Source organism: Equus caballus, chromosome 5 (genome assembly GCF_041296265.1).
Source record: "Equus caballus isolate H_3958 breed thoroughbred chromosome 5, TB-T2T, whole genome shotgun sequence".
NCBI lineage: Eukaryota > Metazoa > Chordata > Mammalia > Perissodactyla > Equidae > Equus > Equus caballus.
Window position 1 is genome coordinate 58460045 of NC_091688.1, and position 144179 is coordinate 58604223.

The following is a 144179-nucleotide window of genomic DNA, read 5'->3' on the forward strand; positions in this document are numbered from 1 at the left end:
TCCTTTTGGCCAGAGCCAACTTGGGAGCAGCATCTACATCTTCTCTGTGATCCACTTTTGTTCACACACATGGCTGTTTACTGAATATTGATTCTGGTGATTGCTTTGATTAATAGGGTCTGAGGAATTTCACACAATATCTGAGTTGAGATGAGGCATGTGGCATCATTTCAGTTCTCAGGGAATTGGCATCCACATCACAGCCTGTTTTATGAAGTGTCTCAAAGGAAATCCTTTCCATAGCTCTGAATGTTTACTGTCAAGATGCACAATATCTTCAAGTCTGACTCTTTTAGTTCTGCTTCTGCTTCCTGGGGGTCAAGCAGACAGTGCTGAGCAGTAGAGGTATGTGGAGGTAGTGGTTTAGGATGTGGGCTCTGAAACCAAATTGATAGGTTTTAAACCCAATTTTGCTATTTGCCAGCTGTGTAACACTGAAATTACTTCCCCCCTCTATGCCTCAGTTTCTTACATGTCAAATGGGGACGATAACGCCTTCTACCTCAGAGCTCTGCCGTGAGGGTTAGATGAGGGAATATCTGTAAAGCACTCTGAACAATGTCTGGAACAGAGTAAGTGCTCATTTATGCCGTTTATTATCACCTGTGCAAATACTTACTATGTTCCAACACAAATCCTCTGACATCAGCTGGGTGTCCTACAATTCAATTCAATTCTGACGCTACCCGGAATTAGTGCAGACCCCAGAAGTTAAGGGTGAAGTCCTTCAATTCTGACACTAACCACCTGAAGTTAGTATCAGATCCCACAAGATAAAGGGCAAGGTCCCCAAGATTGCCCTTACTTCAGATGTCAGTTGCAAGTGGTGTCCCCAGGATACCTGCATTTCTGTCTGACTTGGCTACAAATTCAGGGGTTTCCATGACCTCCCTTCAGGTTTGATAATTCACTAGAATGACTAAAGGCTGCAACTTAGGAACTGCCGAATGGAAGAAACGATAGACATGTAGCACAAGTTCTCAGGGGAAAGGCACAGAGCTTCCTTGCCCTCTCCGGGTGTCACCCTCCCAGCACACCAATCTCTCCACCAACCAGGAAGCTCTCCTGAGTGCTGGTGTTCAGTTTTTATCTGGGGTTTCATTACACTGGTATGATTGTTTAAATCATCGGCCACACGATTGAACTTAATCTTTAGCCCCCGCCTCTCCCCAGAGGTCAGGGGATGGGGTTGAAAGTTCCAAACCTCTAATCATAGCCACGTGCTTGGTTTTTCCAACCTGACCAGTTCCTCCCTTGAAACTGTTTAAGAGCACATCAAGAATCATCTCACTAGCATAAATTCAGGTATGGTCAAAAGGGGCTCTTACAATAATAAAGACACTAATGTCACTCAGGAAATTCCAAGGATTTTTGAAGCTCTGTGCCAGGAACCAGGGACAAAGACCAGTTGTATTCTTTATTATGTCACACTCAACAAATATGCTAGGCACTTATGTTGGGTGAGGTACTATGTTAGGCATTGGAGAATAATCTGTATTTTCACCGGTTTTCACTAAACCACAAGCGTGGAAGACAGTGACATATCCAGACCATGAGTCATGACCACCACCCTTCCTTCACCATCATAACCACCTGTATAGAACCACATCTCAGGGGTTTTGAGAATCACAACCTTTTTGAGCTGCAGGGCACCTGAGAATTTACTAACACTACTCACCTCTTTATAGGTAAGGAAACCAAGAGTTAATTGGCCAAAGCTTATATTCAGTCAGTGACACATCATGACTGCCAATCTAGAGCTATTTCCATTCACCAGCAGCCATGAGATCCCAAAGGTGGGAGGTAGATATTTACTGTCCTTCGAATTAAGGGCCTAGTCATCTTCCTCTACCCGCTTACTACTATGGCCTGCATAGCTGGCTTGGAAGATGTACAGGACATGTTAGGAAGAGCTCTTGCTCTGAGGAATGGACTTGCAGAGCACGCTTCCTTCCCTCTTCCCCTCCTCCTCAGTCAGTCAGCTCTCCTACCACCACCTGCCACTCCCGGAGGAAAGGTCCTAAAAATTTGGCAAGTGTATTCTACTCAATATTGGGAGGGGGGCACCCACTGTATACAAAGGATTCTGCTAGCTACTGAGTATGCAGAGCTGAGTAAGACTGGGTCTTATGGAGGGTCTACATACACAGCTAGAATGTGAAAACAATGTGGGAAGTGTGGCACTAAAACCATAGCATGCTATCAGAATATAAGGGAAAGAGAGATTAACTAAGGTGAGGAGTCCTAGAGGAACACTCTTTTTACAAGGCACTGACCCCTCTACTAGTCTAAAGACCAATGTTGAAGGACCAAAAAGCTAAAATATGTTGAGTGCCTGCCATGCTTTGTAAATACACATTGTTCTATTTACCTTCAGTGCCTTAAATTACAGGTTTTCAAATAATTTTGATCATGTACCCAAATTTATAAAACATATTGACGATGTCATAAATATATACATATTTAGTTATGGATAAGATGTGAGCATGTGCTGATATATTATGTAAAACACATAAAACATAGAAAGATAATAAAAATGATAAATTTTGAAGATTGTACTTTCCAAAGATGGCCATATTAGTGTAATCTTTTCCCACCTACTCTTTTTGCAATGTGACGTTGACACTCCTTGATTGAAGGGTGATGTCTGTGTTCCCTTCCCTTGAACTTGGGCAGAACTTTGTGACTATCCATCTAGACTAGATCACAAAAGGAGGTACTGCTCTACTTGGGTCTTTCTCTTTGGGGACGTGTGCCTTGGGTGCCCTGAGCTGACATATAAGCGTAGATGTCCCACAAGAGTATGTGGCTCATGTGGAGGGGAGTTAACAGTCCCAGCATTCAAGCTGACCCAGGTGACAGCATGTGGAGCAGAGAAAAGCTGTCTCAGCTGAGCTGTGCCCAAATTGTAAAATAGTGAGCAAAACCAATATTGTGGTTCTAGCCACTAAATTTTTGGATGATTTGTTCTGCAACCTTTAAAAACTGGGAAAATGAAGTAAAAAATATTTCTAGAATTATTTTACTTTATTAATGGTACAAAAACCCTTTATATTCTTTTGATATTATAATTCATAATGACATTTTTTCTGCAAGCAGCATAGTTGGAAACACTTTGTTAAAAAGCAAACGAACAAACTTGGTTTAACATTTTACAATGCGATAATTCAAAGTTGTGGTTCTACACCCAGTTTATTTCCCCACTAGATTTTTTTTTTTTGAGGTATAATTGACATGTAACCTTATATTAGTTTCAGGTGTACCAAATAATGATTCAATATATATATTGGTATATATTGTCAAATGATCACCACAGTGAGTCTGGTTAACATCCATCACCACAAAGTTACAATTTTTTCTTGTGATGAGAACTTTTAAGATCTACTTTCTTAATAACTTTCAAATAAGCAATACAGTATTATTAACTATAGTCACCACACTGTACATTACATCCCCAGGTCTTATTTATCTTATAACTGAAAGTTTGTACCTTTTGACCCCTCACTAGGTTTTTGTGGCAAACATGGCCAAAAAGATACTTCACTCCATGAAAACATGATATATACCATATAAATCACACCCTGTGGCTAATGATACAAATCCGTATTTCAAAGAGTTCATAATTTTTAATTTTTTGGCTGATTTTTTGTCAGAGCTAATTATACCCTTTTTGCTTTTACCCCGGAATGCTCATGCCAAAAGTGGAGGATTGGCTCTGCCATTCTACTGTTTCTTTGCAGGAATCTCTTAACACTGCTCATTCATTTAGTGGGGAAGTGTTTGGTTGAAACATATAAAGACTATAAGCACTACTGCCACACGGAGCTGTTCACATCCTCTGTTGACCACCTCCAGCTCCTCCTCATCACCCTCGGCACGAATACCTGAGCTCCAAACCTGGCAGACCGTATCCTCCACTCCCGCACACGCACCTGGGCGCCGGCCTTTCCAAATCACTTGCAGCCTCTGTTCAGTCTCTCACAATGAATGATTATGGAACAAATTGATACATCTGAATTTAAGTCAAATGCACAGAAGACCCAAGCTCTTTCAAATACATATACACTTTGTCAGTGACAGCAGAGAGAAGGGGTCCTATTTACTCGTATGACAACATTCTCACACAAAACTATGGCAAAAACTAACAGAACATTCCTTAAAGGTGCCTGAAATTGTATGGTTGGGGGCAGGGGCAGGAGAGTCCTTGTCATAACCAAGGAGTCCGTACCAACCAGAGTATATCTATCTTTTATGACTTAGTGTAGACAGAAATGACAGCCACTCAACAATTAGCCTTGACCACCTTTCCTTTAAATGTACCATCTTTAAAGCCTTACTATCTTTTAAGTATGGTTCCTATTATCCCCTAGAGCAAGATTTTTCATCTGGTGCACAATTTTAGTTTTCAGCTGAAAATCTATGGCAGAATATAATTCTGTTAACAAAAAATGCCTTTTGTAGCCAAGTCTTTAAGAACTCATCTATTCTGTAATGCAAGTATCCTGATATTGCTCTCTTTCTTTAGGGATAGAGGAGGGAAATGGAGTTCAAATGCATTCAGCTCACCAGTTATTAATGTTGTGGATTACATTCTCTGTGGATTATCAGGGGTGTGTTTTTCATTCTGGGCCAGCACTGACCGAAGTGCCTGGGGAATAAAAACTCATTTTAAAATTAGCCCAAGCAAAAATAAATAATGAGGAGAGAAAATGCATTGTAAAAAAGAATAATATGATGCAGGGGAAAGCCAGATAATACAGTTTTGATCAGTCACGGCTTTGGACTGTCTTTTTCCTGCTTTCCCTTCCATTTGCATGCATAATTGGGTGTTGACTCCACGATAAAAAGGAACACTTATAAGACATATTGCAATCAAGATGATCAAGATTTGCTAAACTTGTCATTTATTAAACTTCAAGGCCCTGCTCTCAGAAAATGTCTCTTGTTTTCAGAGTCTGTGCCTCCTTAGATTTCAGGAATGGTTCATCTGTCCTGGGTAGCTGATGGACCTTCTAGGGAATGACTTCGCTCTCCATACCTTGCTGTGTCCTAGGGATCTCTAACAGCATCTCCTTAGGAAATTTCCTCAGACATTCACAAATCCCAGGAGATTCTTCCTAAAATGACATTTCTTAATGTTCACATTGGCTTTTTATTTTCCTCTCCCTTTCTCTTTTTCATTCTTTGGAAAATATTTTGAAGTCATGGTTTCCTTCTTTCCCAAATATATAGCGACCTAAACATCTTAACTCCTTCGCAATCTCTGTTTGTGAATCTCTTCATCGCTTTCTCATCATCCCTATCAGAAGAGTGGCAACACCAGAATTAACTCAAGAGGAGAGGATAGAATTCATTTTATACACTTTCAAAAGGATGGTAAGGCTATCCGTTCATGATGGTAGCACAGCTATTGTGATGGCTGATTTATTAGAACGTAAGGTTTGTAAAACAGATCAAAGAAAATTAATTGTTTGGTGGCAAATGTACTTTCCCCTGTGTGGTAAGAGCATCCAACAACCCAGGCCTGAATCTAGTACAGTTATATCTAGAGAGTCTTTCCTTCTGCCTTGATAAGCAGCACCATGTATCAGAGCATCAGCAAGCCTTGTAAAATCATCCCTCAAGGGTGCCCCACTGGGATGCTAGAAGCCATTTCTAGGAGCCAGTCAACCTCAGTGAACCGCCCCTGGGAAAGTTTTTCTGATATTCCAGAACGTCGCTTGCCTGGCTTCTGTTGACAAGCTATTGACCTGAGGGGCAGAAGGCAACTTGTTTTCTTGTTCATCCCTAGAAATTACAATATTTTCATAGACTCTCCTTAGGAAGAGTGGGGAGTGACTTCTTTTACTCCTTTTGTGATAATGTTAATTACTAGGACCTTGAACTTTATCCAAAGTAAGTGAAAATTGGTCTTCTACAATTCCCTACACAGCTGGGTTAATCAGATTTCACTACAACAAAATCGCTTTTTCCTCCCTTATATATTTTCAAGTTTTTATTCTAGACTTACAAATGCAGTCATTGAAAAAAAAGTAGCATTTGGGCCTAATGTATTTTTTTTTTAATAATGATTTTTTTTTTAAATGGAACCTACATTGGCCTGACTTCCTTTTGTCTGAATAAAAGCTTCAGCACAGTATAAAAGGGTTGCATGTGCTGAAATGTTGCCCAAGGATATGTGTTATTATTCCTCCCCCCTTGACCAGCAGGGTCTCGGTTCTCTTTCCCTTTCAGCCTTTTGTTTGAACAGATGGGATTGGGGAAGCCAGGGAAAGAAAGCCATTCTGTTCTCATTAACTCTCCCCATACACAAACACAAACCTGGGCTTTGGGGACTCAGAAACGGGACAGCTCCCACTCTATTGCCATTGAGACCTAATGTACTGAGATACAAAGAAAGCCAGGCTGAGGACCCACATCACCATATCAATGAGACTGCTAACCAGTGAAATTACTTTTATGTATGTTTTTATAAAAACATTCACAAAAATATGTGCCTGTATAATATAGAACACAAGCAAATATTATATGTATAGAATAAATCAATCTATTATACATACTATATATAATAGATTGTTTTCAGAAATTCATCATGTACAATGATAGCTTAAGAGCACAATTAATATATTTATGATGAAAGATAGAAGTATTCTGTGAACTATAAAATCCTTTTTCCTTTTATCGTATCTTCTCTCTATACAATAGAGTTAAAATTTATTGAGAATGGTGGGGGTCCTATTATTTCATGCTCTTTTGTTCAGTTGTTATGTAAAAATTATTATTAAGATTTCCAGTTTGGAGGGTCTTGTTTTTTAAAACACTCCTGACCAAGAAAAATGTCACAACAAAAAAATGTAGTCCACATATTGAAGGCTCTTTCTTTAGGAATCCTTATAAAAGTGTAAGACTTTTTGAAAAAAATATTTTGAGAGAAAGTGAAAGATTTTACAGAACTAGATGAGGGTGTTCCCCCCCTGGTGAGCTCGTTCTGGGAAGTGCTATCCTTTGTTCTGGATGCTGGATTAGGAAATGGTCTGGCCTATTTGTTAGATCATATTTGCTTTTAAATCTCCGTCCATCCTCATTACTATGATGCGGGTACTGAGGCAAAGATAAACAGAGCCTGAAAAGATGTCTTCTCGTGGCCAGATGCTACCAGCCGAGCTTTCGACTCCATGAGCCCCAAGTCTCGGGAGGGCGAGGAAAAAAGGAAACTGTCCAGGAACAGATGCATTTATATTTTATAGCACATTCATACATTCAGAACGCAGTCCCACAGGGCTGAGATGCTACTTTTATTCTTCCAGGACTTCTAAATGTGTGGAATATGCAGAATAAACACAAAATGGACAAAACTAAGGAGACGGTGAAAAGATCAATGGTTGCTGGGGGTTGAGGAGAGGGATGAATGGGCAGAGCACAGGATTTTTAGGGCAGTGAAACTATTCTGCATGATACCATAATGGTGGACACATGGCATTAAACATTTGTCAAAACCCATAGAAGGTACACTGCCAAGAGTGAACCCTAATGTGAACTATGGACTTTGGGTGACAATGATGTGTCAATGTAGATTCATCAATTGTGACAAATGTACCACTCAGGTGGGGGATGCTGATAGTGGAGGAGGCTATGCATGTGTGAGGACAGAGGGTATGGGGGAGATCTCTGTACCTGCTTCTCAATTTTGCTATGAACTTCAAACTGCTCTAAAAAATAAAGTCTACCTTTTAAAAGAGAAAAAAAATTATTTTTTTCAAAAAACAAAATGGATCTCCATGGCACCTGTCTTCGTGGGATCTCCAAACACAGGGGAATATTTGTGTCCAAAGATGAAAGCATTTCTAGGTGATAAACAATCCTTTGTAGTTCTAGCAAATATTTCCTTGGAGTTTGTTATAAACACAAATTAGTCAGTTTACTTTTTTTATACCCAAAGAAACTGAAGCGCAAAATGCTCCAAGCCTGAGTTTGTGTTCAAAAGGAGAAACTTTTACTCTTTATTAGCAATTAACTCATGAACACAGGATTCAAAAGAACCCGTTGACAACAAAACATTTCAGCAACTATCCAGATCACATCAAAATATGGTGATATTTAATATCCTGTTAGGAAAAATAATGGGCTGTTGTATACCCTAATTGTTTCCTGCTGTATAGAAAAAAACACAGATTTGGACTTTAACTGGAAAATCTTGGGATATCTTTCAACATTTTTATTTTCAAAATCGGTTCAGATTGACTAGGCTGAGGACAGAGGGAGATGACTATAAATTGGCCAAACAACTGTAGGAAGAAAAGGCCAGTGATAAAAGGCAGCCAGTCCCAAGGGGGTTGTCTAGCAGGGCGCTGCAGGGGTCAGCACTGGGTTTAGTCCTGTTTAATATTTTTATTACCAATCCGAAGGGGGAGGGAACATCTCTTAAAAATGGAATCTGCAGATGGCTACTCATTACGGAGGATTTGCAGACCCCAGGAAGAGCAGGAATGAGATTCAGAGGTTCATTTGGAAAGGTGGCCAGAAAAGGACAAAGAAGGCTGGACAGCAGCGAAGCGGTGAATCCGAGGGCAGTAACTCTGATGCGGTAGGTGAAGGGACTGTCAGGCGGCAGGACTTCTGGAAGCGTCCTGGCAGCAGTACTCACACAAGCAAGTCTTACCCCTGCTGGTGGGGGACACCTACACCACTTTAGCTGTTTGGACTGACGAGGTAAAGGTCTATGGGCTTGTCTTTAGACTAATGACATTCGTTATAAGAAGACAAAGGGAATTTAAGTTAGGCTCTCTGCCTTCATAATTGCAGGTGCTCCTGCTGAGGGGTGATTTAAGGCATATGGATGATTGAAAAGAACAGTATGCAACCCGGCGTGTGCCATTCTTTGAAGAGCACGGGCAGTGCCCTATCCTCAGAGCCTGTCGCTCTGTGCAGCTCGGCCCCTTAGATGCACAGTTAGCACAAAGCCTCTCTTCAGGAAGGTCCCTATCCGGCAGCCTAGCCTCCCCTTCCCAGTGGCCCCCTCGTTGTTCGGAGTGCTGCCACCGAAAGTTCTGCAACTTTATTTGTCCTTCCTTGTTTGCTCAACAGAGAAGTCATCGACTGATCAGATCTCCCCTTTGCTCCAAATCCTCCGTGGCTCCCCACTGCCTGTAGAAAATTGGCGTTCCTTACCCCAGGATTCCAGCTGCTTCCCAAATAGTGTATATGTTAGCTCACAATCCCTGAAATCAGACTGATGGGCTTCAAATTGCGTGACTCGCCAGATGCCTATTGCTTGAGGCACTTTCAGTCACCAAATGGGGACGGTGAGGAAGCTGCCTCAGAGTGTTGTTCTAAGGGTTAAACGAGGTGAGTATATATGAAGTGCTTATATCGTGTCTGGCATACCATAAACACTCAATGGATGCCAACCACGGCTTTTCATCTGACCATTATTCACAGTCTATTCTGAATGCCACTTCATGAAAAGATCTTTTAAAAGTAATCTTCCTTGGTTTATTTATGATGTGTCTTATCTTTCAGAAATTGATTACTTCCTAGAAAAAAATAGTTAATCTATCATATAAAATGATATTTTCCTGGAGAAGGTTGAGGACCGGCTCTATGTTTGAACAGGTGCTGATGTTTATAACTGCCTGCCTCACAGTGGACTAGCTCATCCTGGAATATCCCTCGCCCTCTGACCTCAGCCCAAATTTCCAGCCTCATCTTTCACCCCTCTCCTTCTGGGGCACCCTGCGAGCATGTCTTCCAGGCACATCTAATCACTGGATTTTCTCCAACCCACTGTGGACGTGGTTACCCATGCTGTTCCCCTCCCCTCACACACCTTGGACTTTCATGCCTCTGTGTGTTACTCTCACTGTTCCCTCCATCCTTCCATCACTTCCTCATTTGGAGAAAAATCTGTTATTCTCTTCAAGGCTCAAGCAAGACAGCGCCTCTTCTGTGAAGCCTTCCCGGAACTACTCTGCTCCATCCCTTCTCTGAGAAAGCCGAGCTCTTCTTCTGGGTTCCCACTATTATAACTCCCAACCTGCTGCATATCTGTCTCCACCTCTATTGTGAGCATTCCTGGGGCCAGAACTGGGTCTTACTCAGGCAGCCTCTCAAGTTACTGGCACAGAAGTCCTTAATAAATGTTTCCCGAGTGTTGTAGTTAAACAAATTCATGAATGGAAGTTGTTCTTGTTAGAGAAAGGAAAGAAACTCCAGGAAATCCAAGGACCACCTAGCAAAGGGGCCAAGCTGAGGTCTGGAGAGAGACGAGAGCCTGATCTATGCACTAGGACCCCCTGCTGGAGAGAGAAGGTGAGCGCAAGTAGCTTTGAAATGAACTGTGGAACCGGGAGCCCTGCACCCATGGGACTGGGTCTGGGCGAACCACAGAAGAAGGTTGGAAGTGAGACTCCAAAACGCAATTTCACAGTTAGAGCCGGCTCCCTCCTCCGGCGCGGCCGTGGCTCGTCTGTCCTGGGACAGCACACAGACTGTGTAATCAGGCTCAGCTGGTGATCAGGGAGCTGCTAAACAGACGCGAGACTAAATTACCTCTGTGTCCCAGACAAAGTGGCCTTCTCGATGAGGGTTAAAGCCAGTGACGGTGGAAACAACAAAGGGAGGAAAGTGGCAGCTGCTACCAAACCCCTGGCCAGTGGACGGCTCCCAGCCGCCGCTGTTCACAGCAGACCCGCTAAAGCCAAGTTGCCTAACAAGGAATGGGCGTTTCAGACCAAAGGTATTTGGTGCCAGAGTCATCGTTTGAGGAGGAAAACAATTTACTCCCACAGTAACAACGAAAGGAGCAGAACGAGTTTCCTGTCAACAGCTCTAACACTTGCCAACAGCTGGCCAAGTAAACTTGGGTGGGACAATGTACCTTGGTTTCTCTGTTTATTATTTGAGAGAGATGTGCCCTGGCATCCAAGATTCAGATGATAAGACCTTTTTATGAGAGAAGATTCCATTTCTGTTCCTGCGTGTGTGACCTGGGGGGGGCTGGGTGGGACTTTGTAAGTACAGTCAGAACTCATATGAGCTGATGAGCTGTGGGATAAAAAGTGTTGGAGAAAGGGAAGAAAGCCCAGGAAATCCAATAATTACCTCAGAAAGGGGCACTTCTGAGGGTTGGAGAGAGACAAGAGCCTGGTGTGTTCAGCTGATGTTTACCAGGGGCTCTGAGAGCCAGGTCCCGGCTGGGCACTGAGTGTGCAGTGGTAAGCAAAAGCAACCGGAAGCTCGTCCTTGCCGTCATGAAGCTTACAGTCTCTGGGGCAACAGATATTAAACAAATCTTCCCACGAATAAAGGCCAAGTTGTAACTCTAAGTGCTGTGAAGAAGCAGAGTGTTATGGGAGTGGCTAGTGGGCGACTTGATCCAGTTGGGGAAGGCTCTGGAGAAAGTGGCAACTGAGCTGAGAGTTGAAGGTCAAGTGGCATTAACTCCCCCAGGAAGGGAGGGATGAGCATTCTGAGCTGCGGGAACAGCGTGGGCAAAGAATGCTTCTGCAATTGCAGGTATGCTGCTGTAGGAATTCTTGTCTGGTTCAGCGATTTTATACTATGGATCTATAGGATAAGACCAAAGCACAGCTGCTTTCCACTGTGGAGGAAGGTGATGAGGCCGGAGTTGTCCCTGAGAAGGATGGTAAACTTCCCCCTCTGCAGAGGGCTGGAGGCAGGTGGTGTGGTTGACTCAGCTGTCTGGCTAACAGGAACAAGGTCGAGATGTCCCGAAACAGCTCTTGGGTAGCCGACAGTAAGATGGGCAGGACTTGCTCCAAAGGAGGGATTTTAGACAGGGCCTGTGATATTGCATCATCTGTATCAGTCAGCTATTGTCACAGTGATGCTGGAAACCAAGGCAGCCCAGCGCTGAGAAGGCCACCACACCAGCATTTACGCTCGTGCTCATGATCTGTGGTTTTTCTGCAGTTCAGCTGCCCTAGAATGGGCAGCCTGGGAGGCTCTGCTTCAGCCTGGGGGGTGGCTAGGCTGGGCTCTGGCCCCAGGTTGGGTTCAGGTCTGTTTCACGTGTCATTCTAGGGTCCAGGCTGAAGAGGCATGTTCTTCTCATGGCAGATCACTGGGTGCAAATGGAAGGCATGCAAGCGCATTCCAGGCCTCTGTTCATGTCACGTCTATTAACACTCCAATTGTCAAAGAAAGTCACATGGCCAAGGTCAACATCAATGGGATGGGGGTGTATATTCTACCCACAGCGGGAAGGGGTAGGGAATGAATATTTGCTGAACAATAATCCAAGTTATCACACCATCCTTAAGACCAGCATATGGTTCTCTTGGGATAAGAAACCAGTGCTCTGGAAACTCACTATTTGTATTGCCTGCTATTATTTCCTTTTTGTTCTCCCTTAGTATTTAGTTAAATTCTTTTTGAAAATGTCAGATTGTCTCAGCTGTGCTTGGGAGAACCAAGGGAAACAATTTCATCCACCCTGGAGCCTGAGTTTTAAATGGAAACTGATATACCCTGGGGTGAGAATTCTGAGTGGAGGCGAGACTCAGGGGAATGGTTTCTTGTTCAGCAGCCTCTCCCCTCGTGTGGATTCTCCTCCCAGTATTCTGCCCAGCATGCTCCTTGGAGGATTCTGGGGTTTGACTTGATAAGAAAACAGTTTCCTTGCAGTGTGCCTGGTGTGTCAGACTACAGCATAACAGATGCAGTGCACTATATCCCTCCTGTACCAAGATGCTTCCAGTTGAGTTGCCATCAGCGGGACAAGGCTCCATAAGTATTGCCAGTTATCCTAACTATCCAGGCAGAACCCTCCACCCCAGGTTCTAGGCACGTCCTCACGCCCAGCCATGGCAAGCAGTTTACCAATGCTCTGACTTTAGCGAGTGAAACTTTGGAGAGCTATAAACCCTGCCATGCTGTGCCTGAGAGAGAACGCTGGAGGTGATCAGGGTCTGCCACTGAAAATCAAACCCTGGTCAAGCTCAGCGTCACAGAGAATATCCAGACCCTCTCTGCATCCCGCCCTATAGCCCGTGGCTCCAGTCTACAAGAGTCCTCCTCAAACCTTAATGGGCTGAAGAATCACTTCGGGTCCTGTTAAAATGCGGATTCTGATTCAGTGGGCTGGGCTGGGCCCGCGATCCTACATTTCCAACATGTTCCAGGTGACGCTGATACTTTGGTATGTCAGTCATACTTTGAGTAGCAAGGGATATGGCGACCAAGTGCTGCTCCTTCTAGGAAACTAACCAATAGACGGAATGAAACTGCCATTTTAGGCACATCAAAATATTAAAGTGGAGCCGGCCTGGTGGCGTAGTGGTTACGTTCACACATCACACGCTCTGCTTCAGCTGCCTGGGGTCCGTGGGTTCAGATCCCAGGTGTGGACTTACACACTGCTTATCAAGCCATCCTGTGGTGGCGTCCCACATATAAAACAGAGAAAGATTAGCACAGATGTTAGCTCAGGGCCAGTCTTCCTCACACACACACACAAATATTAAAGTATGAGATGACCTTTGTCAGGCTTTGGTTGGGATCAGGACTGGCTGGATATGGTTTCAAGTCAAATTGGGGGCAGAGGGGAAAAATGAGCTGGAAGCTGATTTATGCTCAATCCCAAAAGAGTTTATAACCAGAATTGTCCGGCAGTAGGATGGGCCATTTCTGATGCACTGAGCTCCCCCTGCTACTGCGGGCACTGGAGACGGGGCTAAGGGATGCCCGGTCAGGCCAGGTGAGGAGGACTTCAGCTGGGCGTAAGATGTAATGGAGGACCACCGGCCTCCAAGCTCTCGGTCCATACTTAGATTGCATATGTCGTTTCCATACCAAGTATGATTCTTTCTAATTTGTGATTAGATGATTTCTGTTGTGAAATGCTCAGAAATGAAAGCTGCCATAAAGCAGAGCAGCTAATGGGAATGAATTCTAACTCCTCTCCCCCCATAGACGTTTTATTCCCAGGCAATCACATGTTTCTTAGAAATAGGGAGCAGATGCGAGACTTGGTGTTTTGCACACTGCCCTCAAGGTGCAGGCTTTGGAAGAATTCACGTGGAATAATGCAGCAACAAGGCATGAGAGACCCCCCCAAGTCAGACAGGAGAGAGCCCCTACCTGGGAACCAGGGCCTGTGGGCTCCAGGGCTGGGCCTGCCGCTTCTTAGCTGTGTGTCTTGGACAGGCCCTGACCCTCTCCTTCCCTCTAAGGGAATGAGAGAATTGGACTGGATCCATTTCCTTTGTTTTTTTTCTTTTTAAGTAGTAGACCCTTTCGTCAAATAAAATGTAAAGTGGAACCCGATATAAAAAGCCAGTCTTCTCCCTCTGGAGCAGGGGAGCCTAGAACCTCTCTGTCAGCCCTTAACACTCCATGGGACACTTCCAGGGAAGCCTGCAGCTGCAGGGACACAGTTTGCAAACCACAACAAACCACTGGCCTAGATGACCTCAAGGTCCCTCCTGTTCCAATGCCCGGGGGTCACCTCATCTACAAGAGTAGCCCCTAAGACTGGGCGAAAGAGTGGGACCAACCCTCTCCCAGCGGGAGAACACCTGTCTGTAAAAGCTTGGGGTCCTTCCTTTTTGCTCTTCTGTATGCAAATGCAGGCTTTTAGGGATAAAGAATAATGTTAAAATCCTGAGCATGGGGTGCTCTTCACTAATCTTTGGTTGCAAGGGACAGAAAACAAATTTGATCCAGGTTCAGCAAAAAAAGGAGAATTTATTGGCTTACACATCCAACCTCAGGAAGGACAAGGAGCTGATCTAAAGATGACTGGAACTAAAGACTTGAAACTTTTCTTCTTCTTCTTTCTCATATCTCTGCTTCTACTACATATTTGATTCCATTATCACCTCCTGAAGTGGCTAGAGTCAGCTCTGGGCTGTCGTTCTTCAACCTTGGTAACCAGAGAAGGGTAAAATATCCTTTGACATACTGTATCCAGTTAAAAAACATCAAAGGGAGGACATCCTGGGCTGGTGTCCCTCCTGGGACCTATTGCTATGGATGCAAGAGAGGGCATGCTCTGTGGGGGGCAGCAGCCACCGGAGCCTTTCATTCAGAGCGCTCCTCAGTCTGGGTCAATGTCTGTTCATAGCACTGTTGCTCAATGAGGCTGCACACGGCCTTCACTCCAGCCAGACCATCCCCTGCCCTGTGCTTTTGTCTCCTGTGCCTGGAATGTCCTTTTCTTCCTTCTTAGGAAGAGAAAACTCTCTCCATTCTTCAAAGGTTAGTTCAAACACAGCCTCCTCCAGAAAGTCCTTTTCATCCATCCTATGTATTCTTTCCTTTCCCTGAGGGAGAATCTCCCAGGTATACATTCAGTGGTGTGTTGGCAAATGCTTAACAACAGCTCTCCTGAAAAACAAAGAAACGAACAAAATCTTGGTTTCTCATTTGCCGATTTCCATGGTGTAAATACTCCCACCACGGTCAATATCGTGTTCCTAACGTGGCGTCACTGAATGCAGAGTTGGAGAGACGTGCAATACAGCACCATGACATAGAATTCCCACCATACAGATGTAACAGATTTAAATAACCTCAAGAGCACATACATTAGTAAAGCGTAGTAAAATAATTAGGAAGTTTATGAGTTCTGAGTATTTATTAACTGTGTTTTTAATATAATTTATTTAACTGTAAGTTCTTATAATTTAATTTTTTAATATTGGCTGTGTTTAATGGTCGGCTCACAGAAGTAATATAGTTTTGACTTTTCTAGAATTTCATTTAAATAGAATCATACAGTATATAGTGTTTTGTATTTGGTTTCTTCCACTAACATAATGCTTTTGAGATTTATCCATATTTTTGCATATATCAGTAGTTTGTTCTTTTTTATTGATGAGGGGTATTCATGTGAATAATACCACAAAGTTTTACCCATTCATAATTTTCGTTTGTTTCTAGTTTGGGGCTATTATTCAGCAAACTGCTAGGATTGTTTGTGTACAGGTCTTTGTGTGGACGTGAGTTTTCACATGGCTTGGATAAATATCTAGGAGATTGTTGTGTTCTATGGTAAGCATATGTTCAACTTTAAAAGAAACTGCCAAAATGTTTTCCGAAGCGGGCTTACTAATTTGCGTTCCTACCAGAAATGTATGAGAGTTCCAGTTGCTCCACGTGCTCTGTGACACAGTGCGGTCAATCTTTCTAATTTTAGCCATCTGGTGGGTAACTGGTGATATCTTATTCTGACTTTGATATGCATTTCTCTCATAACTAGTGGTGTTAAGCATCTTTTCACGTGTTTATTTGCCATTCTTCTGTCTTCTTTGGTGGAGTCTTGATTCAAATCTTTTGCTCAAATATTAATTGGGCTGTTGGTCTTATTATTGAGTGATCTTAATATTGAGTTATAAGAGTTATTTATATATTCTGTGTGCAAGTTATTTATCAGTTGTATGGTTTGCAAACATGTTCTCCCAGTCTGGGCTTTCATTTTCTTTCTTTCTTTTTTTTTTTGAAGAAGATTAGCCCTGAGCTAACATCTGCTGCCAATCCCCCTCTTTTTGCTGAGGAAGACTGTCCCTGAGCTAACATCCGTGCCCATCTTCCTTTACTTTATATGTGGGACGCCTACCACAGCATGGCTTGCCGAGCGGTGCCATGTCCGCACCCGGGATCTGAACCGGCAAAGCCTCGGCCGCGGAGGCAGAACGTGCACACTTAACCGCTGCACCACCAGGCTGGCCCCGGTTTTTAATTTTAATGAAGTCCAATTTTTCAACTTTTTTTCATTTATGATTCTATCTAAGAAATCTTTGCCCAACCCAAAGTCACAAATATTTTCTCCCATATAGCTGAAACTATTTTTTTTAGCTCTTAAGTCTATCAGGCATTTCTATGTAATTTTGTATATGAAGTCAGATTTGAGGTTCAGTTTTTTCATATGACTATCCAGTTTTTCCAACACTATATATTTTTAAAAGACTATTTTTTAGAGTAGTTTTGGGTTCACAGCAAAATTGAGAGGACGGTACAGAGGTTTTCCATATACTCCCTGCCCCACACATGCATAACCTCCCCAGTTATCAACATTCCCCACCAAAGCAGTACCTTCGTTACAACTGACGAACTTACATTGACACAACATAATCACCTCGAGTCTACCGTTTACTCTAGGGTTCAACTCTTGGTGTTGTACATTCTGTGGTTTGGACTAATGTATAATGACGTGTATCCATCATTATAGTATCATACAGAGTATTTTCACTGCCCTAAAAATCCTCTTTGCTCTGCATTTATCCCTCCCGCTTCCTGATCTTTTTACTATCTTCTCCAACATCTAATCTGCTTTTAATCTGATCTAGTGTATTTTTGTATTTCAGATATTTTATTTTTCATGTCTACAAGTTCCATTTGAGTTTGTTAGTGGAGACCTGCTCTTGTCACTTGGACTCTTAGGTAATTTGACTAGCCCTGCCGGTATTTAATAAGGCCTGGCAATTTCTTGGAGTAGTCTAGCAAAGAGTAGGAAGTTTGAAATATGTAGACATGGATCACCTAGCTTGTTAGTTGTGTCACGTCAGGAAAGCCACTTAGCTTCTCTGAGCTGAAGGATTCTCATCTGTAAAGTTGGAGTGAGTGAGAATAATCTTAAGTGAACGTGTAGGAATTTGAGGGAGCAGCAAACAGGTGGAGGAGGTATTTGTGGCCATGAGGCCCCTCCCTCAAGCTCTACAACCCCACCACTGTGGAAGCTGGTTTTAGTCATGAGTCAGAGGGAGGATTAGCAGTCCCTTTGCCCTCGGAAGGAGTGGCAAAGGAATGTTTCCAGATGTTACAAACCCAGACCACAGGTTGCAAGATACAGTGGCTATTCCTGGAACATTGCTGAGATGATGATCTAGAGGGTGTCATTCCTGCTCACGAGAACCCACAGGACTCAGGACGCCACTGCACCAACACCAGAGTGATCTGCCCCATGCTCCACTTGGTCCTGTGTCCATGTCCTCCTCAGGACTTGAGAACTCTGCCACAGGACAAAATTTCACAGAAGCTTGAGCACCTCAACTCCGTCATGCTGGTCATGTGCTGAGGATGGGTATCAGGGAGTGTCAGAGAATGGGTAGCTACTACCATGGGCCCCAGCAAATATGACAAGCAGAAAGAGGAGGCAGAGGACTGTATTAAAGCATAACCCCAGGAAAAGAACTGGGCAGGCTGTGACTACTTGTCTTGGAACAGTTAAGGATAGAATGTCTTCCCAATTTAAACTTACCTTGCAGCCCGTGAGGCAAGGAGACAGAGCTATAACGAGCAACAAGCTGTACAGCTGGTAGAGACAAAGCAAAGCCAGTGCTTGTGTCCCAAACAAGGAATCAAAGTGTGTCACACACTCTTCAGGTTCTGTGAGCAGGGTTAAGGTCACTGCTACTCAAGTCGCAAAGACCAAAACACTGGGTACTGTCCTCAGAGAGGGAGGCCCAGTCAGCACATCGTGGGTTCTGGGTCAGTCTAGCCCAGGGTTTTTCAACCTCAACATGAGTGACATTTGGGGATCAGACAATTCCTTGTTGTGGGGAGCTGTCTTGTGCATTGTAGAAAGTTTGGTGCATCACTGGCTTCTATCCAGTAGATGCCAGTAACACTCCAACACCCCCCACCCCTCTGACCCCCGAGTTGTAGATGCAACCCCCATGGAAAATGTTTTCAGGCATTGCCAAATGTCTCCCAAGTTGTCAAATCGCCCTCGGTCGAGAACCACTGATCTAGCCTTCCGGACATAAGCCTCCGGAGAACTGATAGCACTTGCTATAACGTTTCCCGAGACTAGAGCTTGGTGTGAAACACAGGGACCTTGGCTAAAAATCCAACACTTATGTTGGTTTACTTATAGCTGTGAAGCCAGAAGCCATTATTTATATAAAAATGTGCCCCAAGCACTTAACAGAGGCATACAGTGTAGTGGTTAATTACACACACTCGGGAGCAAGAATGCCAGCCGCTTAGATCCGAGCTTCACCACTTCTTATTGTGTGGCATTGGGCAAGGGAATTGCATCTCTCTGTGCCTCAGTTTCTTCATCTGTAGACTGTGGATAATCCCAAGGACTATCTCACAGGGGGTTGGAGGATGTCCGTTTGCTGTTGCATGTGAAGTGCTCAGCACAGCACTTGGCAGAGGGTGAGCCCTAAAGATGATCTCTCCTTGCACGTCTCAACTGGGGGTTGTGACCGTGCTCCAAGTGTTCATGACATTAATAGAATTGAGATTTCTTTTCCAATTTTGTTTTTTTATAAGCACCTAAAATACTAACTTAAATATCTTGCCGCTTAATAGAAATCTGCTTGAGAACCTCCAATTACATATTAGTACACACGGCCCTCAGTGGGCTCAGATAGGCCGGCTCCTGGCTCAGACACTCAGATTGTCACTCAGCTGCCACCGTGGTTTTGGCTATTGCCAAGCTTTCGCTTATCCTTACTCTTAGTCATCGTATTTTCTAATTTGTGCCTATAACGCACAATTGTACGAAGAGAAGAAACACAAGGAACCTTGGTGCTGAAACACAAACTAAGAAGCAGCATATAAATATTAGTTCTGCAAGTGCATCTGGAGGTGATCTTCATAACTGCATAAGTTTAATTTATTTAATCCAAATCCTAATTTACATATCCAGATATATCCAAAATTTCTAAAGTCAGAGTCCAAAAAATACTATGATAGTTATGGTGAATTTGGCTTTTCATTTACTAGGAATAAAGAGACTCCTCACACCTATGTTGTGTTGTTTGTCCCAAAGTGCTCACAAATAGCCTGAGGCCCACCCAGGTAGACATTGAGATTGCTTCCCACATTCCTCTGACTTTGACAATGACCTGAGTGTTGTTTGGGTGTCCCACCCCTTCCTGGCAGCCCAGGGTTTTGGGGGAAGTTGACCCCACATAGTCTCTGTGATTCAGTGTAAGTTCATCCCTTGGACTCTAGTCCAGTGGAAAATTACCCACACTCTTTTCCTGGAAGTAGAAGAGAAATCATGGAGCCCAGGGGTTGTTTGCAATCATCTATCAACGACCAGGCATAGCCAATAATATGATGAGGGTATAAGATGAGAGAAGGCAGAGGAAAGAGATGAAAACGGAAAAGATTCTGATGATGTTGTCACGCAGATGAGTCATACCGACCCTACAGCCCTCCTGCCTTCAGTCATAAAAGCTAAGCTGACTTTCGTGAGTGTTTGTTACTTGCATGCTAATATAATCTCTCTGTTATACCTTTAACTTTTCTAATTATTTAGAAATAAACTAAAAAATTATAAAAACTAAATTGAGATAAGTGCAATCTATATGAGTGACCAACATCATATCATAAAAGCAGTTTTTGTCTATTTTTGCTTGTATAATCCATAGGTAAATTTCAATTTTCTAAGACTTCTGCTTCCAGCTAAAATGGATTCACAGTGACCAATTTACTCTCCCATCTGAAACAACCAAAAAAATCCAGAAAAACATTTGAAATAATGGTTTTTAAGACATGGCACATTAGGCAATGGAAGAATGTGATCCTTGAGAGATAGGAAACAAATTAAGTAAGCCCTACAATTGCCCCAGCATCCTTTCTGGAGAGAGCTTCTAGGTAGTGGTGTCAGGGAGGGGGGGTGGACGGTAATCATGGTGGAGTTCCTGTGTTGAGAAGATCTGAGGGTTCAGGGAGACCAAAGAGGCTAGAGTTCACAGGCCATAGCACTAGAGAAGTGAGTGCACAGAGAGACAACCTCGAAGATCAGCAGAGGATCTCCCTCAAGTATTGAGCGGAAAACTGATGAGTCCATGTGTTTAAGGAAACTATAGGAGACTGGGAAAAAGAACAATCCAAAAGGGTTAGACCAGAGGGGACAGTACCCAGTGCTCACCAGAGCCACTAAGAGGGCCTGTTTCCACCAGTCGGACTGGAAAATCTCATAATTTGTGTGACACTGGGGAGACTACTCAGAAGTCTTGCCTCAGTAGTATAGAATAATTAGTCTTAGGCTAGTTGTTACTCTGGTCCTGCCAAAAAATAAAAAAGAATCTCAAAATTTAAACCAGACTAGATTAAACTATTTCCAAAAACTTTACCTTCATCACAGAACAAAGTTCAAGAAGATTTATTTAAAAATAAAATACAACACTCGATGAGATAAAATTCACAAAGTCTGGCATCCAGTCAAATATTATCAGGCATTCAAAGAAGCAGGAAAAAATGACCCATAATGATGAGAAGAATAATAATTGAAACTGACTCAGAACTGACAGGGATGTTAGTATTAGCAGACAAGGACATTAAGACAGTTGTTATAATTATATTCCATATGTTAAAAAATTAATTCAAGAAAGACATAAAAGACTTAAATCAGACTTTTAGAGATGGAAAACATAATGTCTGAGATGAAAAATACACTGGCTGGGATTAACAAAAGATTACCTGTTGAAGAAGAGAAGACTAGTGAACTTGAAGACATGGCAGTAGAAACTATCTAAATGAAACACAGAGAGGAAAAAAGAATTTTAGAAAATTAAAAGAGCATCAGTGAGCTGTAAGGAAACTGCCAAGTGACTCAATATATGTATAATTGGAGTGCTTAAGAGGAAAAGGAGATAGAAAAATTTTTTGAAGAAATAATATTTAACAAATATTTAAGAAATTTGATTAAAACTATAAATACATACTTCCAAGGAGCTCAACACACCCAAAACACAAGAAACATGAAGAAAACGAAACCACTAAACCAAGGCACATCAGAATCAAATTGCTCAAAACTATGGATAAAAAGAAAATCTTGAAAATAGCCAGAGGGAAAAAGGAAAGTTATGTACAATGGAACAAAGATAAGGATGACAGCAATTGCTTGTAGGGAGCAATGCAAGGAAGACGACAGTGGAATAATAACTTTAAGATAGTGAAAGAATAAAACTGTCAGCCTAGAACTTTCATCTAGTGAAAATAAGTTTCAAAAACAAAAGCAAAATGAAAACACCTTAAGACAAACAAAAGCTAAAAGAATCATAGTTAACAGACCTGTACCACAAGAAAGGTCAAAGGAAGTCCTTTGGGCAGAAGGAAAACACTAGATGGCAATATGGATCTTCACAAAGCACTAGAGATGAATGTCCTTCATGAATGAAGCTGCAAAAATTTTAAACAAAATTTTGGTAAGTTTAATCCAAAATTTGTAAAAAGGATAATACATCACGACGAAATTGGGTTTATCTTAGAAATCCAAAGTTTACTTAATTCTCAAAAATCAATCAATTTGGTAATTCATCAAATCAACAAAGTGAAAAAGAAAAACCATATGGTCATCTCCACAGATGTACAAAAAGTGTTTTTAACACCCATTCCAAAAAGTACATTCAATGTCTATTTCCGATAAAAATCCTCAGCCAACTAGGAAAAGAAGTGAACTTCCTCAACCTAATAAAGGGCATCTATAAAAATTCTATAGCTACTATCATGCTCCATAGTGGAAGACTGAAGTCCTTTCTCCTGAGCTCGGAGATGAGGCGAGGATGCCCACTCTCACCACGTCTATTGACACGGTACTGCAGGTTCTCGTCAGTGTAACAAGGCAAGACAAAGAAACAAAAGGCATCCAAATTTCAAATGAAGAAATGAGATGATCTTTATTTGCAGATGACGTGACTGTGTAGAAAATCCAATGAAATCTACAAAAAAGCTTCTAGAACTATTAAGTGAGTTTAGCAAGTTTATAGAACACAAGCTCAATTTACAAAAATCAATTGCATTTTTATATACTATCAACAAACAAATGGAAATTAAAATTTTAAAAATGTATCATTTAAATACCATTAAAAATATGAAATACTTCCAGATAAATCTGACAAAAATGTACGAGTCCCGTAAACTGAAAATTTCAAAATATTGCTGAAAAAAATTAAAGACCTAAATCTACAGAGATATACCTTGTTCATGTTACAGAAAACTCAACATTGTAAAGATATTAATTCTCCCCAAATTGATTTATACATTTGACGCAGTCAAAATCCCAATAGACTTTTTTTTTTAACTTGATGAACTGATTTGAAAGTTCATGTGGAAATGCAAGGGACCTAGACTGGACAAAACAACTTGAAAAGGAGAAGAGGGGCTGGTCAGGTGGCTCAGAGGTTAAGTGCACACATTCTGCTTTGGCCGCCCGGGATTTGCCCGTTTGGGTCCTGGGTGCGGACATGGCACTGCTTGTCAAGCCATGCTGTGGCAGGCGTTCCACATACAAAGTAGAGGAAGATGGACATTGATGTGAGCTCAGGGCCCGTCTTCCTCAGCAAAAAGAGGAGGATTGGCAGCAGATGTTAGCTCAGGGCTAATCTTCCTCAAAAAAAAAAAAAAGAAAAAAAGGAGAAGAAAGTAGGAGGGCTAATACTAACTGATTTCAAGACTTTCAAAGCTGCAGTAATGTGGTATTGATGTTTAAAGATAAATAGATCAAAGGAACAAAATAGAGACCCCAGAATAGACTTACACATACGTAGATAGCTAATTTTTTAGAAAGGTGCACAGGCAATGAGGTGGAGGACAGTTTTTCCAAGAAATGGTGCAAAACCTAGTGACATCCATATGCAAAAAAAGAAATAACACAAAATTTGATCCATACTTCACACCATACTAAAGAATTAACTCAAAACGAATCATACACCTAAATTTAATATTCATGGCAGCTTTATGTGTGAAAACAACCCAACTGTCCACCAGTGGGGAATGGAGAAACAAATTGTGCATATTGATACAATGTAATTCTAGGTAGCAATAAAAGTGAATGACCTGTTAATATATGCAACATGATTGAATCTTGAAAAATGATTATGCTGAGTGAAAGAAGCCAGACCAAGTTATAAAAGAAGAGTAGATAAGGTATGATTCCATTTACACAGAATTCTAGAAAATGAAAAGTAACCTATAGTGGCAAAAGAGATCAGTGCTTGCCTAGGGATGGGGTGTGGGGAGAGGAGAGGAATGTCAGGAAAGGGGAGGAGGATGGGGATTACCAAAGGATACAGGAAATTTGTGGGCAGTGGGAATATTCACCATCTTGATTGTGGTAATGGTTTCATGCTTATGTCGAAACTTATCAAGTTTTAGGGGCCAGCCCAGTGGCGCAGCTGTTAAGTGCGCACGTTCCACTTCGGCGGCCCTGGATTCACAAGTTCGGATCCTGGATGTGGACACAGCACCGCTTGGCAAAAGCCATACTGTGGTAGGCATTCCACATCTAAAGTAGAGGAAGATGGGCACCAATGTCAGTTCAGGGCCAGTCTTCCTCAGCAAAAAGAGGAGGATTGGCAGCAGTTAGTTAGCTCGGGGCTAATCTTCCTCAAAAAAAATAAAACTAAAAAAAAAGAAACAAATTTTATACTTTAAATATAGGCAATTTATTGTATCTCAACTGTACTTCAATTTTAGAAATAAATTAAAAAAGAAAAAAATTCAATTTTTATTTCTTACATATATTTGTTTCCCAAACCAATACACTATTTAAACATTTGATGACAAGTCAATCTTTCTCTTGCATAAATATTTTAATGAAATTAAATAGGATGAATCATTTATAAATTGATAAGTTGAAATTTATCTTTATTCTATATATGTATAATGATTATTATTAGGAAGAATATTGAAACAAACTTTACAACAGAGTCTGCAATAATATATCAATCTAAAAATGTTTCTAATCTTTTTTTTTGTATTTTTCTTTTTGAGGAAGATTAGCCCTGAGCTTAACATCTGCTGCCAATCCTCCTCTTTTTGCTGAGGAAGACTGGCCTTGAGCTAACAATGGTGCCCATCTTCCTTTACTTTATATGTAGGACAACTGCCACAGCCTGGCGTGACAAGTGGTGTGTAGGTCCATACCTGGTATCCAAACTGGAGAACCCCAGGCCACCGAAGCAGAATGTGTGAACTTAACCACTGCACCACTGGGCCAGCCCCAAAAATGTTTGAAAATCATTTTTTTAAAAAACATAGTATGCAAGAATAAGAACTTTTTCTAATTCCCAAGGAGAGATATTGAGAGATTGTCTATTACTTTGAAAAGGTAAGCCAAAAAAGTAGAGGAATGCTGACTCAGTTTATCTCCCTTATTCTAGAGGTCTTGACAGGTGGAGTGACTGGCCCACAGAAACCACTCATGGGGTGGGGGTCAGAGAAACCGTAAGTGTAAGGGGCCTCATCAGATGCTGTGCTGAACTGTTCTCACATCTGTTTCTTGCAGGCAGTGAGGCTGGGAGAAGATGCAGAGTATTTTCCCAGGTAAAACGGCTGAGGCCAGAGGATGGGCAGCTTTTCTTCCTTTTAGGAGTCAGTTTTCACTGATCTCCCTCTGTATGAATTCCTTATTGCTACCATAACAAATTACCGCGGCCTTGGTGGTTAAAATGACCACTATTTATTGTCTTACAATTATGGAGGTTAAACGTCTAAGGTGGGTCGGCAGGGCTGCGTTCCTCCTGGAGGTCCCGGGGGAACATCCTCCCCTCGCCTCGTCCACCGCATTCTTTGGCTGGTGGCCCTGCTTCATTCCAACCTCTGCTTCGGTGTCCTCACATCTCCTTCTCTGTCTCTGACCATCCTGCCTCTCTTTTTAAGGACCCAGTGGTTAAGTGGGGCCCACCAGGGTAATCCAGGCTAATCTCCCCCCCTCAAGGTCCTTAACCCTTAACTTCATCAAGTCAGCAAAGTCCACTTTGCCACGGAAGGTACCACATTCGCAGGTGTGGGGATTGGACCCGGACATCTCTGGGGAGTGGGGGCATTATTCTGCCTGCCTCACTCTCCATTTGGACACTTTGATGTGACTTGTATATCTAGGGATTTTTCTGTTCTTTTACTGATTTCCTCCAGAGGTCTATATTTTCCCTCTAGTTCCAGGACAAATTAACCTTAAGTCTTGCACTGATCTGCTCTCATGCACATTTTCTTCTAAATTAAATCCCTTCTTTTCTTTCTTTTTATTTTTTAAATTGTTTCTCTTGTTCTTTCCTGCTGAAATACCTGTTTTCCCTTTATTTTCTTATCCTGTAAATTCTGGGTAATGTAAGTTTTCCCATTTTTGTTTTTCCCCGAAGGAAACAGAGAGGGCTCCCTCTCCTTACGCAGGGTAGCCCGGGGTCATGACGTCTAGACAGACCGGGGTTCAAATCTAGTCTCCGTTACTTACCAGCTGTGTGACTTAGGCAGATTACTTGGCTTTGCTGAACCTCAGTTTCCTCATCTGTGAAATGGAAGGAATAATGCCCAGCTTGATAGGATTAAATGAAATGATGTATAAAATGTGGTGAGCCCAGTGATGGCTCCTAGCAAGCATACCAGTTCTCTTCTCCTTTTCCTTCTATATACTTAGAAAGCAAGAAGGTGATTGAGTGTAGGGCCAAAACCCAGGATCCATCCCCAAATGAGCAGCCTCCCATTGTGGGCAGCCATCTCTTGTTCTGAAGAAATTCCTGGCTTGTCCAAGTGACTTATGAGCCCCTGCAAAGGCATCTAGCTGGTGGTTACACATGGTAGGGAGCAGACGCAAAGCCCACCTCCCGAGTTCAAATCCCAGCTCTGCCTTTACTAGTCACGTGACCCTAGGCAAGTTAGTTAACCTCTCTGTGCCTCAGTTTACCCATTTGTTAAATGGGATACTAAAACTACCGTCTTCATATTGTTGTTAAGAATAAATAAGCTACATTTGTAAAGTACTTAAGATAAGGCCTGTCACGAAGTAAGTACTTCAAATTCATTTAATAAATATTTAATGGGAATACTGTAGGCTGGGCTGGTTGTGAGGAATACTGCAAACAGATGCTGTCCCGGCTCCAGTAAGGCTCAGTCTAGCTGGGGAACAAAGAATCCCCAGGGGAAGGAGCGTTTCCAAGGAGAAGTATGTAAGGAGAAGTATGTTGTGTAACGGGAGTACATCTCAGCCCCTGGTCTACACTGAGGACCTCCTGGAGGAAGTGATATTTGTGAAAATCTGGAATTGTTATTGGTAGAGCCGTGGGATCTCTTACCCAGCGTTGATCTATTTCTGTTTGGTTCTGTTTAGGAGTTTCCTGGTACTGGGGAGTGGGGCAGGCTTCTGGGGCTGCCTGATAATCAGAGGAAAGAAGGAAGGAGGCCTGGGGCTTGCTACCAGGCCTGTTCTGACCTAACCAGAGGAAGCCCGAGGCCGTGGAGCACAGGCTGTAGACACAAACATTTCTGGAACTCTCTCTCTACCAGGGCAGCAGGCTGTGCTTCCCTGGCCAGTGGCCCAGCCCACCGGAATCAAAGAAAGAAAGATGCCATACTCCGCTTGTCCACTGGGTGGAGTATTTTAGCCAAAGAAGGGAACTTTGGCGATAGTGACGTCCTAGGTCTTTTGCCTTGGAGAAGAGGCGAGCTTGGACTTGTCAAGAGTCATACCCATCAAAATTCTCCTCCGTAGGTAACGTTCGCCAAACTTCCTGAAACCTGTGAAGTGTGCCAAGGCCGATCCTGGTAAAAGAAAATTCTCCGTGGGCGTAACCAATTTTAAAATTTTAGAGCCAGAAAGCGGCCATAGGAGACCAGTGAGGGTGACCCGCTCTTCCACAAATTGGAAATGTAAGGTCGAGAGATGAGCAGACTTGACCGAGGTCGCAGAGCCAGGCAATGTCAGACGGGCCCAGAACCCAGGGCCCCTGATTTCTGGAACGTGGCTCTCTCACTCTGAGCTGCCTCTGAGTTGCTCATATAGGTTCCCTGCCCTGTAGGCCTTCCAGTGTAGATGGGAACCTATGTTTGATTAACAGACGAAGAAGTCTGAGACAGAAAACTGATGCTGATGTAGGAGGAAGGAAGAGGTGGCTACAACCCCCTCTAGTGGTGGTGTCGCTGTAGGGCTCAGCGTGGAGGCCTCTACCTCTCCCCAGGCCCTCAGCAGCTTGCTCTCTGCCTCACTCCCTCCCCTCCCTTCTGCTCCCATGTTCCCCCCTCAAAGACCTACCACCAGTCCAAAAGGCCACCCCCTACCCTCTGACACAGGCTCTCCCTTGTCCTTCCCAATTGTTCTTCAGAGCATGTGCCTCTACCTGATGTCATATTGCGCACATGTGCACATGCACACATTCACACTCACTCACACACACATACACACCACGTACGTTTTGGTTGTTGATTGCTGTTTGTCTCCCCTCTAGGATGTAAGCTCGGTGAGTTCAGGTTTTCAATGTATCTGTTCCCAGGACCCAGAAGAATGTCTGGTACACAGAAGATGTCCAATAGAAATTAATTAACAAATAAATGAAAAACCGTGGCTTCAAATCCTGATTCATCTGTAAAATGGATTATTGTGAAGATCAGTTACATAATACATGCAAAATCACTCTGCCACCTGTCAAGAATAAGGGCATGAAAGGGGCTAGGTTAGATTAAGGGATTGTAGGTGGTGCCCACTCACAGAGAAAAGGACTGGAAATTGTTAGCAAAAACAAGGGGCCTAGTCATATATCATGACAACAATTAACATGTGTTTGTATAACGTCACATAAAGATGTGACTTCAGCATGATCCCATAAACTAGGGATGCACGATGCTCTGGCTTGGGCAGTGGCTAAATCTGGAACCAAATAGCTGATTCGCTAGATGCAAAGCTGACTCAGAAACGTCAGAAGCATTCCTTGTTTACAAAATAAATTAATTAAAGTTGGTGAGCAATAAGGCAAAGGAAAAACAAAAATAGGAAAATAAAAGGCATTCAGAAAAAAGGTACATAAAATCAAACCACGGAAACCTGTCCTTACTAAGAGTGGGACACAAGTGTAGGGCCTCCTGTCCACCGGTGGATGGACAGTGGGAAACCTGATCATCACAGCACATGTCAGCAGCTGTGCCGTCCTCAGGGCTGGGCTGCAGGGCCCCAAATAGGGTCCAGGAGGATCTGGGGGACAGGAACATCCCACACTGGGGCTTTTTTCTGTTAATGCTCAGTTGGTCGTCAGCCAGACTCATAGGCTAAACTAAATTTTACAAAATTACCCCTTTGCTCTGGCACTTTTTGTCATTTCCAAGTCAACAGGCAATTCAAATACTCAGTTTGAATATCTCTCAGTTTTTCAGTAACATTAAAAAAACTCTATGTATTAAGAAAAGTGGAGCAAATTCTAAATAAAGGTAACCCAATGAGATGGAGACAACTGGGAACAGTTTTGGGAAGCTGACCTCAAAAAGACAAGACATACAATGTTTCACTTGGAAATCTTTGTTCCCCCTAAATTCTCTAAAGAAAGCAGAGATCTCGCATGCTTGCCAATGATCTGGAAAGCTAACTACATCTCAGAATGGTTGTTCTTGGCTCCGTCTTTAAAAGCATAGAGACTACACCACAGTAAGAACTGAATGCTGTCTCGGGCCTCAATGATGTCTTCTCCGCGGTCCTGGCTCCCTGGACATGGAAGTGTCTGAAAACAACTCTTTGTCAGCCTGACTGTGAACATAAGGCCCCCTGGTTGCAGAAGAGGGGCCTGGTCTCACTCGCATAGGCCACTGAACTCCTCTTTCCTTCCATCCCCTGCAAACCTTGTGTGTGACAGTCCTCATATTTCCAAAGCTGATTTTCCAACCAACGGAAGATGAAAACTTGGCCCAAATCATAAGAGCCGTAGACCACTCCAAAGGGTGGAAAGACATGACCGGACTGGTGTTTGACCAGAAGGGGTGGTCAAGGAGCCACTTAAAAAGATGGATGTCTGCAGGGGAATTGCCCTGAGGCAGAAACCAGGAGCAAGCAGGCCGGAGGCCCAGCTGAATCCGCCTGCTGGCAGTTAGGGACGCCATCTCAGACAAGTTGCTGATCTCTCTGACTCTCAGTTAGCTCACCTGTGAAATGAGCACTAATCTCTTCTGCCTCAGTTGCCTGCTGGATTTAAGGAGAAAATGGACAGGAAAGCGTTCACAAAGCATTACGATTAGAGACTGGCAAGTGATGATTATAACCTACGTTCCACATCTCCAGAGAGAATGAAGCAAGTGCAATAGCCACTGCGTTGGGCACTTGCTTGATACCATGCTTTTCTACTCTATGTCTAAACCTTACTATATGGTTATAATTGTCTCGATTTGACGTGGGGAAACTGAGACTCAGAGAGGCTGAGTGACCCTCCAAAGTCCATTCAGCCATTGAAACGCAGAGTGGGGATTTGAACTCTGATCTATTCGGCTTCTAGACTCTCTACCCTAGTCTGTCTCTAACAAGGAGGAAAGGGGCAAAAATAATACAATAGGGGTTAATGTAAAAAAAGAAATATGACAGAGATGATTGAGAAAAACCTAAGAGGGTTTCTGAGGAAGACCGTTAAACTTTTATTTAATTTTAAAATGGGGACAAGTCCTCCTTGCATTGGTGTCCCTACGCTCCTTGCCCGGTGACTGGCAGAGCCACGTGCACATATGCAGTGGCCAGAGCTGGTTTCTAAGAGGAGAGGACAGAGGGAGGGGAAGGCATGCACAGAATGTGAAGTCCACCTCGGAGCTCCGTTTATTCTCTTGTCAACAGTGAGTAGGCAGGGGACGGCCGAGCAGCCTGCCAGGAAGGGACAGGCTGAACTACCTCCCTCGATAACTGAGCGGTTCAGTAATGTCAGAGTGGCGTTGTTTGTGTCCTAACATCACCAGTTGGTTTTTGGCGCCCGGGTCCCATCTCTGTCTCCTCTCATTCTCTCCTTCTCCTTCTCAAGGTTAGCTCTCTTCTTTGACCTTCCTGGCCTCCTTATTCATGTGCACACGTTCTCCTCTTTTCCTCCTGCCTCCTCCCTCTGCACCGCTCTGAGAGACTGTATCAGCGAATCCCTCAACAGTGTCATATCTAACTTTTTTATTCATTGCATGATTTATTTTTAGCCTGAAACAACTGCATCCTAAAAATGGAGTTCCTGATGAGACAGGGGCTGGGCCAAGCTATGTGAGGTATCTGGGGCTTGGCCGCCCAGCCTGCCGCCTAGTCCACACACGCCTGTGTGGGCGAGCCTGCTGTCTGCCCTGAGCCCCGACGGCACTTAGCTGGACCCCAGGAGGGGAAGAGTCGGTTCTGGGGCTGTGGAAGGGCAAACGCGGCAGAGGAGGCCAGGCTCTCTGCTCCCACTCCTCTCAACAAGTGCTCCCAGAGTCTTCTGCCCTCTCTCCTGTGCTCCATATAACTTTTCCCAGATGAAGAGAACTCACCTGTTTGTGGTGGGGGTCTACCTGCTGTCCACCTGCAGGGCGGAAGAGGGGCTCAACTTCCCCACCTACGACGGCAAGGACCGCGTGGTCAGTCTCACTGAGAAGAACTTCAAGCAGGTTTTGAAGAAATACGACTTGCTCTGCCTCTACTACCATGAGCCCGTGTCTTCCGATAAAGTCGCCCAGAAACAGTTCCAGCTGAAAGAAATTGTGCTTGAGGTAAGCAGAGGCATGCTGACCATGTCGTCCAAGTGGGCACGGGCCGGCCGGCGGCGGGACGTGGGAAGGAGGGGCAGAGGGTAGACCCTGAAGACTCCCTGCATTTCAGTCTCATGGAAATCTCAAGATGTTCTTGTTGCAAAGCTGGGATGTGTGAACAAGGAGGGTGGGTCCAGACTCTTAGCATGGGGACAATTCAATGGGTTGCACAATGGGTTCTGATTTAATGTCTGTCACATGACGGTCTCTTGATTTTTCAAGGACAATATTCCCAGCCACTATTTTCTGAGTGAATATTAAAACTATTGTTAAAAAGACTGGCTAAAATGAAATTCAGGGATTATTTGTGGGTTTCATTCAGTGTGTTAATTCCCTACTCTTTGCTCTCTCAAGTCCCCCCACAGTCCTGGAGACATACAAGTTGTTTGACCTTGCCTCCTCATGGGTCAGACTGCGAATGTCACTAAATGGTTTTCCTCTCTCGTGATTTGGTTTCGGTCAACATTACACAGCGTAGCTGTGTGAAGATTTTTGCTGTACGATCATTAAGGGGATTTTTTTTTTTTTTTCCCTCAGAAAGTTCTTGGTGTGAGCTCAGGGCAGATGCTGAAGTCAGTTCTTACTTTATCTCCACTTGATACCTGTTTGTAAACCTGGCGTGTGGGCCCACTCTCTAATCCTCTGTGAGTGCCCCAGGAACCATTCCTGCAGCTTCTCCTGGACAGTTTAAGATCATTTACACTCAGGAGCACCTGTGAGCGCCAAGAATTCTAGGAGTCCCAAGATCCCTTATCAGTCCCCACGCCCGCCCAGCCCTGGCACAAATCTGCGAAAAGTGCCATTTGAGACCTACAGCAGTTTATTAACCAACACAACCAGAGAGCTCAGCTTAACCAAATACTTTGATTAACAGAATTACCATATAAAACCCATGTGGATTTGAATTCTAAAAAAAAAAAAAAAAAAAAGACTGTAATAAAACCCAGGAAAACCATCCTGAACACATCAAAATATTTTTGATAATTTAAAAAGGACTTCAGAATCCCAAGTGTCTCCTGATCTTCATACAAACACTATTTTCAGAGGATTTATATGGTGATGTGGTCATTCCAGAGAGCTCTGGTTGACAAAAGCTAAGTGTTTTTAAAATATCACCACTGCCCTTCTAGTTTTCCTCAGGCTCCATCGTGAGGGCAGAATGTGCAAGTTTGGTTCCCTTTGCAGGTTACAAGTGAAGAGCAAGCAGGGACGTTCCTTTGTTACTAGGTCTTTGTACTACATCTGTGGGAAAATCGCAGGCTGGAAAAAAACAGGACATGCAGCATAGCTGCTGCTCAGTCCACGAGATCCTCACTCCCCTTGTCGCCGTCTCAAACTGCCCTACTCAATTATTGAGAGAGATTTTTGTGAAAAATTTAACTGAAGGCATAAGCATTCTCCTGTATATGCTCATCACTGTTCAGTTAGCCAGTGCAAACAAGGACCCCATTTACGATTCCCTAGCCTATAAAAACACACATAATGCATTTGTATAAACTCCCCCAAGAGTGTATCTCCCCCAAAGACTAATTCTGGGTCCCTAAGCAAAATCATGAGAAAGGACTTTCCCCTGGGCTCACCATCCCTCCAGACACCTTTGATCCGAGAGCGCCTGGCAGAGACTGACGAGGTGGCAGCTCAGCACGGGAGATAGCTCGATGCCCCACTGGCTTCTAAAGGCGATGTGGGCATCATTAGGGGAAAGGAGCCAGGAGGTCTGGATTTATATGCCGGCTTTGCCTCTACTGGCCACGTGACATAGGGCAGGTTACTCAATTTCTCTCAGCCTCATTTTCTTATCTATAAATATGGAAAAATATAACTATCATAAGGCTTATGAGATGATTAAATAGTAATAATTAACATTTATTGAATGCTTACTGCGTGCAGGGTCTGTTCTAGCACTTTGTACGTGCTAGCTGGTTTAATCTCTGCAATATTTCTATGATGCAGGTACAGTTACTATCCCCAGTTTACAAAAGAGGAAACAGGTGCAGGGAGGCTAAGTGCCCAGGGTCACCCAACTAATGCAGTGCAGGCAGCCTTGGTCCCTACACTACACTACTGCTGGAATCAAGTGAGACAGTGAACAAGGAGCTGCTGCACACTCTGTTCAGGATCATTTCAAGAGTCTGCCTTAAGTAGAGTCGCTCAGCCCACTGGCCTGGGCCTGATGATGCCAGCTGTACCACCAACCGGGCTGAGAAGCACACAGCCCTGGAGGCACTACTCATGCAAATATCCGAACCGGGGAGGAGGCTGGGCATCTTTAGTGGTGGCGGAGGTGGGAATGGGCGGGCCTTTGTTGAGGTACCTGTCAGGTTCAGGCTGTTTCTCAGACTCCAGGACAAAATGGCTCCAGGAATCCCATGAGTGGAAAGAGAGGGTGGATGTGAGCCTCTAAATTTCCTTCATGCTCAAAACAACTATTTTGTCTTAAGTCCTTGGATCCCAGACCTGCACTAAGGAAAATATTCTGCCAATTCCAAGGCTGTGACTGTTCGAGGGGTGGAAGAAGAGGAGGCGGTTCCCAGAGTACGTCCCTAAGGCAGTGAGGTCTCATCCACGGGCAGACAGTACAGGGAGAGCCGGCCTCCTCTCCTCCAAGTAGTTTAGGAAGGCAGCTTCCGATGTTCTTTATCGTAACGCACACAGACGCATACATACACAAATGAAACAAAAGTTTCACAGGACAATCCCTATCCTTATTATTTGGGGACTACTTGGATTTTTAAAAAAATTCTTTGGTCTATTATACCTAATCTTCTGTTCTGTTTCACTTTAAAAAAAACATTGATCCCAACCAATTAAATTGATTTCCCTCTCTAATGATGAGTTGCCACTCTAGTTTGAAAAATTGAGAGATTTTTAGAGGTTAGAAGGTTAGCGATTAGAACTTGTCACATAGGGCTATCCCATTCTGATAAAAATCCAAAGACATTTTGGTCAGTTGTGTATATCGTCTGCTGCTTTAAGGGATGACAATGAAAAGACACAGAAACAGCCCCGTCCACAAGGCAAGGAGGTCATGCGTGACTCAGGGCCTTGAAATGCCATCCAGTTAGCTCTACATCTGACACTTTCTCTAGGTTGGGCCCTGGAACGTTTAGAAATGTTAGAATGTATGGAAAAGGAAAAAGGAGGCAATAAAAATAGCCACGCAGAAATAAACCTGGTTAATGTTCCAATAGATTTCTTTTCAGTATTTTTTTCTATGGGTAAACACACATTTTCAGTTGGGTTTATACCCTTTGTACAGTTTTGTTTCCTGCTTTTTTCATTTCAGTACGTGGGGAGTTTTCCTGTCGTTAAATAGTTTTATATTCTCAACAAACACAATGTTCATGCTGGCATAGGATACCATTATGTGACCATACATATTTTTAAAATAATTTCTCTATTTTTGTATATTGACACAATTTTCAGAATTTTTAAAATCTTTGTTTAGATTTTCATTACAGTTTTAATGAACATTCTTTGATTTCCAGCTAGATTGAATTTTTCATAAAATTTTTTGCCATTTACTTTTTTTCTTCCATGAAATATTTTTCTCTGCCTTTTCCCCATTTTTCTTTGGGGTCAACACAGATTATAAAGGGGTTCACAGTTTTGTATGCTGTTTCCTTCAGCTTCAGCCAAGAGCAAATACAGTCACACTACAGTGGCCAGATCCTGTTAGCATTGCAGGACTCAGAGACCAAGAGGAGGATACGGGTAATGAATTCCATTCCTTCTTGCTCCTTGGTTTCCTGCTCCTCTTCCCCCCTGAACCTGGGTTGCAAGCCACTCCTTCGATCATGTTCTATAAATATTGCCAGAGAAAGTTCTCCAACATCACCAGTCTTCCCTCGGGTTGAAAGGCTTGAGAGGAGGTGCTGCTAACATGGGCTCAAAATCAGATTGGCCTGGATTCAGTTCCCTAGGAAGAAGCCTGTCTGCACTCAGGTTCTTTATTCGTGCAGTGGAGATCATGGTGGTGTGATGAAGGTTTGGTGGGGTAGATGACAAGAACATGGCTTCCGGCACATGGAAGGTGCTCCACACTCCCCATTTGAGTTGGGATTTTAGACACAGCCCAGCCTGGCCCACCATTTTACAGACTGAAGACACCAGGCCATTTTTGGACAGCTCGGGACTGGTAATGCGATGCCATTAGTGCTTATTCACAGCCTGTTAAGCCCCAGAGAGATGGAGGGACTTGCCCATGATCCCGGACTCTTGCTGTCCTCATGTTCAGCTCTCCCTCTGAGGTCCAAGGCTTTGCTGAGCTAGTGAGTGTTTTAGAACGTGAAAATAAACATAATGAATTCCTGAATAGAAATATTCATTCCTCAGTTATCCATTGCTCTTAGCGGCCTCAGTAATCCTAACATGAATACGTGGATGAATGTGTGAATGAATGAATGATGAATGAGCAACGCTTTCCACATTGTGAACAGTGCAAATCGGTTCATTTGTCTAGGTGAACCCAGTCCCTTGGACTGGCAGTCAATCTGGGGTCTTGGCACAAAAATAGCCCATCGTCCCCACAGTTGCAGGTCAGGTTGACCTGCTGCTCCCGTTGTTTTCAATAGGCCTCAGTGAGAGTGTTAGGGAGAGACTGCTCCTCGGTGTCCCCTCTGCTGGGACCTCCTGCTCTTCCCACTTCAGGAGACCCTGCTTCCTGCTGCCATCCACACAGCCTGCCCAGGGCCTCTATCCCAAACCCTCTTGGATATTAAATGTCAGGATGATCACCTAAAAATTATTGGAAATGGCTGCCTACCAGCAGGAAGGGTTATTGTTAGGATCCATTTTCTAGCGCTGGTAAGAATATTATTTTCCAATAATTTTTAGATGGTGATTCTAGCACAAGTTATCCATTAGGCCTTCTCCGGGAGGGAGAGCCTGGTTCCATCATCTGTGCAGAATCAAGAATCAGAATCCTGTGCAAGGTAGGCCTCTGCTGCTATTTACACAAGTCTCCTGATGCCGCTGTCTCAGTCTGCCAAGGCCCCTGGCAGACTGAGCTCCCTTCTCTGTTCAGGTCTCAGTCTCCTAATCAATCTGTATGGGATTAGTGAAAATATCTTTGGCTGGGAGTGACTGCAGCCTCTTCAGACTCTGCAATGTGCCCAGTGTCATGGACGCGATTCTCGTGTGCACTTTCTGTGCACGGTCATTCTCATCTATCCAACCTCGAAGGAGGTAGCAGTGCTTGGGAAAAGCAGACAACTGGAGGTCAGAGGGCCTGACCTTCTCTTCTACTTACTGACTATTTGATCCTGGGCAAGTCACGGACATGCCCCTCAGTTCATTCATGTATAAAATCAACCGTCTAGTTTCTACCTCAGTGAATTAAGAAAATCAAAGGAAAGCAGTGAATAAAAATTTCTTGTAAAATTATAAGAAGCTGTAAGTGTCAGATATTATTATTTTGTTATGCTGGTTACTATTTAGGAAATTAATCTATGTAGAATTCCTAATTGAGAGCCTGAAATATAGCCAGGGCTTATCAAATGCTAATTCCCTTCACCTGTCACTTGAAATGTACAACACATTTTTAGCCAATTGCAGTACTTTTCAACCTCGGCTGCCCATTGGAATCACCTAAGGAGTTTTAAAACACACGGATGCCTGGATCTCATTTCTCAGATACTGATTTAATTGGTCTCGGGGTAGGGGCGATGTCCAGGTAATACAGTTTTTAAGAGCTCCCTGGGTGATTCTAATGTCAGCCATGTTTGTGGAGCACTTGAGCTTTGATGCTCAAAATGTGGACCCCAGACCAGCTGTAGTGACGTTACCTGGCTGCTTGTTATATTTGAACAGGGTCCTCAGGTGATCCATAGACACGGTAAAGTTTAGAAAGCATTATACTGGTCCCTTGCCTGGAGACATTTTTCCAGATGACCAGGATCACGTAGCACCTGCTTGATCTTTGGTCTATTGACTCTCCTGAATGACACTGGACTCGTCAGCGTACCTCTGATTTGGAGAACTGCTGGGGTGTTAAGTTGGTCTGGAGCTGCAGGGACTCAGGTCTGCTATGGGACCCAGCCAGGCCTCCCAGGGTTGTCCCACTGTCCCCTCACTCACACAGTCAGTGATTAATACTTTGGACCTCCTTAGCAGGGGATGATCTGGGTCCCTGGGAAACCTTACCCTACTTGGGAGCTTTCCAGTGGAATTGCAGGGTGTTCTAAGGCCAAATCAGAAGGTGCCTTTCTAAGTAATCTTCGACTGGGGTCCAGGATCTACTTTAGAAAGAGAAGAAAAGCACCTGTTCAGTTGCTGTGTCACATTGCCCTTTTCCCCAAAAGAGATGACAAATCTGAGAATCCTGGAGGAGTATGAATATGGGATACTGAGATGTTAACATGTTTCATGGGAAACTGTGGGAAAGCTTCTTAGAGCAAACAGGTGAATGTTCTATAATGTGAAACTAAGTCTTGTGAACACCCGAACAGAAATATCCTCTTTCATTTACTCATCAAATATTCATGCACTGCTTACTTAAACATGCAGATGAGGGCCAGCCCGGTGGTGCAGCGGTTGTGTGCACGTTCTGCTTCGCGGCCCAGGGTTCGCTGATTCAGATCGTGGCTGCAGACATGGCACTGCTTATAAAGCCATGCTGTGGCAGGCATCCCGCATATAAAGTAGAGGAAGATGGTCACGGATGTTAGCTCAGGGCCAGTCTTCCTCAGCAAAAAGAGGGGGATTGGCAGCAGGGTTGGCTCAGGGCTAATCTTCCTCAAAAAAAAAAAAACTCAGATGACATGGCTCCTGGTATCTAAGAAGATGTTCTTCTTTAATTGATGATACGAACTCACTTCCTTTAGGTCTATGCTTAAATGTCATCTTATCAAAGAAGTTATCTCCCCGGCCACCTGTATAAATCACGGTCCCCAAGCACTCCTTTTATCCCCTCTACCCTGCTTAACTTTTCTCCATAGCACTTGGCTGACATACTATGCTGCATATTGTCTGATGTCCCTTAGAATGTAAAATCCACAAAAGCAAAGACTTTGTTCTCTTCAGTGCTGTACCTCAGCACCTAGATCAGTGTCTGACTCACAGCGTATGCTCAACAGTGTTTGTTGAATCAATGTTGAATGAACAGAAGAGGAAAGAGGAGAAGGGAAATAGCTCTTATTACAAATTTATCATAAACCATGCCCAACACAGGTGCTTTGCATATGTTATTTTATTGAATTCTTACAACATAATCTCACATTACACACAACGAAATGATCCCATAGAGCTAAACAGAAATCGCCCAAAGTCACAAAGCTATAAAATGGCAGAGCGTAAAGCAGGATTTGAACTCATATCTATTTGGTTCCAAAAGTCGTGTTCCTTCCACTACACCCAGGAACAGCTGCTGGGCTTGCTTCGTGCTTGTAAGCAGTGCCAACTTACAAAGGCACAAGGGTCTTCAGTTTGTATTCTGGATTTTCACCCACACTTGAGCAATGGTTAATGGTACAGCGGGACTGTGTGTTGAACTGAAAGGACCAGTGTGAGTAAAGGGACTAATATTTGGCACCAATTTGGTATTTAATAAATGTTTGCTGGATGGATGGATGGAGAGAGAAGGAAAAGGCAAGGAATTAGAGATACATGGCCTATAATGGAAATATATTTCTCCTTGATCTCCTTTTGTAAATTAAATTAATTATTTAAAAAAGAATTGAGTGACGGGCCAGCCTGGTGGCATAGTAGTTAAGTGTGCACTCTGCTCCAGTAGCCCAGGGTTCACGGGTTTGGATCCTGGGCGTGGACCTACACACTGTTCATCAAGCCATGCTGTGGCAGTGTCCTACATATAAAATAGAGGAAGATTGGCACAGTTGTTAGCTCAGGGTGAATCTTTCTCACACACACACACACACACAAAACCCAAACACCAAGAACTGAGTGGAATAGCATAAAATTAGGTTGAATCGAACTGCTTGTCATCCTTTCTTAATCCCACTGAAATATGGGTAAAACTAATTTTTCTTTTAACCATGGGACTCTCAGTCTGAAATATATACAGCATAAGCAGAAGCCTCTGGGCTCTATAAGGCTGAGCCTGCCTTCAAACCTATTTAGTACTGGCAAATGTCCCAGTGGCTGCATTTCTAAACCCCAAGAGAAAAGTGGCAAAATGAAATTGCTGGAGTCAAGTAAATCTACAGATGGAATGAGATGGGAACACTGGGCAGAGAAGAGTAACACACGCAGGAGTCAGGTATTTCTTCCAACTGTTCACTGCCCAAAGATGGCATTCTCCAAACTTGCACCTGCTGCCCTCTGAAAAATCAGATGAGGTTGGGCTTATTTTGGTTTGGCTTTGAGAATGAATCCACGCATAGAGCCAATACTCTCTTGGAAGATGTACACCCACGCTCACTCTTAAACGGCAGATCTCTCCAGAGCCCAGGGAACGCCAAGGTTTGAGGAGTGTTTGCTGTGCGCTAATATGTAATAAAACTGGTGCTTACGTGTGATGGTGAAAAGACAAGAAATACCACTGTAAAAGCATGGATTGAGTTCATCACTGTTACATTCTTCCTTACGTGTATAGAAGTAATAGGGTTCCTTATGTGTATAGAAGTAATAGGGAAATCAAGATTTTACAAGATTGAAAGTACGCTGTTGATTCAGAAGTTTTTAGACCACTGAAACCTTCTTTTCTCAATACTCCCACCGCCAAAAAGCCTTCAATAATGCTCAAGCCCTGTAGGATGTCGAGTCATGGGATCCCTCCTCCCAAAGTTATGCATTTTTAAATGGAGACTTGAGATACCATGGAAGGCACCACTAGAAAAACTATCATAAGGACCATTATAACGTAAAGTAGTAAAATAAAAAGTAAGAAATAAAATCTGTTTCAGAATCACAAGATTTTTCTTTAAAAGCATCAGCCCTACTCTCCTGCAGTTTGAACTTCACTGGTTGGTTGCGGAGGATTTTCGACTAATTAACAGCTCAGCCTTAGCATCTAGAACGACCTGTTCCACCAAGAAAGCCAGCCCCCAACATCCTGAGTCTGTATGATGAAGCCTCTGAGGCTCCCTCTTCTATAAACTGGTTGCGGTTTGATCCAGATAAGCCGTTTCCCTTTGCACAGCCACGCAGGAAAGTGGCCAGCTCGCCATCTTGCAGTGAGCTGGGCTGGGCAGGCCTGAGCAGTTCCTGATTGCCCAGAGAACCCGTTCCAGGAGCGCCCGCCTGCTGCCCAGTGCCCCACGCCAGGCGGGCCTCTCCTCACCATCTGCTGTGTGCTGGGCGGGGAGGAGGGCCAGGCGAGCCGACAGGTGCTCCCTCACATGCTCACCTGCCTCTGCCTTACACTGGCTCACACAGCCACCCCAGCGCAGGACACCAAAGTGAAGGCAGCACATAAAAAAGCAATCGCAATGCCTCCTGACAGCATAAGAAGCACGCGCTGTAGAGTCAGGCCCGCCTGGGTTTGAGTCCTTGCACTGTCGAGTCCTTGCACTAACCATGCAACCACAGGCAGGTCACTTAACTCCTGCAGGTCGAGTGTCTTCCTTTGTAAAATGGAAACACAACACCCTCATCACAGGGTTCTTAGGAAGAGAAAAGAGGTGGTGTGTGTAAAGTGAGAGGCGCAAGTTTGGTGCTCAGTAAAAGGCTGTTCTGGAAAGTGTTGCGTATGTGGAAGCACGTTGACACCTCCAGCTCTCCGTGCAAGTCAGCCCTCCATGGCCCTTGCTGTTGTTAGCAGATGTTATCAGAATACACGTCCGTCAGACATTTCAGAAAGCCCAGCCAAGCAGTTACAGGTTTCTCTTCTGTTTTTGCACGTGCACTATGGAGAAGACAAGTCAGCGCTCCCTTCTTCCAGTCATTATTTTACATGTAGGAGTCTCTCCATCAGCAGAAACCCTCCTGCTGGTTTTTTTTTTTTTTTTTTTTTTTTTGATGAGGTGCACCAACCTAGGGACAGTTGAGCTAGAAAAGGGACGCTCTCCCCCTGGCTCCAGGAATGCAGTGACTACTTCGTGGGACTCTCCCCGGGGAGGACGAGGAGGGGGCTCCCAGAGAATGTCGGGGTCTGGGCTGCTGGACCACGTTTTCACAGGCTCTCAGGCACAGAACTCTGCTGAGAAAAATTGGAAAAGGACATGGCATAGCCCCATGTCAGTCAAAGCAATTTTTTAAAAATCTCATTGCAACAATATTTTTAGTATGAAAAGAAAAAAAGCTGGCATCCAGGAATAGCCTCGCTCATTCGGTCAGTTTGGACATCACAAAATGCTACACAATGGAAGACTGTGATTGTGTGTTGGATGGTTGTGAAGCAGTGGTTCTCACTGTGTGGGCCCGGGACCTGCAGCATGAGCATCATCCGGGACCTGGTCAGAAATGCAGATTCCTGGGGTCCCATCCCAGACCTGCTGCGTCAGAGACTCTGGGGGGGCCCAGTGGTCTGTGTTTTCACAGGCTTCCCTCTTGGTGATGCTGATGCTGACTCAGGTTCAAGAACCACTGTTCGGGGTCATAGGGTTGCCCCATAGTGAATTTACAGGGAACAAACATTTACTAAGTACTTGCATACATGTTACTCCTGCGAGAATGAGAACTCGTGTTAGAAAATTGAGATCAGAGAAGTTGTGACCTGCTCAAAGTCTCACAGCTGATAAGAATTTGGACCAGGATTTGGACCTAGGTCCCTCTGAGGCCCAGGTGTAACGAATGGAATGGAATGGATGAGAGCTTGGGCTCTGGAGCCAGAGTGTTGGGGTTGGAATCTCAGCTGTGTCACTTAAGCCTGTGTGGCCCTGGGCAAGTTGGTTAACCTCTCTGTGCCTTCATTTCCTCACCTGCAAACTTCTACTTCGTGTAGGTTTTGTGAAGATTCAATAAGATAATGCCTGTAAGGAGTTGGAGCAGTATCTGGCATACAATAAACGCCCAAGAGATGCTATTTTACTGTTGTTGTTACACTGCTTCTCAACATGGTGGAGTGGAAAGAACACACAGCATTGGCCCTTGAGTCTCTTCCTTGCCATCAACCAAGGTGATAGCCCAAAAGTGCAAATAAAAACAATCGACAGCCTTCCTCTCCCCCGAGACTCCTTCAGAGGCCACCCAATGCAGCTCCGAGAGGCCTTGGTGTTCCCCTGAATCGCATAAAGTAGCTGTTCCATTCCCTCGCCGGCCTCCTGCATGGACACATCATGTGCCAGCCCCCCAGCTATACATAGCCCAGGCCCCATTTGAGGGCGGTGGAAAGTGACAGGAGATTACCGGAGATAAACGTCAGCTCTCGGGTTTCAGGGGAGCACACACAGTTGTTGAATTGCTTGACGTGTCGCCAGATGGTATCAGGGACAGTGGGTGAAGTCAGCCGTTTGGCTCTTGGCTTACACGGAAAGAGCAGGATTGCAGCCAGGGTATTTTTAATGACTGGCCTAAGGGACATTTGCTTTGAACAAAGATCTGTGACATTTTCCCCCAAGATCCTCAGTCCTTGAGTTTTTTTCAGATTCTTGACCCTGCAGAAAGTAACCCCCACTCAGCTACCTTCGATAAGTTACCACTCCCTTTTCTCTGCCACCCCACACCTTCCCCACCTTCTCTCTGACCAAGAAGCAAATTCGTCTTTCTTCTCCATGGAGATGGTTCTTGAGAAGCTGCACAAATGGAGCTTTCTTCCTATCTTTCCCTGGCTGAGGGCAAAGTCCTGCAAGGGGATTGGACTTGGAGGGACATACATAGGCATAGGGTTCTGGCATATTGCGTGTGCTGGCCTCGGAGGCCTGGGGAGCAGTCACGCAGCCCAGGGAACGTGCCCCTGGGCGCTGCTGTTAGTCCCCCTCCTTTCATGGGCAGACTTCTTGAACAAGTGATCCACACCTGCTCTAACATGTCCTCGCCACCCACTCAACAGCTTAACTGCTAGTGCTTTGGCTTCTGTCCCAGCTCTTCTCTAAAAGGTCACTCATGACTTACCAGTCCTGAAAGGAGAGGCCTCATGGTGGTCCCACCCTCCGTGACTCCTGCAACATTCAATCCCACCACCCACTCCTTCTGGAGGTTCTCTCCTCCTGTGACTTTGGAGCGACGGCACTGTGTTCCTTGTCCTCCCCCTCCTTCTCCCACAGTCCTCTCTGCCTCCAGGGCAGGCTCCTTTTCTTGCTCTTGCCTCCTACAAGATGGCCAGTCATCGACCCTGTGGTTTTTCTCCTACCCTCTACTCTCTGAAGACATCACCCACCCTCACGCCTTCGCTTCTCACTTCCACAGCTCCATTTGGGACCTCTTCCCAAGCCCCAGGTTGGTGTCTCCAGCTCTCAGCTGTACTTCCATTGCCATGAACTCATTGCATCTAAATCCAAGCTAAGAACATTGCCCCGTGTTCTGGCATGCCCTCGTGACATCGCTGTCTTGTCCTTCACTCTGTTCCCTGGCTGGAGACCCTGGAATCATCTTGCCTCCTCCTCTCCTTTGGTCCCCTTCACTTCTCTCTCTAAAGCCCCGGAAGAGTTAGCAGGTCTGACTGATTCTCCACTTGGAACATCACCTTACAAAGTACCTCTTCAACCAGTGCCACCACCTTGGTCTGCGACCCAGTCCTCTCCCATTCAGACTATGGCATTGGCCTCCCATTGGATGCTTTTCCTTTCCACTCTCTTTTCTATCTCGTCCATGCCCTGAGATCTCTCTCAAATCAGCCAGATTGTTCTTCTACTCAAACATCTCCCAAGTCAGAACTGCTTGTCCTAATATTCAAAGTCCTGCACGCTCTTTCTCACCTGCCTTAAACACGCTGTTCCTTTCAGCTGCCCCAAGTAAGCCTTCTGCGCGAGGCAGCCAGCCTGCTCTCCCACACTCACCTTGCCACCTGCACCTCCAAGCCTCCGCTGCTGCCATTTCTTCCCCCGGAATGCTCCTGCTGCTCTCCCCTGCCCGCCTATATGCTCCTCCACCTTCAAGTCTAGTTGGCCTCTTCTCTTCCAAGCAGTCTCCACTTTCATTCCTTCGTTTATTTTAGAAACTGATTTTTTTTCCTGCAAGTAGTGATGTGGGCCCAGCTCTTATGATTTTCCAAGGAAAGCCAGAAATCTCAATTTTCATGTGAAATTGCTTAATTTAAAACTGCTCACATTGTACTTGAAAGGTGGTACCAACCAGAGAAACATAGTTCTTTAAAACTACAATTTAAAGGCTATTTCCTGTGCAACATGGACACGAAACAGTAATCCATTCAGTGTACAAATACAAAATAGAGTAACAATTCTTCTTTTCAGAATGGGTTTCAGATCTGTAAAAGTAGATGTTTTTTGAAAATCTGGAATTGAATGTTCATCCTATGAATCTGGGATTTAAAGGTTTTATTTTTTTTTTTTTCGTTTTCTCCCCAAAGCCCCGCAGTACATAGTTGTATATTCTTTGTTGTGGGTCCTTCTAGTTGTGGCATGTGGGACGCTGCCTCAGCGTGCCTTGATGTGCAGTGCTATTTCCACGCCCAGGATTCGAACTGATGAAACACTGGGCCGCCTGCAGCGGAGTGTGCGAACATAACCACTCGGCCACGGGGCCAGCCCCTAAATTTGGGATTTAAATGATAGGAAAATCGAGCCAGCCCTGGTGGTCAAGTGGTTAAGATTCAGCGCTCTCCCTGCGGCAGCCTGGTTTTGCTTCCCTGTCTTGGAACCACACCGCCTGTCTGTCAGTCACCATACTGTGGTGGCGGCTCACATAGAGAGCTAAATGATAGGAAAAAAATTTGGCATTGTTTACCACTTTTTTATTTTACAGATGAATTTAGTAATATAACAACTCTCTTAATTAATTTAACCAGATGCCTTTAAAATTCTCTTATTTTCATTTTACAAAAATGTTTAATGAAAAATTTTTTTCATTGGGATATAATTGACAAATAATGTTGTACTAGTTTTAGGCGTACAACATAATCATGTGATATATGCATATATTGCAAAATGGTCACCACAATAAATTTAGTTAACATTCATCACCTCACATAGTTACAAACATATTTTTCTTATGATGAGAACTTTAAAGATCTACTCTCTTAGCAACTTCCAAATATGCAATGCAGTATCGTTAACTATAGTCCCCATCTCCAGGACTTACTTTTCTTTTAACTAGAAGTTTGTACCTTGTGACCTCCTTCACCCATTTTGCCCACCCCCGACCCCGACCTCTGGCAACCACTAATCTGTTCTCTATACCTATGAGTTTGGAGTTTTGGCGTTTTTTTTTAGATTTCACATTATAAGTGAAATCACATGGAGGGCAAGAAACTAATGTTTTTTGAGATCTACTCTGCTCAGGCACTGTGCTAGATGCTAGAGGTAGCAGGGGTAGAAAAGCAGATGTGGACTTGGAGCTTACAGGCTATCAAATGGATAACTGATAGACAAATGATCGTATAAGCTAATGTGTACTTACAAACTGAGAAAGGCTTGTGAAGGAAAAGCACAGGGCCCTATGGACAGGTGTAAAAAGGGCACCCAATTCAGACTTGGAGTCAAGAAATGCCTTTTAGGGACTGACTTTTATGCATGGACTTCAAGGATAGTAGGAGTTGGTGAAGAATGGAGGGAAGAGCATTGGTGGGAGCAGAGCACGTCTAGAGCCTTTGTGTGAATAGAGCAAGGTGTCCCCTGCAGGCAGCTCAGCCCGTGCCCAGCCTACGGCTTGGGAGCACAGCTGAGCGAGGTGATCCTGTGCAAAGACTTCCTGCGGCAGGAAAGAGCTCAGTGCTTTGAGGAACTGAAGAAGAGTGTATAAATAAGAGGCCAAAGAGGCAGGTGGGCCAACAGTGAAGGGCCTTGTTGGCCATGGTGGGGATTTTAGATTTCATCCTGAGTGCATGGAAATGAAATCGACACTACTTACCACAACCTTCCAGGCTCTGCATGATTTGACCTCCCTGCCCAGGAGCTCTCTCTCTCTTTAAGACTCCAAAGCCCTTATTTTCCATCCTAGTCCTTCAGTACCTACCAACTAATTTTTCATTAGCTTCATCCCTGATGAGATCACAAGTCCTTGATGCTGAAGTGTGTCTCACACATTTGAGTTTAGCACAGTAACTTGAACATAGCAGGTCCTCAATTAAGAGTTATTGTTCTCTTTCCATCCAATACATCAGGCTTTAGTATTTCTGAATTAGCACAAGGTCCAGAATCCTATCCAGCTGTCATAATATTACACAAAGAAAATCTAACATATATTAAGCACTTACTGTATGTCAAGAACTGTGTGAAGCCTTTACACGCATTATCTCATTTAATCTTCAAAGCAGCCTTATGAGACAGATACTGTTGTTGTTCATATTTTACAGTGGAGTCAAGGCACTTGTGACGAAGTCAGGAATCCAGGTCTCTAATTTCAAGCTCTGTTGTCTTAACTGCAGGGATAGATTATCCCTGGGTCATTTATTCACTTAAAGATGAGATCTGCTTTGACCCCCTCAGTACAGAGGTAACAACAATACAATAAATAGCTACACAATGAAATACACATCCATCCATATATATATTTATATATAAAAGAGAGGGTAAGGGGAAACTACAAATATCAAGTTCTTTACTATTGAGTTATGCATATTATTTAATAGAACTTTTAAAAAAGCTATCACTGTACTCAAAAGAATCAGCAGTCATGCTTCTGGAAAGAATGAGCACTGCACCAATGTCCAGGAGCTGCACGTACCAACCCCATTCTCTAAGATGGACAATGGGCAAGGCTGTCGGAAGTAACCAACCAACCCAACAAACAAACCAACCGAACCAGCAGAAGAAAGGTTATAAGTCAATGGGGGAAAATCACAGTCAGATCTGGAACGAGTATTCTAGTTTTCTGAGAATTTAGGAGACATATTGACTGTATCTTTTCTCCTCCTCATATTTGTAACTTTTAATCACTGTAATTGGTGATAATTGCCTCTTCCCTCTTTGGCTCAAAAGTCCCTTGAGCTTGTGAAGTACTTGGGCCAGTCCATCCATTCATCCAAAGTATGCTGAGTGTCTCTAAGGAACTTAGATACTAAAGAAGCATAAAATGGGGTCCTTCTCCTCAGGGAGGAAAGAGTCACAATACAGAAGAGACTTATACACGACTCTGATGATGGCAAAATATGTGTCAGAGTGCTGTGTCCTGCCATGGGCTATTGGAATTCACAGAAAGGAGGCTGGAGTGAAAGATGAGTCTGGAGCTGGGCTTTGCAGTTAGGGGTGGCCAGGGTTGGCAGCAACTTGAGAGAGCACAGCAAGACTGGGTTGCAGGAGAGTGGAGAAAGGAACACATGAGCTGGAGATTTAGGGCCTGAGCAAAGGCAGAGATGAGCCTGAGCCTAGTGTGAGAGGCAGACAATGTCTTGCCTACTCTACCAACCCAGCAGGGGCTCCTGGTCCTGGGGGGAACGGGTCATGTCAGGAGTCAGCGTAGAAGGCTCCAAGCTTTCACCACAAGCGTCCTCCCCTCACTCAGTCACATTGTACTCTCTTGGGTTGCTGCCAGCCCTGGCCACCTTTAGCTTAGACCCATGAAAGGTGCTTGCTAGGGCTGATGGAAGTGATGACAGAGCTCCAAGGGCAGACTTTGGGCCTAATCAGGGTGGGAGGCGAGAGTGATGGGGTGCTGCAGGGATTGTGTGTAAGTGTGCCAAGGATGAGGTGGGCAGGTCTCAGCCAGCGTGGGTTCCTGATCCATCTGTGACTGCCAGCTCTATCTATCCACCTATGCCTAGGACAGTGATTGGCTGTGCTTAAACAGGAAACCAGGAAAACAGAACTGAGTTCATCTGGGATAGCGTCTTCCACTTGCACATCTTCAAAAGTTACATATAAATATCAATAAGGTAACCAACAGGCCGTGCTTTACATGCCTAGGAGAGGCACATATTTGCATCTACCTAAAAACCACAAAACTTGGTGGTGTATGCCTCAGAGAGGTTGGAGTTAAATTCTCTGTTTAGTTCTCAGAGTTAATCTCTTATATTCTTACTATTATTAATGTTTATGCCTAAGGCGGAGGGACCAACAGGGCCAACAGGACCAAGCATGGGCCTGTGGGTCTCAGTTGGAAAACGTTATGCCATATCACATTTGGATGAACTGATGTTTGTAGCACTGTTTCCCAGAGTGTGGATGAGATCAGCTGCATCAGAATCATGGGGTGTGGTAGTGTGGTTTATGACAACGTAGATTCCTGAGCCCCACCCCAGCTCTATTCTCTAATTTCTGGTGCCGAGGCACAGGAGGCCCCATTTTAACCAGCACCCTAGGTGATTTTTATGCACAGTGAAGTTTAAGAACCACTATTCATGCTCTAGAAGTAGGGGTACTTACTAATATCACAAAGCCATTAGGTCTCATCATCATTAATTTTGAATTATAGACAAGGGAATATTTAAGTTAAAGTTTTAGCAGCATTAAATAGGATGGAGTGGCTTACACTGAAAACCAGAAAACTCATCCAAAAATGACCTTGTCTAATAAATTGAATGCAACAGACTAAAGCCAAGTGACTTTGCAGAAAGATTGGCCCATTTAATTCAGGAAAGCTCAAGCTGAGTCATAACACAAACACTGATGATGATGTCTTTCATCCTAAGCCTTCCCTAGTCTCAGCCAAAATCCAAAAAAGGAGAGAAAACTGCACGAAAGATGAAGTGTCATTTGCTACCTTCCTCTCCACCCCCAGTCACCATGGCACTCCATAGAGCAGCTCTCTGTGCTTCTTCCCGATATCCTTAGCCTTAGAAGAATGGGAGTGCTTAGGAGCCAGAGAGAAAGAAAGAGAATAGACAGCCTGTGAGAAGGTCAGGGAGGGAAGCATGAATAGGCAAAGAAAGCCCTCAGAGAAGTTATACAGGAGAGGAAATCCAAAGGAGAAGCCACAGATGCTGGGAAAAATGAGGGAAGACATGGGGATGAGGAGAGAAATGAAAGAAGCAACCATAAAAGAGAAAATAGAGGGATGTATAGCACAAGCTTTAGAGCCAAATAGATCCAGGGTCACTTCAAGAAAACAAGAAATCCTAAAGGTATACATACCAAGCAACAGCACTGAAAAATATGTGAAGTAAAAACTGATAGAACTGAAAGGAAAAACAGATCTTTAAGATTGAGAACAGGGCATAGATGTCCACTCTTACCACTCTTTTTCAACATAGTGGTGGAACTTCTCTCTAGTGCAATAAGGAAATACAAGGAAATAAAAGGCATACAGATTGGAAAGGAAGAAATAAACTGTCCCTATTTGCAGATGACATGATTGTCTATATGGAAAATCCCAAGGAATCTACAAAAAAACAAAACAAAAACCTCTTAGAATTAATAATAATTTGGCAGGGTTGCAAGATACAAGATAAACATACAAAAACCAGTTTTTTACATATATATATGTATAGGCAATAAACACTTGGACGCTGAAATTAAAAATCAATACTATTTATAATCACTCAAAAATTTAGATACTTATGTATAATTCAAAGATCTACATAAATGGAGAGACATACTATGTTCTTGAGTTAGAAGACTCAACATAGTAAATATGTCAGTTCTCTCCAGGTTAGTATACAGATTTAAAGATCCCATGCAATTCCTAGTGAGATTTTTTTCTTGTAAATATAGACAAGATTATTCTAAAGTTTATGCAGAAATATAAAGGAATTAGACTAGATAAAGCAATTTTGGAAAAGAAGAGTAAATTGGGAAGAGGTAGTCAATTCACTTTCGAGACATTATGTAGCTACTGTAATCAAGACAGAGGGACAGAATGGAGAAAGCAGAAATAAACTCATGTAATTGTGTCAACTGATCCTTGACAAATGTGCAAAAGCAATTCAATGGAAGAGAGACAGCCTTTTCAACAAACGGTGGTGGAACAGTTGGACATCCATTGGCAAAAGAAAAAAGAAGAACCTCAACATGTCTCTCATTTTACACAAAATTTAACTCAAAATGGATCTTGGACTTAAATGTAAAATGTAAAACTATGAAACTTTTAGGAAAAAAATTAGGAGAAAATTTCAGGATCTAGGGCTGGTGCAAAGAGTTCTTAGACTTAACATTAAAAGCAAAATCCATAAACAGAAAAACTGATAAATTGGATTTTGTCAAAATAAAAATAATTGTTCTGTGAAAGATCCCAGTAAGAAGATGAAAAGATAAGATACAGAGTGGGAGAAAATATTTGTAAACCATGTATCTGAAAAAGGACTAATATTAAAGTACTCTCAAAACTCAAAAATTAAAAAACAATCCACTTAGAAAATAAGCAAAAGACATGAACAGACATGTCATGGAAGACAACACACGGGTGGCAATATTATCCCTTCAACATCATTAGCCCTTAGGAAAACGCAAATTAAAACCATAATGAGATATCACTACAGATCTGTTAGAATGGCTAAAATGAAAATAGCGACAGCACCAAATGCTGACAAGGATGCAGAAGAACTGGAAACTGGATCACTCATCACCACATGGCTGGTGGGAATGTAAAGTGGTACAGCCACTCCCGAAGACAGTTTGGCAGTTTCTTTAAAAATTAAACATGCAATTAACATATAACTCAGCAATTGCGCTCCTCAGTATTTATCCTAGGAAATTTAAGACTAACCTTCACACAAAAACCTGTGCACAAATGTTTATAGCAGCTTCATTCATAACAGCTAAAAACTAGAAAGCAGATGTCCTTCAATGGATGAATGATTGAACAAACGGTGGTACCTCCATACCAGGGAAATACTACTCAGTAAGAAAAAGGAATGACCTACTGATACACACCAACAGTTGGGATGAATCTCCAGAGAAATACGAGGAGTGAAAAGAGCCAGTCCCAAAAGGTTACATACTATAGGATTCAACTCAGACAACATTCTTGAAATGAAAAATTATGGAAATGAATAGATTAGTGGTTGCCAAGGGTTAGGGAGGGGATGAGGGTGGAAGCAAGTGGGTGTGACTATAAAAGGACAACATGAGCGATCCTTGTGGCTATGGGAATGTTCTGTATCTTGACTACATCAATGCTGGCATCCAGTTTGTGATATTGTGTTATAGTTTTGCAAGATGCTGTTTTGGGGGAAACTAAGTAAAATGTACAAGGAATCTCTCTGTTTTGTTTCTTACAACTACAGGTTAGTCTACAGTTATCTTTTAAAAAAGTTTAACAACAAAAAAATTAATATTAGTGCTTCATGATCTCTCTGGTAGCTGCTCCACACCATTTCTCCTTCAAGGCCCCATTCAGCGAGATGGCAGAAATTAGATCTCAGTCAGGTGAGGGTTTCCCTACCTGCTTATATCTAAGTTTCAGGGATTCATGAACGTGATGCTAATCTTGTGGTGCTGTCATCATCCATGCTGGGGTCCACCCAGAATAGTCTTCAGCTATCTGCTCACCTAGGATGCTGCTGAATCCTCCTCACCTTTGGGGCTGATGGGTCCACTCCAGGTATTCTGTTAGTTCTTCTTCTCGATGGGCTGCAGGAAGCCTTGAGGCCATCTCGGTTCTATTTGCCAGATACACTCAATGGGCGTTCCTACTTCACATACGCAGGGGTTGGAGGGACTCCGGGACTATGCTTGGGTATTGGGACACAGCCTCTTTTATTCGAAGGCCCCTCAGCCTATCTGGAATCTTCTTGTGTCCCCATCCCACCCTAGGTTCATTTGGTGCTTCAGGAAGGGCTCGGAGCCCCTTGTCAGACATCCATGGGTATCAAGTACCCTTTGCTTCCTTTGCGATTCTCCTCTAACCAAATTCAATGTTATCCACCCTGAGGGCAGAGAAGGGTGTGTGACAGTGGATATATTCTTCCAAATCTTATGTCTTAGGTCTGATCCTCACAGTTTCTCTCCTTGTTTCTCAGCATTGTGCTGAATCGCCCTTTTCCTGAGGGGATAAGCATAGAATCCCTTTGCTGCAGCTTAAATTGGTCACAGAGTAACAGGAAGTATGGAGGAAAACCCTCCTGTCAGTACATCAAAATATTATCCCATGATATTTTCTACCATCTTTCTACTCTTGGCCCACTCACTCTCCAACTTGTCTTTCCCTTCAGCTTGTGGCCCAGGTCCTGGAACACAAAGATATAGGCTTTGTGATGGTGGATGCCAAGAAAGAAGCCAAGCTTGCCAAGAAACTGGGTAAGTGTGATTTTTTGAGAAATATCAGGAAGAAACAAACATGTCTTGCAAAAATAGTACAGTTTAATTTCTTCTTGCATAACTGGATTATTTTTAAATGAACGTAAAATGGTCCTGCATATCTTAGTCTTGGATTGGGGAAGAGTTTCATAAAAGTAAATATTGGCCTGAATTGAATGGTTTCACATCAATCATCTAATATGTCTTTGTATCAGTTCAATGAAGAGGGTTTCTTCCTGCAGAAACTGACACTAAAGCTTCAAACCTCAGTTTTCAGCTCCCAGGTTCTCGTTCTCACCGCCATGATCACGTCATGTCTCTGAGGGAGATCAAATCTCTGCTTCCATCACCTGTTATTCCCTTACCTCGTGGCTGAAACAGCCAACAAAAGACAGCATTAATAGTAGTGACCCTGGGGTGCCAGTGGTTTCTAAATTTAAGGCTAAACCCCAGCTGGACATTATCACCAAGGACGAGAGGGAGGATTTAGATGAGCTATGGTTAAGTGACTACACAGTGCAAGCTGCAGTCTCTCGTGTCAATATGTCATGCTTAAGTGCCGGGGCACTTTAAGATTCTCACTCCTCTAATTCCAAGGAGAGAGAATATAGGTAACTCCTCTGGTTTTTGAATACACACATACATGTGCTGCCCGTTTTGCTTTTTCTGCATGACCAGTGAAGAATGGCTATTAAAAAAAATAGCAGGAGGTTATAAAACAGGACCTTTGAGGAAAGGTTAATTGGATTTGGGGTAGTAAGCACAGGAAAAGAAAAAAAAAAGACTGGCAGAGGCTCAGTAAATACCTTCAGGTACATGAAATTTCATTATCTTGGAGAATTACAGACAACTGTTTTCTATTTTATTTTCAAGAAGACTAGCCCATTTTTTTTAAGACAAATTTTAGGACAGTATTTAGGTTGGATACAAGGAAGAACTCATGACTATAAAATGATAATAAATTATTAAAAATATCTGGGGTATCTCTTTCCCTGGACACAAATTAAGGAATTTTTTTTCCCCTTGAGCAGGGGAGCAAAGTATGTTGAACTCTTTCCCTAGCCCAAAGCAATTTAATGAGTTCTTTCTCCTTCTCCAGGACCTCTTGATTCTCTAGACTTCTCCTTTCCCATTGTTTTAATGAGAAGTTGAATTTGGGAGAATTTCTAGTAACTTTAGTTAGAGGAAAAGATTAGGGTTCCAGTCATCTAAAAATTTATGAGGGACAAGTTGGGCAAGCGCCTGTAAGAATGGACTGATGGATATTCTCCCAGAGGAAGATGTGCTGGGGTTTGAAATGTCTAAATGAACCTTTCTCCAAGCTCAGCCTGGAGGACCTGGACCAGTTCTTTCCGAGTATTTTATCTTCGGAGTTCACAGGACAGTTGTATATGGTGGACCTGCTCCTTCGTTTTCATCCTCTCTTCCATTTGCCTGAGTTTGGTCTCCATCAGACTGTGCCTGAACTGGTGCAACAGCCCCCTGACTGGTTTTACTCAGAGCAAAATCCAACTGGCTGGTGTTCCCCATAGTACTCTCTGTGATCAGTCATTCCCGCTTCAAGGATCCCTAGTACACTACTCCTTTAGATTTACAAATGGTGCTCCGTTATGTGCCTGGAGCTCTTCCGATGTGCCCTGGGACACAGCAGGCAGTGGGCCAGACTTTCTTTCCCTAGAGGCTCTGCAGACGAGTTCCTTTGGAGAAAGCATTCTGCAGCTAATAGAGAGTTTGCAAACAATTAATCTAAGGAATTAAGGATGCCATGCAGTTGGACTCAACGCCAGCCTCAGCTATTTAGTATTCCTGGGGGTAATGCAGTTTTCCAGTGAACATTTGTTAAGTGCACAGCATTATGCCAAGAGTGATAGAGAGTAGAAAAGAAGATGCAGAACCTGCCCTTGCAGCATTCTCAGCTAACTGGGAAAAGTAGATGCGCAGAATTCAGCTATAACAGAAAAGCAAGCTGTTTGTTCTGGCCACAAACATTTATGGGGTGCCTGATGTGTCCAGGCTCTATGCAAGGCACTGGGATACCAAGATGACAGTGGTCCTACCTGTAGAGAGCTTACTGTTAGAGTGAGTACATGTAAATGGAGCTGAGAGAAGATCAATAATAGTAAGGGAGATTGGGGTGGTCTTCTTGGGAAAAATGAGTCCTTAACCTGGGCAGGACTTAGTGGGGGGGCTAGTGGAGGTCGCTCCAAATTTGGGGCATGAGGAGAACATCTGTGTAGAGAATCATGCTCTGTGATCCTTTCATATCAGCACGTGGGCAAGAAGCAAAGGGAATGCACAAGCCTTAAGAAAGCCGCTCTTAAAGGAGTGCAGGGCCACCCAGGGGAGAAGGTGAAGCATACGATTTAGCACACTAGGTTGTGGAGGGACTTGAATGACAGGCTAGGAAGTCAACTGGGCAGTGGGCGTGGAAATGTTCTGAGAAGGTAAGTGGGGTCAGCAGTATTTGGAAAATTAAAGCAGTGGTGGAGTGGAGAATAGATTTTTCTTTCAAGTTAAAGTCCAGGTAGAATTGTTGGTTCTTGACTATTTCAATTTGCATCTCTACTTTAGAAGCCCTTCAGAAGTGTGGTTTCTCAGGAATTGATTCTAAAGCTAATGCTGGTTCCACTGATCCTGACCCCACTGTCACCCAGAGACCCTGAGCCCGACCTCGGCCAACAAGATGGCTCTTCTTACATCGGGATGACCTGACTCTGTTTCTTCCAGGTTTTGATGAAGAAGGAAGCCTGTATATTCTCAAGGGTGACCGCACAATTGAGTTTGATGGCGAGTTTGCAGCTGATGTCTTGGTGGAGTTCCTCTTGGATGTAAGCATTTATGCACAGTGGCCCTGCACGGAGCTGTTTGGGTTCAAACATAGCAGAAAGTAAAACCCCAAAGTAAGAACAGATAAGCTGGATAAATGGACTGGATCTAAGACAGATTTCTCAGGCTTCACGAAAAACTAAGGAGTGCCTGAATCTCAGCACTATTTACTTCTACTGGGAAGCTGGCCCCTAAGTCACCTTAGAAACTGTTTTATTAGTGACCAGAGGGTCACAAATCAGGACTATGTAGGAGTAACATGTTAATTCTCTTAGCAGCTATACACCAACATCCCCAGAGGTCCCCCCGGCTCTGTTCCAGGGCTTCTGAAGAGGAGCTGGGGAGTGTGGGAAAGAGAGGTGGATAACCACCTGAAGATCGAGTAGGAAGAGGACTAACAATCAGCTGAGTTACCCTCAGGGCAAAATAAAGAGAAGCAGGGCTGGTGAGCCCCCCAATAACATACTCCTTCTCAGCCATGGAGGTACAACACCCTCAGATTTATGTGCTCAGGCCAATAGAGGAACTAATGCTATAAACATATTTTATCCATAGACAAACTTACACTTTCAATAACAGCTGTGAAGTGAAATGCTTTTGAACACAGATTCCTGAAGAGATAAGGAACGTCCACACTGATGGTTCCTCATCTATCAGCTCGTCCACGGTGGCCTATTGCCTCTTCTTCACAGTCTCAAAAGCCCAGAGAGAGTCAGAAGTGAGTTGAAGGCCACCTACAAAAAAAATGCCCATAGATTCTGCTTATCCCTCTCATTGATCCATACCTGCAAGCCCTAAAAAAATTGAGGGGGCAACAGAACAACTCCAGGCCAACAAGGCACTGCCCCAGCTCTGTTGGCTAAGTGGAGACTTTCAGATGCACACAACAGAAACCAGACTCGACTGCCTTAAACAATGAGCAACGTGATTGACCCACATGAATGGAAGACCAGAGTGAGGGCAGAATTAGATGTGATCAAATCAGGGCTCTAGCTCCCTTTTCTCTGTAAATCACAGAAAAAGCTCTTTTCAGTTTGTTGGCTTTGTCCTCAACTTGACTGTTCTCAAGTTGGTTACAAGATAGCCAGCATCAGAAGCTGATACATCACATTTCCTCCAATGAGGGGGAAAAAATCTGACCTCCCATTGCTCTCTTAAAAGGAAAGCAGAACTTTCCCAAAGCCTTTAGCCAAACTACCCTGAAGAGTCATTGGTCAGCATTGGGTCATCTGCCATTCCTGAATCAATAACTGGCAAGGGAAATAGAATTGCCCCCATGCCAATGTGAATTAAGGTCAGTTCCTCAAAAGGCACTGCTGCTGTGCTCATTGGGAAGAGTGGGATGGATGCTGAGGCCCCAAGCACAAAGTCCACAACTTCCCTCGGAAGCACTCTACACACGTGCCTGATTTCCTCACTGGGGAAGAAACAGTTCTCTTATGTGAACATATTTTGTGTGTGTGTGTGTGGCATTTCAGCTAATTGAAGATCCTGTGGAGATCATCAACAGCAAACTGGAAGTCCAAGCCTTTGAACGCATTGAGGACCAGATCAAACTCATTGGCTTTTTCAAGAGTCAGGACTCAGAATGTAAGTGGTGTGTCAACTCCAGCCTGTCAGCCTAAAGGTTCTTTTCCCAACAGTGTATGTTAGATTATCCATAAAGAGGATGGGCCATCGGCATGTCCTGTGCTGGTTAGAATAGAGGGAGAATCTTCCTTGCACCCTGTGCAAGGGGACGCATGTGCAGAAATTATGCAAAATAGGCAGAGGAGCTGAAAGAACATTGAGGCTGGGCCATGTTCTCTGGCATGGAAGGGGGGTTGAGTGTTTTAAAGAAGAAAGAAGAGTCTTCCTCCACTTTTTCCACCTGCCCATCTGCCAATGGGATTCTTCCCTAATATGAGGCAAATAGTGGGCTTTCTGCCTGATGTTGGCAGCTCCCATGGTCATCAGTTGGAGAGTTTCTCAGTCACCTGGACAGCATTAGAGGAAAACTGGGGTAGGGATGGGCTTAGCAGCTGCAGCACAATGTGGAAAATTGCTGGTCAACTCCTGCTGACCGCTAAAGCTGCCTGCAGCAGCATGGCCACACCCTTGGGTATACTCCCTTTGAAAGCTGTGTGGCCAGGGTTTGGGTGGGCACAGGAACACATCATAGCATCACCACAACCCATACAGGGTGAGAGGGTGGTGAGTGGGAGTCAGGAAGAGAAGGGATCACATTTGAGCACATTTTTTAAACTGCTTTGGCAGCACGGACCCAATGAACTAAGGTTTTTCTGGTGTCAGCCTCGGAGGGAGGGAAAGTGTTGGGGGAGTGGGCGTAACTATGAGAGTGAATCTGGTTGCATTAGCACATGGGGGAGGGGCAAATAAGGGCTGATTATGACCATTTCTGGAAACTCAAAAATATTTTGAAAGTACTTGCAAAGCTGTTTCTTTACCCAGTCTGCCAACTGGCATCCTTAGTCATCTCATCAACAACCCACCAATTTTCTCTCTCCCAACTTAACTGTCTTCTCATTTTCTACATGAAAGCCTCTATTCACCCTCCTTAAGAGTGTGTTGGGGGAAGGAGGCTGGCCAGGGAGTTTTGCCCCCATTCTTCTTTAGGTGACTTTATTTCAGTCTTCACATTTCTACATAGATGCTGACCACTCTGCAGTGATTCTCCTGCCCCTTTCTACGTTCTCCTCTTTATTTTATTTCCTTCTATTTCTCTTTATCTGTTTCTGTCTCCCCCCTGCCCCTCTTCCCAATGTTCCCATTCCTTTCCGTCTTTCTGTTTCTCTCTCCTCCATGGGCAGATCATAGTGGAAATGTGCTAATTTCACTTCTGAGTGGAAATTTCACTTCTGAGTACCTCCATTAAGCTCAGGATAGCAGATAAGGAGGGAGGCAAGGCAAGACTGGGACAAGAGCACGTCTTCCAGTTCCTATCTTCCCCTCCCCTAAACTAGTAACAGTAACAATTCCATTTAATTAACACAAACCATATGCCAGGGCCTATGCAGGAGCTTTATGTAGATGCCTTAATTTCATTCTCACAACTAGCCTGTAAGGTAGTTACCATTATTATCAGTACCCAATATCACACAGTTAGTAAATAAGTGGTAAAGCCAAGATTTAAATCCCAGGAATCTGGCGTTAGAGCTCATACACTTACCACTGGGCTGTACTTTCAAGACTTCACAAACTTGGTCAGGTCATGACCCACACAAAATGTGGTGATGCTTGTACAACACATAGGGGTAAACTGGAAGACATTCGGACTAAGGGGGAAAAATATTTTTTTACTTTCTTTATATAATATAATAACAATATACAAAATAATAAAAAGATATCAAACATTGCGTTGTAAAAATAAAATCTTTTTAGATTTTGAATGAGAATCTTGTGCTTCCTTCTATGAATATAGCTTTTGATAATTAGGTTTTATGCTTGAAGTAGCAACAGGCAATTCCTGATCAAGGTTTTAAATGATCTCTCTAAATTCTCGATAGTCACCATTGACAAGAGACTTTCCTGCACATGTGGATGGTGGCAAATGACACAACAGCATTCACTGCTTTTTCTTTGGTTGATGAACAATCTTTTCTTACCATTGACCAGAATTTAGATAATCCAATCGCTAAATCATCCTTCGAGGATATAAGCGTTCTTTCAATCTAACAGCTATTACTTTCCTTTTCAATGACAAATGTAGTGCTAAAATTTCTTATGATTATTTGAATAGATTTCAGATCCAGTTGAACTTTTTTGTATCATGTATTTCAAAATAATGATAAAGCATTTCCTTAGGAATACACAGTATTGCTCTACTGGTCTTATGAATTTTTCTTAAAATTTAAATAATAAAATTACTAGTGAGCCATTTCAACCTCCTTTTTAAGTTTGAATTTTTGCTTTTAAATTGATAAACTTTGTCAGCACATTGTGTATTTCACATGGTCCTTGCAATTTTCAATTAACTTCATTGAGGAGCTCAGCAAGGTCCAACGTGTTTTGAAGCCAATAATTTACCTTTCAAGAAGTTTTTCAAAGTGAGTATAATTCACAAGTTTTTTCAATTCATCTCTTAGCTCATAAACTCTCAATAAATCTCTCCTTGAACAGTCAGTCTGCTTTAGTGCGAAACAGCACAGACAGTTCTTCGGAACCCATTTCTTCACCTAAAACTAAAAAGAGAAGCAGATATGGAAGTTTAGATGTTATTGGGGTCACCTTTTTTATGACAACCTTTTATGTGGAATTCAGACCCACAGGCAATGTTTATATAACAAAGATTTTCTGTGAATAAATACTGCTTGAATCTCAAGATTTTCAGAATGAACTTGATGACATAGCCTTCTTGCCATTACAGCCTCACCATCAGACGTGAACTCAAGTGGTATTTACAAAATCTATTTCAAGTATTCATCTACTTCTTTGAATGTTTCACCCCAACAACTTGGTTTGGTTCTTCTTTGCAGGACAAATGGTGTTGTTCCAAGCATTTCTCAGCAGAGTTTCTTTCTAACTGGTGCTATTAACTATGTTCAGTTACTAATGACTGTGGACTCACCAATCTCCCAGACTGTTTTGATGTGGTCATCTTCTAGACCAGGGTGAAAAAAACCCAAAAAACATAAAAAGAAAAACTCTTGTTTTTTGGAGCTTTTAAAATTGCTCTTGTCTAAACTTTAAAACATTTAAATCGTTTTTTCCCTTTGAGATGGATATTTTGTGTTAAGGAGCCAGCTTGGTTTGCAGTGTGGTACAATTTCTTATTTTGATGCTTCCACATAAACAAGATATCTAAGCTGAGGAAAAGAAAAATAATGCAGAGAAATGCAAATTTGAGATAATACTCACTATATTGCCTAATTAGTGACAAATGTTTGTGGACTATTTTATCTTGTGACTATGATGATGTTCCAGCAAATACATTACTGTGGGAAAATAAAATAATTTTAGAAATGAAATCTAGTTAAACAAAAATACTGTAGAAAATTATAAGCCTTTATGGCTTCATAAATTGGCTTTTTAGAAAATGCATGTTACCTGCACTTTAAGACTTGGAAAAATAGCAAAAAATAAGCATAGAGTAGGCATTTAAATGTTAAATTTTATTTAATTCAGTATTAAAATTGTGGAAAACTGACAAAATATAAATATTATTTTCATTCATGTCATTCAAAAATATTTTGAAAATTTGGCTTTCTGAAGCTGTAAAGGCGTAGAGTCCCTTTCAATGAATCAATTTAATTCAAGTATGTCCAATTGTTATTTTTGAAAGAAATATTTTTTAATTTATAAAAACAAACAATAGTACATTATTAAAACCCATCAAGAATCAGATAGACTAGCAGTTAATATCTATAGGCATTAGAAAAAAGAAAGAACAAAGAAAGGAATTAAGGAAGGAAGGGATAAATTGGATAATTCAGAAAATTAGGAAAGTCAGTTTTATGCTCTTTAGAAATACCTAATATTAGCTTATGTTAGTAATACTGATTATGATGATTATGAACATAGATAGCAATCATACATTCCATTGATGTCAGTAAAAAATATGAACATTAGAGTGGATTAAATCAAAAGAAAAAATATTTTAGAGTATCACAAACCAAAAAAAATCACTGAAGACAAACAAACCTGGACTAAAGTAACAATAGCAGCCCAGGAAGATTCGCTGGGGCCGTCAGGGGAGCAGCCTCTCAGAGCTCTCTAGCTGTGATGCTTGCCAAAGTCTTAGGCAGAAAATAATGGTTATTGAACACAGGGAGTTTATAGAGGGAGCCATTGCTTTCAAATACAATTTTAACTACTATGAAATTTTGAATGGTTGTAGAAAACATTTTGCAAGTTTATCACCATAAAAAATTTATGTCTGTCAAGCCATTTGTGATCCACCTGTGGTTATCGCCCACTGACTGAAAGCATCATGATGTTCTCCCAGGCATCCGTGTCTCTCTGTTTCTTCTTGCCTTTGAAAAGAGGACAGTATCAGTGGGTGGGGAAGCTAGGAGCTGGTGAGGTACCCAGGGAAGCAGTTGTTGGGAATCCTGTATTTCTACTGTAGTTTGAGGATGATTGGTCAAGGAAGTTTAACGGCACAGAAGGCATTGGCTTTGCAAATGATCTCAAGTTTTTCTTTAGAGCAAGAATAATGGAGAGACAGTGAGAAACTGGAAGGATTTAAAGCACGAGTTGATTGGAATGGTCTTGGGAGAGAAAGATCCTAAGAGATTTGGGACCAAACTAGAAGGATCTGGAAGAACCAGGAGGCTGTATCTTCCAGGAAGTTTGAACATGAAGGTCCATATCCACCTTAAGCACGTAGTTATGGATGCTGGTGTTGAGGCAGCATGGCAAGAGCTTCCTGGGGGAACAGAACTGATGGTTAAGAATGCCCAACTGGGGACAATCTGGAGCTAAAGCATCAATATCAAATGGGGAAACCCCTCAGAGATGGGGAAGAAAGATGAGGAAATGCTAAGGTAAGCCTATAGTAAGCTAGAGGCTGAAGGCTGAACCGTTCTGGAACCTACTTCAGAAGGAAAAAGAGAGATCAAAGTAACTGGAGAGTCAGACTGGGAAAAACCAGGAATGAGCTGGTCAGCATAAAAACAGGATGTGAGGGCAGAAAAAAACCTTGAGATCACAGGAGATCAGATAGAGTAGAAGGCTAGATCAGGTTTCCTAGGAGACAACTGCTGCTCCGGTAAGGCTAAAGGCTCAATGACATTTTGAAGCACCAACCTGGGGTGTTACCTTGTTCCACCCTTCTGCATCTTAAAAAGGATATAAACTGGCTCTCCAAGAGAAGGGAGTTCTCTTGAGATGGGTCTAGGCCACGCTTGCATCAGGGTAGGAGTTCATGGAGATGGGGAAGGGTTCATCAAGGACAAGCGGGTCAGGGAAGTGGGGAACAGAGCATTCTGATGGAACCCACTGCTGCTTTAGATAGACATAAATGACTTGGGTATGGCTTTAACCATTTCACTTTCCATACTCTCCCACCTTTCCTCTATTCATTCTCCAAATCTTCTGCCCAACTTCTTCCCCTCCAATCTTCTACCCCAACCATCAGTCTATATGATAGATTTTCTGACAACCCAATTACTTTTATGAAGATGAGCTCATGTGAATGTGTATCAGTATGTACAGGTATTCTTGTAAATTTTTCAACCCCTCTCCCATCTTATTGCACTTACCTCTATTCTAGCAACTATCACGTTGCTTTGTGATTCTTTAACAGTCTATAACCCTCTGTGGGCTGCAAGCCTTTGAGATCGGCGTCCTTATCTTACTCATCTTGCTGTCTTCTGAGCCAGCATTATTCTTGAAATGTTTTTGATTGAATATTAGAAAATTCTGCATGTTCCTGGAATTCTAGCATTCTAATGCCTCTGATGGTTAAGGGATAGGGAATTCCATGAAAAGGAAAAAAGTTAATCTTGTTAAGAATGAATCATAGGATCATTGCCCCTCAGGATTATGGACTTGATGCAGAATAATCACCACCACCTCCATTACCCTTACCAATACTCTCACAACTAAGGCTTGAACAGGAAAGTCTTTATGAAGTAACTGTCCAGCTGTAGTAAGGCACAGCACAGCCACACTCACATGGTCTCATGCCTATTTTGACCAATTTAGACTCAAGTTTGGGACCAGAGGCAAGCATAACCTTCATTAATTTTAAATCATCCTCTCAAGGGATCAGATTAAAAAGAGAAAACTTGAAAAGAGGGAGAGAAAAACAAGGATTTTCCAAAAGGGATAGTCCTGAAGAAATTTAAAATACTTCTGTGATGTCATCTTGAGTGAGGTTGCTTTACATACTAAGGTGGATTTTCCTCTTACTCAGTACTCGTTTATACAGCAGGCTGCACTCTCTCTAGAGGGCACACTTAGAATTAGCGGAGAGTTTGAGCGAAAGAACTTTCTCTCCTGGTTTGGAATTTGACATGTATTTTTCTCTCCCTTGTCCTCTTTTGGTTACTTCCATTTTCTCCTTTCTGTCTACCAATTTCCTAAAACACATAAAAGTGTAGTACAGAGTTCTTTTGGAACATTAAATGCCAGTCAATTCAAACTCCTTGGAGGAAACTATGGGTTTAAATAATACCAAATAATTATCTATCTAAATAATATCTATTAAATAATAATTGTTAATATTAATAGTTATATTAGATGTTAGATATGAGTGATTATCTATTAAATAATTCAATCAAGATTAATTGGCTTCCCACTCTCTCTACATGATTAAAAAAGGGAAATTTCTGCAGTGTGTATCTTGAAAATGTCTCTCCCTTTTATCTTTTTCCTCTTAGATTATAAGGCTTTTGAAGAGGCAGCCGAACACTTCCAGCCTTACATCAAATTTTTTGCTACCTTCGACAAAGGAGTAAGTATCCGTGAAACCTCAATTTGAACACTTCTGTAGGTGCAAGGATTAAAGTTTGAACTTTCCACCACCTTTTCTTTTAGCAACATTAACCATCCTCCATCCATTAACACTTTCTCCAGAAGTGTTAGAAATATGTCAGTAAATCACTACGGAATGAGAGATGAGTACAAAGATGATTAATTCAGAGGATGGAGGGTATTTCTGAAAACATCCAATGAAAAGTGATGAAGCATTCTTTATCACCTTAAACACTAAGAATGGGAAGCGTGTGAGCCCAGAGTGTGCCAGGACACTGGCCGCTGCTTGCTTTTTGTTTAGAGTATCCTCTCCCTTCCTAGGGTTGCGTACTTCCCCCTCTCCTGGGTTAGGATGGGGGGTGGAATGAGGAGGAGTCCTGGGGGCTTCAGAAAGTCACCTGCATCTTCAGGAGACGGCGTTGATGCACTTGTCTACCATGCAATTGCTCTTTATTTTCTGGATGTGTCAAGTGCTTTTATATGCCAAACAACAGCAGAGATAGAGGGATCTTTAATCAATGGGGAATTTATTTGGGGTCTACTGTGGTCTGAGTACTCCACTCTGGCTCCAGTTACAACTAAAATGGCTACTATTTATCAACTGCTTTCTGTGTGTTGGGCACAATTTGATATATTGCATTTATACTATCTCTAATCCTCTAAACAACTCTGAAAAGTAAGAACCCCCACTTCCCAGATGAGAAAAAAAGATTTAGAAAGGTTAAGTAATATCCCGGGTCTCCAGTCAGTTAATGATAGTGCTAAGATCCCAATTTAGGATTATGAGTGCCCAAAATGCATGCCCTTTCCTCTGTACCATACTATTAAGTAGAAGACTCTGTACCTTCCCTTGAGATTCAGCGTGCATACCCACGCACCCACACTCATGCTCACACTCACAACCACGTAACATACTACATACATGTAACGCACCCAGCACATACATACACAACACACATACATATAACACATACATAACACATACAATATATACACTTACGCTTGCACAACACACAAACATAACACACTCAAGCATACCCACACTCACATACTTACAACACCCACAATACACACACACTCACACATCCACACATATAATTCGCACACACACACCCCCAACTAGAAGCCCTAGATCACCATTTTTACTAGAACAAATAAATCTAGGACAAACTAAGTCCTGACCAAATTCCAGTAAAAGTTCATCAGAGAGTGTCCTGCTGGGGAGTAAGGCAGTTGGTGAGCAGTGCTCACGGGCCTTTATGCTATGAGGAGTTCAAGTATTCTGCAAAAAACAAGAGGAGGCCTGTAGGTGCTGGGGCCTCCTGTAGGGAAGGAGTATGAGAAGAGATTGCATTCAGTTCAGACACATGTTGACCCACTTCAATGGATATGGCCCTGTTTAGCAGCCTGTAATCCAGAAGAGAAGTCTATAATCTAAGTAATATAATCTAAACTTGAAGAAAGTTTACCCTAATTGGTTGGATTAGAGTTGGGAGAGATCTTGAGCAAGAATACCAAAAAGAATAATAATTATCACCTATTAAGTGCTTTTTGTGTACCAGACTTTGTGCTAAGAGCTTTACTTATGTATTCTCATTTAATCCTCTCACCACCCCTGTAAAAGAGGGATTAGTATGCTTCATCTACAGAGGATGAAACTGAGGCCCGGAGAGATTAAGTGATTTGCTCATGGTCACATAGCTGGTGAGTAGTGAAGCTTAATATAATCTCAGGTCAGCCAGACTTCAAAGTCAATGCTCTGTACCGCTATACTCCAAAGAAGCAATGCATGTAAAATGTGTAGCTGGCAACTGGCACACAGTAAGCATTTGGTAAATGTTAGCTACCACTGTTGTTCATAAAAGGCAGTCATCTAAGCCCAGGAGGGTGGAGGTTGGGAGAGGATAGTGGTGGAGAAGGAGAGGTACAGAGAAGCTAAGCTGAATCCATCACTGATGTTTAATTATGATAGGCCAGGAGTGACTAAGGTGGCTCCTGGGAAAGAACTCATCTGAGGGGAGAGAGTCAGGCAGACAAGCTTGGCCAAGCAACAAAACCTCAGTTCTTAGAACCGAGTTGAGGGTAGTGTCTGCTTTCAGATGTGCCTCTCAGCCCAACCATACGGCTTCATGCCTGTGGCCCACGGAGAAAGGGAGGTCAGGCTATAATTAAAAATTCAGGAGGCTCTTCACTAAAAACTCTGTAAGACACTGAGTCATAAGAGGCCCTGTTCATGTAGCCTTGTGGGACTGTATAACATTTACAGTCATGCGCTGCTTAAAGATGGGGATATGTCCTGAGAAATGTATTGTTAGGCAATGTTGTCACTGTGCAAACATCATAGAGTGCACTTACACAAACCTAGATGGTGTAGCCTGCTATACACTTAAGCTAGATGGTACTAATCTTATGGGACCACCATCTTATATGCAGTCTGTTGTTGACCTAAACGTCATCATGCGGCCATGACTGTAAAAAGAGAGAGACACACTCTCTACCTCCTTGTGGAACCTGGGGGGAAGGGCTGTTGCACACAGAGGACTTGATGCCATTTGGGACTTAAGAACTTGCACCTATCAGTTAGAGAGCTGGGGGATAATAGTGTCCAAAAGGAGGTGGTGGGGTCCAGAGGCATGGCTGCACCCAGTAGAAGCCTCATAACGTCCAGCAGGCGGTGCTAGAGCAGAAGAGGTGGCTGAAAAGACCTGTTTGTGAGACACACCTTAGGGAATCCCAGAGGGACCTGGGGGAGGAGAGGCGCTTTGTAGAGGTTTGAAACCAGGAGAGCCAAGGGCCTAGGAAGCACTAACACAGCCCCGAAGATACAAAACCAATAAATATATTATATTAAACACATATATATGAGTTGGAGAACTGTGAAGAGGGTGAGATGTCAGGGCTGCTGGAGTAGATTTGGGAGTTAGGAGTTTCCCACCACAGTCCATATTGGTATCTCCCAAGGAACTTTTAAAACCATGCATTCCTGGGCCCCACGCCTGGAAATTTGGATTTTTTAGGATTGTGACCAGGCCTAGATATATGCATTTTCAAAAAGCTCCCTGGGGAATTTTACCTGGCGCACAGGTTTGGGACCAGCACTAATCTATGGCTCCTGATCCTGAATCAAGCCCCATGAGGGCCCAACCTCTCTAAAGCAAACGGAGCAAGATAGAGTCTGAGGGCTAAGGATGGCGTCTGCTCTGCTGCACCTCACAGCCTGAAACATGTCGGTTCTAACTACCCCATGTCTCGTTCTTTTCTTGGAGTGAATAGTGAGAAGCAAAATCATTTTTTTGAATGATATTGGGGCAAAAGAAGCTATGATTATCTAAACCAAGTTAATGGAGAAGACAGACGTTGAGAAAGCCTAAATTCACTGAGTTGGTTTCACTGACAACAACTGAAATGGCTTGCCAACTTGTAGAAAAAACATGTATCAACATTAATACACATGCAAATGTCAGGAAAATGGCCATTGTCTTTGGCAAAATCCATTCCAACTAGTTAAAAAAAAAGGAGAAGAAAGAAGCATAAAAGAACTCATTATATGGACCTCTTCAGCTTTTAACAGTAAAATCCATTCTTACATAATTGTACTATCTATGAACCACGGCTGGTCCCAGAACAGTACCTTGGATACAGTTGGCCCCACTAAATATTTACTGAGTAAACGAAGGAATCAATGCCTCAATCAATCAAATCTCCTTCAGTCTTTACCATGCAAGACGCAACGAAACGAATGAAAGAAAGGGATCCCCTGAGACTGCAAGATGAGGGCACTCAGTGGTGGTGGTGAGGATGCAGTGAACAGGCCTCTGGAACATTTTGCTCAGGGTTCCCAAGACTGAAACTTAAGAATGTCACAATCCAGCTTTACGTTTATGGTCTTAACGGTCTTAACACTGCAGACCCAGATACTGGCACTCAAGGAGCAGGGAGAGACACACATACACACGTATGCACACTCACAGGCACAGGTGCATCTACACTGCTTACCATGAGGGAGGTTCTGGTGAGGTCCTCTTCACCTTTAGAAAGGCTTAATTCTACAGACTGTGAGGGGGGATGACTTGATGAGAGCATGTTACAAGAGGAACAGGGGAACATCTCACTAAAATACGTGCAGAGCCAATGTCGTATTTAAAGGGACATATATTCCTTTCTGTACCGTCTCAAGGACAAGGTAGTTTTCAAATGAAGGGAAAGTGGAATGGAGGCAAATTGGTAGTTCAGAACATTCCACTGCCTGTGTTTGAATCCGGGCTCGATCCCCTTCCAGGCATGCGATCTTTACAAACTGCATACTCAGACTGTGCCTCAGCTTCATCATTTGTTAAATAAGGATAATAATAGTTCTTACCTCATACAATCAAACTGAGGATTCATAAAGTAATCAACCTAAAACACTTTGCAACAGTGCCTGGCACACAGTAAGCACTCCACGTGCTCGCTCTTATTACTGTTTTCTTTCATCCAGTCACTTCACATAAGCAGTTTCCTGGTTCCTACACTATGAAGTAAGTGAACTCAGAAAACCAGAATCCAATGTCATTTTCAAGCCCATTCTGTGGGACGGGCCCAGCTTTGAGAAGAACCCTGTGTAAACCCAAACACTGGTTTTACAGTTGCTATTTTCACCCCCATGCTCCCCACCCCATCATCCACACCACGTCCCCCCACCATAAAAGAGGAAAGAAGTAAGAAAAAAGCCCACACTTCCTTGTCTCTTAAAATCAACATGCCCATAAAATCTCCTTTGACTGACTGTAGCTCTTCACTCAGACTGTTTGCTTTATCTCTGAGTAGGATGCTGGCGTTTCTGGACCTTAAGTACTGTCAGAAATGTCTTAGAATATAGTGACCTGGAATTAATAGCAATTGACGACAAAAACCATGCAGATGCCAGTGTTTCCTGAGAATGGACGTCCTTGTGTAACAGCTTATGTAACACCCAGTTGCCCCCCCCTTCCCCAATTACTCCCTGCTGACCTGGGCCTCTGCACCATTGGTTACCACCACAGGGCGTCAGCTCTTAGGCAATTCCTCTTTAGTTTCAAGGGAACCACTGTTCATCTCTGTGCTTTCTTGGGTCACAGCTCTGAATTAGAAAAGAATGGCATTTGCTTTTCTACAGAGCATTGCACATTCCAGGCCTCTCAAATCATTTCACAAAAAGAAGTCTGAGTTCAGCAGCTCTCCAGGGGAACACAGCAACCATTCTGCCCTGACAACAGACTGTGTGACCACTTAACCAAGAGAGGAGATGTCATCCAGGCTTTGGGTTGGCTCCCCGAGCTTTTTATCTGGTACAGAGTGAGCAGCCCATCCTCGATTGCTGGGTACTATCCCAGTTTTAGAACTGAAAGCCTGAATCCTGGGAAACCCCTCCACTCTGACAAACCAGGATGGTCAGTCACCTTATGACTGGTAACAAAGCAGGCAGCTCCCAGCACCTGAGAAACCATCAAACAAGCCCAGGACTGAGAGATAACCATACGTCCCGTGCTTCAATCCATATAGCAAGTAGGGTTTATGAGCTGATCAGTGGCTGGCCTCTGATTCTGAGTACCATCAGTTAATTATTCTATCAAAATTGGTTCAATCAAATACAGTCAATCCAGGACACTGAGCATACTCTGTTGCCGTTTGCTTCCTCCTCCAGCCCTGGCAAATACAGTGGAGTAATGGTGACTGTAGAATTAAATTTCCCACTTTTCGTTCCAATTGCTCCCTGCCCCTGCGTCGAGCATGCACTTTCATGTTTTTGCCAGAGAACGTATACACTTCTTGTAAATGGACAACCCACTGCCACTCCAAACCAAGGAAACAAATTCAAGGAAACTATTTTCTTATTTCCAATTACTACAGGTTGCAAAGAAATTGTCCTTGAAGATGAATGAGGTTCACTTCTACGAGCCATTTATGGATGAGCCCATTGCCATCCCCAACAAACCTTACACAGAAGAGGAGCTCGTGGAGTTCGTGAAGGAGCACCAAAGGTGCCCCCAGATGGCATGCAGGGGGTTGGGGGGCGGGTTGAGGGTTTGGGGAATGGAGAAGAGCTGCTCAGTCCTGACATTTCAGACCCCCAAGAGCAACAACCTGGAGCTGGTACCCTAGCAGAACTGAACTCAGTAGTATGGTTTTGTTGGTCATTGATCAGTGGCAGGGATGTTGCTACATTTTCTGAATATGGGTCTCCACTTGTAAGCAGGGTTAGGCCCTCTCCCCCAAGTCAGCAAATCCCCTCAAAGTCAGAGTAAGAGATCTTTCAAGTAAAATTGTACAATAATAATGATACTAATTTAGTGACAGCCTCCTATATGCCAAGTAACATGCTAGATGCTTATGGAAGCTATTTTATCTAATCTTCAACATTAAGGGGTAATTAGGATTATCCCACTTTTACAAACCAAGGGGTTGGGCTCAGAGTAGTTAAATAACTTAGCCAAGGGTGAACATTCTATACATAGAACTTCTGGAAGAGGAATATTTGATACCACTCGGAGTAGCTTTAGCATAGATTAGTCAACGTTTTCCGTAAAGGGCTGGATAGTAAATATTTCAGGCTTTGTGAGCCAGATGGTCTCTGTTGCAACTACTTAATTCTGTTGGCAGTAAATGTGGAAGTGGCCATGGACAATATGTAAACAAATGGGTGTAGCTGTGTCCTAATAAAAGTTTATTTATAAAAACAGGAGGCACTGGCTGGCTTTGGCCCACCAGCTGTAGTTTGGTGACCCCTGCTCTTGAGGGAGGGACAATATCAGAACATGGAACATGGTAGGGAGTTCCCCACTTTGTCCCTCTACTCTCCCTGACACATGCTCTTATATGTTCATTGAGCCTGGAACCATGATTCCCTCACCTGGTCAGTCTTAGTCCCTACAGAGAACAGAGGTTGGAGGAAGAAATATCAACAAGTCTAGCACTATTTGCCAACATTCAAAAGAAGTGAAACCATGAGCAATAATACATCCTACCTGTTCCTCCAATCATCCTTAAAGGATATTTGATGGATGACCCTGGTGATAAAACAGCTGCAGTTCTGAATGGGGAAAACCAGGACTTCCTGTTTTCTCTCCCAGGTCTCCTCATTCTGGGCCTGCTCTGGGATCTCAGGAGTGGTATCTGATTGTGAGCAGGGAAATGTCTTCTTACCCTGAGAATGAGCTGACCCTGCACCCTCTGACCCATTGTTTGTAATAGACTTTCTAACGGTTGGATTCAATGGGTCTGTGAAGAGGCTGAGAGCATTAGGCCCAGCCCTCAGTGTGACACAGCAGGCTGGATCTGCTCTGTCTCCTCAGGGGAGAGATGGGTTTGTAGAGCTCTTCATGCTCTTGCAAATGTACCAAAATCTCATTTTACATTTCACATTGCTGAGGCTGCGCGTCTGCCTTGGTAATCCCTACTGAAGAAAGTTCATCTTTTCTCTTTTCAGACCCACTCTACGTCGCCTACGCCCAGAAGATATGTTTGAAACATGGGTAAGAAAGTGGCAAGCTCTTTCTGCCTTGTAGAAATGGGTATATTCCCTAAAAAGAATACTCCTTTCAGTCTCACAACTCAAACCCTACTTGGCTGGGGCAGATGTCTGGATGGTGGAGTAGTTGAAACATGGACAACTTCACTCTCAATTGAACCCAATTCTCCATGGATCCCACTTAAACCTCTTTGGCCTACACACTGAGTTCATTTCCTGCAGTGACTACTGGCTTCCCTTCATTAGCCACCAGAGACCCAGAGTAACATAGTGAAAGGAGCTCAGGCTGTGGAGTCACAGAGACTTGGGTTCAAGCCCAGAATCTGCCATTGAGTAGCTTTGCATCCTATATCGAGTCATGTGGTCTTTCTGAGCTTTAGTTTCTGAATCTAAAATCAGGGCTTTCTGTAAGGATGAGTGGTGTGAAGAGCCCAGAACATAGCAGGTGCTCAATTAATGAATGGTAGCTATTTTTATAAATATCAACCCAAGGTGCTGGAAAGTGCTGAGTTGGATTGTCCCACAGGTCTATGTCATAGACAGTATGTCAGGTGGGTCAAATGGAATTAGAAAGAGGGCTTTGGAGATACCCCCCACACCCACCCTACCCCAGCTTTATACAAAATTCTATAAACAATAGCAACCAAAACCCGTGGAGCATTTTTCAAAGCATTTCATGTATCCTTTTACTTGGATCTTTCAACAGCTCTAGAAAGTGATGTAAAACAAGTATTATTTCAGCCCCATTTTACAGGGGAAAATTTACGATCATATGGATTAAATTAATTATTCAAGGATGCATGTGTGTATCTAATAAGATACTGTGTGTAACTACTAAGCATGAGATCTTGGGACTTAAACTTAGGCCATCTGGAGCCAAATCTAATATTCTCTCCAGTATATCTCCCTAGAGTGGGCCATGGGTCCATAACGCACCATTTTGGCAGTCGGGGGTGGGGCGGAGAAAGGGATTAACATGGAAGCATTTATTTCTTAATTCTTTAATTCAGAGTCTAAATTGGCATATTAATAGACTCATGGAGTAACTTGACACTTACTGTTTTACTGGCATGTAACTTACTTGGATGTCTGAGTGTAGATCAAACATTTCACACTGAAGGGCAAATAGTCCAGTCTAGAGGAGCGGACTATTTAAGAACAACTCAGCACAATAGAAACACATTTTCCTAATGTTCAAACCTTTCAAAAATTTAACCCTTAAAAGGTCTTGTTAATAGATTTAAAAATAGCAGAAGGGTATAACAATGCTTTAAAAATAATACTCCTTTTGGGGCTGGCCCCGTGGCTGAGTGGTTAAGTTCACGTGCTCCGCTGCAGGCGGCCCAGTGTTTCGTTGGTTCGAATCCTGGGCGTGGACATGGCACTGCTCATCCAACCACGCTGAGGCGGCGTTCCGCCTGCCACAGCTAGAGGGACCCACAACGAAGAATATGCAACTATGTACTGGGGGGCTTTGGAGAGAAAAAGGAAAAAAAAAGATAATAATACTCCTTTTTAAAACAGTTTTACTTTCCACTTAAAATAATTTCAGACTTACAGAAATAGTACAAAGAATTCCATTATCTCTTTCCCTAGATTCTTCATAAGTTAACATTTTACCACCTCTGCTACATCATGCTCTCTTGATAGACAGATATAGATAGAGATATAGATTATTTTCCTGAACTGTTTGAGAGTAAGAAACAAACACAATGCCCCTTTACTCCTAAATACTTTCAGATGTTTTCTAAAACAAAGGCTTTCTCTTACATAACCACAGTACACTCATCAAAATCAGGAAATTAATAGTAATACAGACCTACTATCTCGTCTATGGATCTTATTCAAATTGACCAGTTGTCCCACTGATGTCCTTTATAGCAAGGGAAAAATTTTTTTTCCTGGACCAGGATCCAATCCTGGTTTGCACATTTGCATTTAGTTGTTATGTTTCTCTAGTTGCCTTTAATCTGGAATGGGTTCGTGTTCTTTGTCATTCATGACACAGCTTAGCGTTTTAAATTGAGAGTGATTATTACTGTTACGTTCTGCTATGCCTTTACCCTTAGTTCTTCTTTTTGTTTTCTTCATCCCTAAGAGCTAAGTCTCAGTTATCTAGGCTCCTGGAAGGGAGAGACTGCAAATTCAGAACCTTCTCTCGGGACTTCCCTCACGGACACAGCAGTATCACACCCAAGACGTCACACCATAGCGGGAGGCACTCTGCCCCTCCCTCAACCGCAAACACCCCCACGCCCCCCACTGCCCTCAGAATGCTCCCTCTCACCACATCAGACGCAGATGTTCAGAAAGACACTTTGCTGTCTAGCTTCATTGGAACTTACTCTCTGCTTTCTTTTCACTTAATGAATAAGATAAGTTACAGCTTTCGCAATAATATAAAATAACAGTGATGGCTCATATTTTCCATAATATTATATATTCAGTTGTTTTCTAATTGGGAAGGGTTGTGTATTGAATTTACCCGGGTAGAGGAAAGTGGACTGCTTTCCTGCTTTGCAGCATCCCACCATGGAATACCCTCAGAGCCTCTCCAGAAGCCTGGGCAGCCCTCATCCGAGTCTCCACTTATAGACGGAAGCCAGGACAAGCCCTCCAGGGTCATCTTCACACCCTGAAAAGACAGAAGCAGAAATCAATCTGTCCAAAGGGTGTCTGGGAGCCACTGCCTGTACTCCGACCCATCACGCATGCCCACCTGGGAGGGCATTGCTCCAAGGAGCAGCATCTCCATGGGTCACCTGGCCACAGCAACTTACACCACACGTGTTGACCAATTCATGAACTTAGAAGTCTTTATCTGCAGCACCCACCTCCCCAGACATTGCAAAATATTTCAATAAGATGGGAAAACTGGGTAGGGCTACAGCAGCCATTGACCTTCTTCTCTCCCCAGTTTTGCAGGTTTTTAAAGTAGAAAATCATAGAAAACACATAATGTATTATTACTAGAGAGATTGGTGCCTAGTAATATTTGCTGTGTGTAAATCGGATATTTATCTATTTACGATATTCAAAGAATGTCAAGATGGGGCAGGGCGGTTCAGACCTACTGCTAACCTGTCCTTCTCCTTGGAGACTTCCCCTTCCCACCGGCTCTCCATCCTGACAAGTGGTCAGCAGGAGTCCTGGGCAAAAGCCCACAGGGGTGGGAGTCAGCAATTCCTTCTAAAAGAATCCTCCCTCTATTGCAATAGCAATGCAATTGCAAGAGGGACCCTGAGACCTCCAGCTGAGCCCCTACCTCACTCCTTTGCACCTTAATTGGGGAATCTGCTAGCTTTAACTACATTTTTTTCTCTGCATCTCTTCATTCAACATGACAACAAACATTAACAGAGACTGGAAAGAAACAGAGCTAAATATGAGCACTGGTAATATATCTGGTTCGTGGGTCATTGATGTTGAGTTTCTTCTTGGTATCTCTAATATTTTCCAATTTTCTTCAAACGGTATATAAAATTTTTATCACCATACTCTTTCCTTTAAGTCAATAGACATTAAGAAGAACTTGTTACGTTGTGCTAGGCATGGAGGTTAAAAAAACGGACGCTACTGTGCTGTCCTTAGGAATGCAGGTTGAGGAGATGAAACAGTCTCAAAACATATAACAGTAGTCCAGTATGACATGCCAGGGGGACATACAAAGTGCTAGGGCATCTAGAGTAAGGTGTTCACCAAAGTAACTCCCAAATTTCCACTTCTTTTGGGGACCCAGGGCTCAGTCACTTTATGGAAAGGACCCTTATTAGCCTCTTTTAAATTAGTAAGAGTCACTGACCTGAGTTTGCAACATCTTCTGCAAACCCTGCAGGGAACAATAGACTCATGGAGCCCATCCTGCCACTGTTGGTGATATGAAGGCGGAAAATTTTTTCCTCTACTCTCTTAGTTCAGTTTTGGGGGCCTGCAAATTAAACTGACAAAAGACAGATCAGCAAGAGAAAAAAATCGTTTTAATTACTTATGCATAGGAGTTCACAAAGAAATGTGACTCAAGGGGGGGCTTATATGCCATCTAACTAGGGGATTGGAAGGGGCAGAGGGGCACTTCTGGGAGAACAAATTTAGAAAAGGAGGGAAAAAAGACACAAGGAAAAACAAATGACTTTTTGGAAAGATAACGGGCCCTTAGAGGAACCGATGGGAGATATGATCGTTTTGTGATAACGTCTGTCTGAGACGAGAAGGTTAGAGTTGCTCCTGAGTGGGGATTTATGGCAACTGAGTTCCTTTGAGAGGCTCTGCTTTTAGGCAGATAAGGGATTTCAGGAATTCAAATGCGTTCAGCTCAAAATAGTTTTTATGCCACAGTGGCTTATTCTGGACCCTTCAGTCCTGAGTAGAGAATGCGCTTTGGGGCTGGACAGGACTGGCGTGAATCCCAGTTATGTCATGTACTAGCTCTGTGACCTTAGGTAAGTCACTTCAATTCTTAAGGATTAAATAGGAATAAGACTTTCATTCGAGATTCATTTGAGACTGATACAAAGAGTGGCAAATGGCAGGTATTGTTGCCATTTTAATCATCGTCATTATTTTAAGACATCATCCCTTCCCTCAGAGATCTTGCCATCTGGCTGAGAAGGGAAGATTTGTGCTCTTAAAAAGATGATTTCCAAGGCAATGGGATCTAAAGACCAAATGGGTGCTCTGGGCAGCAAGGCTGTGGGTTCAGAGAAAGCCCCGGGGTGGTCCCGATCTCCTCAGCTCTTCTTCACTGTGCACACTGGATCCTCAGCAAGCAACCCTGACTCACAGGCTTGCCCGTGGAGTCTTGCTCTGTGAGGTTATTACCCACAATACCTGGCTCCGAGCATGTGCCTGCTTCTTCACAGTTGTTCACTATAGGTTGACGTGCTGAAGCTTTGAGACCCACAAAGAGAGAGCCTCTTTGCTTGGTTACAGTGCTCCATCCAGGGACCATCTGAGGCCTGGGAAGTGACAGCCATATTATGAGCAGTCTCTTAGCAAACGAATATGGATTCTTAATTTTAAAACCAATTTCCAAACGCTTTCTAGAGGGGCACACAGAAATGAAGCCCGCTTCACAGAGTTAACACCACTCTCTTCCAACTGATGGCAGGAGGCAGAGACACGGGGCAGCCTAATGAGAACTGATCAGGATATTCTGTCTGGCGATAATAGCAAATGTAAAACAGTGAAACCTCAGACTTCCCTTCTGGTTGCTGTCGGATTTGTGTAATAAACCTCTGCACACACACGCGCACACACACATATATCCGTAAAGTTCAATTCCCCAGAGAATCTGACCAAGGCACTGCCCACTCTCTTGTTTTTAATAATAATATTTTCCATTTAATCTCACTTAGAATTTTTGGAGGTTTTGTCCATTCCAAACTCAAAGGAAAAAAATTAGCATTTAGATAGAATTGCACCAGCATTAAAATCAATTGAAATGAAAACGGGGATCATGGGAGGGTTGAGATGCCTGGAGTTTTTTTCTGCAGGATGATTCTGATATGACATTCAGGGTGCCACATGCAGGCCTCTCCCTGTGTCAGCGATAATCAGTATTCACTCAGATGTGTCCCCGGTGCCTCGTTCTCACACCTCTTTCTCTCCAAGTCTCCTGAGGATAGCATTTCTTATACAGAGGCCCCTCCAAGCTCTCGCTCTTCCTTCTGCGGGAATAATCAATGCACAGGAGACACAGGCATATGGGCCTTTCTGTTCAGGATGTAGAAACATGGAATGCTACTTGCTTGCCCGTGGATGTGAGATACTCTCCCTAGATTTTTTTGCCTCGTCCCAGTCTCCACGGCCATACCCACTTTTTACCGTCACACCCTCAACCTTCTCTCGCCCTAAATTCCGGACTTTCCCTGTAGCCTCCCACACACATATTCTGCTTCAGCAAGCTTTGGTTCCAGAGCAGAAAGGACCCCAAGGAAACAGCCTGGAGGTCACAGTCAACAAGGTGCCCCACCCCGACCTCACAGGTTCTGTTTCTTCAATAAGAGATGTCTTAACAGAGAAGCACAAGTGTCTATGATTCCTTTGTGAACAAAACAGACCCACATCCTAATTTGCCTCAAAGAGTCCGACCTGCTGCCTGTTTGGGGACAGTTTCAGGATCTGTCAACAACATTCAGAAGTTTCCATAATCTGGTACATGGCTGATTATATTTGCTGGGGATGAATTCTTGAAGCACAGACTGACATCCGCATTCACTGAGCTGCGTTCAGTGCTTGTTGCCCTCAGAGCTCCTGACGAGCCAGACTCACATTCTTCCTCATTTTGCCTTTTACTGCTGCTCTCCTGGACCCGCCAGACCACGGGAGTGAGGCCCATTCAGTGCTAATGTCTTGTGTGCAGTTGGTGTTTTCTTGTCTTGCAAACCCATTTATCAAACTCCACGCATGCCTCCCAGCTGCTCGTCAGTATTCCCTTCCTCAACGTGCACCCTGCTCGGCCCCCCTGTGCCCCGGTGTCCCCCTTCACTCCCCCTCCACCCCCTCCCAGCCACCCATTTCCATGCCAGCCTCTGAGCCTGTCCCTGACATGCTCCCACTTGGGAGTGTAACCTTTGATTCTTTTCTCCCACAGGAGGATGATTTAAATGGGATCCACATTGTGGCCTTTGCAGAGAGGAGTGACCCAGGTAGGAAACCCTGAATCTGTTCTTTTTCACCTTAAGTAAGAACTGACTTCTCACCTTTGTCGGCCCCCACCCTCCCTCTTCCCTAAATGAACGGCACAGTATTGGGCACCCCCTGGTGGTTGCCTGTGAGGCACGCATCCATTTTCACTTATGCACGTAGCTGGGAGAAGAGGTGTGCATACATCAGAACCTCGTTCTGCTGAGCTGCCCAGCTGGGAAGAAGCAGTGAGCACTGAGGAGGGTACTGAAACATCGTAGCCTGACAGGCTGTGTGGGGTGTGTGTGTGTGCATGTGTGAACTTCTGTTCACATTAAAAGTTTCTTTACCAATTTTGTGATCATCTATATAAAAAACAATCCTACGTTAAAATAATAATAAATGTACCGTTTGGTTTGTAAAATATTTTCTGTGCTTCGTAAATGTAATAGATAATATTCCCCCAAATAATGAGAACTGGGCAAAATAGGCAGCTTTTTTCTAGAGTGCAAAATGACCCCATAAATGGACGAGTAACGACGTTTTTCTTTTGGAACTTGGACAACATTTTCCTGGTTTCACTCTTTTGAACATCAGTAGAGAGTGAAGTGCAGGAAAAGTTAGTTTTGCAGGTGGTAAAATGCTGGGTCCCTTTGTCAGTGCTCTGTGAGATAAAAGGACCCCGAAGAGAAAGTGTACGTGGAGATTCTGAAGCGTGTTTTGGGAGACATGGAACAATCTAGAATGCAACCAGAAAAGGCAGGCAACTTCGTTTAGGATGGCTAAGCAGCCAGGCCTTGGGCTATGAGGTGCCTGTGCAGGGGTTCCCAAACCTGATTGTGCAGAGAACCATGAGTGCCAACACAACCTGGGGCTGACTGAAACGACACCTTCAGGAACCTGTCATTCATGAGGCTGTGGCAGTTCTGATGCACCACTGGGTTTGGGAACCACTGCTCCAGCTAATGTAGAACTACATGGTATTTTCCAGGGATTTCAGCCTCTTGTATATTCATAGGGACAGACAAGGAAACAGAGGCTTGGAGAAGTTAAATGAACTGCCCAAGAGGGCACAATGAGGTAGTGGTAGGCCATGAAGAAGGGACAGATTGTCTTTCAACATAGCCGTGCTTCTTGCACATGCCTTGACACATAGTAGGTACTCAATAATACCTGTTGGGCAGATGGTTAGATATGCAGATGACTGGTCAAGACTGAGCCCCAACTCTTCACTATCAGACCAGCATTTGTTTTTATAATGCACTGTCAGCCTCCACAGAGTCTTCCAGACTGAAGCCTAAATGTTTTTATCTTACTTTTTTTTCCCTTTGGTGAGGAAGATTCGCCCTGAGCTAACATCCATTGCCAATTCTCTCCTTTTGCTTGAGGAAGATTGCTGCTGAGCTAACATCTTCACCAATCTTCCTCTATTTTGTATGTGGGACACCACCACAGCATAGCTTGATGAGCAGTGTGCAGGTCTGTGCCTGGGATCCGAACCTGCGAACCCTGGGCCACTGAAGCAGAGCATGCGAATTTAAGTGCTACACCACTGGGCCAGCCCCCATAGAATTTTTTAAATTGAGATATAATCCACACATCATACCACATATTCACTCTTTTTAAAGGGTGCAATTCAGTGGCTTTTAGTATATTCACGAAGTAATGCAAATATCACCACTATCTAATTCTAGAACATTTTCATCACCTCAAAAGAAAATCCCATACCTGTTAGCAGTCACATTTCCCTCTCCCCCAGCCCCTGGCAATCACTAACCTACTTCCTGTCTCAGTGGATTTGCCTATTCTGGACATTTCACATAAATGGAATCATGTAATGTGTGGCCTTATGTGCCTGGCGTCTTTCACTTAGCCTAATGTTCCCAAGGTTCACCCGTTATGTAGGATGTATCAGTACTTCACTCCTTTTTAGGGCCAAATAATATTCCACTGCATCAAAACCAAATTTATGTTCCAAATTATCTGTTTCCTTCTCCCCTTTTTTTATTAAAATTTCTGAATGTCCACTGATATCCCGGTTTTCCCATCATCGACTTGAAGAGTTGGAAAAACTCTTCAAGGATATCTAGTACTTATCCAAAAAAGTATGCTAGTGTAGTTCCAGCTTCTTTCCACAGATTTTGGCCACCCCTCTCTGCCCTTGGAGAAGAAAATATCAAAGAAAGCCCGTTGCTGAAGGTTTACAAGCTGTAGGCAAACAGAATCAGATCCCCGGTGCTGTGTGACAGAGATGAAATTGCCATCAGCAGCAGCCTGCTGGCCAGACTCCAGGGGGCTTCCTTCCCGCCCCACTTGCCCCCTTCCAGGATTGTGGGGAGGCCTGTCTGGCTCTCTGGAACAATGGAACAAAGAGGCCTCCGAGAGTTGCAGGAACCTGTTTGACCGAGATTGCTGCTGTCATGAATCAAGCTCCTGAAACTACTTCCACCTCCTCCCTTCGCAAATATCCCTGGGCTCCAGGCTGGGCCTTTCCCCAAAGGAGCCCAAGCTGGGGCTTGTTACTGGGAAGCTGGGAGAAATGCGCTGGGGGATGGGGGGTGGGGAGGAGGAGCTCAGAGCATCTTTCCTCAGCCAGGGAGGGCCTGGCCTGCTCAGGGCTGGGAAAGGGAAAGGCATTTCTGTGAAAGTCCCTGACTCTGCAGCTAGTCAGTCATTACCCGCAGGTCACTGATGTGTAACCTGGGGCGGAGGGGCCTGGCTGCAGGACCAGGAATTCCATTCCTGCCCAGACAGCGGTTCCTCATATGCATGCCTTTGCTCTTGCCAACAAGCTCTATCTACATGGCCTATTGCCCCAACCAAACCCCTACCCACTTGCCTACGGAAGAAGGTCCAGGAAAATAATACAGCTCTCCTCAGAGAGCTAACAGTCTTGAGGAACTGTGCTCTATGGAGATGATCTCATTGGGTCCCTAAAACCACTCTGCGATATTTGCATGATTATCATCATCCCAGGGTCAGATGAGAAAAGCGAGTCTTAGAGGTCAATTGACTTGCCCAATTAACTCACCAGGAGTTACCTAAGCCAAGATTCCAGTTTTAGCAGGCTTGCTTGACCTCTGAATTCACCATGATTATGATGAAGAAGATGATGATGATGACATTGTATGATTATGTGACATAACAACCCCGTGTGGGAGGGACTAGTTTTAGTCCCATTTTACAACTGAGAAAGCTGAGGCCGAGAGAGGTTGACTCGCTGGGAAGCAGTGGAGCTAGAATGAAGCTGAGGACTGTCTGGCTTCCCAGCCCACACCCTAACCACAAGGCTCTGCTGCGGACTTGTCCGCCCTCTGAGTTACTACCCCTGACGACATCTGAGTGATCGTTCAGGCTGCCCTCCTTCCTCTCTGCTGTCCTCCATCACCCGCTCCACCTCCAACATTTGAAGACCCAAAGAAGTTCTGGGTGCTCGAGATCATATGGTTAGAGGTGCAGCAGACACACGAGCCTAGATTTCTCAATGGCTCCACTGGGCACCATCCACCCAACCACACCATTCTCCCAGGCTGTCCCAGCCAGCTGCAGGCTCTGAGTGTGCACACTGCTGCTGCAGTGTAACGGGGGTGGGGCAGAAAAAGCAGGAGAAAGGAAGATGGAGGTGAGAAGAGAATTGAACCCCCAGGAAGCTTGAGAGCCCAGTTAATGAAGAAAAGTCAAACTTCCTCCCTCCTGTCCACTGATGTTCCCAGATTTGGAATCTAAGGTTACACGCAGCAACAACAACAAATGTCTCTGTGTGACTGGAGTCCTCCAAGGACTCTTCTCCTGGCGGTTCTGATATTCCCAGCCTGGAGGTCGCATTCAAGGCTGGCAGACAGCGTCTGCTGTCTTCGCCCTGGAGCTGAATCCCTAGGTCTCTTCTGCAGCAAGCTCTCATGCGGCTGCCCACAGGCAGGCCTGGCCGGGAAGGACATTTCCGGCTCTCAGCTCTTGCCCGTGTCCTGGGTGCTGCTTGTCTTCCTCCTCCAGCCTCCTCTTGGGTCCCTGCGCTCGGAATGCCGCTGGAGCTGCGGTTTGACAGCTTTGAAAATGAACGACTCTCCCCTGTCACCCCCAGATGTGTCTGCATCAGACTGACATCTTCTTTATAACACTTGATGAAAGGTTCGCGAAGGGGCCTTTCTACATGAGCGCGTGCTGGATGGGTATCCTCAAAGGGCACCAGGAATATCAGCACTAACCAGCTGGAAATGCGAGGACAGGCTGCTGGCTGCGCGTGTGGAACTGCCTCGGGTTCCCCTGAAGTGTTTTTTGAGTCCAGTTGTCTCAAGTAAGAACCCTAACTGCTTATTTGAGCTTCCAAATTTAAATTTGGGTTATCACATTTAACATTTGGTTCTTCAGTGCTAAACGTTGTTCCAGGCACTTAACAAATATCAACACGTTTAATCTTCACAACAACCCTATTTGGTAGGTACTGTCACTATCATCTTCCTGATGTAAGGAAACAAAGGTGTGGAGAAGTTGAATAATGTCCCCAGGTCACGTGGCTCATAAACGGTGGCTGTCGGCCCCAAGCCTGGGCTCTGTAACCACCGCCTTGTGCTCCTCTCCATCACAAAGCTGTGTAGTTTGACTTTTTCACCAATTCTGGGCCCAAGGGCTAGGAGAAGACAGGGCAGAGAAGGAGGGCTGTGGTCAGGAGTGGCAGGGTGCTCAGTGTCTTGGGTGCCATCTCGGGACTGTGGGGCCCACACAACGTCCCCCTGTTCTAAGCGGATGCTCAGTGCCTCACTGAGAAAGGTGCATCACTCTTACAGGTGGCTGGGCCACTCTGCCGTGTCAGGGGGAGCTCCCAAACTTGTCTGTTCTGAGGCTCCCCAAAGGGCCCAAGTTCAAATGTCATGATGCAGTCCTTCAAGAATTCCCCGTTCACTGAATGGGCTGTGGCCTGAGGACAGACCAGGCCTTTCTGAGAGGGGACCTGAGGGCAGTTACCTGCCTTGCACACCTTTGTGTCCCAGCACCTGGCCCTGGGCCTGATATGTTGCGGGCACTCAGAATATATCTGCTTGATGACAAATGAATCCTTCCCACAACAAAGGATGAGAGCCATGAAAAAACTTAAAGTGAATAAAATGGGGTAGTGGAAGGGGGGAGAAAGAAAGAGAAAATCCTCCTGTCTCTTCTGCAGGTGCCTCTTGTGCTAACCATAGCATCAGTATTATCACCAAGCCCCTGAGGTAATGTGGCGCTGTTCTCGGCATTTTCAGGCCAGGAAACGGAAGTCTCAAGAGAGGTTAAGTGACCTGTGGCCAGACTCGGGCCCTCTCCAGAAAGCTTCCAAGTTGTGTGATGCCCGCCCCACCTACTTACCTGTGTCGCCTGCAGGACCCCACACTAACAGCCCGGCTCCCCAAGCCTGGGCCTTTCTCTAGGAGCGGGACCCTGCGTCCCATAACTCCATGTGGTCTGGCATCAGGGAGGGTCCTTTCAGTGTCTTTATGGAATGAGCACGGCCAGCTCCCTGAGGAGCCGGGTCACAAGGCCGGGGCCTGGGCAGGGTAGGCTACGTGCCGTGGGCCTGTTCCCCCTGGGCCGTTGCTTGGTCTGAGACCCACAAGTCTCTGCCAGACAGAGCCCTGGCTCCTGAACTGGCTGCGACCAGCCTGGAACTGGTCCCCCAGGGCTTGGTGCAGCCTCATTCCCACCAGGCCCTCCCTGCATAGGAAGGAGGAGAGCATAATCACCGGCTTCCCCTCCCACAGCGATGGGATTCCCAGAGGCCTCTTGCTTTCCGTGGGAAACCTGGCTCAGCATGAGCCCTCAGCCCCAGGTCATGGGATCTCAGGGTCCAAGCCCTGTGGAGGGAAGGAGTCCCAGTTCTCACAGTGCCAGGTCCCTCTTCTTTATTTAGGTTGATCTCTGAGACTCCAGTCGCACTCAGGGACATCGCTGGGTGAACCAACCAAACAGGTTGTGGCGGTGGGGAGGATGTGGCTCAGCAGCATGGTTGGAAGGAAAGGAAGGGACGCCTCAACTGCTCCAGGAGAAGGCAGTTCGGCCCCCCAGCGCCAGGCTGCACCCACCTGTCTCCTGGTGTCCCGGGCCTTGCTTCACTCATGTTGAAGCTTTCACGCATGGCTGGGGCCTCTCAAGCACTAACTTGAGGAAGGAAGATGGCAGCAGCTTTGGTAGGAGTGCCAAGACCTCAGAAGGAAAAGGGGTTGGAGAAATAGCTCTACAGAGGCCTGAGTTAGAATCCTGGCTCTTCCACTTGTTGGCATGTGATGCTGGACAGGTCACCTACTTTTCCTGTGTCTCAATTCCATCCTCTTTAAGATGGAGATGATAAAATCTCCCTCACCTCCATCAGGACTAGATGTAAAGATTAAACGCGAAAATACTCAGTACCCAGTAACTGCTGAATAAGTACTCATAAAATAAAGGTTGGGGACATGATTACAGACTTCCTGCATGTAAAGAACAATGTCCATGTCCATAAAGGAAGAAGTTGGCAAACGGACTTCTTATGAAAAAGGAGATTTCAGCTAGATGCAAAAAAAAGACTGTTGGCTGTCAGGATTATCAACTCTGTAGTGAGCCTTAGGAAGGTCACAGGGTCTCAGCTCTGGAAATATTCAAGAGAAAAGATGGACAAATGTTCTAGGTGGGGCTTTTCACCTGCCTGGATATTTGGAATGTTTGGGATTCTCTTCTGGCTTTGGGAATGGGCTTCTCTAATAACCACGGAGAATAGTCCTCTAGTTTCTATGGCTAATAACTGCCAGCCTACAAATCTCTGAACAATATTTCTTCATTTTTCTTTAACTAATTATGGGCTATTCCTTCTGAAAGATACATGGCCCCAATCTTAAGATGCCTTTAAGCTCAGTGCATCGCTGATAAAGGAAATGTTCATTTCAAACTCATTCATTCCTTCATTCATGCAATTCCAGATGTGGACTAGTCTTGTGCTTAACGCTGAATTACAAAAGTGAACTGTGGCTTCCTACACCTGCCTTCCTGGTCAAAGAAGGAGGGTCCACAGTGCATGAGTCCCTTTTCCAGAACACCTGCCAGTTTTAAAAAGAAACAGAAGCTCTCCCTAAGAGGAAATGGAACTTGTAACTTACAATTTTAGCAACTGCATACATGCAAGACCAGTGTAGCTGCCTTAATTCAGCTTTCCCAGATGAATGAGAATCCATTCCAACAGGTCTGCTTCAAGGCTGGGGAATAAAGTGGGGAGAACAGATGGGGCTTGTGAGGAATATTCAAGTTAGCTCAATGACTTTCAAACAAGGGAATTAAACCTTGCTCTAACCGATACATTGAGGCAGGTTCTTCTCAGTGTCACACCAGTTGGCACAGCCACTCCTGAAACCTTCAGCCACTAAATCAGTAACGGGCCAGAAGGAGCCAGCCCGTGACATACTATCTCCTGGCGTAACTTCCTGCGAGCATGTCTTCTTTACCACATGGAGCCAAGATTGTATCTAACCCACCCCTTGTGCCAGATCATTGCACTTGATACATATGCATGGAATGAACAGACGAATGGCCAGGTTCCTGGTTTTCAGGCAGAATAACGTCAGATCATCTAGGAAGAATAATGGGTAAACCTTACTGTGTATCAAGTACCATCTCAGTGCTTTAGAAATACTAACCATTTAACTCACAGCCATTCTATGAGGTAGGCACTGTTGTTACCATCATCCCCACTTTACAGATGAGAAGCCAAGACTTTAAATAACTCTTCCTAAGTCACACTCTAAACAGCAGAACCAGGATTTGGACCAAGGTCCTTTGGCCCCAGTTTCTGTGTATTTAGGCATCATGCTGGGCTGCCTCCCTGAAGAACCGGCTCTGTTCTGTTCTTGAAAAGATCCAGGGACACAGAAGGATTATGCCCATCACAGAATTCATCATCCTGAGAGTCAAAATCTGTCCTTGAATCTCGATGAAGCTTCTCTGGCTTTAACGTTAACCTCATCTATTAATTTATTCTGTGCATGTTTTGAGCTTTCCTTGTTCTTCCATAAACAAAAAAACCTTTTGTATTCTTAAAAATAGGCATTAAGCCACAATTTTGACTTCTCTTGTATATGTAAAAACTCCAGTCTGTTTGATTTTTCTTACAGAACCCAATTTTTATTCCTCAGTCTTATTCTCTTTATCTCTAAACTTGCTCTAGAATGTAGACTAGAAAAGATTCCTGTACGTACTTTTCTTGTTATAAATCCCGTCGGAAAGCAACGGGGCTGTCTCATGTGTTCGACTTGTGGTTCTGATGGCAGATCTTATCCCTCTACAACACCCCGGCTGGGACAGTTCCTCCCTACCCTTTGGGTGAGCGGGTCTTTTGCACCTCAAGTTTACTTTCTACTTGAATTTGGGTCGGTGTTACTGAATTTCATCCTCTTTGTGAATTTGTGATTTGTCAAAGTCGCTTTTAAATTTGATTCTCATCTTCCAGAGTACTGGCAACCTCTCCTCATTTATCATATCCCTTTCTTCTCAGCTGCTCAAAGTAGTCACTGAAGGAGTTTTGGAAGAATTCCCCCTTGTGGTGTGTCTAGGATGATACATAAACCCCCAGATAACCCAGGTGGCACCATAGTTCCCTATCCCGTGACACGGCAACATGCCCAGAGGAGGGGCATCCATAGTGTCCAGATAGCAGCAGCCGAGGGCACTCTGGAGGGCCTTGAACTTCTGAGTCACACCTACAGGCAGCAGGAGTAGTATTGCCCAAGCCCAACTCTACCCCAACTCAACCCCACAACTCTAAAGCACATGGCCCTGTTGATCTCAGGTGTCTGTGATACAGTCTAATTTGTGATATAATTCAAAGCATAGATGGAAAAATCACCCAGCGGACTGCATCTCTGCAGGAAGGGGCTGCAGGGCCTGAAGACCCTCTTCTCCACTAGCAATAGCTGGGCTTTCCTGGTAACAAGGCCTGAGGGGGCCGCGTGTGAATCTTCTGAGTTAGCAACATTTAAAGCGAGTACACCCACTCAAAGCACTGCTAATAGGATGCATTTGTCTGGAATGGATTAGAGATGAGGAAGTGCAGAGAAAAACCTTTGCTAAGAGGCTTCAAATAGCTGAACAGAGGCTTGAGTGCCTGAAGAGAGGAGGGGCTTGCTAAACAGAGGCCACAGAAAGAGGCTCACATTGGCTGGGCCCACCCTCCCCACTCTACAAAGAAAGGGCAGTAGCCATACTGAATTCCTAAGCAGTCGGTGAGTTGCTTGTATGGAAGGTAAACAATTCAGGCCACAAATTCAGCTATGCAAGAAATATAACTTTATTTTCTAGAGCTGAACTGAAATTTTACCACTGGATGGTAGAAACTGGGTCTGACAATTAATGGACCCCGCACTCTTACTCCACCATCCCTAGGGGTCCATTGTCTTGTGGTTTCCTGGGCATAGACGATGGAGTGCACATCTGGTCAAGGTCATCATCATTGTCACCTATCCACTCTGGCATCTGCAGAGAAGTCTGTCATTCTGTCTGGCCTGTAGCCCTTGTTCCAAGCAGGTCGCCATTGGTCTCCCCATCCCAGCTGCAGGACTTCTTCAGATCTGCCTGCCCTCTCAGCGGCGTCCGTGGTCCTCAGAACCACAGAGAACTCGGCGGGACCTCCTGACAATTTTTCCGCCCTAGTGATCCTGCCCTGGGGGTTTTCCAGGAGATTCTGGAGTCTTTCCATTTTCCTGAGCTTCATTCTGAAATGAGGCATGGGTCCCCCATGCTCTGGGATTCTCTGAAGCTGGGGAGTTTTTGCGTGTGGACGCATAGGCTTGCATTCGTGCACACGCACACGTACACAAACACACACACAGGCACAGAGCTTATTCTCAGAGACTCTTCAGAATCTAAACTCTTTGTTTCTGGTGGGGAGTGGGGTGGGGATGCTGAGGCTTTGGGGTATGCTGTCTCTTACTAAACATTCTTTCAAAATTCTTGTTTATGGCATAAATTTTATTCTCCTAGTCCTTAAAGGCTTAGGCTTTTAAAGCTAAAAAAAATGCTCTTGAAGCTCGCAAGGCTTGTCTCTGCTTTTCTCATGAATCATCCCTCCCCTGGGGGCAATGAATGCTGCTGACTGAATAGGGGGAGGGCAGAGCAAACGAGGAAATGAGGAGGGAGGGAGGGAAACCCCATTAACCATCTCAAAGCTATGAAACCAACTGTAAATCAGAAGCTCACTCAGTTTGAAGATTTTAGGAATTCCAGGTTGTAGAAAACTAAGGGTCCAAGCTTCAATGTTCTTGGTCCACAGAACTCTGAGATGATTGAGAAATTTCAAGAGATGGCACAGAGCTCTGAGAACCAGACAGGAGTCCCTCTGTTCTGGGATTGCGCCTTCTGACTCAAGGCTGCCCAGTTTTCACATGCAGACTAGTAAATGGAGCTTGGCTTTCAGTTAAGAACCAGCCACTTCCTATGAACTTTGAATTTTTCTTTATTCAAATTTTTTATTGTTTCCTTTGAATATGCTGCTTTGTAGCTGGAGTTCTCATCTGACTCGTTTTGTAGAATAATCCCGTAATTGAGGGTATGCACCAAATGGCCTAAGAAACCCTCATGGAAAAACCACACTCTGCTCTCCACGTTAGAAGCTGTGTATGTGCCAGGGTTACTCAACCTTCTTGCATCCTACTTCAGATGGCTACGAGTTCCTGGAGATCCTGAAACAGGTTGCCCGGGACAATACCGACAACCCTGACCTGAGCATCGTATGGATTGACCCGGATGACTTTCCTTTGGTGAGTGGCTTGGACCAGGGCACCATCCTTGGTCACCTTCACAGTCTCATGTTTAGGTTTGGCGTGAGATCCTGAAGCATGAAGGAGGATGTGCACTTGCAGAAACACAGTGGCTACCCCCATCCAGTGTAGGAGATCTCGGCCACAGGGGCAACACTGAATTTCAGGCCTGGTGCCGACACTGACATGGTTAGACTTATCGTCCTCACTCCCTGGAGACCAGGAACCCCTCTGAGGGGCCCACTCAAGTGAGCTGGGTGAAATTCTTCTGCCAGCAGCTCCATAGCTGCTCCTCATCCCACTACTACACTGGCTAGAACCTCTTTCATGTTCTGGGTAAGGACCACCATTCTGAGGCAACCTGAGTTACTAAGTGATAAAAACCAGACATGAACATTTTGTGTAGAGTTAAGAACTTCATGGAGAGAAGGAGCAACCTCTTGGAGGGCAGAGACTCTGTCTTGTTCATCGCGTTCTCCCAGGTCCTGGCATAGTATCTAGCACATGTTGAATGTGCAAGAACCTCAAAGTCCAAACTCTTGCTAGTGTCAGTGACCAATGGCCAGAAAGCCTTGATTGTGCTTAGTATTAAAGAGAATAAACAGAATTTGTACAATACCCGGGCCCAGTGGTAATGATAATGAATGCAGCTAATATACTCTACTGCATGCCTGGAACTGTAGGAAGTTCTTTACATGCATCGTCCCATCTAATCCTCTCAACAACCCTATGAAGCAGGTTCTATTATAACCCCTGTCTTACAGGTGAAAAGAATGGCAGCTGGAGAGTTTAAAGTTAGTGAGTGGTGGATGTGATATTCCCACTCGGGTCTATGTGACATCAAGGCTTTGTCTATTAGTCAGTAGACTTTAGATTGAGCTAACTGCTGGTAATCAGTACAAGTTGAGTTATCATTAGGTTATAAATGATAACTCTATCTTCTTCCAGGAATTATCATTTGTTGCATAGGTCACTACTGATCATACCATGATTCAATAGACAAAATTGAGGGGTTTTAGTGAACTCGAGGGTCCTGAAACCCAATCCTACATGCAGGGTGAGTGAATCAAAGTCAGAGATTTCCATGACCCCTGAGGCCAATGTCGTAATTCTGGGTAACAATAACAAAGTTTGGCCTTAAGACCCTATATACAGTAGTGTTTAGTTAGCCTCTGTCTGGTTATATTTCTGATTTATCTGGACTGTTTTGTTATGCAAGCTTGCAGATGGTCTGCAATTCTCCTGACCTGTTCTATATGATTGCCTTGGTTTTTGCAAAGGAGACTGTTCTGATTTCCAGGTTCCTGACTATCCCCAGTCTCCATCAGGCCATATATTTGCTTGGGAGAATTTCTACCACTGAACATCTCCATTTTCTTAGCCCTGTGGCCCCTTACTCCTTTAGTCCTTCCCAAGTCAGAGATTAGTCCACAGGGAGCCCAAGCCTGGCTGAGTGAAGAAGCCGTCTTCTTCCTTGTATGCCAGTGTATGGCACATCGCTGCTTTCCCAGCCGTCTCATGTAGCAGAGTGGTGCAAGGTAAGGGATTTTTAAATTGGACGTTGAAGGAGAGGTAGAGGGAAATGGCTCTTTCACCACACATAAACTATAAAAGAGCCACAAGTAATTTGGGAATCAACTTTGAACCATCTCTGTAATATTCTTCCTTACAGCTGGAGAAGCTTTCATAGCACCTGTTTTCATAGTTAGTGTTATGACATCTTTTTTTTTTTTTAATGCTTATTTAAAGTGTTTGAGGGCTGGGGCCAAGTCTTCAATTTGTTCAGTGTCCACAGCTGTTTTGGAAACCTTTAACCAATGGTGACCTAATTACTCTGATGGGATGGCAGGTGGGTCCAGCCACAAAAAGTGGCTTTAACAGGGAGTGCCTTCTGCCTGCTGTCTCATTTTAATTTTTGTTGCTACAGCTTGTTGCCTATTGGGAAAAGACTTTCAAGATTGACCTATTCAAGCCACAGATTGGGGTGGTGAATGTGACAGATGTGAGTACACCCCATGAAAGCTTTCTCAGGCACCCTCAGCCTGCCCTGTTTGCTGCCATGCAACCCACACTGTGAGATTGAGGCAGCCAGCCCCTCGGGAAATGAGCAGGACCCTTCATCCTGCCCGAGCTCAGGAAACATGCCAGTGTGGCCCAATCCTAGTCTCTGAGCCAAGTCCAACCTATGGTTCCATGGCTTTCTTCCATGGGTATATTTCCTTGCTTATGGGGCCACCCCAACCTGGTTCATTGACTATTTGGAACTTTTCACCCAATTAAACACTCCTGTTATTTTACCCCAAAGCCCAACAAGAAAGTCTCTTTACACAAGGGAACCCACACCTGGAGTTGCCATTGCACAGGTGATGGGGCAACTGTGACCCGGAAGCCCATGCAGGCAATCACCATTGTGTGGAAATATATATATGAAGTTTCTGGTAGGATAGCCATGAAACTACCACCAATGGCTCCCTCAGGGAATGGGACTAGAGATGGGTCAGGGCAGTGGGAAATACTTTTGCTTTTTTACCTTATATCCTACTGTTCTGTTTTAAAATGTTTTAACTTGAAAAAACTTTAAAAATCACTATTATTATTATTATTATTAATTATTATTGTTGTTATAAATTTAAGAAGTAGTTTACAAAATAAATGTAGAATCCTCCAGGTGATTCAACATCTACCAACAGGGTAAAAGAACATTGTTAACTGGCTATATATACATACATACACACACACACACACACTCACAATGGAATATGTGTATATACATATACACACACATACACAATGAAATATACATTTTCTTTTATACTGCACAAACAGGCTACTCTACATACCATTCTGCAGGTAGGGATTTCCTTTTAACAATGTGCACACATTCCTATTAACTGTAAGTAACCTGGGGCCCACTCAGCACAGCTACTCAGCACCCTCTGGTCTGGCTCCTCCTTCATGAATTCATTCGTTAGCTCATTCTGTCCCTCGTTGCAGGCTGACAGTGTCTGGATGGAGATTCCAGATGATGATGACCTGCCCACAGCTGAGGAGCTGGAAGACTGGATTGAGGACGTGCTTTCTGGGAAGATAAACACTGAAGATGATGACAATGAAGATGAAGATGATGACGATGATGATGACGATGATGATGATGATGATAATTCTGATGAAGAAGATAATGATGACAGTGATGATGATGATGAATAGCCCCAACTCCAAATGATTTTGTTGAAAACAAAATCACAGCTACCCACTACCTTACAGACAGCACAAGGTGGCAGCAGGCAGCCTTGGCCCACGCCCAGCCAGCTCCTTTCCCTTTTCCAACCTCTCTTTTCCCACTCCCTTCTCATCAGGAGATGTGCAGTTCAGCAAATGCCTTTCTAAATCCTGCAATTCCACTCAGCAAAGACAAGTGGGGGGAATTATTCCCATGTTGACTGTCTTGATTGTCATGAAACAGCTCTTGTTCTTTGCCGGACCATCAGCGGTCATGGCAGTGTGGTATCTGGCAGTCTGGGGAGAAAACGCCCCTAACGCCTCTACTCAAGTTTACTTGTTGTCTTTGACCATGACCGTAACAGAATTGACAGCTTGCTAACTCACTAGCATGGAGTGACCTTATAATCAGAGCCCAGGGAAGACACACAATCAATCCATTTAGCCCCCAAGCCTAGAACATCAGTTAGGATCCCTCCTTTAGATAAGAGGCTCTCTCTTAGGGAAGGCTCAGCCTTAGAAACAAGTTTATAAATCTGCTTCTTTTGGCTCTATTAAATGTATCATTTTAAGTGTAGGTCAGACTATTATGAACTCAGATCTAAGCCTTGGATGGCTACTGAGAGGCCTTGAAACACATGTGTACAGATGTCACCATCATTTGGAGTACATTAGGATACTTGGATGGGAGCTTGATCTGCTCTCTGAACTTCCCTCTTGGTGACAAGTCTTGCATATACATGGGGGTGGAGGGAACTGGAAGGATTAAAGGTTTTTAATTATTTCTGATGGCTTCATGTCTCTGATTGTGTCAGCTGGTGTCCCGGCCTGAACCGGGATCTGGACACCCCTTCTCTGTCGCTGCTAGCGAGCCTTCCCATTTAGAGGAAAGGTTGGTTTACGCAGAGGTCAGTTAACTCTCCATTCATCAGCACTCCCACAGTTGAGCAGGACAACAGTAATGAGTGTTCGTAATGATGCCTGAGGCACTGAAGACATCCCCAAGTGCCTTTCAAACTATTTAAAAGTTATTTTGTGCTCGGCAGTTTTAGTGTTGAGTGTGCATTATAACGTTCTAATTTATTTTCTCAATCTTTTAACACGTGTAAGACATTGCAAATTCCTTGAAAATAGGGCAGTCCTTTTGTGGAGTAGTAGCTAACTAACTCTGTCATTAAAGTCCTATTTTGAAAATATGAGACTATCTTGAAAATCCTCTCTTGACTTTTCTCATGCTGCTCGTTCTCTCTCGGCTCCCATTCTACCTCTCTGTTCCTGCTCCGTTTTCCTTTATGGCCTGTCTTCCTCAGCCTGCCCTTTAGCTGTTAGTGTTTCACAGTCTCTCTCAACTCTAACATTCTTCCAAGGTGCCATTACCCAGGCTCATCAGCTACCACCTAGGTGCTAATGACCTCCAAGACTGGGTCTCTAACCTTCACCACTTTCTTTAGTTTTATACTCACTCATTCAGCTGCTTCTGGACATCCTGGTTTGGGTGTTGCACAAGCACTTCAAACAACATAACAAAACCCAAACTATTACCTTCTCCCTTAAACTCTCCTCCTCTTCTTCATGGAGTCCCAGTTTGGATGAGTAATATCACCATCTATCCAATGGCCTGGGTGACCCAAGGAGGCCCCTTTCCTCTCTGCTCCCATGGCATTTGGTGTATACCCCGAATCATTGCACTTATTTAAATTGTAACACATATTTGCACGCCTGTCCTTTCACTAAATTGTAGGCTCCTCAGAGACAAGGAATTTATTTATCTTTATATCCTCAGGACCTCGCACTTTGCTCAGCACAAAGTAGATAATCATTTATTGCATTGATGGGTGAATAATTGATTAATCAGCACTGTTGGACAATGATGCTTATAAGACCTCCTCATTTTTATTTCTCCCCCTTACAAAACAAGGCAGTCACTTCCCAAGCTAGGCTACGTTGCCATCCAGTCAGGCCCAACCACACCTCAAAAAAGCTCTCTGGGCGGTAAATTTTCAAAGCAATCTTTGAAGCTAGCCTTTCACACAGTCAAGGAATGTGCTCTGTCATGAAAGTGGTCTATTTCCCAGCCCTGGAAAATCCCCTTGTTCTCAGAGGCTGGGTAATATGCAGTTTAAATCATGTCACGGTGCTCCTGGACTAGAAGCACTGAGTGTTCAGCTAGTCTTATCCGTAAGCAGCAGTGCTGTTTGGTTATTGGTCTAAAACTTTGTAAGCTGATATTTATTGAATGTTTGGTACGTGCCTGGCGCACTATGCTATGTGCTTCACATGTATTATCTCACTGAATCCTTACACAGGTCTTATGAGATGGGTCTTGTTATTATCCCAATTTTACAGACGAGGAAACTAAGACACAGGAAACTCAAGTAATTTTCCCAGAGTCACACAAACACTTTAAAGGACTGTAAATGGAACCTCGTTTCTACACTTAAAGCAAGGATTTAAACTGAGTTGAATTCCTTAAGTTAAACAATCAAAGAATTCCATTTCTTTTCCTCAGACGATGTCTGGCGATGGACTCAAGTGAATTTCCCATGATGCTTTTTCACTGCTTAAGCCAAGACGCTTTTTCACCTTTCATTCTGGAGCCCATAATTTTAAACACTATTGGAAATGTAGGCTAACTACAACTGAAAGATATGGCCATTCAGTTAGGGAAAAAATCATGGTCTTATCAAGAATGCACCATCATTTTCAATGTATTTCTTTAGAATATCATCTCAACTTGAAATGAGTTTGTCTTTTCTGTAACAAGGTTGTGCAAGGTTGTGTATTGTCCAGGCCCTAGTTTGTATCACTTAGAACCAGAAAGAGGTTATTATCTGATAGCTTTTGATCAACAATCTCCAATACATGCAGATATCTACATCCCCCTAAGTGCTGATGGGTCTGCAGCTCTGTCCTTGAATTTCTCACTCTCACCAGCGCTGCTCGACTCTGCTCAGTGAGCCTGCAAATCATACTCACGCTTATTTTAGAAAACACAGACACCTGTCACCAGTCCAGACCTCCTAATACACCATCTCCAGAGCTGAGGCCTGACCATCTGCATTTTAAAAAGAGTCACTGAGGACTGACATGAGCCAGGGTTGGGAACCACCCCTCTTCCCACTCCTCTGGGTGGTCTCATCCAGCCTGTGGTTTCCAACGCCATCTGTCTCCAGCCAGGCCTCTCCTGAGAGCCAGGCCCCTCACTCCAATTCTCTCCCCTGGACAGCTTCGTCTGGATGTCCCATAGGCACCTCATATGAACCTAGCTGTAGGGCTTTAAAAGGGTGCCCTTAAAAAGTAGCCCTCTTTTCCTGACTGAGATTTGAACCAACTGAGAAATTAGTCCAAAGTCAGCAGTGCAAAATATTGCCATTATTATGTAAAAGCAGTAATTTGGAGACTAGAGATTAGCGTGGGCTTCCCAGTTTCCTGCCTCCAAGTGCAGGCCACCCAGGAAATCAGAAGAGCAGAGATGACCAGGCCATTGACCCTCAGTGGGTAAGGATGGAGAGGAAACAGAAAAGGACTGGATCCCCTCCCCCCACACACTAACTTCACCCTAAGAATTTCACCCTAAGAAACATGGACAATGGCTGTTGACCACTAACCAGGTAACAGCTCCATCTCAGGACAGGGCTAAGGACTGGGCAAGAAGCCAGCAGCATTTAGGAAAAGGTCCTTCTTCACAGAAGCAGAGGAGTGCGGAAGAGGCATCTGCCTCTGACAGTGTTCAAGCCAGAAATCTTAGAGCCATTTCGTTGTCCCCACTCCCACATCTAACAGGGAGCAAGTCCTGTCCTCTTCTCTTCACCCACTCCTACTGCGTAACTGAGGCTTTACAACCTCTCAGCCCTGTTACCGCAAGGTTCCGACTGCTCTCCCGTCTCCAATCCAGCCTGGACACTGCAGTCAAGTGATCTTCCTCAAATGAAAACCTGATCACATCACACACAAGCTTAAAATGCTTCAGTGGCTCTGTATTCCTGATAGGTGTTAAAAAAAAGTTTTGTTTTTAAAGACCAAGAGGCCAAAGAGCAAGCTATGAATGGAAAGGTTTTGACTGCCAAATGTTGAGTTTAGGCTCTGGACTGTGAGTTCAGGGAGGAGAAACGGGGTGGATCTTGTAAACCACAAGCCCTCGAAGTGTCTCTCCTCTGTAGGAGGAAAGCAAAGCCCGAGCAGTGCTGATGCTGGCGGTGTCTGGGCTCACTGGACCAGCTGGGGTGATTCCCGCTGCATACATGGAGCCTCCATCTTGGAATTATGGCATCCAAATGCCTCATTTGGGACTATGGCACCCAGTTGTTATTTTAGTGGAAGTCAAGACAGCACCACTGGCAATGAGCTAGGAGGCTAGGGGGTCAGGTCTTGCTTTGTCACGGGGTCAAAGCCAACTTCCTTTGCAGGATGCTGGAGGTCTATGTGAGCAGTCTCTCATCAGCCTCAACTCTCAGTGTGCCTCCCACCCACCTGCTCCTTCTATTGTCAGAACCTGAAGCTGGAGAAGCTGACTGGCTGCTTAATACCTCCAAGCTTTGGCTCATGCTGTTCCAGCTACTGGAATGCCTGTCCTTCCCCATCTGTGCCTGCCTGGAAAACTCCCAGCTATCTTATTTTAAGTAAAGGTAAGATACACTCTATGACCCTTTTCCAGTCATGCCTCAGGCAAATTGGCCGCCTCCTCTGCTGAGCCCTCACCGTACCCCATGCAGAGTTCTCTTACAGAACCTGCAATTTATTATACTTTTAGGTGTATGTCTTCCTCCTCCTGTTAGTCTGAAAGCAACCTTAGGGAAAAGACTTTGGCTGATTCTGTTCTATCCTCAGTGCCTAAGTTCTGATAGGTACTTAATAAATCTTGTTTGACTAAATACTCTCTGAGCCCTATGCAAAGCTAATTTAACAGCTATTAGTACCATTAAGAATGTGCTAGTGATTATCAAAAGTCAATCTTATCCTAAGAAGTTCTTGGCAACACAGTATCATCTGCTCAGATTTGCTTAGGGCAGCCAATTGCTAAAGAAATAGGAGCACAAAATCTCCTCGGCTCAGTGAGAAAGTTTCCAGCGGGAGATGTTTTCTTTCCTCCAGCTAGCAAAGTCCCCCGGAAATATAGCCATGGTGACGGGAAGCAAAGATGTGTAGGGATGAAGGCAGAAGTCTCAGGCTCCACTCTCTGGGAATGGAATGACCACAGCCACCTAAATGTCAGTTCATTTATTTGAGTCTGCAAGTGCACACTCAAATGTTTGCAAGGTGAATTAAGGACCTCTTTCAGATTAGTCTGGTAGTTTATCAATCTGAACTCTTTAGAGCAGTGACAACCAGAATTCTCAATGCACCCACAAGATGCCAACGATTCCCCTAAAATAATCATATATGATTAGGTTATAGCCAGTAGTTTTAGCATTGAGTGTACTGTCACATTCTCATTCATTCATTCGCTCATTGGAATATTCAGTAAATAGATTCTTACAACTTTACCACATGCAGACCACAAAGACAAAAGTAAGTGGGAGATGGGAGAGCTGAGCGGGATGCTAGAAAGGAAAAACTGTCTAAAGCACTTTGTGTCAGTTCTACAAATGCATCATCACTTTCTGAGGTATTACGAATTCTCAGAACTGCAGACACACACTCAGATATCCATACAGAGAATACACCTGAAAGTCAAACATAGTTTTGATTCTCCATGTCAACATCAGCCTGTACAACTAGAAGATGTTTGCATGACATGTTGACACCACTAGGGAATTACCAAGTCTCTCTGTAAGCGGGGGTTCTGCCCATCCCACTGCCTCTGGTGGGCCCTGTCTCGGCACTGGGCCAGCAGACAGTGCTTTATATGGTGCCATCCTGATACCCACACCCCACTTCCATAATCTGATAGTTTATCATATGATATTCTCAAAACTCGTCCACAATTCTATAGCTGTATCACAGGTAATGAGTGAAAAAGAGAGTAGCCTTTGGTTGATGTCTGCACCCAGCTTTAATCTTTTCTCTAGTAGGCTTTGCTTGTGCAGATATAAATTGTGCACATTTCGGCTGATGGCCCAGAGAAACAGAGCTGATCAATAAGCTATACAATGCATATGTTCTAATCTGTTGCTATCTCTGATTCTTATCCATGCAATAGTGAGAATTTGATTGTATGCCTTCAGCATTTTGTACAGGTAAGGGAGAGCTGAGCATGGCAGAAGGCAAGGGCCAGCATTTCTTTGTTAAATAATCAAGTTCCCTTTAAACAGACCTATCTAAAGTAAGTCAATAATTTAAACTGAATTATGTAGCCACTCACAAAAATGATCCAATATTCACCCCACTCACAAATCCAGGGCCTCACACTTTTCTCTCTTTACTTAACTCAAAGATCTTTTTTCATTTGGTGATTTACTTGAAAGACCTGTTTCACCTCCAAGTTTTAGAGCCTAAGAATTTAATTTTCAGTAATCCATTTAAAACATTCTCTTAACCGTAAAATGATTGCAACCCGTAGTTTTGTTACGATGGCAATCCTACTTTCCCATTCAATTTATCATCATAATTGCCTTGGTTTTCAGAGAAACCTGACAGGTTATCTTTAAGAGGGCATCAAAGTTACGCAAGAGTGAAAATGTTCCGTAAAGAGCAAAACTTTTTAGATTGAAATAATCACATGAAAAAAGGAAGTGATTTGGGATTTCAGTTTACTTTCCAGGTTTTACAGCATAAAAAATTGCAACATGTAAAATGTTTTACAGTTAATTGGGATGGGGGACCCAAAAAAGAACAAAATAACTTAGACGCCAGGTACACTATGTCCCTCATAGACACTAACACTGTTACTACTGTTCCAAGGAGAAGACGTTTCAAGCAGACACTTAGGAATGCATGTACATGTACGTGTGCAGACAGTTGCTGCAAGTGTAATTCATTCATTCATTTTTTTTTATATGTTGGAAATGACTCAATAGAGCCCACCACCCAGTTTATGCAGAAAGTCACACTCAGACTTGTCATGCACAGACAGTGATTGTGACTAGAGGCTGATAGTCACAAACTGCCCCTCCTGGTTACGAAGTGCAGGATTAACTAACAAGAGAGACCACCAAAGACACTTGGCCACATCTTTGCATGATGGTTATGGCTACATGAGGTAGAGACAGATGGTTTTGTCACTGAACTTTCCAGGTTGATGCTGGATTATAAATCCAGGAATGTAAAGTTCTTTCAGCACAAAAGTGATTATCAAATAAACTTTTCTTGAATAAGTGCTGGCCCAGACTTCTCTGGCCTTCTCTCTAGCATCTTTGAGGAAGGGTCAACCACAAGGCAGGTTACACGCTCCACCCAAGTGAGCCAGCATCCGGCATCCCCTGCCCCAATCTCCGCTGGTGTCTCACACAATGCAAAAGCTGTGCTCATCAACAGCTGCTTGGAAATCAAATTTGGTTACTCATGTCATAATTTAGGGGTCCCAGAGGAGTTTGCTATTTAAAGCCTACGGTGAATCCCTTATAAAAACACGGAATTATCAGCAAAGTTTGGATTTTCCTATGTTGTTGTTTTTTTTTTAAGAATGATGAACACCACTAAGAGAATATTCCTGTAACTGAGGGGTGCTGGCAAGTGAAAAGCAACTGCCACATTTTTCCCCCTGGCCCCTGGGATGGCGATGATGTGTAACTGTCTAAATTCCCTACAACATGAATTGAACTAGACTTGTCACCTGCACATCAGATGCCCAGGTCCCCTCAGTAATTCCCTGAGCAACAGTCTCTGGTCCTCACCAGCTTTCCTAGGCTGAGGGCTTTGTCGGGGTGAAAACCTCCTAAACGATGAGCTCCTTCAGAATGAAAGGTCACGGTCATAAGGGAAAGCTCAGATAAATATAAGCGAATACAAAACCAGACAGCTGTACATTCAAATATATTTATCCAAATATTATTTCAGTGCCAAAAGAAGTATCAAAGACACTCAAAATAAAGGTGTCAAAGACACTCAACCCCTGGGGGGTTGTCACATTTTTCCCCAAGGCTTAAGAGTGTTTTTATTCCACTAAGACAAGGACAAAACACTGATGTTTTCAAGCTGAGAGAGACATGAATTATAGATTCTTAGCACCATATTGGAAGTAACCGTTCACTGTGTTGCTGCAAGTATGAGAAATCTGTTGTGCTGGGGAGACTTTAAAACAACCCATTAAAGAGATTTATTTTACAGGTGAAACAAAACTAATTGGGTTATCTAAGTAGGAATGGGACAGGCCTGGTAAGAGGGACTCAGGGTCCTAAAATCTAATTCTATTCAGGAGTTGTACATTTCTCACCTACCCTTTGGAAATCCGTCGTAATTCCTAGTGAGCAGCACCTCCCCTTTCCCGTCCTCCGCTGAAAGCAAACAGCAGGGGAGAAAAAGGTAGTCTATGCACAACCGAACTCAAACTTACAGACACTGCAATAGAGGAAAATAGTGTTTTCAGTCCTGGTTTATGTCTGTTCTGTTAAAACTCCTGAGGGCAAATGTGGGGAAAAACAGTGGGATGCAAAGTGCTTGCGGAGAACACAGATCTCAGGGATGGACACTGGGACTCCAGTTCCAAACGACCCTAGGCTGGGCCTGTGGGCTGTTCCTCTCCCACCCCAACCAGGGGAAGCGGTTGGTTGGGGATAATGTTGACAAAGCACCAGGAAGAAGCTTCCTCAGCTAAGGAGGGGGCCAGGTCAGTCCCTGCACACCTCCGCCACGTGCACACTTGCCCCAGGTCCACACCTGCCCAAGCCAGGAGGGTGGGGGTGGAGGACGGGAGAGGCAAAAGCAAAGGGAGGGTGCCAGGAACAACAGCATTGGGTCTGTGCAACACTGGCAAGATTGGTTTTCCTGGGGGAAGGGGGATTCTCAAGTTCTTTCCATTGAAAATCCTAAGAAATCAGCCAGCACGGTGGAGAAGCTTCTCCTGGGTCCACACCTCTGGTGCAAAGCAAAAGCGAACAAACATAAGCCATTCCACCTCTGACAAACCCCTCGCTCCAGGCTCTGATTCAAGGTTAAGTGTCCCCAGGTCCCTCCTCCACATCCCAAAATGCCAAATCATTCAGAGAATACCTCAAGGTACAGTGACTGAGGGATTGGAAGCACACATTAGATTTGAAATCCCATTTAGTGGCCATGAGACCTTGGGCAAGTCCCTCCCTCTCTGATCGTCCTTTTTCTCACCTGAAAAATTGAGATAACCACTACCCTAAAGGAATCCACATTCTAGAACAGTACCTAACATACAATACCTGATAAACACGTGTTAGTACCCTTCTCTTCCTTCTTTGACCAAATGTTTTGTCAAAAAAGGGGTCCAAAATATAATTTTCTGAGCATCCTCTTGGTTAAACTCAATACAGCGATTTCGACGTAGTGTCTAAACGACCTCAATTCACTACCACGTTGACCACCATTCAAGAACTGTGCTATGGGCTTAAGAACAGCTCATTTTATTTATAATGGAATATGACCACAAGGTTACATAGTAGTAAATTCACAGTAGTGATTTATTTTTTTTGTAACAAGATCCATAAAGCACTTTACATCACTTTACAATCGCAGGGTCTGCTGGACTATTTAAATATTGTTAACATTTCTGTGCTACTTTTAGTAATCAATCTTACTTTTTATGAAGCTCAATTTTTATTATATTGAGAAATACAGATTAAGGCTTCCGGGGTGATGAAGTTGGAGCAGTAATTATCACAGAACTTGATCTTTCTTTCTGTTTCTTGCTATAAGGTCCTGAGGCAAGAAAGAGTCTAATGGACCTGCCTGCAGGACAGCAGGCTCTCCAGAAGACATTTCTGTGCTAAAGCCACTTACTCCTGGGGAGAAGCCAGTAGAACTGAGGGAAGGGAATAAAGGAGGGGAGAGAGAGGTAACTGGCTTTAGAGTACCCTCCCCAAAGATGAGTGCCGTTAAGAAGTCTCTCAAATATAGGGCATGCATGGAAACACACACGCTCACACTCACCCACATCAACACACACGCAAGTCATGTGATGATACACACCCATCTGCCACAGAGAACACAGATGTTCGGATGTCGAACATAAACCTGCCGTCCATCTGTCCATCTGGTAACCACACTCGGAGAAATGCTCACACGTACAGAAACACATACTCACACACAAATAGCGACTCCATTTAGGAAGCCTTACACAGCAGGGCCCAGATAGAAAAGAGTAAGCCAGGGACCCGATTTTGTTGGTTTCACTGAGGGACTGGACACTCTCCCCACCAAGGGTCGGGGGTGAGGAGGGGCAGGGTAACCCATTTCTGTGGGCCCAACAAGCTCGCGGCTTGCCACCGAGCTACAGCCGTATCTAGATGCATGCACGCAAAAGTGAAGAGGAGACGCAAGAAGGAGAGTCCTGGTCCACCACCAAGGATGGCGGAGAGGGGAGCACCTCTGCCCTGTCCAACACACACCAGCACAGCCACAACCTCCCCAGCAAAGAGGTCCAAGCTCTAGCAATAAGCTGCAATGCCACACACATACACACACGCACACACACGTGTGCGTGTGTGCGCACACGTGCCTGTGCCACCTACATATACCCATTAGCTGTACGGACTTTGTCCTGGCCGTAGATTTGAAAAGGAAAGACAGAGGGGGAGAAAGGGAGATGACAGTTGGGCAAAAAACTGGTCAAGCCTTTTCTCTGGGGTTTGTAAGTTGCAGCGAAAGTATTACACGTTTTGACTTAACTGATAACGCGAAGGATGGATGAACTACAAAACCTTAAAATTCCTTCCAACTCTAAGAATGCAGACTTTTTAAATTTTAACCTTCAGTTCACGGGCGATTAAAAACTGTCATTATCTTCAAAAGGACACACTTAAGAATGAAAGTTATCCACTGGCGAAAACCTTACCAGGGAAGGGAGCCATCTCAGACACGCACTCCTCATTAAGCTATTCGAGTCTGTAACATTTACTGTTCACATTTTAATAACTTAGGTTGAAAGTCATAGAAAATCTATAAACATTTAAGGCAAACGAAATCCTGTCTCCTCTGATGTGGACATACCATATATTCTACCAGTCCTCGGGCACTGTTTACCCCTTTTAAAAAGAACAGCCTCTTGGTTCCAAGAACTGAAATAAAAACGCATTGTGTTCAATCGTGTGACGCAGCTTTCTGAAACCTTAAATTTTTTAAACGTCATTTACATTGTTCCCACTGCACCGGTAACTCAAGCTATTAAGAGTTTGAAAGTGCAAAGGCTTTATACAAAGATCCTGCATTTTATTTTGTTACTCTTTCAAAAAGGGCTCAATACAAAGTCAGTGTAAAAAAAATCGATATTCAATTTAAAACAGAAACAATAATTTCATAAAGTTTGACATTCCCCTATGCAAAGACTGGGAGAGAGGGAAAGGGGTAGAGATAAAATAAATTCTTTAATTTAAACCTTTCTTCACCCTGCAGGGAATGCACGCACCAGAGCAACGAATCCAACTTAACCCCTTCTGTCAGAGAGGGCTGGAAGCACAGGATTTCCAGACGTGGACGAGCAGTGTCATTATGAACTGTATGTTCTATATATGAACTATACGAACTATTTATGGCACTTCCAACTGCTGTGTTCCTGAAGCAGCAGTCTCTGACACATTTATCTGGGACACTATAACATTTATGCAGCCAAAGTCTCATACACATCCACCATCCCTTGCCCCATCTCCCAAAATATATTTCCTGAGAAAGATATCATCGTAAGGAATGTCCAGTTTGAAGGGACCTAAAGGCAAAAACTACAGAAAACAAAAGCACCATGGTTACATGGCATGTGTTTTTCATAAACAGAACCATGTAGCTAAATAGAACATCTTGGCTCCATGCCAAACTGACTTGTTTCTCCTTCTTCTTTTCCAACACATCTTCCTTTTGAGCTGAAGCCTGTTGATTCAAGAATGCTGTTTACTTTTGCAGGTACAGGTGTATTACAAACATCCAAAGCCAATTTTGATTATAAAAAATGATAGACAAATCTGTACCACTTGAGGAATGCATAAATCAGTAAGGGAACATGTGAACACACAGGTGCAGAGCATTTGGACAGTGTCATTCTTTCCTAAAGCAAGGTAACTGATTACTCTAAATACCTGGGAAAAGTAAGAGTGAATACTTTGGAAGGGTCTGTCGCGGATACAGGATGGCAAACAGAGGCACAGATGGCCCGCCTGGTGTCTGGATGTGGCTCCATAAGGAGCTCCCCAGAGCCCGGCTCCGCCAGGATGGCTCCTCCACCCACAGCCCGGCCACGTGGGCTGCCCCAGGCCAGGGGAAAGCCCACTAGAACCAGCTGCAGTAAGGAACAGATCACGGATGAGTGCTCTGCACCATAAGACTGGCTCCCCACTTTCCTTTCCCCAAGCTCTGCAGCTTGTCCATTCCTTCTTCCCACTTTACCAACAACTAAAGTAACTGCACCACCAGGGGCCGAACAAGCCCCCATCTGGGAGCAAGTGGTGGAGGTGAGTTGCACAGTGACGGTGGTGAGACATCAGGGAGTGGGCGGCTGCAGCAGCGGGTCTGTATTGTTTGGGTCTCCCTCGGCAGGGCAGCTTGCTACGAAGCTCTGCGAGAACTGATCTCCCTGGGAAATCAGAGGCTCCACGCTGAACCCGCCAGTCTCAGTCACAGTGTAAGTCTCGCTCCTGCTCTGTGTGAGCAGTGAGGATGACAACTGGGAGGAGAGGGGCCCCTGTGCGGCCCAGAAGGGACATTCTAGTGGCTTACTCTCCCTGTGTTCTACCCCGTGGGCATTCCACAGTTCCCTATGCAAACAATCTCGGGACCCAGCGGAGGCCGTGCACAGAGCCCGAGGGCACATGTGCAGAGCTGGGTCCCAGGCAGCTCTGATGGCTGGGCTTCCCTGGCCAGCCTGCCAGCCAGGTGGGGGTGTGGCACGTGCTGGAGAGGGCGGGATGGGGGGAGAGGGGTGGGCAATCACAGGGTTAGGAAAGGGCTACCTGCTCAAGCCAGGAGGGAAGCAGGGTCAGAAACAGGGCAGGTGGATTTTTCTCTTTGGGAAGAAAATAAAATCATTAAGAGCTGTAAACTGATAGTGCACATTTTTTGTTGTGATCTTTCTCTGCAGAACCTAAGGCAACAAAGAACAAAGATGAAGGCAGGCATTTCCCGAATGGCCCGCGGCCCCCACGGGCGATGTGGTACTGGACACTTACATACACAAACCCACATGTGGACACGTCGTGTCTAGTTTCCTGAAACAGAAGAAAGATGTGTCCCCTAGAAGATTAAGAGTGGGTCAACCAGAAGCAATGGGAGCGCGTGGTGCTGGACGAAAGGCAGGGACTAGTTGTTGTAAGGCGAGGCTCCCAAGGACCGCCAGCTCTGCTTTGGTTTACAGCTGTCACAGAAACGCCAGGGAACGGCTTCTCGAGAAGTCCCATCCACAAGAGTCAGACGTCGTGGGTCACTTCTTCCCAGAGCAGACATCCCCCACTTCCTTCCAAATAAAGTGCAGATGGTCAAAGGGTACTGGTCTATCATCTGCCAGTGTCAGTCAGCAAAGAAGAATAATAAAAAACGATGCCCCTCTGGTATACATATATTTCTCTTTATATATTCTTTTTTTTTCTTTAATAAAGCCACAAATATAGAACTTTTAAACCGATGTCTCAGACTGTAAGCGAAGCACAAATTTGTGAGATTTGGGGTCTATGAACTCTTCAGAGAGTACGATGAATGGAATTTTCTTCACATTGACCACGAGGCTGAAGTCCAAGCACTTAAGGACGAACACGATTCCATCCCGTAATCCGTTAGTCACAGCCTCATCACTGACGAGTCTCCACTGCGTCGAGAGCCAGCGCTCCTTGTCATACTGCAGGGTGGGCCCAGCGCTGAGGTACCGTTCCAGGAAGGCCTGGGAGGAGAGGAGAGAGGCCATTAGGAAGAAACACTCGCTCCAAGGGCAGTGTTGCCAGGAGGCCCCCCTGTTCCCACACCTGTGAAAAATGTCTTCCCAAGAAACCCAGTCAGAGCCCAGCTTACCACACCAAATTCCCATCAGCCCCTCACAACTGAGTGCTTGCTGGGGAGGGAAGATGTCTCAGGTCCCTTTGCCAACTTCCAACCAGAAGGTGAAGACGGTGGTAAGCACAGAGGTGAAGGAGGGTGGGGTGGCTGCTATCAAGTCTGCCCAGAAGCCATCGACGAGGCACCAGCCCAGTCCAAGGGTACGGGCCCCAGTGCACATGCCACTGCTTGTCCCTGTTTGTAGGGCTGCCTCCTCCTACTCCGAAAGCTCCTCAGGGCAAGTCCCAGGCACAGAGAAACACTCCAGAAATATGAGCTGAGTAAATAAAGGGATACACTGTCATGCACAAAAATGCGTGCTCTACCACTCACGAGCTGTGTGACTTTGGACAAGTCAGTTAACCTCTCAGTAAGGGCAGATGATAACAGCACTAACTCCCAGGGCTGCCGAGGATGAAAGGGCACAAGGTAAGTACAACCAATGAGCAACGGTTATTTTACGTTGGATCGATTGTGCACACGGCAAGTCCAAGGGGTGGCCAGACCCACGTCCACCTCCCCTCTCACAAGTCCTCGGCTCCAGCAGGGCTTAGCTCCTTGGAGCTCTCTGACTTCCCCCACCTTCACAGGTGCTGCTCCTCCTGCTGAATGTGGTCCTTCAGCAAAGCCCTCTGCCCTTTAAATCTTCTCAAACCACTCTCTGAATCTCTCAGACAGATTAACATGGCCCCCTCGAAGCGCCTATAATCATTGGCATGACTCCTGTGTGACATTTTTACTTTCTGAACAATCATTGCCGACTTGCTTGTCTGCCCCCACACTGGACTTTCCTCTCCCAGAGGGCAGGACCTATTTTTTAAATGCGAATTTCCAATGTGCCTGGCACACACTAGGAGCTCAAGAGCATGTGTATTAAATCAAGAAATATAACACTTGAGCTGCAAGGAAGAAGAAAGAACAAGCCAGTGATACGATCAGAAAATATTAGGAGACATTCTGTGGTCCTGGAGGCAGGTCAAGGATGGTTTCTAAGCGGCAGCCCCTTCCATCTAGACCTCAGCTCTGCTCCCAGGTACCTTGTTTCTGCCCTGTAAGCATATGTCCTAAGGCAAAAAATAGAGCGGTGCCTCAACACACTTCTGATGTAAAAACAGCTCAACAATTAGAGAAATGAAATAAGATAATTCATAGAAGAATAAATATTAATGCAAAATTAACATATGAGATGTTCTACCACATTAATAATTAAAGAAACAGGACTTAAAATGAAAAGTATATGTTCCTCTTCTTATATGGGCAATGATTAAAAAGAGTGATCACACTGAATGCTGTCGAGCGTGTGGCGGAAATAAACAGTCTCCTACTCCAGAGGCACAAGTGTAACACAGTGACACCCTCGGAAGGGTAATGTGGCAGGATCTACTCCTTTGATCCAGCTGTTCCTCTACTAGAAATGTATCCTTCAGAAATTCTTGCACAAATGCACAAAGAAGTATGTAAGAAAGATATTCACTGCAACACTGTTTAGACCAGGGGTTAGCAAACTTTTCTCTAAGTGTAAATATTTTCGGCTTTGCAAGCTACACCCTGTCACTACGACTCAACTCTGCCTGTGTGGAGAGAAAGCAGCCACAGACGACATGTAAATAAAAGGGTGTGGCTGAGTTCCAATAACACTTGATTAATAAAAACAGCCAATTCCTGGTTTAAACCAACGCAAGATCTTAGTCCAAATGTGCATCAATAGCAACCAGTGAAACAAATCACAGTATCCATGGAAGTAAGGTCCAGCTTTAAAGAGAACAGTTAGATCTGTGTGATAGAGATCTGGGAATGCGGGCATGGAAAAACAGCCAGAGACAGCTTTAAGTGAAAAAAGCAAGTTTCCAAACTATATGTACGTGTGTGTGTGTATATATGATATGAGATCCCATTTCTGTTTTTTTTCCCCCTTATTTCTGCTTTAAACACACACACACATTTCCTCCGAAAGAATGCACACAAACTCCTTATCAGTCAGAACAGTTTGGTAAGGGAATGAAAACTTCACTTTGTACATTATACTTTTCTTTAATGTTTGGGTTTCTGCACAAAGAAGATTATTTTTTAATTCAGAAAAGTATACATTTTTTAAATGAAAAAGAAAGCAACCAGGAAACTTTAAAAAATTTTGAAATAAGGAAAACAACGGCCCCGTTCCACGTGGTAAGAGCTCTCCTTTGGCACAGGCAGGCACATGGCACTCATCTGAAACCACAATGCTCATACTTTTTCGCATTCTGCTTTTTGCAACTTAATATTCTAACAAAGATTCTTCTATGTTTCAACAGGTGATATAGCATAATTTATAAGCCTCTGTTCTATTTTTAAGTTATTTCCAGTTGGGAGTTCCAGATTATTTTTGCAAAAATCACCTTCATGTGCATTCACATATATCTGACTGTGCTGAATACTTTTTCTAGGAGAGGGATTAGGGAGTCAAAGAATATGGGAAACCTGATGGTTTCTTACTGAGTATTTCTGTACTGCTTTCCCAAGGGTTGTTACTAATTAGTGACCACACAACCAGCAGCTGTACAGGGCAATGTATGAACACTGGTCCCTATACTAACACCACCAGCTTGCAAATGTTCCATGTGTACAATGTGCCAAGCTCATTTACTGTCTACCACATGATTTACGTGTCATGTTGCCATATTTAATACAACTTTCACACGACAACCCTATCAGGTAGATACTACTATTACCCCCATTTTGTAAAAGAGGAAACAAGCATAGAGTTACTTACACAGTCACAAACCAATTAAGTGGTGGCGCCAGGATCTGAACCAGCCTCTGTCTGAGGAGAGGTCATCTGCTAAACCCTTGGCCACACCCCTCTATCAGATACATGGCCATTTCCCATAATATCCCTGAAAGTGTGCTTACATCATAATCCAAAAGCCATTCAGTAAAACTAACTCCATAACATCCAAAATGCCTAACGACGTGATGGCATCATTTCTACCGTTCATAGCAACAGCCGCTTATTCAGTCCTCACCATGTGACAGGCACTGTTTTAAGCACTTCACATGAATGAACTCTTTTAGTTCCCACAACAATCCAGGAAGGTAGGTATTAGTACTATTCCCAATTTACAGATTAGGAAAGTGAGGCACAGAGTCGTTAAGCTATGTGCCCAAGGTTTCCCAGCTGGTTGGTGGAGCAGCCAGGTCACAAGGAGTCAGCTCGGCTCCAGGACCCACAAAGTACCCCTAACTACTATCTATATGGTCTCCAAGTGAAAGTCCTTCTTATGCTTGAATCTGGAGGCCTTCAAAAGGCAGATTTCAAAAACGACTGTACCAAAACAATATAAAATAAATGAGAATCATTAATTCTTATTAGTTAGGGCTCTAGAGAAGCTTTTGACTTTATCACTCCCCATAAAACCCTAACCAGGACTTCCCAGGCTTGGTGACAAGCCGCACCTTTGGGGTCATGCTATTGGTGATGCAGAAGGCCAGGTGCTGCAGGATGCTCTCCATGCTGTGGTAGTGCTGCTGCCGAGTGGTGCGCAGGTACTTCTGCAGGGCCCGGGCCATGGAGGGGAAGATGGCCTGGGCGGCCTCCCTGGGGTCCATCACCTCTCCCGGGGCTTTCTGTTGCTCCTCGGCCTGGAGACGCTGGATGTGGATGAAGGCCTCCTCCACTGCAACCACCAGCCTGGAAGGCAATGAAACACAGCAATCAGGACGGCGCCTGGTGCAGGGCTTGAGAAGAGAGCAGTCAGAAGGACCTGGAGCGACTCCTGCCTACCTGCTGCATCCTAGCCTGCCACCAGCCCACCCAAGGCTCGCATCCTTAGCTGACACTCCAGATGGTGGAGAGGGGAGGGAGGGAGAAAGGAAGGCAAAGGTGAACACGTGGCATGGGGGCTATGGGTGATGAGGAAGGAGCCCTGGGACTGGGAGATGATTTCTGTTCTCAATTCTATCACTCATGACCTTGGGAGATTCACGTGGATCCTTTTCATCTCTCTGATGAAGGGTTAGATGAAAAGAATTCTAAGGTCCCTCAAACTCTGGCCATAAAAAGCTCTGCAGGCACAGAGAGGTGGCTGTGGTACAGAAACAGCCTGACAAAGAGCCAGAGGTGCATCCCCTTGGTCGAGCCACCCACACCAGCAGCCTCTGGGAAAAAGGAAGGAAGAGGCCCAGCACACACGATGGAAATCACCTTTGTCCACTTCAATTAATATAATCAGATCTTGAAAACTAGCAAGGGGGTGCAGGATGGGGCCATTAGAAGCATGGGCCGCAGGCCAGCAGCTTCAGCATTAGCTTGGAGTTTGTAAGAAATGCAAACTCTTGGGCTCAACTCCAGACCTACTGAATAGTAAGTGAGCTTGCGGGTGGGCCTGGAACCTGAGATCCGTGTCTGAACAAGCCCTCCCAGAGACGCGGACGCATGCTGAAGTTTGGGAGACACTGGAGCAGGATACACTCCAAAGGCTCACACAGGTCATGTTTATAAACTGAAACTTCATTCTCATGGAGAAAAAAGTGTCTACTACAAGAGGGTGTTGGAGCCAGGGGGGCCATATACCTTGCTCTCCGCTTCTTCACCCGCCGTTCATGTTCCGCCTCTTCATAATACAACTCGTTGTGGCTGGAGTCCCTGCGGCGAGCGGCCGCGGCGATCATCGCCCGGGACTGACCAGTGGCGTTGCTACTGGGGCCTTTTGGGAAAAGACAGAGGAGGAAGAAGAGTTTTAATGCCATGGGGTTGCGAAACAGAGCAGGAAACTAGGACCACAGGCTGTCAGTACTGTCCATCCTGTGAAGCACATACAGAAATCCCCAAAGTAACTTCCCAGGGGGTGAACAGTAACCTGCTCTGCATTCGATATGCTCACAAGAGGAAGGAAATCGCCCTAAACCCGAATTTGATCAGTGGAAATGGATAAAGAACCCAGAAGGAGACGAAGAATGCTCAATAATTAAAATGTTGGCCAAAAGTAGTACACAGAGTGTGCTCAAGATTCTACTTACCATCTGTTACAGAAAGTTTCAGTTTGGCCATAAGGGCAGCTGCTACATCACATTTCACCAAGAAGACAATGAGAGGGATGGGGAGGACAGGACAGAGGAGAAAGAAAGTCAAAGGCACATGGAGACATCGACCACACAGGAAAACAGGCCATGCTGGAACGTCATGGTAGCCATAACTTCTACAGAAAATACCAAGGCTTGGGGACTTGCAAAATGGCCCATTTATTAATACAGACTTAGAACTCCTGGTCTTATTCCCCTAACCACTTAACTTTTCAGAAAGTCAAGGCAGATCACATGCTTTCTTATGTATCACCTACTTGGCTAATGACTTGATTTTGCTAGTGGGAATTTTTGCTAAGTTTCAGATCACAGGTGAAATTTACTAATGCTACGGGATTCATGAGAGTGTGCACATCTCATATAGCCAAAAAAAGCTGCGGGGGAGGGGGGAGGATACTGCCACCAAAAATGACACTGTCTATAAATCACTTGACTTGCTAACAACATGATCCTCTTCTAGGGTCTGTGAAGCTCTTGCACTGACCCAAGGTGCCCAGGAAGAAATGACACGGTGTCCTGTTTCTTACACTTAACCATATGATAGCCTGAAACCCAGCTCTGATGTCCCCTGCCCGGCCTCTGGCCTCCTGCCACCCACTCAACTCCAGCTCTTAGCCAGGATTGAGAAATGCCTGTAAGTATCTCACCAGATGTCTGAACTACGGAGAGTTACAGTCTTAATGGGTTTGGGTAGCTGAGTCTTTGGGTAATTTATCCAAATTTTGAAAAGCAGTCCTTTCCTAATAGCTTTCAATATAAGATGTTCCCAGCAGGAGGCAGGAAACACACATCACTATTGTTTTCAATCATAAAATCCCAAAATGAATGAACCTCCCACATACGCAGACTATAAATCAACATTCCTCTGAAAATATGCTTGCCTGCAAAAAAAAAAAGAAAAGGAGAAAGAAATTGTTCTGAAATAAGAATGTAATATAAAGACAAACACTGAGAGGAGGTTGAACCAAATGGACCATAAAGTTTAAGCTAAACAGCTGCCCGAACTGTGCTCCTACAGCCCAGAGACAGTGTCTCAAGGCACGTACGTACCATCTACGTTGTACACTTTCAGCCCCGCCATGTGCTTGGCTGCTCGGAACTTGGAGGCTGTTAGGAGGTTGGGGTTATAGATGGTGAAATCTTTATAGTAATTTTCCAGAACCACCAATGCCGCTCGCTGGATACTGAAAAAAGAGGGCAAAATTAATGCAAAGCTTTTTCACTGAATAAGCAGGTCTTTAGGGATAAAAGTCCTCCTTTGGTAGCAGGCGAAATAACAAAACGCTGAGGACAACGTCACACAGAAGGCTACTGGCTTCAGCACACCTTCTGTCTCCAGGATGAGAATTTAAAATGAAACTGAGACCCGCCATCAAACGGCTTCTGTGCCCTCTCCCAGCCACATCCCATCTAGCCAATAGTTGAGAAAGGAGAAAGTTATAACTTATAACTTAGATTTATTCAGGTTACACAAAAGTTTCCTATTTAACCCAGTTTACAAAAGAGGAAACTGAGGACCCAAAAAAGGTCAAGAGACCTACAGACGGCGGCAGAGCTAAGGAGAGAAGAAGGAGGTGTAGATTCAAGTTCTCAGGTCCTGGGCCAGTTCCCCCTCCACCTCAGTGCCCTGGTGTGAGCAATGCTGGTTTCAGGTTTTTCTATAGATCAGAACTACAGCCGCACAGGCAGAGGACCCGTGAAAGGAGCCGGCCGCAGACAGTTAACCCAGATCCTCCTCTTCGTTCTATCCCAGCGACCCCAGGCCAGCTAGCACTCCCTCTGTCAGAGGAAGCAAGCCGCTTTCCCTGGAGCCCATGAGCCTCAGCTGAGATTTCCATCTTTCTTGGTCTACCGGCATCCTGCCCCTTGGACTGTTGTCTCTGGCCCTCAGGAGGGGTGTACAAAGGGGATCTCCCCGCCCTGATGTCCTGTGATCTTAACCTATCACCTGCTCGGCCCCTCAGAATATAGCATAGCAGAGAAGAGGTAACGCCAACAGGCAGGAGGCTGGATGAGGGAGGGGCCCACACTTGGGAGTGGCAGCAGCAGGACACACTCTTGGTCACAGATGCAAGACACCACTTCAAGGAGTGACTTGTAACAATACAGTACAGGTTTTCACATACCATCTCATTTGACCTCCATTATCATTCAAGGTAAGAAAATTGAGGTTCAAAAATCTATGACCTACACAACAGCATGTACCTACAAAACAGGAGAGATGGACTCCAATCTGGATTTGCAAACCTCCAATTTGTACTCTTTCCCCGTGATGTGTGGCCTCTGTGGGACAGTGTATATATGCGCTGACACCAACCACCAGTGTGCTAAACTCCACAAATTTATTTTTATCTTGCCCTTAATATTTTCTTTCTTAATCCCCTGCTAAGTAGATAAGCTTACAGGGATTATTTACAACAGCCTGGGCACCAGGACAGGGCTGCCCTCGATTCCTGGATGACCATACTGTGTTTCACAGCTCCCTGGGTGGCTAAGGGATCTTGACTGCACACCAAGACAAAGCAGCCCCTACCTATCAACTGGATGCTTTGTCAACCTACCCCTCAGCTCCCCTTGGGGCTCTCCCCTCGGAGTCTAACATGAAATCCAAAAATGATCCAGAAGAAGTAAGTTAACCTCCATGAGAGCAGAGCCATGGCAAAGCTTTCTTACTTATAGCCCAACAGCGTCTCCATGAGTGGTCTGCTTTCAGTTGGTGCTTGGTATCAACTTAGATATGGACGCTCACGCGAGGCTGGGGAAATCGGACGAGGCCAACCTTGCATGATGGAAGAATAAGATTCCTAAGAGTAAATCCACATTTTGAAAGCCCTAGTCATTCAGTTACTAGAAAGTTGCTCACTCCTCACTTTCCTATTTAAGCACCACGTCTGCCAAGCCCTGGGAATGCAGACAAGACGGAAGGAGCTGCTCCTTAGCCCGGCACACGTAGAACAGGATCCCTATGACAACAAACTGGAATGAATACACAGGGTTGAGCAAGCAGAAGAGCAAGGAGAAGAGCTCTGACTGCCCGGGGCTTGGGCGGGTGCAACAGCAGCCCCTGAGGAAGGGGAGTGGTCTCTGAGTGGAGGTCTGTGTGGCAGAGAGCTTCGTGAAGAAGTCCTCTCTGCTCAGCTGAGCCTTGCCCGGTGGGTCTCCAGTCAGCACAGCACAGCCCAGCTCCTCCTGGCCCCTCTGTCCCTGGGATTCTTCAAAGCAGGGCAGGCGCTTGTTCTCCACTCCATCAGAGGTCCACCCCAGTCCTCTCTCCGACAACACACACACAGACACGCCCTCTTCTGCACCTATCCCACCTGCCGCCCCCGGGGACCACTTTTCCATAGTCTCTGGGCTTTGTGAGACAAGGAGCCCCTCCCACAGAAACAAGTCTCAGTTCATGCACACAGACATGCTGGGGTGCAACTATTTCATGCCACACTCCTATACTGACATGGAAAGATCTCTAGGCTCCTGGATCCCAGCAGGAAACTCTTTCCCTGATCAAAATTTAAAAATTAAAAGGCAACTCAGAGGTTATTCTCAGTCTCATCTTCAAAGCAAGGCCTCTTGTGGTTGTTGGCTTTGGCTTTGCTGTTCAGCCAGGCCGCAAGGAGGAGCCCAGGGACTCACAGTAACTCAGACGGGACCTGCGAGGCGGGTGGGGGAACTGGATGGGAGCCTGGTGACCCTATTTCTCAATCCTCCACACCGAAACCACAGAGAGCGCACTGTGCTGCCCTTGGGAGGGGTGTCTGCCCATGCCCAGCTCCAGCAGGGTCCCTGTGCCAGGGCGTGCACTGCACACCCCGCCACCTTCCAGCATGGGCCTAAGCAGCGGCTCCGCACTGGGGCCAGTCCAGCCTGCTGCACAGCCCGCCTCCCACCAAAGCCCCGCAGCTTGGGGAGTGCTCGGGAGTGGGTGGGTGACACTGGACAGGAGCCGCTGACATTATGATAGTGGGTCTCACAGTCCTCCCAAAGCTCCAGAAAATTCGCTGAGAAAAACTGAACAAAGGGGAAAGTTCAGGTGGCGTTCTCTTCCTCCAGCACCATCATCTCAACAGAGGCACCAGAATGCGCCAGAACCACCGTGGACCTGGCCAGCCTCCCACGCCGACAAGCTGACTCGGAGCTGAAGGACTCTCAGGGGAAGTTTAGAAACGCCTCTGAGAGTGGTGCACGCCCTCGCCTACAGAAAACCGACCGTGCAACACTTGACACATCTAGCAATGCTGGGGCATGAGAAGTTCCACATAACCGAAAAGAACACACAACCGAAGCCCCCAAATTTAAAAAGAGATTTGGATTGAAATCCAAGATGCCTTTCTTTACCTTTTTTAAGAGAGTAAGCTATGTAATATATAATTTAATTCCTGTGGGTGACTCAGGATGATTATCACATGCATTAATTATGAGCTACGCCATGTACCCAACACAGTGGAGACGTCAGACCCCACAGGAGGCAGAGGCCACGTGTCCGCATGCCCCACGCTGCAGCGCAGGCGGAGCACTCAAGGCTGTTTCTTCCCATCTTCCCTATATTCTCCCTTACTACTGGCTATCAAAGTCATTCCTTGATGCTGTCAACCTACCTGCCTCTGGCAATCATCTTTCTGTCTCAAACACCCTCAACCTGGGTATAAACAAAGAAAAGGAGCTTTGAGGACCAAGTAAGGAGCTCTGCTCCAGATAAGTGATACCTGCTGTGGCACAGGAGTCTGATGTCTATTTCAATCCGACATCTGAGGTCTGATTCATTTCTATTCTGGCTCCCGATTAATGCTTTGGATTGGCTGAGTTTGTTAGATAAGTGACTTTAGGATAAAAATACCATACTACTAATATATCATTTGGGTTTCTAGTAAAAGAAAGGACAATTAAGCACCAACAGAGGGGACATCCTGCAGGGCACCCTGGCATTGGTCTATGTCCTGGCCCCAGCGTGCCAGGATGCAGGAGTACCCTTTTCCTCAGCCAGTGGCAAGGTTCAGTTTCTTCCTGCCTCTATTGCTCGGCATCCTCCAAATATGGCATCTTACAAGGCAAAAGCAGGACCAATTTCTTTTAAGAAGGCTTTTCCAACTCTCTGGTCCCCACTGACCCATCCCTTAACTCACAGCATCAACAGCCATCACACTTGACTTGTGAGGTCTCCAAGTGTGCCAGTCTCCCTCTTCAACAGGTGTGCCTGAGAGAGTCCCGCACGCACAAGGGACACCTCGTTGGACTAGACAGTACTCATTGGCTCAACTTGCTCTTTTAGGAAACTCTAGAGTTCCCACAGGTATAGGATCAGTCCTGAGTACACATTTCCTAAAACCACGGTGTTTCAGAGGCAAAAAGAGCCTCAGAGATGAACAAAATCAAACCCTTACACTAGTCCCAGTCTCCCGACCAGATCATCTCTGGGGAAGGAGGGAGGCAAGAAAAACCAAGTTGGTGAGAAACCCGCCATCTCTTTTGTATCATTGTCATATTCAGAGATGATAGGCAGGAACCTGACCAAACAATCCTTCTGCAGAAACTCTATGTCACAGGCAGGTGAGGCCTGATGACAGACTGTGGACATGGCGCCACCAAAAACTCATGGCAAGGAGCACTCTCCCAAGGTGAGCACTCTGAGCTCAGTTAATAACGCATCCAATACTCCCTCCCAGGTCACTAACCAGGGAAACACCCTTTCATAGCCCACGTGCATTTGTGGAAAACAGCATAGGGATACACACAGCTCTAAGAGAAATTCACTTGAGACCTACACATAGAAACACAAATACAGGTATCCCAGAATGCATAGGAAAAGACAACATGGATGATGGAATACTCAAGGTCAGAAAAGGCTAATGTTGTTACCAACGGGAAGGTAACCCCCTTAACTCTGCTTGGTGGCTGCTGGTCTAAACTTGAACTCATGGAAAAGACAGGGCAGCAACGGATCAGCACAAATGTCTGTGGGACTTCAACAGCCACATTTAAATTTGAAATTTACGGTCGATCATGTTGCCTTACTGGCCTAGTTTCTTTTCAGGACAAAGAGGGTGGAATGTGAAATGCTGTGGCCTTTTGTGTCTAATCAACCACAAAAACACTTCCAGTGTCGTTGACAACTGTTATACAACTGCCATGGCAACGGAAAAGAGGGGCTCGCCTTGTGCTGCATTTCTTAAACAGACTTGGAGAGAAGTGCCTCCAAACACAGTTCAAATTTTAGTTCACAAAAATCTGAAAGACTTATTTTTGAAAGTTAAATTCTGAAAAACAAAAGCAAAACCAAATTATCGTCCTGCATATTTGTGCCTCCTGCATGCTCTGTGCACATCTGCTGTGGGGGAAAGGATGCATAGTGCAGTGGGGCAGGCTTTGGTCCCAGGCAACACGACTCTTGGCTCTTTCACTTATTCCTCAGCCTTGAACAAATTAACTCATTTCTCCAAACCTCAGGTTCTTCATCTGTAGGATGGGAATAACAACAAAGAAAAGCCTGCTATAACATAAGTGGGCTCCAAAATATTCAACTGTATAAAATGTTTACTGAAAGGTTAATGAAATAACGAGGGCAAGGCTGATGTAGGTAGTTAGTCAGAAATTCTAGGGGGCCGGCCCCATGGCCGAGTGGTTAAGTTCACACGGTCCACTTTGGTGGCCCAGGGTTTCACCGGTTTGGATCCTGGGCGCGGACATGGCACCACTTATCAAGCCGTGCTGAGGTGGCATCCCACATGCCACAACTAGAAGGATTCACATGTAAAAATATACAACTATGTACCAGGGGGGCTTTGGGGAGAAAAAGGAAAAATAAAAATATCTTTAAAAAGAAAGAAATTCTAGCAACAGACTGTGATATCTAAATATACCAGGTCTGGCTGACGTCTGGTGTCACCTGTGGCCGTTATCTCTTGAGCTTAAATATCAATGGGGCAATTCCAAATTTTATGGCTTTCCAAGACTTCAAAGTCAATTGGCATTTAGGCCAGGAAAAATACTGGAGACTCAGGAGTCCACCCTCCACCTTCCTGCTTCCCAAGGAGGAGCTCCTTGCCTGGTTTGGGTTGGTTTTAAAGATTAAATGTTCCAATGCAAATGGCTCATAAATGGCAGCACCGTGAGCTTCCACGTCCATGTAGGTTGCGGAGGTCAATCTGTCGTCTTCGTGTGCCTGCACTGCCCTGCCCACCAAGGGCCCACCACAAGGGTGCTACCACAGGATACGTACCTGGACAGCTCCCGTCTGCACAGTTTTCCGTAAGGACTTAGACCATAAATTTATGCTACTCTCTGTTTTTCTGCAGTATTTCCTGCCAGTCCTCAGCCTCCTGAAAATCAAGCCCAGCTACAACAGGGAGGCACCCATGGTACATGAAGTAGAAAATGCACTGGGCTGAGTCAGAAGGCCTGGATTCCAGATCTGATCCTGCTACTCCATAACCCTGTATAAGTCATTTCCCATTTCTTGGCCTATTTCTTGGCCCATGATGGAGAGATAACACCAACTAATGCATGTGGTTGTTGAGAAGAGCAAATGAAATAACTCCAGTGAGAGCATTTATAAACTATAAAGCAAATATCAAACATTGTCATATTACTAATGAGTGTGAGCATTTTGCAGTAAGGGATGGGTTGGTTGCTGGCTAGACTAGTCATACGATCTAAAAAGGGCACAAAACCATGACCCAACTTCCATTTACACTGAATCACAAAATTTTACTCTTCACAAAATTCAGAAAATCTTACTGTTCACCCAAGCAGAGACAGAAGAATCAAAGAAATGAGTCTATCTCATCTGAACTCCCAATCCTCGCACCAACTCTTTTTATAACACTGTAGACAGCATCCAGCCTCTGCTTGAAAATTCACTCTCGCTTAGTACTGAAATGACCTTTCTTTACATTCTACCCATTGGTCCACCCACCACTTCCTCCTGGACCCAAGCCCCTCCTTCTTGTGAAAGCCCACCAAGTACTTGAAGGAAACAATTGTGGTCATAAACCTCTTCCCTTCCAACTCTCTTACTTTGTAGATAAGGGCGCTGAGGCCTAGAAAAGCATCTGTGCATATACACATGCACACACACACAGTTGTCTATTTCCTATTCATTCATTTTTCCATGGATTTGCTTGTGGCTTCTGCAATTAAATACATGCTGTTAAAACCAGAACTATTAAGGCCTTACAGCTTATCCAGTCTGAGGCCCTCACACTTTATAGCCCTTAACTGCTCCCAGAGCAGGGAGAAAGGCCCTCCCTGACAGGGCCAGGCAGGGAAGCCTCATTCAGGTTTTAGCCACCTCTTTTCAAATATTAATTTGCTCTCTTTAGCTCTGTCAACAAAAATAGCTTTCTTCACGTGTGAAAATGTGAAAGTTTTTCTTACATGCTAATGTCCTACGTAAATGTCAGGCACCATTATTCTGATTACCGAGGCATGTGCTGACAGGAAAGCACTAAAGAGACGGCGTTCCAGTCACAGAGAACAATCTGCAAAGGCCTCCTCTCAGGGTAAGTACTCTTTGTCCCACGAGCCAACTAAGGATGCCGACATTTAGAAAAACCCTAATAACCAGCCTCCAGAACTCCATTCACAGGCAAAAGTGAACTACGAGCACCTGCTAAATCCCAAGTTCTGGGACATGACGCGAGCAGCACCTCAAGGGACTTAGGCTGCCATCGGTGGTGACAACCACGCGAACAGCTAAGTTTTATCAAGTGACTCAGGGGCTGTGAGAGAACACGTGATTGAGGATGGGGGTGGGGAGGTTTCAGGTGAAGATCCACAGAGCAGGCAAAGCTGAGTTTTTGAGTTAAGCCTTAAAAGATGAATGGTGGTCACACCATGTGGACGATGGACTGCAGAGCTAATTCCAGGCGGAGCACGCAGCGCAGGTAGAAACAGGCTGGTGTTAAACGATCTTCCCAGATGTCTACCATAAGAGCAACAGTGTCAGTGTGAAACAGCTTGCAGAAACCGGTTGCAGTGGGTTAAACAGTGCCTCCCAAAACCCACGTCTACCCAGAACCTTAGAATGTGACCTTATAGAGTATTTGCAGATGTAATTACAATAGATTAAGATAAGGTCATACTGGTTTCTTCATAAGAAGAAAAGTGGACACAGAGAGACACACAGAGAAGAACACCACGTGACGAAGGGGCAGAGATGGGAGGGATGCAGCTGCAAGCCAAGGATTGTGGGCAAGCACCAGAAGCTAGGAAGAGAAGGAAGGATTTTTCCCTGGAACCTTCAGAGGGAGCATGGCCCTGCCGACACCGAGACTTCAGACTACTAGCCTCCAAAACTGGCAGAGAAAACTCTTTTAAGGCACCTAGTTTGTGGTCTTTTGCTATAGCAGCCTTAGGAAACGAATACATTTGTATTCAGAGCAAGAAGGATGGTGGCAGGTAAAGGGCTAGGCCGGGCTGGATGAACAGCAAAGATGAGAGAGGGTGAGGGGAGAGGGCAAATGAGGGTGAGGAGGGAGAGTGTGCGGCAGAAAGGGAGTGTGTGGGTCGCAGAGAGCTGAGCTGCCAGTGAAGACCCAAAGGACAGCCAACAGTAAATGTCGCCTGGGGACCAAGGCCGCCCTGTCTCCTACTCTTCAAGGCATGCCTGCTCCGGTGGCTGCATTTTAGGCCTGAATCCAGGGTCTGTGAGAAAACTCTGAAATGCAGAACCGGAAATAAAGCTGATTCAGCTTTTTGTGAAAACTCCCAACCTGGGAGAGGTGGCTGACAGCCTCAGTTTTATCTGACTGACTTCTCCCCAGAAGAGTTGACAAGACTCCAAGCTGGACGTGCCAGTTTCACTGCTCCCTGGACTTGGAGATAAAGTGACTTCAGTCTGACAAAGAGTCAGGACCATTTGTTGCAATATTCATGTGAGTCCAAGAGATGCAAATATAATTAGCCCCTGAATGTCGTCGTCCCCGCCCCCGCTGAGAACTGGGCCCACGAGTGTTTATATCTCCTGGCCCTCCTGCCTTTTAATTAAAATGTTTGTCTTACAGCTGCATTTGGGGACGCAGCTTACACAGGTCTCACACAGATAACAGGCAATGATCACCTTGGAACTTGAGGACAGGGAGGGGGAAAAACTGGAATCAGCTTGTGCTTATTAACACAGGTCTGGGTTAGACTGCAGAAAGATCCTGGAGGAAGGCTGGATTTTCTGGAACTTTGTCACAATAGAGCAGGAGGGACACACATTGCTGCTTGAGGTCTTGAGATGTGAGGCAGACTGCCCATCCTGAGAGGGGCACAGATCCGTGCTGCTTTCCTGCTGCCGAGCCTGTGGAGGCCCTTCTCCTGGCTATGTGGATTCCCGGGTGACCCCGGCCTGCTGGCTCCTCAGCGACCTGGAAGCTCCAGTGGTCAAGATCTTTGAATCAATATTCACGAGCTGGAAAGTGTCCCTGGCCTAGGCGTTGAATACTGGGCCGTAGACAAGCCTTGCAGGGTATCCCCATTGAAAGACGGCAAACTGCCACTGGAAGCAGGGACATCTACCCTGCTCACTTGAAGGAGGGAGAAGTAGCAGGGTTTGGTCATCATGAATGGCCTTCAGAGTGAGGGCTCAGGGAGCACCCAGAGCACTTCTCCACACCCTCCGCTATCCTCACTGGAAGTCTCTGATGATAAAGTATCATTCTGGAAGATGCCCTCTCTAATAGCACAAGTAACACCCCACCGAGAGTGTGCCCAGAGGAGACTGCTCCGTCAACACTGGGAAGAGGCTGTGAGGACTACATGCAAATGCCTGGTTCTTCTGGTCTCAGGAACTAAACAACAAAAAGCCGTCATACATGTTATCCTTCTTGGCTGTAATGTCAAGACCTACCGGGCGGTTCTGAGTGTGGTGAGAGCCCTGATAGGACAGACTCCCTCTGAGCGGATGATCCAGTCACGGCTGGCTGTCCGTCGGGCTGCCTTTCCCACAGCAGAGACATGCTGGCAGGCCTCTCACACTAGGGGACCTATGAAACATGCTCTCCCTCAAGTGACAGTTTGGCTATTGTCACAGTCGGCAGATAGAGCTCACAGCCCTGCTTCCCAGCCAGGCACAGACCCTACCATACTGCCACCTCCCTGTACCGTCCAACCTGGGCGCACCTGCCCTGCCTGGGATGGGAATTCAGCTTTCAACACTTTAAACTACTGTGCTGACTCACACCAGATAAACATCAAAGACGACGCCCGCTTAGGGTTCTCTAAGAAGGAGATTTAGATCCAGACTAAGAGCACCTCCGGACCCTCCCAGGATGCTCACCTGGCCTTCTATCCCGCGTCACATTCCTCAACACAGGTGCCTCTGGCCTCGGGAAGAACTACAGGAGCACACACTGAAAAGTCTGGAGACTGAGAGTGACCGGCCTGGCCAACCGGACCTCTGCTCGCAGACTGAGCCAGGCCAGACACAGGCAGAGCCGGGCAGTGGCTTGGCAGGGCAGGGAAAGCAGGCCCCTGTCCATTTGCCTTCTTGAGTGTTAGCACCTTACGTGCACAATACCAAATCACACCCATCAGTCTGTGGGTGAGTGAGTAGAACGCCAGGCCCTGCCTGCAGTGTGAGTCCTCAGGAAATTGAGCAGCACGGCTGGGGCCCTGCAGGAAGCCCATCGAAACCAGCTTTATGTCCATCCACGGGCTCCTTCCCACTCAGCAGCCGCGCCTGTGAGGGGTGACTCCTCTGGGCCTCGGAGCGAGGCTTGTGGGCAGACGCCAGGCAAGGGAAGCCTTCCCAGCTGTGGCTGCTGCCAGCCGGCAGCTGTGCAAACACAGGGCTGCAGCGTCCCGCACCTTACACTCTCATTAAAGCCACTTTTGCCAGGCCCCACTAGGCCAAACCACAAACGGCAGCTCCGAGCCCACCTTCGAAATTTCCCCACAGCAAAGCCGAGTCTGAGCGAAAACCTTCACACTCCACGTTTTAGCTCTTATTCACTTCTGTCCTTTGCTTTTTTAGGGAGTGGGGCTGAAGACTGGCAAATATCTTTACTGAAAAGCAGTTGAACAAAACATACATTTCTAAAAACGAAATTGTGCACGAAACCACGATCGTAAATAACGCGAACCAAAACCTCTGGTGGTCATTTAAAATCACCCCCCAACTTCACAGCCGAGGGCACTGGGCCGTCCTGAGACGGTTGGTGTTTAGTCTTGAATGTGAGAGGGAGGGGCCACAGCCCGGGGTGACAGTTGGATCTGATCAGCAGTGTAATCACCAGCTTGGACACTAGTTGACCCAGAATCACAGACATAAGATTTAAGGGGAGCTGGACACATCCTGGAATTACTGGAGTAGCCGTAACTTCCCCAAGAGACTCCCCTTTCTCACTTCTAACTAGAAAAACAAGTGCAATCGGGAGAAGCAAGGCCCCACTCAAGCTGGGAGGATGCAGGCGTGGGCTGGAGAAGGGATAATATGAGCTCTGTTTCACCAGGGACCAGCTATGCTCATTGAAGCCTGTGGTTTCCTGGGGCTTTGCGGTCAAAAGTCACCAGTGTGCATAATGTTCCTGTCTTAGCTTGGGCTGCCATAACAAAATACTATAGGCTGAGAGGCATACACAACAGAAACTTACTTTCTTATCGTTCTGGAGACTAGAAGTCCAAGATCAAGGTTTGGCCGATTCGGTTTCTGGTGAGGGCTCTCTTCCTGGCTTGCAGAGGGCCGCCTTCTCACTATATCCACACATGGCCTTTCCTCAGTCCTTGTGCACAGGAGAGAGAGACAGAGAGTGCACGCAAGTTCTCTGGTGTCTCTTCTTAGAAGGACACTAATCTCATCAGATCTATGAGTTCATTACCCTTTAGAGACCCATCTCCAAATACAGCCACAGAGGGGTTTAGAGCTCCAATCTATGAATTTTGAGTGATGCAATTCAGTCCCTAAATTCCATCCTGGCTCCCCAAAATTCATAACCTTCTCATGTGCAAAATACATTGAGTCCATCCCAATAGCCCCAAAAGTCTTAACTCACTCCAGCATCAACTCTAAGTCTCAAGCCCAAAGTCTCACCTAAATATCATCTAAATCAGATAAAGGTGAGACTCAAGGTGCAATTCCTCTCTAGCTGTGAATATGTGAAAAGAGACAACTGATGTACTTCCAAAAGGCCATGGTGGATCAGGCGTAGAAGAGACATTTCCATTCCAAAAGGGAGAAATTGGAAAGAAGAAAAAGGTGATGGGTCCCAAGCAAGTCCAAAACCTAGCAAGGCAAATTCCATTAGATCTTGACGCTTAAGAATAATCCTCTTTGGTTCAATGCATTGGCCTCAAGGCCCACTGGGGTGGCAGCATCATCTCCCTAGGGCTCTGCAGGGTGGCCCTGCTCAAGCAGCTCTCTTCAGTGGCCACCTGCCCACTGAAACAGAGGTAGAGGGCATCCTCTGAAACCACTGAGGAAGCAGCCTTGTCTCCTGGGCCTCTGGTGGGAGTGGCAGCCCTGAGGCTCTCTGAACCACCTTTGGAGTTGTGCTTCCCTTTTCTTGAAGGACAATGAAAATTCACAGCCTTCCTTCATTCCACCCTACCTTCTCTGCTTCCTTTAGTCTCAGCTGACAGTGTTTCTACTGGTATAATTCCATCTTTATTTCTGGCTTGTGCTGAGATGGCTGCTTAAATCCATGGTTCATACCCATACTAATCTCCTCATCAATGCTTGTTCAGCCACACCCATGGTGTTCTCTTCAGTACGTGTTTCCACGTGTTTTGCAATGTGGATAGGCTGAGAATTTTCCAAGTCTTCAAGTTTGGATTCCTTTCTGCTTAAAAATTCCTTCTTCAATTCATCTCTCTCCTCTCACCTTCTACTATAAGCAGTTAAGGAGGACCCAAAAGGAGGACCCAAGCTCCACCTTCAATACTTTGTTTAGAAATCTCCTCAGCTAAATATCCAATTTCAGCACTTGTAAGTTCTGCCTTCCCCCAAACACTAGAAGATGAACCCAATTCAGCCAAGTTCTTTGTCACTTTATAAAAGGATCACCTTTTCTCCATTGTCAAATAACACATTCCTCATTTCCACCTATAAATTTTGGGGGGAACACATTCAGTCCAAACAGTTCAACACGACAGTGCTACAATCATGCATAGTCATACACTTCCACTGTTCGAAAGGCAATCCCAGAATCATTTCTTCTAAACCACAGGTGGTTCTGTGATCAATAACCAGACCTTTGATAAAAACGTCCATGGTCAACGCCAATTTATAAGATACTCTAAGTCTCAGTGAATGAAGCATGCTTAGAAACCCAAATAGTTAAAGCCTGCTGGCTGAATTAAGTACAAAGGAGCTTCAGCAAAATGAATATGCTACAGAATGGGTCACTGTGAAAAGACAAGTTTCCCAGAGGGCTGGGACGAGTTCTATCTGCTTCTGTGGTCTCTCTCTCCTTGCTGATGACTATCAGCTATCACTTTTCATTGATGCTCATGTGCCTCCTTACAGCAGCTCTTCCCCCACTTGAAATTTGTTACTTCTGGACTTTTTGAGGTATAAAAATCAATAATTAAATTCATTAGAACACTATGTAAAGTAAGAATAAGCATACTCTGAGAATGAGAGCCTGAAGTTGTGGGCGTCTGTGACATTGTGGACCCCAGTGAACCTGCCCTCGCAGTGTTCCCCACCTTGTGCTGTCCTCTCTCCTTAAGTCTGGGCTGGAGAATGCAGTGGAAGTAGTACTGGGCCAGTTCCCACTGTAAGCCTTAAAAGGCCTGGAAGCTTCTGCTGCTGTGTTCTTGGGAGCCCTGAGAAGTCGTCTAGCTCCCCTAACAAGGAAACTACTCTCCCAGATGAGGAGAGAACCACAAAATACAGGTAAGAGGGAGAAGCTGAGGCACCACTAACTCACCACGCGACTACAATCACACGCAGACCCCTGGCCAGACCAGCAACAGAACCTCCCAGCTGAGCCCAGCCCACAGAACTGTGAGCAATCATCATCAAATGATACAATGCTCTTCCAAGCTACTAAGTTTTGAGGTGGTTTTATACAGCATACAGCAATAGATAAAAGAGGTCTTCTTTGGGACATGTGACATATAGAAAGTTAAAAAGATTAGACATGACAAAGGCTGATACCTACTGACTGCTGTGGTTATAAGGCCCAGGCTCTGCTTGCTGCCTGACGGAATAAAAGACCTAATAGGTACAGGAATGGCTGAAGAGTGCAAGCCAGCCACCTCTGACGAGCCTCTTCATTCCTGAAGCCATGAGTTAAATGAAACAGGAGAAGGTATACAAAAATAGCTAGCACCCAGCCTGGCACATGGTAGGCACTCAAAAAACGCTTATGAGTTCATTCATGTGTTCATAAGGCAGGGACGTGAATGCGAACACATCTATTCAGAGGCACTATAGTGAAACAGTTAAGATCATTCTGGAACCAGACAGCCCGGCCTCAAACCCTGACTCCCACAATCACAAACTGTGGTTGTAGACAATCTACTTAACACTTCTCTGTCTGTTTCCCCATCTGAAGATGAGGATAACAGTACCTACCCTCACAGGACTGCTGTGAAGGTTAAATGAGTCATATGTTAAGAGCTCAGAAGGTGCCTGGCACCTGGGAAGGACTGGGTAATGGTTGATTGTGAAGGCTTTCATGGTGTCTGTCCTACATCTCAGACTCAGGCAGGCAATTACTGTAGCTTCTATGCTCCAACAGTCACAGTATTTACCTTTAAAGATTTCAAAACTGAGAAATTATTAATTAGAATAATTAAATATCACTTTTAGTCCCTTCTCTCTTTTCTTCTGAGTTTCTCCCCCAAATACAGTCAGATCAAAACTCACCAGTCTTTGGTGCAATCCTGGAAAAGTTAGCATTCATTGTGAGAATGGGGCCACAAAAAGTGACAAGTGAGGTGAGTGTAGAGAATTACAACTCAAATGTGCCGAGACTCCAGGATGCTGTAGGGAGCACAGGGCCTGGGGTTGTGACGCGCAGGAAGGCACTGGTTCCTCGTGGCCTTGAGCAGGTTCCTTAACCTGTGGTTCAGGGCCCTCAACCCCAAAGGGGTGGCACCTGCCCCACCCAACAGGGCAGTGAGGAGGAGAAAATGAAACAGTGGAAAAGCCCTTGGCAATCCCTAAGGCAAGGGGCAAAGGTCAGGAAGTATCTTAATCTTATGGGGTCTCACTTTCAACAATGAGCTTTGCTAAAAGTTTTCAAATGAGCCCCAAACCCCATTCCAGCCAACAAGGAGGACCACTGCAAGTACCTTTTATGAGAGCTAACAGAAGCATATTTTCTTTGAGAAGCTAAAGAACAGACATTCTTTTGACAACTCTCAAAAATAGCTCAGTTGATTGAGTAAAATCATCTTTGAGAACAAAGCACAAAAAGAGCTCGCCATCGCTCTGCAGTGAAACCCAATAGGTCGCTGCTCCAGAGAAGGCTTCACAGAGAGGGAGGGGGAAGGCAATGGCCTGATTCCGTTGGGTCTGATGAGGACCTGCTGTTCTCATCCCCGGACTTGCTCTTTGTCTCTTCTCATTCCCCCTTCCCTCCTGTCTGCTTCTACACTTTACAAAAGGGCTTAGAAGTTATATTTCTGGCCCAGTGATTCTTCCAGCACTGCTGGGTTTAGACCAGATTTAGCGCAAGGATCGGCGGGTGACTGAGCCCACACAGCGCCAGCAGGCAGAGATGCCAGCCTGCTCCAGCTCACGCAGACTGGCTGTCACATGGCAGCCGGCCCTGCCTGAGGGCTCCATTTGTGAGTACAGACATCTCTGCTTTCCCAGCCATCTTTCTACTCCATAACCAGGGTCTCCTGTGAGGGACAAAAGCGGCCTTATTGAAGGCAGGGAGAGGAGGAAAACAAAGATCCCTCAAGAGGAGCCGAAAGGAAGACACCAGGACCACCACACCCCCCCAGGGATGCTGGAAATGTGCACCCTTTGGTCTCCCTGGGAAGCTGAGGTTAGCGGCTTCAGGGTTAGCAAGTAAAGACTGGGCAGTTGTTGGTCATGGTGAGGACAACCATGGGAGGTTTACAGCAAGCCTGTGGGTCATACATGCAACCTGTCCTGCCTCTCCCACCAGGTCTGCCCCTGGCCGGCAGAGTGATGAGGTGAGGTACCAGGGCTGCCACCAATTTTCTCAACATCCACAAGCATCCTGTCCTGGGGCAGTTCTGTTTGTCCCCTCCACACCCCTACACTGATCCAGTATTAGAGGGAGGCGCAGGTGGTTGCCCCACCACCCTGGACATCCTCCCCTTTCCCACCCTCACAGGCGGGACACAAACCAACAGGGCTGAGGCCACAACACAAAATCGTAGCGGGCCTCACTGCTGGCCGGTGTCGTGGGTACTCCTTTTACAGAGTCCCAAACATCACTCATCTCTACTGTGACCAGAGCTGGATTTCCCTCCACCCCTTAACCTTCAGCAAAGCCTGTCCTGTCCTGAGAGACTGTTGCCCGCTGGGCTTTATCACCACCACTGTCTGACACTCCCCCGTCCTCCTGTGTTCCCAACGCCCGTAGCCAGGCCTGTGTCAGCAACGGTCCACCACACAGCGGTGCGCTGGGCTCTCCCCAAGGGCCCGTGAGCTCCACTAGCTCCAGAACAGCGCTTTGAAGGCAGCCATCCTTGTGTCTCTGGAGCCCCTGTTCTGGGCTCTGCACATAGCAGATAATACGAGTCTGCTGGTCATTCTCCAACGGCACATGTGGGGAAAGAAGGCCGTCTGAGATGAACAAACAGCAGTGATGGACTCACCTTTAGAGCCCTGCAGCTACCTGCCAAGGGCCCAAAACACTTAATTTTGCTGCGCAGAGCACACGAATCAGAAACTGATTCCCTCCAAGGGTCGGTCAGGGGAGCAGCTGCCTTGAATGCTAAACCACTGTGTCCTCGGGCAGTACAAGCTAAGCCAGGAGAATGAAAGAGGGTACATGCTAAGACTGAGATGGTTTGGCAGCATGACCCGGCTCCAAACCGGGGTCGGGCCAGCTCCCTGGGCCCCAGCCAAAAATATACAAAGACCATTGTTCTGACAGCCACTAAGGTGCCCTTGCGATCCTGGGTGCTTTGCCAGCTACGATTACCATGGCAGTAACAGCCACCATTAACTCAGAGCTCAGCACATGCCAAGCAGGTTACACACAGGGACATGTAGTGCCTGGAGGCAGGAGAGCCCAACGAGAGGGCAAAGTCAGACATCCCAGGCTATTCACGCGCCCGGTACTCCTGAATACCAACCATGTGGCAGGCTCCAGGCCAGGCACGGAGGAGGGAGACACAGTCCCTGTCCTCGGGAGTTCAGTTTGTAGAAGAAAACAGACAGAAAAACAGGCTACTAAACACAAAGTAAGAGATACCATAATGGCAGCATTAAGTCAGGCCCGGCTTCACGCCATGTGGGTGAACCTAAATGAGGCTAGCAATATTATTCTGTACAAATTACTCAAATCTCCTAAACCCCAATTCCCTCTTCTGTAATGTAGAGGTTAATAATACCTCCATCAAAAAGTTCTGTGAAGACTAAACCTGAAAATCTATACAAAGTGCTTACCTCAGAATAAATAAATGATTATCACCCTCTTAGTTAACCACAAAATAATTAGATTTTATACACAGATGTAGAGCGTGACATCTCCACATATTTCTAACTTTATCTCTTGCACACATTTTCAAAACACTCCACCCATTTAAGTTTGGAGTCTCTAAACTGTACTTAATTCTTTCCTGGTGAGTTTCTAGGGCGACCATGTAATTTATTGCCCAAACCAGGACATTTCTCAGAGTGAAAAAAGGGAACAATTCCTAATTCCACTGGGACAAGATAGGCAAACCAGATGTACCATTTCGGGCAAAATGGAACGACTGATCACTATGTCCATCGTTTACAGGCTGATTCAGGGCAAGGTCAGCAGCCATCACCATGCACCTTTTCTCCATCACTTTTGGGAGCTGCCAACAACTTTGAAGCAGGCCCAACAAAATCACACCCTGGATGAGAGCCAGCAACTGCACCAGGCCATCCAGAAGTCAGGGGAGTCCATGGACATGAACACCCCGCACCACACACACACACCCCCGCCTCCCCAAACATGAAGAAAAGAGTCAGACCCTGGTCCTGGCTCTTGGCACCTGTCATCACCCCTCACCTGCTGAAGGCCAGCTGTCTCCTAGCAAGGTATCAGTAGTCCTTCCTGCCCCTGAATGCCCCCCCTTACCTCAGGTGTCCCAAGCTGTAGAAACGGGACTCGCCGTCGGTGGAGCGGACCACCTGCAGTGTGAACATGGGCTGCAGCTGCCTGAGCTCCAGCAGGACGATGGCCAGGTAATGGATGAAGAGGAGGGCGTCCACGAGGGAGACTGCGTATTGCACAATGCCCTGGTAATTTCGGTCCCGAGAGTCCAAAATGCGGACCCCATAAAAAAGCCAATAGGAAACCACAAAAAGAAAGATGAGGACCAACAAAAGGGCACGGAACACAAATACTCGCGGCACATCAGCCCTTTGCTTGCGGAAAAAAAGTGCCCAGGTCCCGATGAGCAGAATGAGGAGTTTGAATGCCACAGAAATAAAGAGTCCCTCACAAATCGTGCCACAAGGCTCCAGCTCATCCCTCCACAGGATGGGGGGTAACAGGATGAAAGCAATGGGGGTGAGGAAAACTAGAAGTCCAAGAACCGAGGCGATGGTGAGGCCCAGGTAGCGCTTGCAGTCCAGTCCCACGCTGTCCTCCATGTCCTTGCTGATCCTGGCAATGTCCTCCTGGGATATACTGTGCTCTGAGGTGCCTGTGATGGCCGTGGTGGTCTCTCCCCAGTTGTCATCCTGATGGGGAGGAAACAATGAGGATGAAGACCCAACAGAGGAGGTCATTTGTACAAGTCACAAAGCAAGTGCTTGGAGACATGGTGGACACGGAGGGGTCACCTCACTGAACCAACCCAACCACATGGGCTTCATAGAAAATGGAAGCTTAACCCTTTAAATACAGGAATTTGTTTAACTTTAACAATTTTCATTGAAATTTTTCAAAATGTATTACACATTTACCCTTTCAAACAGAGAAAACATAGTTTAACCTTTTTGTGTGGTTTCTTTGGGTGACTCATTGCTACAACATCGATTATCATCTGCTGTACTGGAATCGCCCAAGAGGCCCGGAGGGGCTGGGGTTGCCTGGCCCGAGATAAACCCTCCCCTCATTAGACTAACATGTGGGCGCTCACCTGTGACATAAGAAGCGCACCCTCTGCATCTTCTCAATTCATGGCTGGGTTATAAAGGCTTGCAGAGTCCAACTTCAGCAAGTGGGGAGTATTATTACTACACCCTCCAGCTGCTCCAAAGAGCGCAAAGCACCGCGGGGGAGCGTACAGTGCTATGTACCGATCAGAGCTTACCTGCAGCCAGTGCCCACTTTCTTTTAAATCTCCATGATGTTTTCAAGACCCATTTAATAAGTATCAGCGTCGACATTTCTCATTGAGCAAGCTAAGCAAATTCAAGTATCTATGGCCAGGACAGCTCAAAAATCCCTCACCAAACACACATTCTCATAACAAACTGAACATCAAGGTCAGAGAAATACCAACAGTATTATAATGTGTCTCTCTTTCACTTTCTTGCTTTCTCTTTTTAAACTCTGAGGTAGTTTCCAGTTGGAGGAATTAGTCTCTTCATTTAACAAGATCCAGTTGTTCGGATTTTAAACTATTTTGCTATGTCTCTGGCAACTGTGACTCCATTCCAGAGCAACAAAAGAGCACGAAGGCAATGAAGAGCCACACAGGCTCCAAAGAGGTTTTGCCTCCGAGATTTCTGCAAACGATTTAACTTGGAAAAACAGTCAGGCATAGGGGAAAGGTGGGTGAAATTAACGTGTAAGACACCAACTAAGAAAAATCTAGTTTAAGTTAATAGCTGAATCAGCAAGATAGAGATCTCATAACCAAACAAGAACCTTAACTACGGTAAGGACCAAAAAAATATGACTTATGAAATGTATAGGTGATGGCAAGGAGGGGTGGTGGTGGCGAAAGTCTCGACCTACGAACAAATGGTTTGTCAACTTGCAAAGTTACAAGTTCACATACAAGGAGAGAAATTACTATTTAAGACAACAGCCAAGAGCAACCAGGACTCAAACACCACTGGGAGAAATAGAAAATGGTATAATCACTCTTGAAAACTGCTCTAGCAGTTTCATATAAATTTAAATATACGCTTAACTTTATGGCCCAGCAATTTTACTCTCAAGTTTTTATCCAAAATAAATGAAAACATATGTCCACAAAAAGACTTGTTCAAGACTGTTCTTAATAGCTTTACTCATAATAGCCAAAAACAGTGCAACCCAAATGTGTGTCCAACAGGAGAATGGATAACAAACTGTGGTATACTCATACCATAGAATACTACTCAGCAAAAATTTTTAAAAAATGAATTACTGAAACACATCAAACATGGATAAATCTCAAAATCATGCTGAGTGAAAAAAAGTCCAAAATAAAAGAATATGATTCCAATTATATTAAATTCTAAGGCAGGCTAAACTAATCTATAGTGACAGAAATCAAAACAGGGCTTGCCTTGGAGGTGTGGCGTGGGGGGAGGGACAGACTGAGAAGGGCATGAGGGAATATTCTAGAGCAAAAGAAACATATATCTTGACCTTAGTGTGCATTACATGGGTTTATTCAACTGTTAAAACTGTACACTTAATATCTGTTCATTTCTCTGTGTGTAAATTGACCTCAGTTTTTAAAAAAGGAAAAAATCATCAGCAAGAGAAAAAATAGCCACAAACTCAGAGATGAACAACTTGCTTTAATAGAAGGTGAGCTGACAGGCTAAGTAAACTACTTTGTAACACTCTGAGTGAAGGTAAATACTGGATTCCATGTTTCGTACTGGGCCCAATATTCAGTTGACCCTCAATCCTGAAATAATTATCACTAGTATTGTGGTAGTGTTTGTTGACCACCACACCACTCTGACTTAGCTACTCACTCTTTGTCCTGCCAAAGAGTTGCTAACTAAATCCCCTAACCATTTGAAGAATGTGTGCACATCTGTGCCTAAAAAATGTAGATGTCCAAAGGGTCCTCTAAGCTTGAGGTTCTTAGAATAGAAAGGATCTAAGATCTTCTAATCCAATCCTCTAGATTTTCAGTGAAGAAACCGAGCCCCACAAAGTTTGTGACTTCCCAAGGTCACATAGCCACTGAGAAGGACAGCTTCCAAATGCCCATTTCAATGCTTTTTCCCATCACATCATCCTGGTGTAAATACCAACAGCTTCCCAATGTAGCTTCCCACTGAGCTGCAAGATGTAGAGAAGATGCAAAGAAATGCCTTCACAGTGGGCCACCAGCACCTCTGAATCCACATCTAGGAGGAAACTGACCCCCTGCAGCATTTAAAGACAGTCCAGTCTTAGGATTGGCCCTATCCACCCAATCATCCAACCAGCCCTCCATCCCTCTGGCCGTCCCAGAGCCACATAAGGCAGTGCAACAGTGAGTACTGAAGACATCTACTCATCACTGGACAAAACCCACCTTCACCCCACAGCTGCGGCTTTGGGTTCCAAGAGCACCTTGTGGGCTCTAAGAAATTCCAATTTCAGTCCATCCATCTGCTTATAAACGCGTAAATGACACATGCTTATCTATAGTCCTATATATTTATAGCTATGTGTGCCTACATCGGTTTATTTGGAGCCAAGGCTGAACATGCATATTTCAAGAGCTGTGGAGGGTGTGCAAACATGTTTCTGACTATAGCTCAGATGTTTACTTAAGTCAGGTGGCCTGCCAGATAGTTAAGACCCAGAGAGAAGGACGTATAGAACGTTTTTAAAAAATTAATAAATTGCCAATATTTAAAAATTGGGTGGTTTCACATAAAATCCTAATTTCCAGCTTTTCTTAAATATTACAAGACCCAGGAACTTTGAATTCCTGCTTTCCTGAGTAGTAACGAGTGCCCAGAGCTGAGGAGCTCTGTTCCCTTGACCCCAGACCCCATCTCTAGTTTGCCCCAGACCCCATCACGCCATGCCCAGGCCCTGACACTGAGGCCGCACAGATTGCTACTCATCCCCAAGCTTGCCTGATATATTTTTGCCCCTTCTTTGTGACCCAGGCCCCACTTCATTCATTCATCTGTGTTTTCCTACCAGGCATCTAAGTGTGCAGCCCCTGGTTTATTTCTTGTACCTGACAGTGATGCTCACTACACGCTGCCCTAATGTCTTTGCTCTTCTTCCCAACATACTCAGGGTTTCTGGAGAGAAAGTTTCCTTCCCTCTCTCTTACTGTTTCACTTTGGAATGAGTCTCCAGAGACTCCAGCCTGTAACTTTTCCCTTCTCTGCCCTGTCGTCAGCCTTGCTGGCTTCTTTTCAGTTCAAAGCAGGCCAACCAATCACACTTCGGAAGAATCCCCAAGCTAGCCAATGGCAGGACAGGCTGTCCTTAGACCAACAAGAAACCACAGGACATAGATAAACTAATTAACATGCTAGAAAAATAAAGATAAAAACCCAAGAGAACCTATTGCAACAAGACTTAGGAAAACATTTACCAAAAAGAGTTGCGATTAAGTGGCAGTGTGCTTACAGACTGCCTTTGATCCTTACCTGAACTTCCTCCGTCCGAGTAGAATCATTTGACAACAGGGGCTCTCCAGTGGGAGCCTGAATGGTGACAGATTTTTCTGACCCTCTGCCATCTTTATTCCGGGAGGATTTGTGTCTCTCTCTATTTCTTTCTCTGAACAACAACAAAAAGATAATCAGCAAGCACATTTATGCTATGTTAATTAACTCTAATCAAAATACATTATAAATTTCATTTTGAATTTAGGAAAATTCTACATACACACACACACACACACACACACACACACTCTCGGTGCCAATACCCACCCATCGCTACCTCTCTGCAAGGACTAAACTGATCTTTACTCCCTTAGTATTTTCTTTCTGCCATTCCAAGACCCAAAAGAAAGACTGTCACTCCTTCTCTACCAACATTGATCATACTTTTTCAAAGCCTAAAATTGTGAATTTGAGAATTTCTGTAGCTAAGGCATATTTTATCATAAAATTACTGACTTGATTTGGTTATAATTTGTCTAAATTTATTTTCTAGGACTCTTTTATTGGGACAACATTGCAAAATATTTAAGCTCTGGCATGTTCAAAAAAATCTGGGACACACTGTTACCTTACACCTTTGGACAAGAAGAGAAGAAAGGAAATTCTAAACCAGTACAGAGAATCATTTACTTCTCATTCTTACAAATTCAAAACTAAAAGTCACTCCGATAGGTTCTAGCTGAACTCAAAGACACCCAAAGAAACAGACAAAAGCCTGGACAAATGTCACCAAGAGCTGCGAGGGCAAGTGTCTGTGTGTGTTTTCAGGCCTCCAAAGGAAAACAGGCTGCTGCATCATTTTACCCCAGACAAACTGGGTGGTCTTCCAGGATGTCTGTGAAAGCACCCTACCGTGGGTCAATCTTGCAAATCACTGTGCAAAGCCCAGAGGTCACAACCTGGGCCTTAACCACCTACGGACACTGGTGCTCCTGCCCCCAACTGTGAACAGACAATCCAGGAGCCCCCACCAAGGGAAGCGCCTCAGGGGCCAAGAATAAGTTCCCTCAACCTCCTGTCCCACAGGCCGCCTTGATATCAGATCTCTTTCCTGCAACCACTTGCCCTCATTCCCAAGGTCTCTCAGGCAGGACAGACACATTGCACACAGACTACGGGGACAAAGAGTCAGATCTCAACTTTGCCCCTGCTGGATGTCTGACCTTGGCCAAGTTATTCAACCTGCAAAACCTTCGTTTCCTCATCTGTGAAATGGGGATAATGAAAACACCACACAGATAATGCATGCAGTGCTCAGCACAGGGGTGTGAGTATGTGCTCACTAGGCAGTAGCTATTCTATCAGCCAAGGGCAAAGAGCAGTGACTTGACTTGGTGAAGCAGAGTTTGTGTATCTTGGAGAAGGAGATGGAAAGGGAACTGTTAACACACAGTCAAACACCCTCCGCTCCACAGCACACCTCCTACTAACCTCCTACTTAGCTAACAAAACCACACGCACACTTCCTGTGGTCAAACTTCTACCTCATCAATACCTCCCTCAGATAAGCATTATCTGCCCTTCAAAGAGCGGGTGGGCCTCCACTGCCCCAGAGCACAATTGATCACCACCATCTATGGATAAATCAGAGTCTAGAAATAGCTGTATCCTGATCAGCTCGGGTGTTCTGTTCTAACCAGGCAGCTAGGGAAACAGCCGCCTTGAGAATTTGTTTGTTTACCCAGAGACGTATCGATCAATGCCACTCTACTCCTCACCCCAATTGACTGAGCACTTTACTAAGTGCTTTATTAATTTCATTCAATCCTAACAATAACCCTATGAGGCCAGGATTACTGTCCCCATTTTACAGATGAGGAAACTGAGGCTCAGAGAGGTTAAGTGACTTCCCAGTCATAGGAAATGGCAGAGCAGGATCTGAACTGAGGTCTGTTCCCAGTGCCTCAATTCATACCCACTACGCTGCAGTGATCTGAAGAGCAACTGGAAGATCTAGCAGCATAAATGTCCCCAATGTCAGCCTCACAGCCTCCACTTGAACTGCTAAAGCTACGAGATCTGCCTCTGGAGCTTTTGCTTGGAGTCACGATTGGACTGTGACCTTGGAGAGCACAAAGCTGTGCCCAACACTCTGGGCTGCCAAAGACAATCATTTCAAAAGAATTCACTGTGAGAAACAATAAACAATTTGGGAGAGATTTCCCACGTGCCTGGTCAGTCCAGAATGAACTGTTTAGACTAAGTCTAGAACCATTGGTCCCCAGGGCCCCACCTCGGCCAGACCGAGGAGCCTGCTCTTCTGTCTTACTGTTTCCACGTTCCCAACTGCTCTCACATCCATCACTCTCTCTGCCGTCAGCCAAGTCCCGTGCTCCCCCAACTCATCTAGCTATTCACCAGTCCCACGGGTCAAATCCTGTGATCCACCGGAAATCAAAATTCTTTCACTGAGTGCCAATTCCTGGAGCCTGAACACTACCAAGGCAGAAAGCAGGTGGGGAGCCACGCAGGGCTGGAAACAGCCTCTCTGGGTCCGGTCATCACTCTGCCCTCCACCCTTCTCAGTCTGGCTCTTAAAGGGCCCCATAGCACCCAAAGGAGAAGTGATGGTCTAATAATTTCCCTGGTGACTTCTGGGGTGAACTAGATAGAGTCTATCTGATATCCCCAGGAAGGCTTCTCATCCCCCAGAGCCAGAAACCCTAAACCAGTGTTTCTCAAACCTGAGTGTGCAGAGAAATCACCTGGGGTGCAGATTTAAGTGTAGATTCGCTGGCCCCACCCCCGGGGGATTTGTCTGGAAGGGAGACAACAGGCATCTGCATTTCCCACCAGCACCCCAGGAGAGGAGGTCGCACACAGGTGGTCCAAGAAAGTTCTCCCAAGGCGCTCCCACCCAAACGCTCCTGGGGGAGGGTCGTTGGAGGGACTGCTTGGAAGTCAGCCTACTTGTGAAATGCCCTGTATACAGCAGGGGCTCAATAATGGGAGCTATGAATGTACTGCTCAGCTGTATAATGTTGCAACATACAGGGGCTTCTTTATTAAAATAGCTTTAAGTGGATGAGGCTGGGAGAAGGGCTCAGGACAGCGTGTAGCAGACCAAGTGACACCTCGAGCCATGAGCCTCCCAGACACTGCGGCGCGAGGCGTGGCTGTAGAGCTCATCCCATCAACTCAATGTGGGCTGCACGTTTGCTGCTCCTTGTTGTCAAGGGAGCAAGACCCGTCATGCGGCTTTTATAAAAATCACTGGTCCTGAATTACTGCTCCTGGAAGGTCTCTGAGCCAGTCCAACAAAATAGAGAAGTCTAACAAAAATACTGCCATCCAGTGCCTTCCAGTTTGCAGAGCTATGAGCCACAGAATGGCTGCTTCACTGCAGTGGGGACCCCAATGTTCATCCCCACAGCTCCAAACGCTGCAACTCCAAGGACCGGCCAAGTGTCCTCCGGGAGAGGGCTCCCCAGTGGTGGAGATGATCAGTTCACAGTGTCCCAGAGAATGGAAATAGGGGGCTGGAGGAGTAAGGCTACCAAACCACTGAAAGGGGTCTTACAAACACATGCACGCTTGGTGTTTCTCCAACTCTGCCTAAGTGGCCTGGTCTGGATTGCCTGTGTGCCTTGGCTGGGCAGGTGTGTCAGCCACGGGAATCTCTGAGTCTGTCTCCACACAACACCTGCCTGTATGAGTAAAGATAAGTATATTTGTACGTGTGTGTGTGTTTGCACGCGAGAGGGGTGGGAAGAGCAAGCAATAGGAGGTAGGAGGCCCAGGCATGTGTCTGTGCCTGCATGTGTGTGTGTAAACACGTCTATTTAGGTGACTCTTGAGCTGAGCCCCAGGGGCTGCTTAAACCCCCTCTCGCTCCAGCCAGAATCCCCATCAATCCCCACACCGTTCCCACTTACAGTCGGCACTTCCTGGGAAGATTATTTCGCTCTGTTTCTGTTGTTTCTCTACTTCTATTTAGGGAAAGCCGGCCCCACCGGTTACTCCTCCCTTTCCTTCTCCACCACCCACTACCTGTGCTTTCTCGCGCTGACTGCTGGGGCCCAGCTGGCTGCTTCCTCTCAGCACTGACGGGGGTGGGAGGGCTGGGCACAGCGCAAACTGGCTCTGAAGCAGCCTTGGAACAAAAGCACCAACTCCCCCACCACACGGGCAGCCCTCTTTTGGACAAAGAGCTTTAGCACATTAGTCACATGAGTTACCCTTCATTTCTCTTTTTTTTCCCCCTACCGGTAACTCCTGCTGCTCTCCATCCAGCACAGCCTGGGGAAAAAGCACAGGCTTCCAAAGGACCAACAAGTTGGGCTGAAACCTGCCGAGGGCACCTACTAACCCTACAGCTTCAGGCAAATAACGCTGCCTCTCTGTGCCTCGGTGTCACCACCTATATAGCATGGGGGGATCACTTCCCACAGTGCTAGGACTGCTGTGAGGATGGGGGATGATGACTGAGGGTCCTCGCAGGCACTCTCCAAGTGGTCACTAACATTATTGGCAGCCGCGTATTTAACTCAGGGAACTGGTGCTCCAAACCCGAAGCTTAGGCGAGGTCGGCTGGGGTCTGCACCATTTTCCCAGCGAGTTAACTGGACACCCTCTAGAGGCAGCAGGCATCACAAAACCAGGCCACTAACCTCTTTGTTGGAAAAGAATGACTTGTCATTTGCTTGGAAGTCAGCCAGTCCTCCACAGATGATCACAGTGGCTTCAGGCATATCAAGTTCAGTGCACCTCATTATTCCTCTCTGAGTTAGATTTCCACTAAGATTATCAAAACCCAAGCTCCCTCCCCTTTCTTACCCTTCTCTTCAAATTCCCGACAAATCACTGAGCAGAGCGGCCTTCTCAGGGGCACTCCTGGGTGAGACAAGGTCCTTGGCTGGGTCTAGGGCTGCTCTCACGCCTGTGGGTACTATTACTGCTTAAGACTCCTGAGGCCCCGACTAAATACTCCCTGACACATACTATCTACAGATTACAACCACTGCCGCACGGTTACCACGCCCTCCAGTGCCTTCAGTCAGAGACTTCCCTACGTGTGGGTGTGTTTTTTCTAAAGAAGCCATGGAGTGCACCCATAAATCTCTAAGGGGCATCCCCCCACCAGAGCTTTTCTGAGGAGGCATTCACTGACATTCCTCGATTAATGTATTAAAAGTCTCAGCTTCTATTATCATTTGCCAGGTACTTTCCACATAGATCCAAAAAGGCACTAAGAGTTCTGCATGCTGTTTTAATTGAAAGTTACAGTCCCTTAAAGTGACCACAAGGGTACTCTGCGGGATCGATTTCTGGGGGTCCCAAAAGGCCCTAAGTGTGATAGTCTGGACACGGGTGTAGACAAAGGAGGCCAGAGACAGTTCCTACTCAGAGTACAGCAAGGTGGCCTCCTCTGTTCATCTCCAGGCACCCACAGAACCCCAAATTCCTACTTCCATCATTGTGGCATGGAGGAGGGGAAGGGTGGCACATTGACAAGAGAATTGCTTTTTCCAGTTGGGTCCAAAGACTTGATATTTTAAAACAGCTGTTTCTGGTATTTTATAATTAATCTGATATGTTTCCCCGCTGGGTGAGATCTCTGATTGCATCTTTATCATCCGAGGCTTTCCGCCTTTCTCAGGACACGGGCTGTGCTGTGTTCCTTTCGGCCTCACTCAGCAACATGCCTTCTGTTCCCCACACTGACGAGAAGGGCTCACCTGAGCTCCTGCACCCGCCTGTCTACATCTCTTTCCCCAGTTTTTAGGAACATAAGAACAACACATGAAAATTTAGAAAATAATGAAAGTTTCAAAAAAACCCCACCAATAATCCTACACTCAGAGACAGACCTGGTCAATATGTCAGCTAACATTCGTCTTATCACAGGAATATATAACTATTATGATGTACAAAGTTTTGACTCTTGTTTTTCATAACACGGCCTCGTGAACATTTTCTCACATCATTGAACAACCTTGAAAACCTTTCTCTTATACTCTTTTACTCCATTCGTATATTTATTTACAAAATACACACTTGAAAAAGACTGAAGGGGTACAGAGAGATAAACCATGAAGGAAAGTTCCCATCAGTGAGCGCCTCATGTCCAGCCCCTCCCTGTGGATGACCACTCCTGGCAGCTCGGAGGATACCCTTCCAGACTTCTTTCTGCGTGTGGACATCCACATGGGCTCGCAAATAAATCAGTCAATTAGATACATATATCTTATTGCTGTTTTACAAAACAAAAAACCACTCTGCATTCAGTTGCTTGTAGGAGGAAGTACCCAGTCAGGGACACACCATGACAATCACCCTTGTTCCGAGCCTGTTCAGGGCTGTGACCCCAGGTGGGCCTTTGGGCTGTGGCTACGTGGGGCCTTTGAATGTGATGCTGAAATGCCAAGGTCATTAATAGCATGAATACAGCCAACGGGTTAGTGACCTCCTACTATGTACTATGTTAAATGCTTTACAAGCATTATCTCATTTAATTTTCTCAATGGCCCTGTCAGAGGGGCATTGCCAAACTCATTTCACAGATGGGGAGTCTCAGTAAGTACAGCACTGCAATTTTACCACCTGCATTCTTAACTAGCCCAGTACCACCTCTTCATTCATTTGTTCCCTCGTTCCTTTACTCACCAAACTTTCTGCAGGTCTCTAACACAGCAGGCCCTGTGAATACCACTGCAGACCTGTTCATTTTGCACAGAGGAGGGGGAATTTGGCCCCATCAAAACCCAGGCTTGTTCACTGGGAAGACCAGTCAGAGAGAAATACGGCGCCAGGCCAATCCCCCCACTTCAGTATATAAGCCTGCCGGCGAACGCACAATGGACAGTGAGTCAGCAGCTTTGGGTGAAAAGCAACAAATTGACACTTTTTTTTTAAACCTTCCTTTGCATTCTTGGTAAAGCTTTGGGAGAACTGTCATCTATGAGAAGTACTTAGAAATGAGAAACATTTCCACTGCAGGGAGAAACTTTAATTTAAAATCAATTGTGAGAAATTAAGGTCATCAACTGTAATGGCAGCTATAAAATGTAAATTGGTGGTGTAGTTACTCCCAACGCATGTTAAATGCTCTTAAAGCTCTGCTTCTCACGCATCACTGGACTGAACTTCCAGCATCAACAATGCTGCCACCCACCCGGAGTCACCAAGTGAGCAGAGACAGCCCAAAGGACCTGCAAGTTTCCCCAGAAAGAAAAGTGGAACAATCAACAGCTTACATACCCTTGTCTGTGCGATTTTTTCGAATGACTTGAATAGTAAGAATATCCAGAATATGTGGATTCGGTATCCATAGCAATGGAGAGCTTGCTCTTGATGAAGGAGCAGGGACCGTTTCTCCTTAGAGGTAGAGAATTTCACCTACAGACTCCTAAAACCTCAAAGGGTCTGGGAATCAAGGAGCCACTCTTCAACAGGAACAAATTCTGGGAAAAGAGGGGAAAAAAAAGATATCAACCTTCTGTGCCAACCTAAAGGGGCTGGAAGACAAATGGCATCAGACACCTCGTCTCTGGGGCCTCTACTACGGACAAGTGAGCCAGGGCGAAGTGTCAGCGCCCTACCTGCTGCACTCACACAGCTATGAGCTTGTCCAGGTGTCTGAGAGGGAGACAGGTAGGTGCCAGGCAAGCCCAACCTCGGCCATAGCAGCGGGGGTGGGGGGACCGGAGGTGGGAGAGGCCTGGCCCTTGGCCATTTCCCAGACACAGCCTCCCCACACAGCTGCAGGCTGGAGGAAGTGGCTCCCCACCCCGACCTGCCCCAGACATGGTGCCCAGCCCCCACTGCTGGTTGGCTGGTTACAAAAACAATAGCCAGGGAAGTAGCTTTTAAGGGATTTGCTCGGAGTTACAAAGACAATTAAAAAACAAATTTCTCAGTCTCTTTCATCCAGGAATCCAAAATCAAAACTAATTTATCTTAGGGAACTAATTTCTTTTTTAAAGAAAAATTATTATCACATTGTCTACAACAGTGAAAAGCTAGAAAGAATCTAAATGCCCCCCAAAACAGAGGAAGAGATAAGGAAAACATAGTTCATCCACCTGAAGAAATATCACACAGCTGTTTAAAATGATAATTATGAAGAATGGAAATTTTTATGATATAACGGTAAATTTAAAAAGTAGGCTATAGGATTGTAGATACACACTGAATCACGATTACAGTTCAAACCATATAAAATCGTTACGTAAGGACAAGGATTAAGAGGAACATCAGCAAATGGAAACAGGTGATTTATTAGTTGCTGGTTCCTGGGTCTTCTCCCACAATTTCATTTGATATTGCTTTGCAATAAAAATAAATTGGAAACATTTCCAAGTACATTCCTGAGCTCCACATGCTAAAGCTTGACTTCTAGAAAACTGAGACCCACAGTTCTGTCTCTCTGCACCCCTCAACCCAGGGCTGGTCTCTGCCCAAAGGGGCTCCTCCTTGCAGTGCCCCTGAAAACTCAAAATGCAAACAGAGCCAGTGAGATAAGTGTGAAGAAAAAACAAAAGAGCCGTAAATGCCATCCCCTACCCCTACTGGGAGGAGGCCAGGCACGTGACCCCAGCAACCCGCTGCCCGTCTGGAGGGACTCGTCTGCAAACCATGGCACACCACCGCAGCCCCCCAGCCTCAAGCTCTGCTCCAGATGCGTTCGCCCTTACCCCTCATTCTGCCTGGATATGAGGTGTGGCACTTCTGTGGTCTGTGGCCCAGGGCGAGCCTCCCTTGTCCCAGATGTCACAGCTCATCATTTCATTCCTCCTCTGCCATCAAGAGCCTGAGGTAAGCAGGGGGGAGACCTGGGCTCTAGCCAGAGCTCCACACTGTCCAGTACAGCCTGGGATAAGCCACTTAACTTCCTAAGCCTCAGTTTCCTCATTTGTCAAACTGGGATAAATCAAGCAGCCACCGTCCTCACAGGAGGCTGGATCTGAAGATGTAAAAATACAATATCTGGAGAGGGGCTCTAATCCCAGGCTTTACCAGCTTATTAGCCTTGTGACCTCAGCTGAATGATTAAACCTCTCTGAACTTGCATCTGTAAAATGTGAATGACAGGCCTGCTATGAGGAACAAATAGGCTACAACTGTGGACGCCCCAGCACCCGCTCCAGGGGCACTGGATAAATGAAAGCTGTGGCTCTCAGTCCTCCTGTTCTGGTTCCAAAACCTGACATCCTCTGTGTCTCTCTCAGTATGAGAAAGCTTGGCGGGGGGGGGGAGCAGCGCAGAGCCGGTGCCTGTGCTCCCTTCCCTCCCAAGCTCACCTGCGGGCAGACAGGACCCACTGGCATCTCAGCCCAGCGCTGGCTAACCTGCTGTGCACGGAGCAAGGCAGCTTCCCCTGGAACTTCAGGTTGCCTCACCAGAAAATGGAAATCAGGCAGCCTAGTTTGTGGGGTGAGCGTAAATATCAAATGTGAAAACAAACAGTGGGCATTTTAAAAAAATATTAGTTTTGCTCTTGGACTACTGCCTCTTTCCCAGAAGACTTCAAGAGCCTGCTCATCTTTTTCCCCCCTCCTCTGCCTCCCACCATTTTCACCTGCCATTTCAATGAGCTGTCAGCACCT

At 45.0% G+C, this 144179-nt stretch overlaps 2 protein-coding genes and 2 long non-coding RNA genes across 13 annotated transcripts in view; 1 reads left to right on the forward strand and 3 right to left on the reverse strand.

Annotated features, from left to right (window-relative positions):
- Positions 1-30404: 30404 nt before the first annotated feature.
- Positions 30405-93070, forward strand: CASQ2 (calsequestrin 2). Of its 4 annotated transcripts, XM_070267170.1 has the most exons (13): positions 30432-30498; positions 30844-31383; positions 52466-52550; positions 55278-55378; positions 55984-56094; positions 56855-56966; positions 63701-63774; positions 69663-69793; positions 71239-71284; positions 77873-77927; positions 88552-88652; positions 90580-90654; positions 91647-93070. In XM_070267170.1, the coding sequence occupies exons 2-13, from the start codon at positions 31150-31152 to the stop codon at positions 91857-91859; spliced, it is 1338 nt and encodes a 445-aa protein (XP_070123271.1). In that variant the 5' UTR covers positions 30432-30498; positions 30844-31149; the 3' UTR covers positions 91860-93070. The 4 variants fall into 4 exon arrangements, with proteins under 4 accessions (XP_005610348.1, XP_070123272.1, XP_070123273.1 ...); XM_070267171.1 differs by lacking the exon at positions 55984-56094 and having other exon boundaries at positions 30418-30680; XM_070267172.1 differs by lacking the exon at positions 55984-56094 and having other exon boundaries at positions 30431-30498.
- On the reverse strand, positions 55987-59536 carry LOC111773547 (uncharacterized). Its single transcript, XR_002808129.2, has 3 exons — positions 59403-59536; positions 58546-58651; positions 55987-56110 (listed from the first exon to the last, which is right to left on the reverse strand). It is a non-coding gene; the product is annotated as an uncharacterized lncRNA (long non-coding RNA).
- LOC138924105 (uncharacterized) lies at positions 61017-62709 on the reverse strand. The gene is made up of 3 exons (XR_011438745.1): positions 62579-62709; positions 61275-61348; positions 61017-61111 (listed from the first exon to the last, which is right to left on the reverse strand). It is a non-coding gene; the product is annotated as an uncharacterized lncRNA (long non-coding RNA).
- Positions 93071-98543: 5473 nt separating the features above from the next.
- VANGL1 (VANGL planar cell polarity protein 1) overlaps positions 98544-144179 on the reverse strand; it is a 52928-nt gene continuing 7292 nt past the window's right edge. For 3 of the 7 annotated variants that reach the window (XM_070267174.1, XM_023641372.2, XM_070267175.1), the window contains 7 exons: positions 141832-142034; positions 134611-134743; positions 130187-130794; positions 112050-112183; positions 110491-110623; positions 109374-109608; positions 98544-105789 (listed from right to left, as the gene is read on the reverse strand). In XM_070267174.1, coding sequence (XP_070123275.1) covers positions 105529-105789; positions 109374-109608; positions 110491-110623; positions 112050-112183; positions 130187-130794; positions 134611-134743; positions 141832-141902 — 1575 coding nt within the window. In that variant the 5' untranslated portion in view covers positions 141903-142034 and the 3' untranslated portion in view covers positions 98544-105528. Of the gene's footprint in view, positions 105790-105917; positions 106219-109373; positions 109609-110490; positions 110624-112049; positions 112184-123571; positions 123701-130186; positions 130795-134610; positions 134744-141831; positions 142035-144179 lie in introns of all 7 variants that reach the window. The other 4 variants (XM_023641370.2, XM_023641371.2, XR_011438746.1 and 1 more) reach the window with 3 other exon arrangements.

Coding starts and splice junctions, on each gene's coding strand:
- CASQ2 (XM_070267170.1), top strand. CDS start 31,150: ATGAAGAGAACTCACCTGTTTGTGGTGGGGGTCTACCTGCTGTCCACC. Junction 56,967..63,700: donor CAAGAGTCAGGACTCAGAAT/GTAAGTGGTGTG, acceptor TTTTCCTCTTAG/ATTATAAGGCTTTTGAAGAG. Junction 77,928..88,551: donor TGCAGAGAGGAGTGACCCAG/GTAGGAAACCCT, acceptor ATCCTACTTCAG/ATGGCTACGAGTTCCTGGAG.